General features: G+C 42.6%; 1 protein-coding gene and 1 long non-coding RNA gene across 2 annotated transcripts; one reads left to right on the plus strand and one right to left on the minus strand.

Annotated features, from left to right (window-relative positions):
• Positions 1-2886: 2886 nt before the first annotated feature.
• Positions 2887-18676, minus strand: LOC129702062 (uncharacterized). Its single transcript, XR_008724312.1, has 3 exons — positions 17046-18676; positions 14799-14924; positions 2887-3196 (listed from the first exon to the last, which is right to left on the minus strand). It is a non-coding gene; the product is annotated as an uncharacterized LOC129702062 (long non-coding RNA).
• Positions 16223-108578, plus strand: msna (moesin a). The gene is made up of 13 exons (XM_055643594.1): positions 16223-16528; positions 54773-54856; positions 69277-69372; positions 73274-73548; positions 78146-78229; positions 79724-79870; positions 85329-85425; positions 86668-86831; positions 89170-89300; positions 96102-96262; positions 98842-98934; positions 105042-105266; positions 106735-108578. Exons 1-13 carry the CDS (start codon positions 16517-16519, stop codon positions 106897-106899), a joined length of 1734 nt encoding a protein of 577 aa, XP_055499569.1. The 5' UTR covers positions 16223-16516; the 3' UTR covers positions 106900-108578.
• The last annotated feature ends 1086 nt before the right edge of the window (positions 108579-109664 follow it).

Consider the following 109664-nt stretch of genomic DNA (forward strand, 5'->3'; position numbering starts at 1 on the left):
TTTATTGCGTGGTTATTATTTTTACTCATGTTTTATGTCTTTTAATTTATTGTTGTATTTCATATGTAATTTTTGCGCTTTATGTGAGCTGTTATGTTATGTTCTGTTATGTTGTCTGTTTTTGTGATGTCTTGTTTATTCTTCTGTACAGCACTTTGGTCAACATTGGTTGTCTTAAAGTGCTTAACAAATAAAGTTGGATTGGATTGGATTGGATTGGACTTGGTTTACTTGGTTGAGTGCTAATCCTGATGTTATAGCAGAAGTACTTTGTGGTTTAACAGTAATTCAATCATAACTTTCAATAGAAAGTAGGTTCAGTTCATTTCGCACCCGCTGACTGTGGATACAGCTAATTCAGCATTGGATTAGGCATGGGAATCATTGATGATTTGCCCATGTGACAAATGGTGAGACTATTTGTCACAAGCTCATTCCTGCCTTGCTGAGATTTGCTAAATCAGTGTAAATCAGGAGAATATATACTGTTATCTACAGTTAAGAATTGCCCTGTGCATTGCTTCTTCTTCCTTCGTGTCCATGTTTCAAATGTTGACATCGCTGTCATCGTTTGTCCTGAAAAGGACGCAAGCATCTGGCAACATTGGGAGCCATCACTTGTTGCAATAGATGATGGTGGTAGCAGAATTAGCTCGGGATACTTCCAGTTTCCAGCCCCACGACGTGGGCACTTCTGCTATGGGGCCTCTGCATTGCTGTCTCGCTGAGTTACTCCATCTTTTTATGTCTATCTTTGGGCTAAACAAGCATCTGCAGTTCCTTCTTACATAATCATTTCATGCGATGGCTTCATGAGAAACGATCGATGTTGCAGTTCTGCAAGGTGACAAAATAACTGGGCGAAACGCCACACAGGAAGCTGTCTTGCGGGAAAAGATTCAGAGTTCCTCAAATCAAGACAAATTTAAACTTGTTGACATCAAGTTGACACCTTTTTGAAGGCAATTGGAGTGGGCATTAAATGTCACTTTTTGCTGATGGCAGCAAAATGTCCTCATGCACACATGAATGATAGATTGATTGACACTTTATTGTCACGTGTATTTGGTACAATGAAATTCTGTGTTTGCATACAGTACAAGTATGCAAGACGTGCCATGTAAAGGCACTAACAAAGTTACAAAAGTATTCAATGTAGTCCCTTTTCGATTTCTCCCACCTCCCCCCACCCTAGTCCCTCATTGTTCACATAGAAACATAGAAAATAGTGCAGGAGTAGGCCATTCGGCCCTTCGAGCCTGCACCGCCATTCGATACGATTCACGGCAGCCCCTCTCCCCCCACCAATGCCAAGTCACTTGTTTTTCGCCCCCTCCCCCCCCCCCCCCCCCCAATGCTAGGTGCCCCTTTGTTCGCAGCGTCCCCCTCATGCCGGGTCCCTCCTTATGTCCGGGTTCATGCGGGCAATGGCGCTCTGATGGCCCTGCTCGCTCACCGACATTCCTTTCACACGCCAACGTCTCTGCAAATTACGATCAGTGAGTCAAAATGTGGCCTTCATTGCGAGATGATTTGGGTTTAGGAGCAAGGAGGTCCTACTGCAGTTGTATAGGGTGCTGGTGAGACCTCACCTGGAGTATTGTGTGCAATTTTGGTCTCCCAATTTGAGGAAATGAAATTATTGCTATTGAGGGATTGCAAAGTAGGTTCATCGGGTTAATTCCCGGGATGGCGGAACTGACATATGATGTAAGAATGGGTCGACTGGGCGTGTATTCACAGGAATTTGGAAGAATGAGAGTAGATCTTATAGAAACATATAAAATTCTTAAAAGACTTGACAGGCTAGATGCAGGAAAAATGTTCCCGATGTTGGGGGAGTCCAGAACCAGGGGTTCATTTAGGACTGAGGGGTTTGGCCATTTAGGACTGAGATGAGGAAAAACTTTTTCACCCGGAGAGTTGGGAATCTGTGGAATTCTCTGCCAATTCGCTGGATGTTTTCAAGAGGTAGTTAGATTTAGCTCCGGGCTATAGGAATCAAGGAATATGGGGAATAAGTAGGAACGGGGTACTGATATGGGAAGATCAGCGATGATCATTTTGAATGGCGGTGCTGACTCGAAGGGCTGAATGGCCTACTCCTGCACCTATTTTTCTATGTTTCTAAAAATAACACATTGAAACTCCACAGTAGATATTAAAAATTGAATAAAACCGCTGTCAAACATAATGACAGAATACAATATTATGATACCAATTGCAGAGATGATGAGTTTAACCTGGCATCATGATTAGCACAGGCATGGTGGGCCGAAGGGCTTTTCCCGTGCTGTACTGTTCTACAATGAATGATAGCTGAACCGTGAACTTTTACAACACCGGATGTTGCAATGCAAATTTAGTTTTGTAGAGGAACTTGGTCCTGCTGATCTGTGGGAAATGCAGATAGTTTTAAGTTCCATGTGCAGTTCAATGTGAAAATCACATATTTGAAGACAGCAAGGAAGGGCTCTTCTGATGGCTCAGTTGTTTTTGGAGGTCAGCAGCTGAATCAAATAGGGCAATTTCATTTCCTGTCTCTGCTGCGTTAAGAAGTCACATCCAGTCAGCAATAAAGGAGATATTTTTGGCCTTTGAAAGCTAAGGTCAAAGAAGAGATAATTTGTCAGTGATAACATTTTATTGAGAGACCCTTTGGAAATGATGAATTACAATTCAATCAGACATTCCCCATGATTGTATAACTTGCTGGCACTCACTGTTCAGTGTCATGCAAGTGTGGTGACTTCAGTTGAATATGTCAGGAATAAAGATTAAGTCTATTTATTTGTCTTGTGCACTTAATGTGAACCGGAATAGTGAAAGTTTCTTGCTGCAGCTTTACAAGCATGTTAGGTGCTACGAAAACAATAATAAATATACAACAAATTATAATTTCTGAGCAAACTAGAGCATGATGGTACAAAAATAAAAATACAAAAAGCAATTATAGGTCAATGGTACTTTATTGTCACATGTACTGGGTACAGTGAAATTCTTTTTTGCTTACAGTTCAGTAAAAATCTTACTAAACATAAGCACATGTTTATCTGTGTGGTCACTTTCAGGCAACTACACACCTTATCTCCTACGCCTCTCTGTTCCGCAACACTCCTCAGGGCCTTGATTTTCTGGGCCCAATATTAGTGCGCCTTGGATGTCACCACCTAGCTGTAGCACCTTCTTAATAAGCCTTTAAAAAAAAATAAAAATAGACTTTATTCAAGTAAATAAATATTTACAATACATGAACTGTGCAAAACAATGTGTCCAGCGTTCTCGGAGGTTGTACATACTTTCAATACTGTTTACCCAAATCACACAATTTTACCCCACTCCCATGCCACTCATATGGCCCCCTGGTGTTAACTTTCTTCCCTTATTTTGAGGGCGTCTCCACCACAACTTGCCTCACTTGTCCAGCAGCGGAAGGACCCTATACGGTCGACTTCCCCCACAGAGCCGCTGCAAAACAGTATTTCGCCATTTTCTGCTCCTAAATTAACTGGAAGTTCACCACGTGCCATTTCCAGCTCAGACTGTCACAGCAGAGACGGAAACCGCTGTCAAAACATGGAGGGGACAGGGGGGACAGAATGTCTTGGCGGCCGCGCGCGCATGCGCACACTCACACACACACGCGAGGCATCGGAAGCTTCAGCCGTGCGCCCTGTGAACGGTAATTAGCTCGGGATTCTTCCAGTTTCCAGCCCCGTGACATGGATGCTTCTACTACAGGGCCATTACCATTATAATGAGTCAATTACTGCAGATCTGTACCACAGATTTAAAGCTTGTAACGTGAGGGTGACCGTCCCCCACCTCTGAAAACATGGAGGGGACACGTTCCCCCCAGGCCCCCCCGGGTTTTCCGCCAATGTGTCACAGTAACATTGCATTGGGTCGTGATAATATCACTGGAACCTGAAATGGATATGTTAAAATAGACCACACTAGGTTTCTATTTGCTCAGCATTATTGTGAAAGTGTGAACTAGTACGCTTCTGTTGGATTCAGGCAGACGAAGTGACAAAGCTTTTTTAACTACTCATGCAAATTCCATTTGTTGACTAAGCTCAGATCACCCTCTTATGTTCAATGTCAAAGTTTGATATAAACTTTGGTTTACAAATACCCCAGTTGCTTCCTAATGTCATTAGCTAAATCAGAGAGAGCAGTTCCATTTCCTAGTTGTCAAATGTAAATCCAAATGACTGAATTGTTAAGATTCAGAAATATATATATATTTTAGGAAGTAAAAACAATTATTGTCTGGGATAAATTATTGATTGCAAGAAAATGTATGAATTTTAATTTTAATATTGTGAAGATGCAGGAAGAATACTTAAAAAGAACCATAGACAGGATTAAAATATTGACAGGACATACAAGTTACAACAGCATCATATTCTTAACTCATCTGGATATAATTCAAAAGGGATTGGCTGCAGCTAAAAAAGTACAGATTACAGAGTAGTTAATGCATCAACATAATACATTGTAAGGACTTTTCTTTGCACAAAACGTTTGTTCTATTAAAAGTAAGAAATATCTCTAATTAGACTGCGCCCAAATGTGAAAATTAACCAAACTAAAACCTTCTAATTAAAGGTTTGAACAGAATGGAGACTAAATTTAACAACTCAAATAGACAAACTTCAAATTTCTACATACAAAATTAATCGGAAAACCACTTCAAAATGAATTTAGTCCGAGAAATGTGTTTGAAACAGTGATTTAAAATATTAAAAATATCATACAGCCTGCTGGAGCTTCCAACAGATGCACAAGTTGTGCTTCAAATGCAACGCCACTCTTCTACTCCAAAGAGGAAATGTTTTGCTTGTGATAAGATCCATGTCTGGATTTGCAATTTAAAAGCTGGAAATCATACACTGGCACCTTTTAAATAATGACAATAACAGGAAACGTTCTGTTTAAAAATGGTAGCGCCTTTTGCATGACAGAGGTGTATTTGCAAGGGGTTTGGGGGTGACTGTTGTTCAGGATTCTCTGCCTTCCTGGCTAAAGCAGGATGTGTGGTAGTGCAGGTCTACAAGGCCACCAACAAAATTCTTGAAAAAAACTCAGTTTCTATTTAAATTGACAAAGCAAGTCCAGAGGTTATGCCAAACCGTCCATAAAAGTTGATATATATGCAATCTGATTGCTATAGTTTAGTTCAATTTAATTTACAATCAAGCCATCCTCAGTGTACAAATACAAGATAAAGAGAATAATGTAAAAAACGTTTAGTGCAAGATAAAGCCCAGTAAATATAACCATATAACCATATAACAATTACAGCACGGAAACAGGCCATCTCGGCCCTACTAGTCCGTGCCGAACAATTATTTTCCCCTAGTCCCACCCTGCCTGCACTCATACCATAATCCTCCATTCCCTTCTCATCCATATGCCTATCCAATTTATTTTTAAATTATACCAACGAACCTGCCTCCACCACTTCCACTGGGAGCTCATTCCACACCGCCACCACTCTCTGAGTAAAGAAGTTCCCCCTCACGTTACCCCTAAACTTCTGTCCCTTAATTCTGAAGTCATGTCCTCTTGTTTGAATCTTCCCTATTCTCAAAGGGAAAAGCTTGTCCACATCAACTGTTTATCCCTCTCATCATTTTAAAGACCTCTATCAAGTCCCCCCTTAACCTTCTGCGCTCCAGAGAATAAAGACCTAACTTATTCAACCTTTCTCTGTAACTTAATTGTTGAAACCCAGGCAACATTCTAGTAAATCTCCTCTGTACTCTCTCTATTTTGTTGACATCCTTCCTATAATTGGGAGACCAAAATTGTACACCATACTCTAGATTTTGTCTCACCAATGCCTTGTACAATTTTAACATTACATCCCAGCTTCTATACTCAATGCTCTGATTTATAAAGGCTAGCATACCAAAAGCTTTCTTTACCACCCTATCTATATGAGATTCCACCTTCAAGGAACTATGCACGGTTATTCCCAGATCCCTCTGTTCAACTGCATTCTTCAATTCCCTACCATTTACCATGTACGTCCTATTTTGATTTGTCCTGCCAAGGTGTAGCACCTCACATTTATCAGCATTAAACTCCATCTGCCATCTTTCAGCCCATTCTTCCAAATGGCCTAAATCACTCTGTAGACTTTGGAAATCCTCTTCATTATCCACAACACCCCCTACCTTGGTATCATCTGCATACTTACTAATCCAATTTACCACACCTTCATCCAGATTATTGATGTACATGACAAACTACAAAGGACCTAACACAGATCCCTGAGGCACCCCACTAGTCACCTGCCTCCAACCCAACAAACAGCCATCCACCATTACCCTCTGGCGTCTCCCATTCTGCCACTGTTGAATCCATCTTGCTACTCCTGCATTCATACCCAACAGTTGAACCTTCTTAACCAACCTTCCATGAGGAACCTTGTCAAAGGCCTTACTAAAGTCCATATAGACAACATCCACTGCTTTACCCTCATCAATTTCCCTAGTAACCTCTTCAAAAAATTCAAGAAGATTAGTCAAACATGACCTTCCAGGCACAAATCCATGTTGACTGTTCCTAATCAGGCCCTGTTTATCCAGATGCTTATATATTATCTCTAAGTATCTTTTCCATTAATTTGCCCACCACTGAAGTCAAATTAACAGGTCTATAATTGCTAGGTTTACTCTTAGAACCCTTTTTAAACAATGGAACAACATGCACAGTACGCCAATCCTCGGGGACTATTCCCGTTTCTAATGACGTTTCTAATCAGTAAAGTCCAATCCAAGATAATCCGAGGGTCTCAAATGATGTCGATAGTAGCTCAGGACTGCTCACTAGTTGTTTGGGTTTAAAAGTTTCTAAGTCTCTAAGTTTGGGTTTAAAACAAGTTATTGTAGAAGAAAAGGAAAGACTGGACTCAAGACGTGCCAGTTCAGGACAACCCAGTTGCTACCAAATGTGATGCAAAGAGTTGAAACATGTGCAACAAAGTTGCAAGAAGTCAGGTGATTATTGGCTATTACAGGTCACAAGAAAGATCAGAGGACTACTGGAAATAATGTGGATTATAAAAAGGAGGGAAGCAATTTAATTCTACCCATATTATTCTTGCATGCCTGTTAATGAGCCATTTAAAACAGTTTGATGACATTGCTGCAACACTGCAAGAAAAAACATTTACTACATATGTGTCAATGAATCAGGTGCTGACAAATGTAAACAGGTATTGACACCTGAGAGAGAGATTACAGACTAAAGAGAAGGTTGGGATGAACTCTTAGTAACGTGCTCAGGCCAGCTGCTCGTCCTAAAAATGTAAGCAAGAAGCAAAAATCAGCTGATGATATGAATCTTAAATGAAAATAGAAAATGCTGAAAATACTCAGCAGGTCAGGCAACTTCTGGAGAGAGGGTTAATGCTTCAGGTCGATTACATCCAGTTTTTAAACCACAGAGAACTGGGAAGTGTGGTCAGAACAAAGGGAAGTGTCTTTGTGAACAAAGCAGTAGGTGGCGTCAGCAGAGAGAGACTGAAGAAAGATTGGTCATTGAAGGTATTCTCTCTGTACAGTATTAACTTCGATTCCTGAAATTGTCAGAAATGCTACATTAGGTCATTTTTAAAGAACGGTCATGTTGCCATAATGCCAATGATATTCAACCCTTGGATGACTGTCCCACTGCTGTTAGTAGCATAATATGTGGTGGCTCAGATGCCAATCCAACTGGTAGAAAGCAAATCTGGCAGGGTAAATACAGGCAGATTAATGAGTTGGGGCAACAGAGGTTTATTTAATCATTATAAACCCTGCAAGAATTGCTGCTGTTGACATAAGGCGGTGCGACTCACCTGTTGCAGCGGCCCCTACAGCCTGTCTGTCTTTTAATTTTTTTATTTTTTGTCTAGTTAAATGTAGTTGGTGTTTTTTTAATAGTGTTTTTAAATGTGTATATGTGGGGGGCAGGGGGAAACTTTAAAATCTCTTCCCTGTCCGGGAGACCCAACCTTTTCCCTGTCGGGTCTCCGTTGTCGTTGGGGCCTAGCACCGTGGAGCGGCCTCCAACCTGAACGACCCGGGGGCTCGGGAGATTGCGTAGCTGCGGACTACTCACCATGGTGGGGCTGGCCGGCCTCGGAGCGTGGGGAGCAGTGGTGACTCGCTGCTGCGACTCGACTCCTGGGGCTCGGAGGCTCAAGCAACGCAGCCGCAGGTCCGGTGGACTGGGACATCGGGAGCTCGCGGGTCCGGGGGGGGGAGACCGCTTCCCGGAGCTCCCACAACGCGACTTCTCCAGCCCGTGTCGCGGGGTTGGAACGACCCGGAGCGGGGCCATACATCGCCCGGCGCAGCTTCATGGCCGCGGGACATTCCAGCGCCCGCTGGGGGCTCCAACATTGTGACATTTAGACCGGGAACGGGGCCGTAAATCGCCTGGCAAGGCCTAAAATGGCCGTGGGACTTACCATCGTCCACCACATCGGGAGAGAAATGGAGAACAGGGGAGAGAAAAGACTTTGCCTTCCACCACAGTGGGTTCACTGTGATGGATGTTTGTGTGAATTAAATTGTGTGTATGTCTGTAGGAAATTGTCTTTGTATGGCTGTGGAAATGGAATTTCGTTTGAGCCTCACTGAGGCTCAAATGACAATAAATTGTATTGTATTGTATTGTATAAGAAAAAGTTCATTCAAGTCAAGTCAAATCACATCTTATCTTATCTATATTACTAAATCTCTGTTCTTGACCGCTTTTGGCCGTTTGTGCTGCGATTTCTGAGAGAACGCCGCCACCTACGGCTGTCATTTTTGCTCACCTCGCTCAGAGCCCCACTCCGCCGTATGTGTGCCGAGGATATTTCCCGTCGATGAAAAATGACAGAGATATTAATGTTTTTACAAAATTCACCATTCTCTCTGCTGCCCCTGCTGGAGGGAGGGGGAGGGACTATAAAACCAGGAAGTGGTGTGCCTCAATTAGTCTCTGCAAGATGGAGCTCTGTAAATTAGTCTCTGTCACTCTGAGCTCTGTAAATTAGTCTCTGTCACTCTGAGCTCTGTAAATTAGTCTCTGTCACTCTGAATGACACTGAACAAATGTCTACATCACTGTGAGTACCCTTAATGTGGTTTGAAAATGAATATATGGTTAGTTTGAAGTAAAAAAGCACTGCCTGCAAATGGTTGTTTGGGTTTGGGTTGAAGTAAAAAGGCACTATCTCACTCTCCCCACCTCTCTCTCTTTCTCTCTCTCCCCCTGTGTCTCAAGTCAAGTCAAGTCAAGTTTATTTGTCACATACACATACGAGATGTGCAGTGAAATGAAAGTGGAGTGAAAAGGAAATCTGAAAGTCTCCCCTCTCCCCTCTCTCCCTCTCTCTCTCCCCCCCCCCTCCCCCCCCCCTCCTCCCCCTCCCACTTCCTCCCCCCCTCTCCTTCCCCCCCTCTCCTCCCTCCCCTCCTCTCCCCCCACTCTCCCTCCTCTCCTCCCCCTCTCCTCTCTCTCTCCCCCCCCCCTCTCCTCTCCGCCTCCACCCCTCTCTCTCCCCTCTTTTTCTCTCCTCTCCTCCCCCACGTCCCTCCCCTAAACCCCCTCCCCCCTCCACACCACACACCCCCTTCTACCCCCTCTCCCTCCACCCTCCCTCCCTCTCCCCCTCCCCTCCCCTCTCCTCCCCCTCTCAGCACACCCTCCCCTCCCCCTCCCCCCCCTCTCTCTCTCCTCCCTCCACCCCTTCCCCACCCTCCCTCCCCTAAAACCCCCTCCCCTCCACACCCCCTACCCTCTTCTCTCCCCCCCCTCCCTCCCCCTCCCCCTGCCCCCCCACCTCACCCCCCCTCTCCACCACACCACCCCCTCACTCTCCCCCCTCCCTCTTCACTCTCACCCTCTCTCTCTCCTCCTCCCCCACCTTACCCACCCCTCCCTCTTCTCCTCCTCTCCACCCCCCCATCCCTCTTGCGCTCTCTCTGTGTGTGTCTCTCTCTCTGTCCCTGTCTCTCTGCCCCTTCTCTCTCGGCCATCACTCTCTACCCCCTCCCCCCCCCCTCTAGATGTGACTGCAAGTTGGGGGCTATGCGTCAGTAGATAGGGTGGTTATGGGGTAAAAGGAGCAAATTAATAATATTAATATAAATATCAAGGGGGGTAATTAGCGTGAGTGCGGGGTGGGGGTGGGGATAATTAGTGTGTGAGACGCTGCATGCCGCCTCCCCCCCCCACAACCGCACGTTGGGGGAACATACCCAACGGGTCTGCACTTGGTCTAGTTTATTTATATAGCACATTTAAGAAACAACTCTTGTTGGCCAGAGTGCTTTACATTGGTATAAGAATAGTTATCTTTCAGTTATCTTTTTGTATTGTTCTGTTCACCACCCAGTACAATGGAGCAGAGATGGTTCAGTACATGCGGTGCCTAGCTATCATAATCATAATAATCATATTTTATTAGCCATGTTTTGCAACATACGGGGAATTTGATTTGCCATACGCTCATAGCAATAAAAAGCAACAAGACACACAAAATACATTTTAACATAAACATATAATCATATAACAATTACAGCACAGAAACAGGCCATCTCGGCCTTTCATGTCTGTGCCGAACACTTATTTTCCCCTAGTCCCATCTACCTGCATATCCACCACAGTGACTCCTCCACATTCCTCACTGTGATGTAAGGTGAAAAAAAGTTACATCTCTTTTTATGCCCCCCAAAATACAATTTGTAATAACAACTTACATTCATAGAATGCCTTACCAGTAAAACAAATTAAAGGTACTTCACTGCAGTGCCATTCTGAGCAATATTAGAATAATGATCAACTGTTGATCTAAGAAGGAATTTTCAGATGCCTCTTGAAAAATAATTATAAGAGAAGAAGCAGATGGTGGTATTTAGAGGGAAGCATGTATAGAGTGGATATGGAGAGGATGGTTCCACAAGCAGGAGAGTCCAGAACCAGAGGCCATAGCCTCAGAATAAAAGAATGTACCTTTAGGAAGGACTTTAGGAGGAATTTCTTTAGTCAGATGGCCTAACTCAATGAAACACCAGTGAAACGAGGTGTCCATTTGATAACCCCAATGATATACTTGTATCTACACGATCAGTTTTTTTTAACATGCTTGTGAACATGTAGGTAGCTGATTATTGCACATGGAGTTAGTTATTGTCCTCAGCATAAGTTTGAGTAATCGTTTAGATAGTATGTTGGCTTTGGGCTTGGTTTTCTTGGTTGCGCTAACCCTGGTGTTATAGCACAAGTACTTTGTATTTTAAATATAATTTGGTAGAAATCAAAGACCATGACATTAGTGCCGTGAATAACTTGGCTGGTGGGCTTAAGTCTCTGCAATTGAGTGTAAGGGCCCAAGGAACACAATATTGAGTCATGAGCCTTGTTATAACAAACTATTACTAATGTTATTTTGATGCATTGACTTTGCTGTTGACTGTGGCAGTTCAGCAGACCAGTGCAATCTCAGGACATGAGGAAGACACTCCTGTGTTGCATGGATTTCTCAAGAATGCCCCATATTAGGGTTTAGTCAGACTGAGGTTCTATGAGGTGCTGGTGTGGCCACATTTGGAGTGGATGTGGAGGATGTTTCCACTAGTGGGAGAGTCTAAGACTAGAGATCATAGCCTTAGAATTAAAGGACTCTCTTTTAGGAAGGAGATAAGGAGACATTTCTATAGTCAGAAGGTGGTGAATCTGTGGAATTATTTGGCAAAATGTCTGCGGAGGCCGTCAATGGATATTTTAAATCAGAGATAGATAGATTCTTGATTAGTACGGGTGTCAGGGGTTATGGAGAGAAGGCTGGGGAATTGTGTTGAGAGGAAAAGATAGTTCAGCCATGATTGAATGGCGTAAATTGATGGGCCAAATGGCCCAATTCTGCTCCTAAAACTTATGAATTTATGCATTATAAAATTTGGGCCTTGGGTGAATGATTGAGTAATGCAAATTGGGGATTGCTTGAGAAGAAACATGGATATATCAAAAGACCCAATGTCCCAGTTTGCAGAGAGTATTATAGCTCCAGCCAGGCCTCAGACATCATGGCAGCTGGACATTCAGTTAAGTCCACTGCAGTGATTTAATCTCCAACACCTGAATGAGTATTTGCATATCAGATGAAAAATAATTTTCTTGCACTCGATTCCAAATTAGAAAACAAACCGTTCTCTGTATTCAATTTTCATGGAAATCAGTTTGCAATTCTAAAAGTATGGTCCAGTTTATAGTCTTGGTGCCATGGTGATTATATGCAGTTCCGGTCACAACAACCCAAACAATGTAATTCTCCACTTTCACAACACAAGAAACTTGCTTTGACTCAGTTAACCCACAAGGTAGAATTAAGTCAGTAATCTGACACAGACTCTGGGTCCTCACCTGCATCTGAAACCAGATGAGATTATAGTAAAGGCTTTTATACAACCGTGCCATGAATTGTTAACAATGCCAACAATGGTTGTGACCACCTTGGGTTGGAGTAATGACTATTTAGTTTAGTTTACTTTAGAGATATAGTGCAGAAAAAGGTCCACCAGATCCATGGCGACCAGCGATTTCTGTACACTAACACTATCCTACACACACTAGGGGTAAGTCACAAATATACCAAGCCATTTAGCCTACAAACCTGTACGTCTTTGGGGTGTAGAATAAAACCGGAACTCACGGAGAAAACCCATGCAGGGAGAGAATGTACAAACTCTGTGCAGACAGCACCCGTAGTCAGAATTGAACCCAGGTTTCTGCCATCGTGCTGACACTTATTTTGGCAATACTCGTGAAAAGCCTATTTACTAATTTCCATATCCTAACCCTATTTGTAAAGAATACATAAAGAACTTGCAGTGTTTCGACACAATGTCCTCCGGATGTGCTGAGGTACTTTGCACCCAATTAAATGCTTTTGAATTAAATGACCATTGATACATGGCCAAACCTGGCAGTATCTGCACAAAACAATTGACTAATAATAGAGGTGAAATAGTATTCAGTTTTGTAACCGCTTTACTGGCAAATGGTGTTCTGGCACCTCTGTTAATGTGGATAAAATTCGAGAGAACACTTGAAATCACCCCCCACCCACCCAAATGTGATGCCTCTTGTTTGAATCTTCCCTATTCTCAAAGGGAAAAGCTTGTCCACATCAACTCTGTCTATCCCTCTCATCATTTTAAAGACCTCTATCAGGTCCCCCCTTAACCTTCTGCGCTCCAGAGAATAAAGAAGGGTGGGTGGCTGATCTCGATCTCATTGGGACTTGGGACTTCCGCTCAGTTAATTTGGGTCTCATTGGGACTTATTCTGCTCTGAGTGGGACTTCCACAGCTAATCAGTGGGTTGAATTTGCCCCCCACCCCCGGAACAAGCCCGACTATGGGGCAGTGTCTCAACACCCTCCCACCTCCCAGGCCATGACCTCTGTGGGTCCAGTAAAATGGATAATATGGCAAGGTTCAGTAGCCAAGGGTGCCGGGAAATCAGTGGTGGACCTGAATTTTTGGGCAGGTTCAAATATTAGCCACATTATTGGAGGAAGCACCCTTCGCTTTTCAACAGCACTTTTCACCTGAGAGCCAAACAAGATCTAAGTTTGATATTTCATCTGCAGAGTAGAACATCCAATAATTATAATGCCAAATGCAGAGCCTGAGACTCGATTAGGTTGGACGCTGGTCCAAGTTGCCGAGAGTATTTTACACTCTTGTACTTAAGTATGATTGTGCTTACAGTAAACTTTTACTGAATTGTGTGAAAAAAAAAGAATTTCACTGTATATGTTCACTGTACATGTGACAATAAACTTCCATTGAACCTATTGTGTGTTGCCCCGATCTTTGATGTGGGGCTTAAAACCATTTCTTCTTATAGAATGGAGACTGCAACCTGGGTCAAAATGAAAGTTGAAAACTTTGACCTTACTGAAATACATTTTTCTATCTATGGTATAATTTCCGTTATTTTATTGAAAAGCTACAAACACATTGAATTAAAGGAGATAGAGACAAAAACCTGGATTAACTCAGCGGGACTGGCAGCATCTCCGGAGAGAAGGAATGGGTGATGTTTCAGATCATGACCCTTCTTCAGACCTGGAGTCCTGATTTTAATCTCAAGGAATCATATTTGGGCCAAGTAATTTTGACCTTACAAAAGAACAGCAGAAATAGTGGTTGCATATTATTTGTCTTATTGCACCATTCAACATCATGGCTGGTTTCACCTTGGATTCAATTCCACTTTCCTTCCTGATCCCATTACCATAGTCTAATGCTCCATCTACAGTTTGGAAATACAGCGTGGAAACAGGCCCTCAGCCCATTGAGTCCACGATGATCATCGATCACCGGTTAACACTATTTTATCTTATCGCACTTTCTCTCCCATACCGTATCCATAGAGGCGAAATTACAGAGGAGTGTTGAGGAGTGTTTACCCAACGCCGAAGTTCCAGCTTTCCGGCAAAGAAGGCCTGAAAACATCGGACTGGCTGCGGAGGCCACAAATAGGCCCCGACCCCTGGTGTTTCACAGAGGAAGAGGACTGAACCTTTTGATGCCTTTCCCCACAGTGGAGAATTTTGATTCTGTTGTGGGGGGGACGTTTTTGTTGAATTCTATAATGTGTTGTGTCATTTTTCTGATTTTTAATTTTTCTATGGATGTACGGAAACTTTATTATTTCTTTTATTATTTATTTTATGTAAAACACTTTGGTTTTAACGCGAGTTGATTTAAACTTGCTATATAAATAAAATTTACTTACTACTTTCAAAGACACGTCTTTGGGATGTAGGAAACCCCTGTGGTCACAGGAGGAACATTCAAACTCCACAAGAGATTATTTAACTTTTCTTTTGTTTATAATATTATCTATTGAGTACAAACCTGTTGGTCATAAGTCATAAGAGCAGAATTAGGCCATTTGGCCCATCTGGTCTACTATGTCATTCAATCATGGCTAATCTCCCTTTTCCATTCTGTTGCCTTCCCTCTGTAACATTTGACACCCTTACTAATCAAGAACCTGTCAATCTCTGCTTTAAAAATACCCAATGACTTTGCCTCCACAGCCGCCTGTGGCAATGAATTCCACAGAGTAACCACCCTCTGACTAAAGACATTCCTCCTCATCTCCTTTTATTCTGAGGCAGTGCCCTCTGGTCCCCAACCCTCATTCAAACGCTCTCGCTGTAAATAATAATTTTACTCTTCTGTTCCAGTGCATATGACAATAAAACACTCTTGAAATAATCTTTAAACAGATTATTTTGCAATCCTGTTCAATACTAGTCGGTCCAACTCACCCACAGTGGCCAACATGTCCCAGCTACACTAGTCTCACCGGCCTGCTTTTTGTCCATATCCCTACAAACCCGTCTATCCATGTACCTGTCTAACTGCTTCTTAAATGTTGGGATAGTTCCTGCCTCAACTACCTCTGGCAGCTTATTCCATACACTCACCACCCTTTGTGTGAAAAAGTCACCCCTCAAATTCCTATTAAATCTTTTCCCCTTCATCTTAAACCGATGTCCTCTGGGCTTTGATTCACTTACTCTGGGCAACAGACTCTATGCATCTACCCGATCGATTCCTCACTAAATTTCTAAAGTGAGTATACCCACTAAATATTACAAAGTGTTTGAGCTATGCATTTAGATGATGTCTCAAATGGTCCCCTGCATATTAACAGTTGGCTGATTGAGCCTCAAAAGTGCGAGTGAGACTTGATTTTGGTCAGTTTCTGTCATTTCCGACAGTTTACACATTCTTTTGGACAAATAACGATCCCGGGGAAAGACCTGCTAGACACAGAGTTTCTGCCTCAGACTGGGCCCAAACATTTGGGAACAATAAATGTATCCTTTTAGCTGCATAGATAAAATTATTAGTCGTACCTCGAGGATATTGTACATCTACTTCTTAAAAATACTTTAGCCTTCCCTTAAATGTGTTGATTGGCCTAGATGAATCATACTTTCACACTCTCCTGTTTACTTAAAGAATATTTAGTTTACAGAGAAACCCAAGTTATTCTTTGATTGTTCACCAGTAAGAGAAATGATCGCGGCTACTCGGTATTGCTACCAGCAGCGCCTGTTGCAACAGCGAGGCGGGGTCTGTTTCTCCATTGCTTAAAATGTGAACGTTTTCCTGGGTGTGGTGTCACATTCAGACATTCACGTTCCGTTAGCAGGAAGTTGGACTTGTGCTTCATGCTAAATTTAAGTAGCGACCGTTCTCAGCGTGTGGTTTAACGCCGCTCCAGGTCCCTTTTTCCCAACTGTCTGCTGCGTCCGAGAACGTGTAATTGATCCGGTTTGTGGTGATTTTGCATTCGGCAGAGCGGCGAGCAGCCGATGGGCGGAGCGAACATCTGGCTTTAAGCAACAACCAAAAAAAAGCGGCGATTTGTAGAAAAGAGGAAAAAAAAATAAGTCTCGGTTGGACCTGGCCTGGGAGTACATTAATACAAAATGCCCAAAACGGTAAGAAGGCAACCATTTGTATAGACGTGACATGGGTGTGCGCTGCCTTGCGTATGGTTGAATGTTAGTTTGGCTAAAGTGAGCGCTATCGGAGTGTAATCTTTATGGAGGCTTTGCATTTGTGAGCTTAGATCTTTGCTATTTTATTGCAAGTTTCTTCTCTTGTTCTTCTCCCCCCCCCCCCCCCCCCCTTTCCCGCTCCCCTCCTCCCCCCTTCTTCTCTCCCCCCATTCTCGCTCCACCTCTCTCTGCTCTGCTCTATCCCCTCTCTGCTCTCTCCCTCTCCATTTCTCTCCCTCTCCCTCTCTCCTCTACTCTCCCTCTCTCCTCTACTCTCCCTCTCTCCTCATTCTCCCTCACACCTCCATTCTCCCCACTTTTCTTTCTCTACCCCCTCGCCCCTTCTCGCTCTCTTTCTCCCTCTCTCTTATTCTACCTCTCCTTTGCTCTCCCTCCCTTTTTCTCTCTCCCCTCCCCTCCCTCCTCTGCTCTCCCACCCTTTCTCACTCGCACAGACCTTTTTCCGCCGCCGTTATTAACTGTGAAGGCTGGTGTATTTGGCCGAGAGGCAGCGATACGGGCCGGGCATCGGGCCGCTGTATTTGGCCGTGAGGCAACGATGCGGGCCGGGTTTCGGGCCGTCCTCCCTCTCTCCCTCCCTCCGTCCCTCCCTCCGCTGTGTCCGCGGCGAGACCGCGATGGGCAGCGCTGCCGTGCAGTGGCGGGAAGCGGCCGAGCGTGCTATTCCTTCTCAAGCTCGTTCTACACTCTCCCTCCTTCTACCAATTCGACTGGCACGACTTGTAACAGCCCTCATTCTTTTTTTTGTTTTAAGTTTGCATTGAGTCGAGCTAATTTTACATTTGTGGTGATTAGTGCAAGTTTTTAACTGCAGTTTCCTTTTGCTTTGGGAAGTGTATTACTATTTTAACAAAGCTCTTAATTCTACACTTTGGCCGTTGTCCAACTTATAACGGAACTCGAATGACTCAAAGCTTCCTGCAATGCGTCATGTACGGGATTCTTTCCTAACAGTAGTCTGGTGGGTAATGGAAGAACCTTATTTGGCATTCGGACTACTCTTGAGCTCTGGGGTCACAGACTCGGGACAATGGGTCTGTTTTATCTGAGTCTAACTTTGGTATAATCATTCTCCCCACCCTTGGCCACTCGCGTTTACTCGAGTCCCCGCTTCATTGCAACAGGGCAGTTTCTTGTGATCCACCCATTCTCCCTCACTTCAACTTTTTGGTTAATATTGGCAACGTGTACTACTTATGAACTGTTTCCGACTAAATAAGGTGAAGTTCGACAAGTTAATTTGAAGTGATGTAACTTACTAAGTTAGGTTGTGTCCCTGTTTTAATTATAGATCCGCGCGATCACCATGCTTTCATTGGAGTGCCAATTAAAAGTGCAATATCAAAAGGAAATTTTAAAAAAAAAACTGCTACTTTAACGATTGTAAATTAACAAAGTGGCTTTATGTATTTTTCAGTTGGCATATCTATCTTTTGGCTCCATAACTTTAACTCTGATGATAGAAGGGAAATGTTGCTAACATTTTAACACATGTCGCAACAAAGTTGCAGTTCTCTTAAGAACTGGTTGTTGGCATCAACTATAAATACTCGTCTGCCCGAGAATGTGCTTACCATTTCCATCACTACCTGTCTCCCTGTCAGGAAATGTAGCACTCTCCTCGTCCCCACCCCGCCGACTCATTTGTTTAAAAGTTGATGGGCCTCTTCCGTATCCTTCCCGAAGGTGCTGATTCATGGTCGAAATAGTTCTGCAGAAAGTGGCGGCTCCCTCGCCCAAGCAGCAAGACTTGTGTAAATCTCTCATTTGAGTGTGGATAACTGAAGCTAGTTGGTAGCCAAATGTAGCATCCTAAACGGCTGGGCAACAGGCCAGTTGAGCACTTTTCCATGAATCTTTGTGATTGTCATTGAAGTTTACTGTTTTGATTAATTAGTCCTCCCTCCACCACCTCCAGTTTAAATTCCATTTGGAATTTTTTGGAGGACCAAGAAACCAAGACACTACTCTTCAGATTGATTCTTTAATATTGTTCCAAAGGTTGACATGGCATTGTTTTTGCTACATTAAAAAATATATTAATTAGATGAGTCCAGGACTGAGGAAGGTTTGAATTGCATTGTACATAGTATGACTATGAGGGGCAATCTTTTTGTCTTTTGCAATGGGGAATACAGGTACAGGAAATGGTAGTGGGTGACAGGACATTGACTGCAGACTTGTCATTTGGCTTTTATCTGTCATCTTGAGGTTTTTCCAAACACTTTTAGGATACATTGGTTATTTTAAAACATGCTTTGCAAATGGAGGTCCTATTTCATGATTGGATGATATCCACCACCTTTTGCTTTGCAAAATTGGAATTCTCTCCCACCAACATGTTGGACGGATTCCATGTTCAGCAATGAGTGGCAAATTCTTTCTTTACTTTCAGTGACACACCCAAAGTACAAACTGGAAAGTTGCTGACTACTGTGATAACAGTAATCTTGAAGCTCGGTGGCCCTATTTTCAGTTCTTTCCCAAATACCTCTGTTCCAAGAACTGCCGATAGTTTTCCAGAACCACATACAGGTATCACCATGCCATTCTGTGCCCTGTTTTCAGTCAACACTCTTGAAAATGGCAGCTTGTCAGTCAGTCATTTTACACAAGCTAATGCTACACACTTGTTGCACCAGAGCAGATTTCCATCATTTCTTCTCAGCAGGCTCTTAAACCATGAGGTGAGGAAATACAAATTAGTTCTGGGAGTGGTATAAATCATATGTCTGCTAAAAAAAGACCTTGTGAGTAGGGGGCGGTACTGCTATTTCCTCCCAATTCCTGGTTGCTTAGATAGATGCAAAATGCTGGAGTAATTCAGCGGGACAGGCAGCATCTCTAGATAGAATAAATGTGTGAAGTTTTGGGTCGAGACCCTTCTTCAGATTGAGAGTCCGAGGAGAGGGTGGCACAGAGATAAGGAAGTGTAAGGTGTGAAAACTAGACATCAAAGGGGATGATGGTCAAGGAAAATGTAGAGTAGACCATTGTTAGCTAGGAGAAGGTGAGAATGAAGCAAACAGGGTAAAATTAAACCAGTGGGACAGTCAGATTGGGTGCAGAAGTGGGGGGGGGGGGGGGGGTGGCGAGAGGGAGAGCATGGATTACTTGAAGTTAGAGAAGTCAATATTCATACAGCGCTGGGGTGAAAATCTGTGGTGACAAGCTGCCCATGTGAAATCAGAAGTGCTGTTCCTCCAATTTGTGCTAGGCCTCACTCTACCAATGGAGGAGGCCCAGGACAGAAAGATCAGGGTGGGAATGGGATGGAGAGTTAAGCAACCAGGAGATCAGGTAGGTTTAGGTGGGCTGGGTGGCAGTGTTTGCTCAGGCCAGTTTGGTGCTCCTGTTTTAGCTGATCTCACTCGGCACAAATAGGTTGAGTCTGTGTGCTTCATTTCTGTTACATTTCTATTGATTGGGGTAGTGGAATTAATACTAAGACTTTTAATATCTTGCAGACCTATAGCTAGGTAGACAAAAGTGCTGGAGAAACTCAGCGGGTGCAGTAGCATCCATGGAGCAAAGGAAATGGGCAACGTTTCAGGCCGAACCCCTTCCAAAAGGGTTTCTGCTGCACCCGCTGAGTTTCTCCAGCACTTTTGTCCACCTTCGATATTCCAGCAGTTCCTTCTTAAAGACCTATAGCAAGCCTGACATCCTAGAGTCTCCCATATCATCACTAGCCATTATCACAAAGTAGTTGATATCCTTTGTAAACAGCTGAGTGATGCATAATCTGCATTCTGTTTTTTTTATATATACAGGCGAGGCAAAGTTAGTAGATAGATTCCCAGCAAACTGTAGACACTGGAACGCTATAGTACCAGTTTATCACCAGCTTCTAATTTTGCACCTGAAATGTGGAAAGGTATCATCCGAGTGGGATATTGGCATAAGATTATCGTTTGAGGTAGTTGCATTCTCGAGTGGCCTTAAAACTGCTTGCTCAGGTCCTTGAATGCTTGGAGTATTTATTCTGAAATAAATTATTATTTAACAACTACTGGAATCTCTCAACGGGTCAGGCTGAAGAAACCAATTCAATTTTTAACCAAAATTAACATTTCTAGTTTAAGACTTTGATTAGAAATGGCATTTGTTTTGAATTACTTGTGATAGCTTGCCTGCATCACGTATAGAATTTACATGTGGTACTAGCGTTAGGGCAGCACGGTGGCACAGAGGTAGAGTTGCTGCCTTACAGCGCCAGAGACCCGGGTTCGAACCTGACTACAGGTACATGTCTGTACAGAGTTTATAGGTTCTCCCCGTCACCTTCTCCCCAGGTTTTCTCCCACACTCAGGTTTGTAGATTAATTGGCTTGGTATAATTGTAAAATCTCCCTAGTGTGTGGGATAGTGTAAATGTGCGGGGATCACTGGTTGGTGCAAACTCAGCGGGCTGATGGGGCCTGTTTCTGCAGTGTATCCCTAAACTAAAAATACTGGAAGGTACTATTTTTTTTTTGTCATCGTATTTTGTTTGAAAATTAGTTGGATGCATTGAATAATCAGTCTGAAGAAGGGTTTCGGCCCAAAACGTTGCCTATTTCCTTTGCTCCATAGATGCTGCTGCACCCGCTGAGTTTCTCCAGCATTTTTGTCTACCTTCCTGCACATTTTCCAGCATCTGCAGTTCCTTCTTAAACGCATTGAATAATTAGTTGGATGCTGTCTTTTTTTTGCTCCCATTTTACTTTCTCCACCTTGGTGTTAATCAAGGGTAAATGTCAATTTGTTGATGTAGTCCTCCTGTTATTATCTATGCTAACCCAGCTTGAGTTATCAGATGTTTATTTAGAGTAGGAATTCCTGGCATAGTTCTGGCATTTTACTGATTTTGGCCTCATCTGCTAAACCGGCTGTCAATTAAATGCGTAACGCTAATCCTGAGGTTGTCCAGTTCGGAGGATCTGGTGGAATGTAACTCAACTGTACAATGTATTACTTGAACACAAATGAAAGATCAATGAAGTTTTTGTTGTGTCACTTGATATGGTGAGGCTTGGTTAGAATCCATGTGACTTTATTGCGAGATTGCGGGATTAAAGATTGCTGCAGGTGCTCTGTGCGGTTTACCGATAAAATTAGGGAATAAATTGCTGTTAACTTTAGATAGCATCCACAAACTAAAGTATTTGTCAATAAGGATGTGAAAAAGGGTTCTGTCACCTATTCCCTTTTCTCCAGAGATGCTGCCTGACCCACTGTTACTGTTACTCCAACATTTTGTGTCTTGTCTTTGGTATAAACCAGCATCTGCAGATCACTTCTACACCCCTTCTCTGTTTCACTGTGATAGCTCCTCAAGATATGCCTACTTTGAAGAAGTTCTCATCTTCTCTGAGTTCTGCAACACCCTCCCTCACTGCTCCCCCTCTGTGAATCCTACTGCAGCAATCTGAAGAAGGCTTCTGACCCAAAATGTCAACTATTCCCTTTTCTCTAGAGATACCTGACCTGCTGAGTTTCTCCAGCATTTTGTGTCTATCTGTGGTATCTATCAGCATCTGCAGTTCCTTCCGACACACTGAGGGATCTGTCATCTGATATTGAAGATTTATAACCCTTCAATAAATTTAGGGTTTATAATGGTCTTAGTTTTGACCTAAACCTTTGTGTTAAAGCTCTCTGCCTGATGTTGTGGTTCAATGCTACCCTCGATTTTAATGAATTGTACTCGTACGCTACTGAAGATAGACACACAATGCAGGAGTAACTCAGCGGGCCAGGCAGTATCACTGGAGAGAAGGAATGGGTGACATTTCGGGTCGAGACTTCTTCAGACCAAACTCGAAATATCGCAACCCTAAATGCCACCGATTCCTTCTTTCCAGGGATGTCCTGCTGACTTTCTCCAGCATTTTGTGTCTATGTTCAGTGTAAACCAGCATCTGCAGTTCCTTCCTACCCATAACACTACTCTGTGCAGACCCACTTTAAATTACACTAATTTCAAATAGCCCTTGCTTTCCCTCTCTCTGCATCCCCTCTCCCTTCCCAGTTCTCCCACCAGTCTCACTCTCTCCGACTACATTCTCTCTCTGTCCCGCCCACTCCCCTGACATCAGTCTGAAGAAGGATCTCGACCCAAAACGTCACTCATTCCTTCGCTCCAGATATGCTGCCTGTCCAGCTGAGTTACTCCAGCATTTTGTGTCTACCTTCACTTTAGATTATAATGCAAATCCCAGTCAAGTCGAATGGATAATTTGAATTGGTTTAGACAATAGACAATAGGTGCAGGAGTAGGCCTTTTGGCCCTTTGAGCCAGCACTGACATTCACTGTGATCATGGCTGATCATCCCCAATCAATACTCCGTTCCTGCCTTCTCCCCACATCCCCTGACTCCACTATTTTTAAGACCCCTATCTAGCTCTCTCTTGAAAGCATCCAGAGAACCTGCCTCCACTGCCCTCTGAGGCAGAGAATTCCACAGACTCACAACTCTCTGTGAGAAAAAATGTTTCCTCGTCTCCGTTCTAAATGGCTTACTCCGTATTCTTAAACTGTGGCCCCTGGTTCTGGACTCCCCCAACATCGGGAACATGTTTCCTGCCTCTAGTGTGTCCAAGCCCTTAACAATCTTGTATGTTTCCATGAGATATCCTCTCATCCTTCTAAACTCCCGAGTGTACAAGCCCAGCTGCTCCATTCTCTCATTGTGGCACTGGACAGCACTATTTTGTGGCACTGGACAGCAGCCAAACAATGTTGACTTTTGCTGACTATACTTTTCTATTTTTCAGTTAAGATGCTAGACCACATCACACACCAATTTCCTTCCTACAATGTCTCTTATTGAGTGATTATATTTGAGAAATTACATTTGAATTGTTGGCTTGCATTTGCTTTCCCTACTCTTCTGTGTACTTCATGAAAATTTGTAGCCATGACACTTCAGCTAATGTACAACCAGACATGCAATCATCCATGATGCTCCATTCTCAACACCGACCAATCTTTGGCAATATTTGTGCCGGTGGCCAATTTTATTACATTTGAACCAAACCATTGTTGGAATATTATTCTTCTGGTTGTGCATTTTACTAAAGACCTACAAGCAATGCCAATTAAAATGATTCATTATAGTCGTTCAGTTTATATTATTTAAAAAAAAATTAAAAATGAAAAAATGCTCCTATCATTTATGGACACATTTAAGTTGATCCAACTAATCAAAGGTTGTGATAAAAACATCATTGAGTTAACGTTGACATATGATGGGTTTTAACCTTTGAGATTGTTCTTTATAAAATTCCTTTACTCAATTATTACTAATATTGCTGAGCATGTTTCGTCTATGTTTACTTGTATGCGCTTGGAATCCTCAAGGCTAACTAATTAAGTAACTTAATTTGAAACTTCCAAAAGCCTCCTTAACAATTCAATTTCTTGTCTGGTGTAATTTGTCTGCAGATGTATTTACTTAAGCTGTTATTTAATGGAGTGGCAGGGCAGCTAACTTGAACATATTTTTCATTTCCTTGCCATATGAAAAGCACCCATTCAACTAACCGAGTCTCTGCAAGTTTACAAAGGAATCCCAGCTGCCCCATAAATGTTCCGACAATTTGTTCTCCCTATTTTCCCATCCCACCTACACTCAAATTTACAGTGGTCAATAGATTTGCAAGCCTTGATGTGGGTGGGAATTGACGTGATCGCAAGGAGAAATTCCACAAAGAGAGAACCGGACATCACAATAAAACCCAGTTTGCTGGAGCTGTAAGGTTGAGAGCGAGGCCCCATAACTGTGCCACCCACATCTGAGCATCCTTTGTACCTGGTATCCAAAGCAGACTTGCAAGTAAAACTAAGGTTGGCAAAATTATAGCAGCTTTGTGTTAGGCATCCAAAATTATAATAGAGTTCATCAACTGTAGAATTATTATTTATTTTTTTCAAAGTATGTATGTGGTAGTAGTCTTAATTTTGAGGAATGTGAATATTAAGACATGCATGTCAGGGCCCATTTTTTTTTCATCCTTCTACTCCAATGACAGACTGCTTTTAATTTTTTTTTTCTCTTGCCTTTTAAAATATATAATTTGAGAGAGGTTATGCTTTGCCTAACCATGCACATTAGAGTACAATGTTTACATGTCTACTTTGCTGTTGTAAGAAAGATTTTAATTGTTCCGTTTCAGGACATATGACAATAAAACACTCCTGACTCTCGAATTCAGTCTGCTATTCCTTGCTATCCCATGTGAGACCAGCACGTGCTGGATTAAGTAGTCCTGGGATCTTGAGTCAAAAATTCTTCAGAATGACAGGCTTGATTACAGGGTTCCATTTCATTTGAGTTCTGGGTAGATTTTCATATTGTGGCCAGTTGGATGGCCGCCAAGAATGAAGGAGGGGACCCTCATTTAGAAGAATGAAGGGGGGGGGGGGGGCATTGAATCATACAGAATAGTGAAAGGCTTGGATTGAGAGGATATGAAAGGATGTTTCCAATAGTGGGAGAGTCTAGGACTAGAGGTCATAGCCTCAGAATTAAAGGACGTTATATTAGGAAGGAGGTGAGGAGAAATTTATTTATTCAGAAGTGGTGAATCTGTGGAATTCTTTGCCACAGAAGGCTGTGGCGGCCAAGTCGGTGGATATTATTAGGCAGAGATAAATAGATTCTTGATTAGTACGGGTATCAGAGGTTATGGGGAGAAGTCAGGAGAATGGGATTAGGAGGGAGAGGTGGATCAGCCATGATTGAATAGACTTGATGGGCCGAATGGTCTAATTATACTCGTATTCCTTATGCCCTTAGGACGTGGGGGGGATGGGGGGACTGCGGAAAACAAAGGGGGACTCAGGAGGTGGGGAGCGGGGCTGCTGCCACGTGCGACGGCGACAGTAGATGGGTTTCTTTGGTGGACTCTTTGCAGCTTTGTCGGCGCCAAAATGTGGTGACACTTTTGAACTGCCTAGGTGAAGTCTGCTGTATGATTTTACTGGGTTGTATGCAAAACAAAGCATCTCACTGTACCCAGGTACATGTGATAATAAAGTATCATTAAAGAATATGAAACCATTTTAAATTGGGTATGGTAGCTGAATAACATGGGAGGAAAGGGGGAGAGAAATTTATTAACAAATTCGATACTTTGCTTCTAAAGGAGGAAAATATTTAAATACTGGAATTTTTTTTAATGACAATATCAATGAACTGCAGAAAACAGATTTGATTGCTGGTCGCGTCTTTTTATTTAAAATCTCCGAGCTTGAAATCCTGTGCAAATAAGGTGATTGAAAACCTTTTGTGAGGTTCATGTTGAGACCAATTTAAGGTCTGTTTTAAAGCTTGAGAGATTTTCATGAAAGTCAGTATTTTGACGTTCCTGTCAAGTGACTTCAATTCTGGGTTTCTTTTGAGAGCTAAAGATTTTAAAACGGTATTTCCATTAATTGTGAACGAGAATGAAACTGAACTGATGTAAGGTTTAGGATGCAATGGAGCAGTTTTTAACAACTCTTGTTTTATTACCTTTTATCTTCTCCATCGTTAGAAATCAATATCACAAGGTAAGAGATTTAAAAAATAATAATAATAATAATAATATCTCGTAACATCTGAGAGTCCAATGTCCATGCAGCCTGACTTGGATTTAGGTGCTTTCAGAGTTGGGTTCTCCCCTTCGTTTCTCAGTAGACTTTAGCTTGTACATAATTTTACCAAACATTTGAACTCTTCCTCATTTCAATGATATAAATGGTTGTAGTGCAAGAAGCAACCTTTAAAGATTTAAGGGCCTGTCCCATGAGCATGCGACTACATGCGGCAAGCGCGACTAAACTGGAAGCGTGGGCCGCGCGGAGGTCGAGTGAGTGATGTGAAGTTTGAGCGAAGTCAGCGGGAGGTTCAAGCGTACGGCGTCAAGACGCTGCGTCTGGCGTTGAGACTCTTTGTATGCATGTCGAGGGGGCTGCGGGCCGGCAGGCCGTTGCCGAGCGGAATTTTTGAGCACTGTCAGTTTTTTGGAGTGATGTCGGGACCAGCTCTGCACAACTCCACACGGCTCCGGCGATCGAAGTGGGACAGCCCCCGCGAGGCTGTACGGCTCAAGCGACCACGTTAGGTGGCACTTGCCGCATGCAGACGCATGCTCGTGGGACAGGCCCTTTAGTTGCTGCTTTTCAGAATCGGTGGTTTGCCGAGAAGCTTATTTATTGTGTCTCTTTGTACTTGTTCATTGCAGTCTGATCTACTTGCTGGGATTTCCTAATATGCTGATATGTCCTCATATCTTCCTCCTAAAACTGTGACAGGGTGTTTGTTATCTGCAAGCTGCATATCGGTCTATCCCACCCCCCCTGTCCCCTGACACTTCCTTCTTTGAGCACATATTTATCATACATCCTCATCTAAGAATTAAAGTTTGTTTCTCTCACCCATTCAAATCTGCTTGAATGTTTGAGGCAGCATCATGGATTCTAGATTAGCGAATGACAAATGGGTAGATGGGAATATAGAGTTTAGATGAGAATCGCGATCCTCTTAAATGGCAGGACTTGGGCACGGGGGGAGGGGGTGGGGAGAGGGAGGCGAGTAGCATAATTCTGGCTCGTGTGTTTTATCAAATAAGAACGTTATCAAATTTCTCTTTCTGATTTCAGCTTCAGATCTCACTTATTTCCTTTCATTGTTTTCCTATACTCTCTAATTTCTCCCTCCATGTAAGATCCCAGCATATTTATTCTACCCCCTCCTCCTAACATTGCTATCTGCAAGGCCTTGAGTCTATGGTCTCAACTGCTGTGGCTATCTCTGCTCGCTTCCTAATCCTAGATCCTTCTTTGCACGGCCCTGATACGCGTTCTCGATTCTCTGCTGCATTGCCTAACTCCTGAAGTGTTCAATTATACTGTGAGGATATAAATGGATGCTGCGGCATTAATTTTGTTTCTTGTAATATCGGTAATGAATGAACAGAAATGCCATCCCATTAAGTATTGGGAAGACTAAAGGCAGTACCCTCTCTCTGCCTCCTTTAAGGTATTTCCTAAAATCCTCCTTCATGGGTCAGCTCTCCTTGTATTTAGTGCGACTTTGATGTACTTCAAGGAGTTGGTGATTGGGAAAAAAAACGCTACACATACCCCAGTTTACATTGATGGTGCCTAAGTAGAGATGGTCGAAAACTTTAAATTCCTAGGAGTCGATATCACCAAATACTTCTGGACCACCCATATTGAGACCAACGCCTCTACTGCCTTGGAAGGCCTGGGAAGTTTGGCATGTCCCCTACAACACTTACCAACTTCTACAGATGCGCCATAGAAAGCATTTAATCTGGATGCATCACAGCTTGGCTTGGGAGCAGTTCCACCCAGGACCCCAAGAAATTGTATCAAATTGTGGAGCAGCCCAGACCATCACGCAAACCTATCTTTCTTCTCTTCACGCCATTTATACCTCACGCTGCCTCGGCAAGGCCAGCAGCATAATCAAGGATGAGTCGCACCCTGGCCACTCCCTCTTCTCCCCTCTCCCATCAGGCAAAAGGTATAGAAGTGTGAAAACACACACCACCAGATTCAGGGACAGTTTCTTCCCAGCTGTTATCAGGCAACTGAATCATCCTACCACAACCAGAAAACAATGCTGAACTACTATCTACCTCCTCGGGCTATCCTTGATCGGACTTTACTAGCTTTACCTTGCACTAACCATTATTCCCTTGCATATCTATACACTGTATATGGATCGATTGTAATCATGTATTGTCTTTCTGCTGACTGGTTAGCATGCAACAAAAGCTTTTTACTGTACCTCTGTAGACATGACAATAAACTAAACTAACTTCCTTTTATTGTGATGTACATTAAACTTTGCTGTATTAAAGGTACGTGTATCTTTCCTTAATTATATATTCATGCAGCATTTCAGCACAAAGTGAATGGGTGAGGGGGTCAAGAATTGTGGTGCTGAAAGCTTTTTTTTTAACCATTTCCTTGATTTTAAAAGAGCTCACATTGGAAGCTGTCAATTGTATTTTTTTCCACTTGTGGAAGTAATGACTATTAACAAAAAAATCCATATAACAATTACCATTTATGGAATGTTGTCACTCGACCATTTTTAGATGTGACTTGTTTCTCCTTAATCTTAGCCATCTATATACCTGCGCTCAGACCATAACCCTACATTTTTTTTTTTGTCCATGCTCGGGGATAAAACTTATATCTCCAATTTAAACCTGAAAAGTGGTTTTCTCATCAGTTCTTGCATTAGAGAATGTTTTCACTAAGCATGAAATAAAAAATGCTTGTTTCTGAAATCCATTTCTCCATCTAATAAATGGACTTGTGCACCAATTCACACACTTTGATGTGCATGCAACTATTGTTGACTGAAGGTTACACAAAAAAAGCTGGAGAAACTCAGCCCAACCTCTCTATGGAGCTGAGGAAATAGGCAACGTTTCGGGCCGAAACCCTTCATTAGAGAATGTTTTGGGAAGCCCGAAACGTTGCCTAAAAATTCGCTTTTATGCTCTGCACCCGCTATTTCTCAGCTTTTCTGTGTAACCTTCAAAAAGCAGCAATTCACACTTTATGTGCTTAAAACATTGTTGACTGAAGTTGTTTTTTGGCTAATCATTTCAATAACTACTTTCAATGTTCAATTGCTCCTTTATCCTATGTACCAAGGTACAGTGAAATTATTTTTTGCAGACTGATCAGTAAGATTATTGCCATCCATATCAGTGCACTCCCCAGTTGAGTACATAATGCATAGAAACAGCCCACTGAGTATATGCTAGAGTCACCAGGTTTTGGCGCCGTTTCGTAGTCATAGCTGCAGCTGGCCATCTAGGTTTGTTGGACCCATCACCTCCATCCAGTCAACCCATGAACCATCGTTCCTTGCCCTGCCCAATCTTCTTAAACCTTTGTGCCCTGGCCGTGACTACCACAGCTGACCTTGAGGGAGTGGGGGGTACAACCATAGAAACATAGAAAATAGGTGCAGGAGTAGGCCATTCGGCTTTTCGAGCCAGCGCTGCCATTCAACACCCGAAACATCACACCTTCCTTTGCTCCATAAATGCTGTCTCACCCGCTGAGTTTCTCTAGCAATTTTGTCTACATCCAAAATCAGTAACCTGTTCCAGCTTCTCCCCCCCCCCATATCCCTTGATTATCTTAGAAACATAGAAATTAGGTGCAGGAGTAGGCCATTCGGCTTTTCGAGCCTGCACCGCCATTCAATATGATCATGGCTGATCCCAAACTCAGTACCCGTACCTTTCCCTCCATACCCCCTGATCCCCTCTCCACAAGGGTTTCATCTAACTCCCTCTTAAATATAGCCAATACATCCTCAAAATACCCTCTGTGGCAACCAGAGATTCCCACTCTCTGTGTGAAAAAAGTTCCTCCCCCCCCCCCCCCCATTTCCCCTTGATCCTTAAGAGCCATAAGAGCTAAATCTAACTCTCTCTTGACAACATGTTCCATTACCCCCTCCCCCAGTTCCCTTTCTTCGGCAGCAAATGGCTGCCAGGCTCAATGGCATTCCTCTCCTGGTTCCATGGTGGGCAAGCCAGGCCGTGGCCCGCCGGGACCTTGTTTGCCTGTTTCCACGATGAGTGACTCTGATTCGTAAGCCACCTATTTTTCTCAAAGGCAGGTTTCGATTCGGTGCCGATGAATTACTTTCAATTTTCGTTCAGTTTCAGTGTTGTTGCAAGGGTAGGCTTTCCATTTCCTGCTGTAGCAGGACATTTGGGAATTGAAGCTGAACACAAAAAATCCATTAAAGAAAGTGAGAAACTTGCAGCACTGTCCAAAAATGATTCTTGAAGTGTAGCACTTCAATTAACGATTGACTTTGTACCAATTCACAATCTTGGAACTTGGTCTTTTGTTTGCAATCAAGTTGTAGCTGGGGAATTGCCTTCTACTTCCAATCTCATCTAATGGAATTGATGTCTTGCTCTTTGACTCTGATCTTCGCTTCGATCATGATGTCTGTCCACAGCCACATTCCCTTATTTCCAAAAAAAATACCACCAATTCCGCCCTGCCTTTGCTCCTGCAGTTCTGAAATTAGACTTCCTAATTCTGATAAATTACACAATCGGTTCACTCTGGCTCAGATATTTAATATGGTCATCTGCTCTTCTGGCCAGCTTACCAATTTGTATGTACCATAAACTTTGCAAAGCCCTGTCCATATGCTAACTTGGCTACTCTGAAGAATATTGCTTCTCGACTTCAATATTGGATTCTTGTACAAGTCTCATTCTTCTCTTCAAATCCATGCATGATCCTTTATCTGCAATCTCCTTTGATTTAGTTTTAGAGATATAGCATGGAAGCGGGCCACTTCAGACCACTGAGTCTGCGTTGACCATCGATTTCCCCCCCCCCCCCCCCCCCCCCCCCCCCCCCCCCCCCCCCCCCCCCCCCCGTACCCTACCCGTACACTCTAAGGACAATTTATAGAACCCAATTAAGCTACAGACCTACAGATCTTTGGAATGTGGGAGGAAATGGAGCACCCATAGTCAGGATTGAATCTGGGTCTCTGGTGCCTTAAGGCAGCAAGTCTACCACTGCACCACTGTGTGGCCCAGCAATGGTCCTCCAATCCTGACCTTTTTGGACATCCCTGAACACAACTCTGCTGGTCAACATCTATTGGATGTAACTCTTGGATTTTTTTATTTCTCTCCTGTTTGTCCTTCTTTCAAAGTCTTTATGTAATCTTTTTTATTTTGCACAACTCAATGTAAAATCATGCTTAACTCCTGTGAGGTGTCTTGGGGATATATTAATGCATAAAGGTGATGCTTTTGCATTATGCAAATTTTTTTCTAGAGGGGTAAAATTAAAGGAAATGGTTTTGGTTCTGACTTGTGCAGCTTGCATGTTTTTCTGTTTCTAAAAAAAAAACTTACTCCGATCACTGTTTAATTTTGACTGGCTAATGCAAGCTTTGTCTTCCTTTCAAGATCTGATGGCAAAAGCCTTTTGAAGACCTTAAATAATGGATGGGAAAAGGGGCAAACCCTTCTGCATATATTGCCAGAACCCCCAATTAAAAAAAAAAAATGCATGCCTGTATTTTTTTTGTTGTTGGTTTTTTTAACCTCATCATAATGGCAGCCTGTTGATCAGTAGCAAAATCCCCTTCTTGATATTGAAGCAGAGATAATTTGGTTCTTGTGCACTATACATTAGGCTAACGAGTAACAAATTATCATTGAAGTATCAAACTGCCTGATTACTCATTAATCGATTGTACAGTGTATACTATTTGGTTAAGAAAGAACTGCAGATGCTGAAAAAAATCAAAGGTAGACAAAAAGCTGGAGTAACTCAGCGAGTGAGGCAGCATCTATGGAGCGAAGGAATGAGTGGTGTTTTGGGTCGAGACCCCCCCCCCCCTTCAGTCTGAAGAAGGGTCTCGACCCGAAACATCACCCATTTCTTCGCTCTATAGATGCTGCCTCACCCGCTGAGTTTCTTCAGCTTTTTGTCTATACTATTCGGTTGCTCAGTCTGAGAGTAACAATGCTATATTTTATAAGATAAACTTAATTTGTTCCCATCCTGGTGCCAAAAGGGAGAAAGCAGGTGATTAATGTGCATGTTTCTGCATTAAACAAGCCCAGGCACTAAGTCTGAACATAGTCCCATTCCATACTGGGAAGGTTCAATTTTATACAATGCTCCAGGCATTTTTCTCTTCTGATGGCACCGTATTATATGCCATGTATCAGAAGACGTGCTCCCAGTACCAGCATTTAGATAAGTATAAGCAGGAAAAAGCGTCCCACTTAACTGCTGAAACCATGTATCCAAGTTCCTACATCATCACACTTTCTTACAAGGGACTCGATTGTTAGAACTGCATATGTTGTAATGAATTTGCCATCTGGCTGAAGCAGCTGTTCTGCCATCCAGCAACACATTTTTTGTAACATCCTTGCCTACAGTAACACTGAACGCCCATTTAGATTTTATTTAAACTTTTTGGGTGGATAACTTGGAGTATTTTTTCTCGATTGCCATTTTCGTTTTGTGTTTACTAATTTCAGTACCCATTGTGTGCTTTTATTTTTTTTGCTGAGCAAGGGTTTAAATTAATGCAAGGATCAACAAATGGAGTTTTATTTTGGAGGAGGTGGGGGAATGTACAGCAGTTCTATTCTTTCGGTGTAGAGATTAGCCCTGAAGTAGTATTAACGGAGTGCCAAGTTGATGGTTTGCATAGTAAGAAGCAGTAATACCACCGTACAGTGGCAGTTTGGGATTTTAGCAGAAGAACACTATTGCTTAAAGTAAGCTGCTTCTTGGCACATGTAATGAAACTCCAGTAGCTGAGGATATTTGCCAACTGTTCATGCAGGGCTTTCAATGCTCTGGTTCTGTGTGCGGTCTATAATTTGCTACTTTATATTGTGTTCACTTTAAAGTGGTCTGATACACCATAACAATGGCTGTTGCTTTGTATACAACAAAGCACTTAAAGGATGCATTTTTAATAGGCAACTTCCATGAAAATGCAAACACTCCTGAAGGTTTGTTTATAGATTTGTTGTTCAATTTGGGTTATAAATGACCTTTTTAATGAATGTTTTGCATCAAAATGGTACCTTTATACATTTTAACAATGTGCAATTGGATATTCCTATCCAATTTTTTTTTCAATAAAGTCACAAAAATAAGAACGTTTAGGTCAATAAATGCCATAATATTTGGCCCAATACATATCAGGCAATCTAGGCAACATATTAAACTCTTCTATTTTCAAACATTCAATGGGCGTGATCGGTTCAATGATCTAACGGGTAACCAAACAGTATTTGAAGTACAAACCTGTGTTCTAGATTTTTTTTTTTTTTTTTTTTTTTTTACATTGAATTTTTGAATATTATACCTGCTTCCACTACAACCCCTGGCAGCATGTTCCAGGCACCTACCCCTCTCTTCAACTTGCCCCCAGCATCTGCATATTTACTTTAAACTTTCCTCCTACAACCATCAATTTGATTTTGGCCTGATTTTAAACTGAGGTCAAATGCTGTTTGAGGAGAGTGCGATGCTTCAGGTCAATGATCTTTCCTCGTGGTTTTTTTAATGAATGGTTTTGGTTCATTGACCGGTTGTTATTTTTGCTCTTTCACTCCAGCCCGACCTGATTAATTTTCCAGTATGTGCAGTATTTAGCTTTTGCAAATTATCTTTCTTGCCTTGCAACCAAAGATAAATTTATCAGCCTCAAATATGTGATCATATCCTTTGCGCATTATCACTAAAGACACAACCTCTTCCCTACGCCCGCCTGTTGACTGACGTTTCATTGCTTGTAAATATGTTGAGATTATTCATGATATGGAGTAACTTGGCAACAGTATGTCTGTCTCTTCTTTGTTGTTTTATAGTGTGGGGTAAATGTATGTTTTAGTGTTCTTTGTTCTTTAGCTTGTTTTGTGTTGGGGGAGGGGGGGGGGGGCTTTTTAATCCCATACCTCGACGGAGATGAAATTCTCCCCCCTCCCCCCCCATATCGTATCTCTGTCCGCACTGTGGCCTAGCGTCGAGGAGTTGACTGCTTTGGGAGCTCCAACCATGGGAGCCTGCTGGACTTAACATCGTGGAGCTCGCGGTCCCTGTTTAGAGACCGACTTCGGGAGCTCCAAGCATTGACCGCCAGCTGCGGGGGCTTCGATCATCCCGACTGCGCATGGTTTGACTGCCCCGACCGCGGGAGAATAAAGAGGAAGAAGATTAGACTTTATTGCCTTCCATCACAGAGGAATGTGTGGAATCTGCTGTGGTGGATGTTTATGTTAACTTTTATGTAATTGTGTCTTGTTGCTCTTTTTTTAGTATAGCTGTATGGCAATTCGAGTTTTACTGTACCTTAACTAGTAAACGTGACAATAAACAGGCCTTTGAACATTTGATACTCCACCAACACTATATTTTCCAATGTGCTACTTGGTTCTGTGGCAAACTTTAGCAAGTCATTCAGCAAGGCTCTTTGCCCTACTGTATCCATGGTAACCATAGGTTACCTCATCCCATTTTCCAGGACAATTCTAACTTTGGAGACGCAATGGTTTTTATTAATATTTTTTAAATATATTTTTAAGGTGGAGATGGACAAATTCTTTATTCGAATGGTGTTAAGGGGAGAAGGCAGGAAAATTGGTTTGGGAGGCAGAGATCAGCCATGATTGAATGGCGGAGTGGACTCGATGGGCTGAACGGCCTAATTCTACTCCTAGAACTTGTGAATGAATGGCAGATGCTGAAATCTTAAGCAAAACACCAAGTGTCTGAAGAAAGGTATCGACCTGAAACGTCACCCATTCCTTCTTTCCAGAGATGGTGACTGTCCCGCTGAGTTACTCCAGAATTGTGTGCCTATCTTTGCTGGATGAAGTTGCAGGCAGCATCTATGGAGGGAATGGGGAGATCGTATTTTGGGTTGGAGGCCCTTGATTCAACATTGATTGGCAATTTTGTGTTTGGAGGATCTGTTAGGATAATTTATTTTTTGAGGCTCACTTTCAGGTAAAGGACCCAAATTTATTTTCTCCCTCTGCCCCAAAAAGTAGTTAGCACTATTGATTTTTTTTACATATTTCTGAAGAGTAACTTTGTTGGAACCTCATCTACATGGGTACTAAATTAAAACATAGTACTGGAAATACTCGGGGCAGACTGGCAGAATTTATTGTTATTTTGCATGAATATTAACAGCTTTAAATTCCAATCATTGTATGAGCCAAAGCGTTTATTGTCACTACTGGGGAAAAAAAGGTCACTGAGTCCGTCTACATTTGAGTGCTTTCTGCACAAAAATATGGCGGAGGGAAAATTTTGCATTCTTAGTTTCCTTCACAGAACACGCAAGGATAAAACAATTATATTTTCGCTATATATTGCAAATTGAACTTCACACCTGTGGGGGCAACCGATTTGTAGAATAACCGTAACCGAGTCATTCGTCGAGCAAAATACGAAGCAAATGGATGTGGAGGAAATCACCTGAGACTGAGCATTTGAGGGACCTCGCAGTCTAAGACTGTGGTCAGTGGCCAGTGGCCAACCAAAGCAAGCAAGTAATTATTGAAGCCTCTAGAAAAGCTAATAATACACCCCAAAAGGTTGAACACCAGCAGAGGAGACTGTGCCCAAAGGTTACTGTTGTATTTGATTTGTTTTTATCCTTTTACCAAATGGCCTCCTATCTGCTGTCAGAACGTTCCGAAGATAGACACAAAAACCTGGAGTAACTCAGTGGGACAGACAGCATCTCTGGAGAGAAGGAACGGGTGATATTTCTTGTCGAGATCCTTCTTCAGAAAAGTCGAGGGGAAAAGGGAACCGAGAGCTACAGATGATGTAGAGAGATGAAGAACAATAAATGAAAGATATGCAAAAACAATAAGTATGATAAAGGAAACGCTATCGGTCTCATTCTCCTACTTATTTCTGACACATGCCTTGACTTCGCTGCCACCCACCCATACTAGGAGTACAAGCAAGTTAACCTACTGACAAGTCTATTTGAGTTGAGGGGAAACAAGTGTGCTGGAGAAACCCATGTGACTGCAGGGAAAATGTGCAAACTCAATTCATAGCTCGTGAGGTCACAGTTAAACCTTGATGAGTGATGTGTACATGTGTCACCCTGATGTATGTGCCATCACCAACATCACAGTATGTGATGGCACATCACCCACTGTGCCAATGTGCTCTGCTGCTTATTCATGCCCCAGTGCACCATTGTGTCACCTAATTTCTGTCGCAGGATACTGCCATTGAAATGGTTGACAAGTACAATGAAGACTAGTTTAAGACAGAGCTGCAGATGCTGGAAAAATCAAAGGTAGACGAGTGCTGGAGAAATTCAGCGGGTGAAAGCGTCTCGACCCGAAATGTCACCTATTCCTTTGCTCCATAGATGCTGCCTCACCCGCAGAGTTTCTGCAGCATATTTGCCTACAATGAAAAACAGGCTCATTTCAAAAGGACACAATGTGCTGGACTGACTTGACAGGGCAGGCAGCATCTTTGGAGAACATGGATATGTGACATTTCAGGTCAAGACCCTTCAGTCTCTCTCTGAAGAAGGGTGTTGACCAGAAACGTCATGTATTCATGTTCTTCAGTGATGCTGCCCAAAGATCATAGAGCTCTATGATCTTTGATGCTGCCTGACTCGCTGAGTTACTCCAGTAATTTGTGTATTAACCAGCATCTGCAGTTTTTTGCTTCGCCCTAATATCAAAAGGATTGGCATTGAAGAACCGTCAACCGCCAACATTCCTAGCCCACCGCCAATGTTCATGTTATACGTGCTGAATTAGACCATTTGGCCCATCGAGCCTATTCTGTCCGCCATTCGATCATGGCTGATCTATCCCTCTCAACCTCATTCTCCTGGCTTCTCCCCATAAACCCCTGACACCCTTAATAACCAAGTATTTTAGGTCTGGTAATAGGACAACACTGAGCTAGGTGACTTTAAATGGAATGTATAAAGTAAACTAAGGATTTACAATTGAGTGAACTGCGGTCTGGAATTTTGGACCAATGCCAGCAGTAAGTTTTCTTTACAGGCTGATCAATATAAATAGAATAGGCTCCAGATTGCAGAGGTTGAAACTGAACTCAAATGAACACTGTGCCATGGATGAATGAATGAATAAATAGACTTACTTGAATAAAAACCTTAACTATTTAACTTTGAGCCAGGCCCTTTAAGGTGTTGGTAAAACAAAGCCTTCTTAACAAAACAAAAGGTACTTGTTATGTTTCGAGCAGTGTGGAGTGTTTTTTTTAAAGAAAAGGATGAAACCTACTAAATTCATCAACCAAGATGGTGCTTGATAAGTTCAGGCATTTTTTAAAGCATGCCCGGTCAGCTGTGTACAACTCGTCCCGATGTAACATTATATTTTAATCCTAAGAAATGTAATTGTGTCAATGGTAATGGCAAGGGGATGTTAAAGGCTGGCGATTTTCAGACTCTGAACAACAAAGTTTATTTTTCCCACAGGATTTTCAAAAGGTGATTATAATAGCTATGTTTCTTTTATTGCTGCCTTTAACATTGTTCAATAGAGTATGTTTACACAAATATCAATATAATTGACTTCTTTTGTCAATTTCCAAAGTAACACTTAAATAGCATCCTGTTCTTAAGAGGCAATGGTGTCTGATTATTGCATGTATAGATTTTTTTTTTCTCCTCCAAATCCACTTTTCAGATTCAGATTCAGATTCAATTTTAATTGTCATTGTCAGTGTACAGTACAGAGACAACGAAATGCATTTTCACTACCTTTTCAATTTCCAAAGTAACTTTCACCTCCCATGGTAAAACTGACAGCCTGTGTCTAATATAGTGTGGGGCTGATTCCCAATCGAAACCTTTTTTAAAAAAAAAAAAAAACCCCAAAAAAACCCAAAAAATAAAAATAAAAAACCAACACATTTTCAGCCCAAGTAACACTGTTCGAGAGTCAAGAGTGGTTTATTGTCTTGTGTCCCAGATTGAACAATGAAATTTTTACTTGCAACAGCGCAACTGAATATGTAAACATATACAGACATACACATAAAAAACAAACAATAATAGCCTACGTAGTTCAGAGCTTATTTGAGGTTGTAGTGTTTCGTAGCCTAATGGCTGTAGGGAAGAAGCTGTTCCTGAACCTGGACATTACAGTTTTCAGGCTCCTGTACCTTCTTCCAGATGGCAGGAGTGAAATGAGTGTGTGGCCAGCATGGTGCGGGTCTCTGAAGATGCTGGCGCCCTTTTTGAGGCAGCGACTCTGGCAAATGGCTTCAATGGTGGGGAGGTCACAAACAGTGATGGACTGGGCAGTGTTCACAACTTTTTTCAGTCTTCTTCGCTCCTGGACATTTAGGTTGCTGAATCAGTCAGTGTGCTCCCTACTGTACTCCTGTAGAGAGGCAGGTGGGACTGGCGTAGATGGGGGCATCTTGGTCGGCATGGATGAGTTGGGCCAAAGGGCCTGCTTCCATGCTGGAAGACGTGATCTATACTTTGTAGACCAAGGCATTTCACTTCTTGCCTTGTAAGGAAATGCTTTCCACTTCCAGACGTAACGTGATTTTTAAGCTTTGTGTGATATTTTTCTTCATCTGTACTAGTCGGGGTAATACCAAATGCTGGAGTAATTCAGAGGGACAGGCAGCATCTTTGGTGAGATGGAATGGGTGGCGTTTCGGGTCGAGACCCTTTAGTCTGACGAAGGGTCTGGTCCCAAAACGTAGCCCATTCCTTCTCTCCAGAGATGCTGCATGTCCTGCTGAGTTACTCCAGCATTTTGTGCCTACGTTTGATTTAAACCGGCATCTGCCGTTCTTTCTTACACAAGATGGAAAACCAGTTTTGTTTAAACGTTGCTGCTTCCTCCTTTCACCTATTATTTCCTCCTGGATTGCTTTCCTGTGACTCCATTGTTTGCTCCACGAGCTTTGAATATCTGGACTTGGAGTATTATTGAGAACCTTTCCTGAATCCTAGCCGAGAGAAATCAAAACGCATAGTATCTATACTGAAGGCGTATAGTTTTAACGAAGGAGGTTTGTGTCTGGCAGAATCCTTCACTTGATCTGGATTTGTAGGAATGAATAGTTTTTAAATCGAGCCAGAATAGGCATGGCTTTAATTATATGTAATCCTCACAAAAATTGAAAGCTCTTTCATGTGACTTAATTTGAGATTTGAGTTGGTCTACATGCCTGTGTACTTCTGGAAATAAAAGACCAAGCGTCCCAAGGTTTGGCAGGGTATATATGTCTTGGAACACATTTGCGGCAAAGAAGTTACTATTTTAGTGGCTTTCAGTACTACCATCTTTGGTAATCAAACACAGCAGTGATGATGGAAAGGGGGGCGGGGGGGGGGGGGGGGGGGGAGATCGTGGCAGAGACGAGAGTTGAATGTTATATATAGTGGCTTAGTAATTCTTGGCAGAATCAAGCTACTTGGTCTCCCCGCCTTGTCTACTTGCTACATCAGCTTCGATCGTCAATTGGTGATTTGCAGAAAGCTGGCTCTAACCTGTTGGCAAGACTCTGTGAGGAGCAACCAGATTAGATTAGATTAGACTTTATTAATCCCCTTATTCAGGGGAAATTCAGATGTCCTTGCAGCACACTAATAAAAATACAACATAGCATTCAAGAAGAAATTCAACACCAAAACATCCCCCCACAGTGGTTCCCACTGTGGGGGAAGGCACAAAGTCCAGTCCCTATCCTCTTGTCCAACCAAAGTCGGGCCTATTGAGGCCTCCATCCCATCATAAACTAGATGGGCCTGAACAAAACCCATCGATAAAAGTTGAGTAAATTTTGATGTTAAGTTGCTTTCAGGCTTAGCCAGCTTTCAAGGATCTTGAACGTTCTTTATATTCACCAACCAGCATTAATAGCAAATTTAATCTCAAGCTATTAAAACAAAACAAATGAGTTGTAAAATTCATGTATTTCACTCATTGTGGATCTTTACTGACGCGATCAAACTTAAACTGACACTGGGTTCGGTGACTAAATTCCTTAGCTGACCAAAGCATCTTCAGAAATTATAGACTGCCCGTGGGCTTGCTCTGAGCTTCATGACGCTTGTGTAGAAACTTGTGGCATTTCTCAAACTCTCCATTTGGAAGGGATGTCAAAGCAAGCTGGGCGCTTGATAGCTCTGACCTCAATGTTTTATGAAGAAATGGGGTAAATAAATGGTGGTGTGCACCAGAATAGTCTTGGAAAATGTAATGTGAATAACGATGAAAAAAATGTAATTTGCATAGAGAAGTCAGACTAATGTTGATAATCTACAGATAAAAATGCAATTAGGAAGTTGGCTAAGGTGTGGAGTGTTTTGGCTGCTGCAAATTTTAATTTTGGCTGGAAGAGTTACTAGGTTGAAGGGAGAGAATTCCTTCCATCAACAGCCAACCAAAAGACTTTCTTCTGGAGAAAGTATAGAGCTTCTGAGCCATTTTTAAAAGTAGAACATTCAAAAAATTTACAATCGTAACAAAACGCTGTTGGCAAGCTCGACCTTCGAAATGGGTTGGAGAATATTTTTTTTTAAATGGTGTGGAGGATTAAACTCTGATGTCAAATGGATAACATTGACGTACAGTGGTGTTGGAAGCAATGACAAGTCTAATAAATTATTTAACAAAGATTAGAAAAATACACTCCACTCAACACCAGGATGAATAAAGATCTATGTTGAGGAGAAAAGGATAACGAGGCACTACATTGTTTTTTGTGATAAAATTGACCTTGAAATATTTTGATACATTAACATTAGTAAAAACAATGTAAAGATGTAAAAGGCCCATGAAGGGATTGGCATGATAAAATTGCAGGCAAAGTGGCAGAACTATTTGGTAATTAGACAGATCCCCTCAGTGTTCATTTCCAATGGTCCTGTCTATTTCAACCAGTGACAGCTCTTGCAGTCATCGTTTCCTGGTCTACCTGGTTACAGAAAAACTGGTTAAACCCACGAATTTGCAGCTGGAATATTGTCATATTAATCATCTGCCAGCTGTAGAAATCTAATTTTCCGAAATAGAAAAAAATAATTTAACAGTTGTTCTAATAACTGCATTGTTTTAAAAACCCAACTGGATTGCTGATTGTCAAAGAAATGTGCTAACATTGCCAAGTGCAACCTATATGTGACTCCAAACTTTCCAAGAGAGGCACAAAATGCTGGAGTAACTCAGCGGGACAGGTTGAGTAACACGGCGGGGACAGGCAGCATCTCTAGGGAGAAGGAATGGGTGACGATTTGGGTTGCCGAGTAGTTGACTATTATTTGCTCCCCCAATTTGGAGGTCAGGGGATAGACAATGAGAATCCACATCTCAAGACCACCGGAGGAAACATCTGGGTATTATTTACACCAGTCACAGGAAAAGTATCCTTTTGAATGAATGAGAGAGTTGCCTCTAACACTGAAGTACTTCTAACACTGAAACAAAAATCCAAAACTCTAGCATGTGTGAGTAATGTCTAATGTTAAATGTTCCCTTGTAGGCAGCTGTAGTACGGACATTTTGACAGCCACTGGGGCTGTGGTCTTGCCTGGTGTCAGAGTGGTTTTCTGCGCTGTGACAGCCCAGGTGCTGTGGAAGATTAGGACCACTTGCTGGAAGCTGTGGTCTAGATAGAATGTGCTGGGATCACTAGTAATGATCAAAAAGTTGGAGTAACTCAGCGGGACGGGCAGCGTCTCTGGAGAGAAGGAATGGCTGACTTTTTATTTTACAGTTTAATCAATTAAATCCACAATGATTATAGATTAGAAATTATAACATTTTAAAATGGCAAATTTTTAAATTAAATCATAAATGCACAAAACTAATCCTCTTTTGTGATGTTTACATCAGTGCATTTTGATAGAGAAGTTGAAATGGAGAAAATGCTGCCTCACTGTGAAGTCCGATGATACTTTTGTTCATAACCTTATCATAAAAAACTCTGAGCATCTTTTTGAAAGAAGAAAATCGCTGAAAACTGCTCTCTAAAAGTTTATCCATTCTAACACCATTACATAGAATAGTGATTGCGTTAATTATCACCAGATCTGCAATGTAAGGTGTCAAAGATTGGGCAGTGTTGTACAATAGCAATTAATGCACCTGCATGCTGGGCCCTATTTAAGAATGTACATGCCTCACTTCCACTGGAGCTTCAAAGGCACCAGTATTGCTCATTTAATAAGTTGGGTGGCTGATTTTCAGCAGAACCTGTGCACGGGCATAATTGTCATTAGCTTGGCTAAGTCAGACATATGGCAAGAAAGCAGTCACATGATTTTATGTCCATGCACCAATCTTCATCGTCAGATTTTATTCTCTGACTTTTCCCATCAACCCTTCTTGATTTAAACATTCACTTGGGGGGGGGGGGGGGGGGGGGGGAGTCTCCATTCATTTCAACTGTTTGTCTGTGTACACAATTTTCCCATTTCTGAACATTTCTGAATGGTTGATGGAACAGTGTTTCATCCATTTGGTGTTACAACAGCAAACATTGTTTCTTGTGGTTCCGTTGTTACTATGGCCCTGTACGGGCGGCATCACATTGAGCAGTAACTCGACAGTGTGATCAAACACTGGTGATCTGCTATGTTACTGAATTTACTAGGATTAACCACTTCTGACATCCTGTGTGAGGTTATCAGTTCAACCACCTGTGCTCTTATCAGACATTATCTTTATGGAAATGTGCAACAAATTTGTTTCTGAGTGATGGACTATGTTGATCTTTTGTGCAGATCCTTCATTACAAATGTTCATCATCCACATAGATTTTTTCTACTTTTGCATAAATGTCCATCGGGCCCATTTTTATTCCTGTCGTGTGAAGTTTTTCTTTGCTTGGTGGCTTGGTAATGAATGGTCTGTGTACGTGCCACTTTAGGATGAAGAGAGCAGCAGTTTATGCTGTCCGCTCCCTCTCTCCCTCTCTCCGCTGTTGCTGCTCCATGAACTTCTGCCGAGTCGGCCGTTTGTGCAGCTGGACAAACCGTGGCAGGAGATGGAGGTGTCGAGCGTCAGTGAGGTGAGGGAGGGGATTGGTGACGCCGGGCTGGGCGGGAGAGTGGCCCCGCGGGGGAGCGGCACCGACGCCACAGGCCTGGGCCGGGTTAATACCCAGCACATCCAGGGGTAAACTGTCCTGTTTGCCCCGTGGGGGAGACCAGACTGCGCCCAAGGGCGCCAGGCAGCGAAACATAGAAAACAGCGCTAAATAAAGCTTTAGAGCAGCAGGGAAAGTGCGGGTTAAGAAAGTGCAAGGCCTGCAGCGAGGTAGGCTGGAGGATCTGTACAGATGTCAGGGGATATGGGCAGAAGGCAGGAGAATGGGGTTGAGAGGGAAAGATAGATCGGCCATAATTGAATGGCGGAGTACACTTAATGGGCCGAATGGCCTAATTCTGATCCTATCACTTAGGAAAGTTTGTTTCTTGCATCTTTTTTAATCTGGCTTCATGGACAAATGGTGGCACTTCTCAACTCTTTGGTTATGGGTCTGTGTTTTATTAGCATGAAAGGACACGACTGTGGGGTAAAATTGCTCTTTTTTAATTTCAAATATAGGTTTTCGAGATGCTGGAATTTATTTTGGGGTGGGGGGGGGGTTTCTTGGTTTTTTGAGTCTTGGTGTGAGTTCCAATCTCGTGGATCTGGACATAAACGTGACCAGTGTACTAACTCAGTTTCGTGGAGTACTCTAAACTTCCCTTGAACTCTTAAAACTTTTAGGGTAAAGTACGAATAGATGTGAAACTGCAGGTTAATGTTTTAAGAGTTTTGAATCTTAATTGGTGCTTTTTATTTCTATGGCATTCTGTAGCTTCAGGCTTAAAGTTTGTCATTCTTTGGAGATGTGGTATTACATAGAAACATAGAAAATAGGTGCAGGAGTAGGCCATTCGGCCCCCCTAGCCTGCACTGCCATTCAATATGATCATGGCTGATCATCCAACTCAGTGCCTTCTCTCCATACCCCCTGATCCCTTTAGCCACAAGGGCCACATCTAACTCCCTCTTAAATATAGCCAATGAACTGGCCTCAACTACCTTCTGTGGCAGAGAATTCCACAGATTCACCACCCTCGGTGTAAAAAATGATTTTCTCATCTCGGTCCTAAAAGACTTCCCTCTTATCCTTAAACTGTGACCCCTAGTTATTGAATGAGGGTAATCTGTCCACTGCCCTATTACTGAAAATGAACACCACAAAAGGCCAGCCCTTTATTGAAACTAAGTGAAACCATAATTAACTTGACCGGAAGCTGCCTGGGTGCGGTGAAAGAAACACAAGTGAGCTTGCCAGCAAGTTCTCTGAAAGTCATTTGAATAACTGATGCCATTGATAGCTGGATCACACTTCACTTACAAAAATACTACACGATTTAGTCATGGATGATTCAAACCTCGATGGTCCATTTAGTTTCAGTAGATTATTAATGAATTACCATTTAAAATTGAGGCATCGTTTTTCAGTGATTGATCACAAGTAGTCTTTTTTCCTGATTTCTTCACATCCTTTCCTCGGGGCTGCCCTCATTGATTTAGGAGCGTTTACTGCTGAAATATTTTACTCCCAGGTACTACACAGCAACTTGGGTAACTTAATATCAGAATACCATGGGAGGGATTGACAAGCACTTTATTTATCTATTTTATTATTTTTTTCAAACGGAATAAAAGAATAAAAAGCAAGTGTGAAACAGCATACAAAAAACAAAACAAGAATATTTATAAAGTGTCATAAACAATATCTATAAATATAGGTGATTAAATATGAAATCTCCACTGTAGGTGGATACAGCAGAGTTGTCCCACGGTTGATGTGTTAAAAATGCGCATAGTATTTGAAGCAGGCCTGCAATGGAACACTTTTTGTCACTTCAAATCTGCAACAGAAAAAAACCCTGAGTGCTGCATTTACTTCCTGTTTGAATATAAAGCCGAACAAGTGATTTCCTCAACCTAAATTAAACTTGTCAATAGAAAGGAAACTGTCAAGCTGAGAATGCAAAAGGAAATGGCCACATTTTGGGGTGGAGGAAAAGTCCCCTTTGTGACCTTGCAGGTGTCTGTGTTGTTTAAGTTAATAATCGTTTTTGTTCTCTATTCTATCGACTCCAAACTATTGTATTGCAATTCCAGAGACCAACCATCCATGAACGCTCAAATTGATCTATTGATTATGGTGGGTTCACTTCGCTGTCTGATTTGACAGCATTACTACATTCATAATGGAAGGGTTTTTTTTTACGGACCCTACCAAGCAATGTTTATTTTTCCCTCGTACTTGGAATCTGACCTCCATACTTTAGTGAAATATCAAAGACTAGAGTATAGCTTGAATGAGAGTTCACTATATGAGTGAGAGCGAAACAAAGTTTAAAGGAGATGTGCGGGGCAAGTTTTTTGGTTTTTTCCCCCACTGGGTGGTGAGTGTCTGCAACGTACTGCCCCCATGCCGATGGTTGTTGAAGCAGATATTTGGAGGTGGTGATCATAATATGATAGGTTTTAATGGGCAATTTGAGAGGGAGGAGGTAAAATCATAAGTGTCAGTATTACAGTTGAACAAAGGGGACTATGGAGGCATGAGGGAGGAGCTGGCCAAAGTTGACTGGAAAGGGACCCTAGCAGGGATGACGGTGGAACAACAATGGCAGGAATTTCTGGGAATAATCTAGAAGATGCAGGATCATTTTCATTCCAAAGAGGAAGAAAGATTCTAAGGGGAGTAAGAGGTGACCGTGGCTGACGAGGGAAGTCAAGGACAGTATAGAACTAAGAGAGAAGACGTATAACATAGCAAAGATGAGTGGGAAGCCAGAGGATTGGGAACATTTTAAAGAACAACAGAAGGTAACTAAAAAGGCAATATGGGGAGAAAAGATGAAAATACGAAGGTAAGCTAGCCAAGAATATAAAGGAGGATAGTAAAAGCTTCTTTAGGTATGTGAAGAGCAAAAGATTAGTTAAGACAAATGTGGGTATGAAGAATATTAATGCATCGATCATGCCAATTGATTCAATACCTATCGAGAGAACTCTGTTATGATGCTCACTATGTTGAGAACATTGTATAATTTGAAAACCTGATCTTTGCCAACAAGTATTTTTAAACTGGACGTTCATAATCTGTAAATGACTGATTTTCTGAATTTGCCCAAATTTGTATTGCAAAGTTTGTGAAGCACTTTGAAGTGATTTGATTTGGTGTGGTGTAAAGTATCCATTCTTAATTTTTTTTTTCCAGTTCATGTTGTGTTTTCTTTGCCCAGTAGGGTTGAGAGGTAAAGATTGATCCGCCATGATTGAATGCGGAGTAGACTCAATGGCCAAATGTCCTAATTCTGCTCCTATAAACTTATGAACATTACTTCCACCAGGTGTTCACTGTAGAAACAATGTCCTGGAGGACAGTCATGAAATGTGTGGGAACTCTGGGGGACCTTCTTTGTCAGCAGTTTGACCAGGAGGGCTAAATTGTAAAATTCCAGTTGGAGGTCAGGGCTTCAGTGCAGTGTGCCCATTGCTTCAGAGAAGAGATGCCCTAATATTTGGGACTAGGAAAATCATTTTAGGTCGGAGTAGAAAACTGGGCAAAAATTTATGAAGATGGTGCTTCTTTGTATTGTAGCGTCCTATGAAGATGTGTAGTGACATTAACTAGCGCACAGCAAGCAATTGGTGTAAAGGATTACCTGCCCTGGCAGGGTCTGCAAGAAAATATAAATTGGGCCGTAATCAGAGGTTATCGCCTGCTTTGTTCGTTGGAATGGTTCCTCTGAAAATAAGGGAAGGGATCCCACGGCAGTGGGCCACATGAGTGGCAAGGGTGGGGACAGATTCGTGAAACTTGAGCAATATATATATATATAGACTGTATTGAACAATTTGTATAGCCTCCGAAAATGTCGGATGAATTTTTCGCACGGTTCATGTATTGTATATATTTATTACCTGAATAAAGTCTATTTTGAAATTAAAAAAAAAATCTCCATTCTTAGTTTTTTTTTTTTCCAGTCATATTATATTTTCTTTGCACACTAGGGTTGAGAGGTAAAGATAGATCTGCCATTATTGAATGCAGAGTAGACCCATATCAGTCAGGTAGTGTGGGGCTAATTGTGTGCCCATTTTTCTTTTAAAAAAAAAAAAAAAATATATATATTTCCAATGTTACACTTCACACCCTGAACAACTAATGCTGATGTTATCAGCACGTTTCCCCCTTTCTTGACATTCGTCGCCTTTTGAAGCCACGACCATTTTATCTCACCATCTCTCTCATGACTTTACTGCCCAACACAGCCATCTGAGACTCCACAATAAAGGGAGGTTGCAGGGGAGGGCATAAATAATGGCATTGGCTCCTGCATTTATCAGAATATCAACATCTTTTGTACAATCCAGCAGTGTACAAAAACTGCAAAGCTTTGTTCTTTATGTGGTCACTGTTGCCAAATGTGTTCACCAGGCATACATACAGCCTTTACTTTTGTCTCCAATCCCATCAGTAACTATTTGCAGTGTTAACCAGTGCTTTTTAGATTTTTCTTCCCACACTTTATTTAGTATTTGAACCATTTCCAAGGAAGCTGAAATTCCTTGTTAATTGAACTGATCAGATTTCACATTCTTGTGGAGATTTGCGTAAAAAGATAAGCCCCTTCAGTTCCACGCACTGCGATAGCAAAGCTGCAAAAGGCCTAGTCTCAGGCTTTGTGGTAGGAATATGACGGCTTTAATTGACCACTTAAAATGGCAATTCATTTATGAAAAAACTGTCAGCACTAGATTGAACTGTGAGGTAAATTTATATGTGTAGGAAGGAACTGCAGATGCTGGTTTTAACAGAAGATAGACACAAAATGCTGGAGTAATAACTCAGTGGGACAAGCAATATCTGCAGTAGGTGCAGGAGTAGGCTATTCGGCCCTTCGAGCCAGCACCGCCATTCAATGTGATCATGGCTAATCATCTACAATCAGTATCCCGTTCCTGCCCTCTACCCATATCCCTTGATTCCGCTAGGCCTAAGAGCTCGATCTAACTCTCCAGTGAATCGGCCTCGACTGCCTTCTGAGGCAGAGAATACCACAAATTCACAACTCTGGGTGAAAACGTTTTTCCTCATCTCAGTTCTAAATGGCCTACCTCTCATTCTTAAGCTGTGTCCCCTGATTCTGGACTCCCCAAACATCGGGAGCATGTTTCCTGCATCTAGCGTGTCAAATCCCTTAATAATTTTATATGTTTCTATAAGATACCCTCTCATCCTTCTAAATTCCAGTGTATACAAGCCCAGTCGTTCCATTCTTTTGATGAAGCCGAGTTTTAGTTAAAAATATAAGAAGATATTAAATTGGTTTCTGGGCTAGCTTACAGCTTATATTTAGTGTCAAGTTAGGCTTGCCTTAGGTTGTGGGTGTGGGAGGTAATAAATCCTATAACATTGTCTCCCAAGTGACAGGCAGAAAGAGAAGCAGCTAAAGATATCTTTGAAGTAGAGATCAAATGACCAATGTTTATGGGGGGAGGAGGTGGCCCAGAGGAAGAGAGACATAGGTGGTCACATCTTTGTAAACAGATGGTCTATGTTTATGAGGGACCAAGTGACAAAGAAGATATACAATGTTTTTAGTATATCTTGTACCATGTAAAAAAAAAGGTTTGATGTGATGCAATCTGTGGAAACCTTTTACTGTACTTCTGACCATGACTAATGTCTGTGGAATGTGATAAGGGGACAAAAAACCTATTTAAAGCAATGTAATTCTGTTGTTCGGGGAAGAGGACTGGGGACAGTTGAGTGTCTACATTGGTCACTTAGCTGGAATCCTCGCTCCCTTCCATCGGCCGATGTTAAGTAAAGTTTTGAACTGATCTACCAAACAGTTTGTGTGGTGTCTGTTTATTAAGAAGCGAACCTGGTTTAGTAGTTAAGATAAGTAACTTTTTCACTTTCATCATATGACTGTCCCGCCATCCCGGGAATTAACCTTGTGAACCTACGCTGCACTCCCTTAATAGCAAGAATGTCCTTCCTCAAATTAGGAGACCAAAACTCCTGTAGACTCAATGAGTATAGTTTGTATTTTTTTTGTATTTTTTCAGTGGGAGACCCTGGGGGTGGGGGGGAGAGAGAGAGAGAGAGCGGGGAGGAGAGAGGGTCTCGCCTGAGCTAGGCCTTCTCTGGCCCGGCGCTTGATTGCGCTGTGCTGCGGGCAGCCTTCAGCCACGACCTGGAGTTGCTGGCCCAGACTCTGGGCTTGTGGCTGGACAAGGGATGGGGAGGAGGTTGCTGCTGCCACCAACACCAGGAGCTCCAGTGGGCGCCTGGCCTGAGCATGACCGGCAGGAGCCCATCCGCAGACTCTCTCTGACCAGGGCGACTCCAGCAGCAGCGGCTCCAGGTCACTCGTCTTCGAGCAGGGCCAGCGGGTGCCCATCTTCAGCAGGATCGCGGTGTCGGACTGAGGGGAGGGAGGTGGAGGTGGAGGGCTGCCTGCCAACCCAGCGAGACGGGCAGAACCGAGCTGGAGCCAGCGGCTGCAAGTCTGGGGACGCCCCACCAGCCCAGGGCCACCCCGGACACCTCCGGACAGGGACTGGACATGGGGGACTGGGATGGCTCACCAGCAACCGAACAGCACCCGCAGCAATGGAGAACCGGCCCTGGCCCTGACTACTGACGAAATGCAAGCCTGCACTCAATCCAGCACCACTGTTGCCGAGACCTGTTGTATATCTAATGATCTATAACCTGGGCATGCGCAGTCGGAATACCGAACTTGCTTATACTCCAGGTGTGGTCTCACCAAGGCCCTGTACAACTGCAGAAGGGCCTCTTTGCTCCTATACTCATCCTTTCGTTATGAAGATCAACATGCCATTAGCTTTCTTCGCTGCCTGCTGCACCTGCATGCTTACTTTCAGTGACTGATGTACAAGGACACCCAGGTCTTGTAGCATTCCACTTTTTCCTAATCTGACACTATTCAGATAATAATCTGCTTTCTTGTTCTTGCCACCAAAGTGGATAACCTCACATTTATCCACATTAAACTGCATCTGCCCACCCACCCAACTGATCAATTCACCCTGCATCCTCATAGCATCCTCTTCACAGTTCTTACTGCCACCCAGCTTTCTGTCATTGGCAAATTTGCTAATGGTACTTTTAATTCCTTCATCTAAATCATTAATATATATTGTGAATAGCTGTGGTCCCAGCACCGAGCTTTGCAGCACCCTACTAGTCACTACCTGCCATTCTGAAAGGAACCTGTTAATTCCTACTCTTTGTTTTCTATCCATGTCAATACCCTACCCCCAATATCCTGTGTTCTAATTTTGCCCACTAATCCCCAGTGTGGGACCTTATCAAAGGTTTTCTGAAAGTCCAGATACACTGCATCCACTGGCTCTCCCTGATCCATTTTACATGTTATATCCTCAAAAACATCTAGAAGATTAGTCAAGCAAGATTTCCCCATTGTAAATCTATGCTGACTTGGAGCAATCCTGTTACTGCTGTCCAAATACGCTGCTATTACATATTTAATAATTGACTCCAGCATCTTCCCCACCACCGATGTCGGCCTAACTGGTCTATAATTCCCTGCTTTCTCTCTCCCTCCTTTCTTAAAGAGTGGGATAACATTAGCGACCCTCCAATCCACAGGAGCTGATCCAGAATCTATAGAACATTGGAAAAGGATCACCAATGTGTTCACGATTTCTAGAGCCACCTCATTGAGTATCCTGGGGTGCAGAGCTTCAGGCCCTGGGGATTTATCATCCTTCAGTCCCATCGGTCTACCCAACACCATTTCCACACTAATGTGAATTTAATTCAGTTCCTCCGTCACCCTAGATCCTTTGTCCCCCTAGTACACCTGGGAGATTATTTGTGTCTTCCTTACTAAAGACAGAACCAAAGTACCTGTTCAATTTGTCTGCAATTTCCTTGTTCCCTGTAATAAATTCACCTGTTTCTGTCTTCAAGAAATGTTTCTGACTCATATTTGTCTAGACTAATCTTTTCGTTTTTGCATACCTTTTACTATCCTCCTATATATTCTTGGCTAACTTACCGTACTTCATCTTTTCTCCCCATATTGCCGTTTTAGTTACCTGTTTTTCTTTAAAAGTTTCCCAAATCCTCTGGCTTCCCACTCATCTTTGCTATGTTATACATCTTCTCTTTTGGTTTTATATACTGTCCTTGACTTCCCTTGTCAGCCTGGTTGCCTCTTACTCCCCATAAAATCTTCCTCTTTGGAATGAAATGATCCTGTATCTTCTGGATTATTCCTAAAGAAATTTCTGCCATTGCTGTTCCACCGTCATCCCTGCTAGGGTCCCTATCCCATTCACTTTGGCCAACTCCTCCCTCATGCCTCCATAGTCCCCTTTGTTCAACTGCAATACTGACACTTCTGATTTTACCTTCTCCCTCTCAAATTCCAGATTAAAACTAATGGCTCCTTTACCTTTAGTTCCCTTATCAAATCCGGTTCATTACACAATTGTAAATCCAGACTTGCCTTCTCCCTGGTTGGCTCCAATACAAGCTGCTCTAAGAATCCATCTTGGAGGCACTCTCCAAACTCCCTTTTTTGGGGTCCACTCCCAACCTGATTTCCCCAGTCTACCTGCATATTGAATTCTCCCATAACCACCTAAGCTTTACCTTTGTTACATGCCAATTTAAACTCCTGATGCAACTTGCACCCTATATCCAGGTTACTGTTTAGGGGCCTATAGATAACTCCCATTAGGGTCTTTTAGCCCCTACAGTTTCTCAGTTCTATCCACAATGATTCTACATCTTCTGATTCTGTCACCTATCGCAAAGGACTGAATTACATTCCTCACCAACAGAGCCACCCACCCCAAGTTTGTTGCAAAGGAGAATGATTTAAGTGACATCACCTGGGAAGGGGGCAGGTGAAGGAGCTGATAAATGATGACTGTCAGGGTGATTATAATTTATTTGTTAAAGGGCAACAATTTGAGTTTGAACAGTAATTTCTGCACCATATAGAATAGATTGTTGTGGAAAGGTTTCACTAATGTCTTGTAAAATAACTTGGATGTGGGATCTACATTGTGAATTGCAAGCACTTTTAACCATTTTAAATTGCACTGTAGTTCATATCCTACAGGTTAATTGGTTAGGACCTAATTTATCCCTGTCCTTTTTTAAAAAAAAAAACCCAAAAAAAAAAACAAGGTGCTGGAGTAACGGCACGTCATTTCGCATCTCTGGAGAATGTAAATAGGTGACATTTTGGGTTGGATCCCTTCTTCTGGCTGAAGAGTCTCAACCCAAAACTTCGCCTATCCATGTCCTCCAGAACTGCTGAGTTACTCTACCACTTTGTGCCATTTGTCTACCTTTCCCCTGTGCTTGACAGGCTGGCTATTACTACTGATTTTCTATCAAGTTAAATTGTTTAACAGATTACTAATATCTGTGGAGAGCCTCTATATTTCTAAAGACATTTTTGTGCCAAAAACTGACAAAATGCAGACAGGAAGACCTGACGATGCTGATTTACAGATTTAAAAATAAAAGTGCAAAGTATGGCAGGCGTGCAGGTTCAATGTATAAAAATCCTAGCCATGAGTGACCATTTTTCATGCAGGAGTCTAAGACAACACCAGTAATTGTATTTCTACACCTGGATCATGAATGTTGACCTCCCCAAGATCGAAGGGATCTATAGGAAATGCTGCCTCAAGGTAGCTAAAATTAATGAAGACCCACACCAGCCTGGCCACTCTCACAACCAAGAGCAGAAACCTGGGAGCCATGATTTCTAGGTTTAAGAACAGCTAGTTCCCATCGGCTATCAGGCTTGTGTACCAAACTGCATCACCCTACCTCCAAAACTACCTAGTATGGACTTTATTTTGGTTGCAATATATGCTTTGTCTCGCACTATTACGGGCTGGTTCCCTAGTATTCCTGACCATTTATTATATTATTGATTTTTGTATATTTATTTGCTGTGTTATTTAATGTGCTTGTAATGCTGCAGCAAGATTTCTCCGATTTTTCTCTCATTTCAAGTAACTCCTGCATTCTTTCCCCACCCTAGTCTGCCTACTGTTGCATCCTTGTATCCCTGTTGATATCACATCTTACCCAGACATCAATGCACCATTATGGACTCTACCCTTCCTGAGATCATCTGTTGCCAGCCCTGTTTAGTTCTGGCATTCTATACATTTCAGTCTGAAGAAGGGTTCCAACCCAAAACGTCACCTATTCCTTTTCTGCAGAGATGCTGCCTGACCTGCTGAGTTACTCCAGCATTTTGTATCTATCTTGGGTCTAAACAAGCATCTCCTGTTCCTTCCTACGTAAGAAAGAATTTCATTGTTTGGTTCCTGGTGGACATGTCAATGAAATACTCTTGAATATGCAGAGGGTGCCTGCTCAAGTATTTACAGCAATTTAAACTGATTTACAGCATCAGAAATATCTTGTTGTATAAATTGACGTTGGCTAGCAAAACAGAGACAAAAGAACTGGAGTAAAGGGCATATCGTACTTTGTGATTTTTTTTCGGTGACTGCCGGCGTCATTGACTGATGCGGAAAAGCCGTCTAGTTGTACGATAAGCTACGACACAGTTGACGACAAGCTGCAACAATTTACGTCAACTGACGTCATCATTTTTCGGGACCTGGGACGACCACAACAGCGACAACATATGACACCTACGACATCATGCGACCGCACAGACATCAAACAATGACAACCGAGGTCAACATACGTCCACCCGCGACACGATTCGGCAAGATACGACACCGTCTGCGACGTCTGAAGCCAAGTAACATCACTGTGATCCGTATCTTGACACGGGAACTGTCGCCGGTTGACGTATGATGACGCAGGTTGCTGCAAAGGGAATTCGCCGAGGTCATGACCTAGCGACATCGTACGTCATCTGACATCACCTAGCGTCATCCTGGCAACAGCCTACGACAGCACCTACAACAGGAGGCGACAGGCAACATTAAGCCCACTGTCGCTGCAAGGTTTTGAACATTTCAAAATCCCGCAGCGACCAGAAAACAGTGACAACACTTGCGGAGACAGCTCACAACAACACAGGCGTCAGCCCGGATGATGCCGTGACCATGAGGCGACAGCCTATGTTTCGGCTGTTGCCAAAAAAAGTCGCCAAGTGGGACAGGGGCTTAACTCAGAGGGTCCAGCAGCTTCTCTGAAGAGCATGGACAGGTGACGTTTTGGGTCTGGGCCCATCATCAGACTTCAGAGCGTCACCTATCCATGTTCTCCAGAGATGCTGCCTGAACCGCTGAATTGCTCCACTGTATATTTTTTCCAACTAGCACATGCAGTTCCTTTCTATGTTGGCGAGTAAGACAACTTTAATTTGGTGATTCCATCTATTGAAACCTGATCCTATGCAGGAGGTTTTATAGAATACATTAAATGTTAGCTTACTTGGGCCTTGGCAGTATGACATTTATTGATGATTTCTGTTTGATAACCCTGTTTCTCTTTTTGGGAATTAAACAAATCTCTCTTATTTCAACAGATTAATGTCCGGGTTACCACTATGGATGCAGAGCTGGAGTTTGCAATTCAGCCCAACACCACTGGCAAGCAGCTGTTTGACCAGGTATGTTGAACTTTGCACCTTGTTCTGCTTGGATAACCTGTCCAGTATCCGAGAACATTGCCTGAGGACATTGGTGCATTTTACTATTTGTATTCATTCTACCGAGGCAGAATCAAAATGGTTTGAAGTTCCGAACTATATCATCCCAGTTTCCCCTGAATTCAAACCCACCGTTGCTGTTTCCACCTTGTACTTCCTCCATGCTTTGAACCACTAAACTTGCAATACATGGCGTGTCTCATAATTGAATGTGGCTGACCTTCCAAACTTTGACAGTTGTCAATCACTTTTTGGTGTACAAATTAATTTTTCAATTCAAAATCAATATATTTGATAAGCTGTTGTGCAAAAATGTATCTGATTTTTCTTTGACAGCAAAGTTACTTGATGCACAAGATTGCATTATGACTGTGGGAGTAGAGGTGAGATTTTGTATAAGAAAAGTAAAAAATGTTTGACATGTGTTCTGACAACAGAACAATGAGATTCTTGCAGCAGCATAACTGGCCTGACACGACACAGAAATATTTAATGAAATTCTGTAAATTAATAATCCCAGCAGCATAACTGGCCTGTATTTAAAGTTAGTCACGATAGCCTAAAGACCTAGACATAGCCATCATTAAATGTTAAAAAAAATCTGTAAATTAATTTATTCCGTCATGTACAGTACAGCGCATTGAATCAGTATTCAAAGGGTGTCGCGGTCAACACCATCCGTCTTTTAGCCTAAGTGTCTTGACCTAGGACACAGTTTTTGGCCATCATGTTAGTTACAACTTTTGCTGAGCCCTTCTGAGTCGGTGATAGGGATTTGGGGATTTTAAAGTGGAGAACAATACATTTAAAAGTTCTTAATTTCTAATGCTGGAAATGACAAGGTATACAATTTGGCTCCAAAGCAATTGTCTAAATAATATTGGGTAAGCTGAATGTGTTGATTTCCTTGGTATAGTTTATTAACATTGCTTCTGGACGACTGCTTTCAAATAGCTGCATTTATGGCACCGTTACTGCTTTTGTGGCACTTTATGTTTCAAAATTGGTTAAGTTAACTTTAAAAAGGATTTAAAAAATAATCTTAATTCTGAAGCTGTGCAAAAAAAAAAAATTATCATGGTTCAGGTACGACGCTTAATTGTTCGATTATGCCATTATGCTCCTGCTTTTTCTAAATTGGGGTGGGATAAGGTAAATACTAAGTGTGCCAGTGGCCTGTACATTTGACAATTAATCTGATGCAGCTTTAACTCATGTGGTGGTTTAAGGTTGCAATGGGGTTTCTCTCTTGCCTCTCAGTCAAGGGCAGGATGTAAGGATTTCCGGTGTATTAGGACTGAGTGGGGCAACGTTCATGCTAATTGTTGTTATCTTGTGTTAATAAGTTTAACATCCTGTTCTATTACAGAAACACTCACGTTGTTCACCACTTCTTTGTTCGTGGAAGATGGGGGATCTGTTACAGAAATTGGCCAGGACACCAAGTTCCTTGCATTGCACTTGAGAGAGTTGGAGTACTATTATCAACATTTAAAGCAGGTTGCATGCTGATCTGAAGAAGGGTCTCGGCCCACCAAAACATCAATCATTCCCTCTCTCCAGAGATGCTGCCCATCTTTGTACCAATTCAACTTTTTTTTCCCCTCGCTATGTCTCCCTTTCTAGGATCCAAATCAAATCCTGCTTTTTTTAAAAAAAAAACTTTTGTCTCCAATAATATCTTTTACATTTGTCTGTGGCTTGGTGGCCTCAATAACTTTTGGCATTTTGGAACAGTTGGGTGGAAGACGTAATTCTCAAATGCAGTCATACACACGATCTTTTGTCCCAATTTCTTCAGCCAATCTGTTCTCCCTGAATATGTACAAGATGTTCATTTAATTGAAAGTCACAAGTATCTGCTCATTGGATTTTGATGGTGTCCTATCGAAATATTTGTCAATTCCAACACGGTGAAAATCACTCTGAACAATTTGGTTAACTTTTCTCCCTTGGCTCATTTCCAAATGCATTAAGAAATTAAAATTTCCGTTCACCATAGTTTTAATTTGGTTATTTAAAATCCTCTTTGGAGCTGGCACAATGCCTGCCTGTCCTAAGAGTGAAGATCAAGTCTGGATTATCTAAAACAATGCTAGATTCTGCTGTTGCCAAGGACGTGCATAGGCAATCTACAGCTGGCACCCTTGGGTCTGGCCAAGACATTTTCTACCAGTGCAAGGGACTGTCCATGGCTATTTCTGAGATCCATTGTTATATGCCGAAGAACATGCTGAAGCCTTAGTTTTGCGACCACAAAAGCTTATTGGGAAAGTGCACTGTTCAGGACCCTCTTGTTGGAATTTGAGGTTCTGGAGAGGATGTTTTCCATTTTAATCTTTTATTTTACTTGTATTGAGAATGTTCAGTGTCAGTGAGATCCTCAATATGCATGGATTAAAAACCCCTTGAATGTAACGAGCAATATGTAATTTATTTAATCATGTACAAAGTTGACGCGGATACCAATCTGAACCAAGGCAGCTCAGATGGTTCAGTGGTTCTTTATGTCAGTGGGTGGAGGGATATGGATCAGGTGCAGGCACATGAGATTAAAATTTATCATATTATGGTCACTACCTCCTAATGGTTCCTTTACCTTGAGTTCCCTTTATCAAATCCTGTCATTACACGACACTAAATCCAGAATTGCCTTCTCCATGGTTGGCTCCAATACAAACTGCTCTAATAATCCATCTCGGAGGCGCTCTCCAAACTGCCTTTTTTGGGGTCCAATCCCAACCTGATTTCCCCAGTCTACCTGCACATTGAAATCTCCCATAACCACCGTAGCTTTACCTTTGTTACATGCCCATTGTAACTCCTGATGCAACTTGCACCTTATATCCACGCTACTGTTCGGGGGCCTGTAGAAAACTCCCATTACGGTCTTTTTGCCCTTACAGTTCCTCAGTTCTATCTACAATGACTCTACATCTTCTGATTCTATGTCACCCCTCGCAAAGGACTGAATTTCATTCCTTACCAACAGAGTTACCCCACCCCCTCTACCCACCCGTCTATCTTTTCAATAGGACAGATTTCTCCATTTGGAAGGAATGGGTGACGTTTCGGGTCAAGACCCTTCTTCAGACCAGATTTGTATCTTGTGTCCAATATGCATTGTGACAGCAGTATAGGTGGTCAAGTTTGTTGTAAAGGAAAATGATTTCAGTGGGATCACCTGGGAATGGGGCAGGTGAAGGAGCTGATAAATGATGACTGTCGGGGTGATTATAATGTATTTGTTAAACACCAACAATTTGAGTTTGAACATTATTTTCTGCACCAAATCGAATAGGTTGTTGTGGAAAGATTTCACTAATGTCTTATAAAGCTGAGGTTGTGGAGAGGATGTTTTCCTTTTTAATCTTTCATTGAACATTCTCAATACAAGTAAAATGTTGGTGAGATCCTCAGTATGCATGGATTAAAACCCCTTGAATGTAATGAGCAATATGTAATCAAACATATTTAATCATGTACAAAGTTGACGTGGATACTAATCTGAACCAAGGCAGCTCAGATGGTTCAGTGGTTCTTTATGTCAGTGGGTGGAGGGATATGGATCAGGTGCAGGCACATGAGATTAGTTTATCTTGGCAGCATGTTCAGCACAGACATTGTGGGCCGAAGGGCCTGTTCTATGCTGGAGGGTTCTGTTCTGAACTGTTCTGCGACACTTTGCCTATTGCAGTGTATCTTTACGAACTTTTCTCGACAGTTGAAATGTGGGAAATTCCCTTTTAAAATTGCTACAGAAAATTTTAAATATTTGGGAATTGACATTACTAGAAAATATAAATCTTTATTTAATGCAAACTATATGCCCCTACTTAATAAATTAAACGCCCTGATTAAATTTTGGAAAACTCTTCCATTGTCTTTAATAGGCCGAATAAATGCTATAAAAATGATCTTTCTACCACAAATTTTATATCTATTCCAATCAATACCAATATACTTACCAAAAATGTTTTTTAAAAAACTGGATTCCGATATCACAAACTTTATATGGGACTATAAATCCCATAGAATTCAAAGAAGACATTTGTGCAAACCTAAAGAATTTGGTGGATTAACACTCCCTAATTGTTTGTATTATTATTGGGCAGCAAATGCCAAAAATGTGATTCACCTGTTGGACAACTCTGCCCAGCAGGTGGATTGGATAGTAATGGAGAGAGAGAATTGCTCCCCTTTTAATATAGGAGTGATCCTTCTCTCACCAATAAAATTGAATAATACAAAATACAGTAAAAATCCAATTATTCATAGTACAATTAGAATTTGGAAACAAATAAAATTAACCTTATCGCTTCTTTCTCAAATAGTTAATAATCCGTCGTTTAAACCATCTATTATAGATAAATCATTTACATACTGGGAAAGAATAGGAATTAAAACGTGGACACTGGGGAAGGCATTTGACAAAGTCCTTCAAGGTAGGCTGGTTCAGAAGGTTAAGGACATGAGAACATGAGCACATAGTGACAGGAGGTAGGTGGTAGTGGTAGAAGATTGCTCTTCTAATTGGAAGTCTGGTATTAGTGATGTACTGTTGAGATTGTGCCGGAGCTTTTGCTGTTGATGATATTAATGACTCCGATCTGAATGTAGGAGGTCTAATTTGGTGAATTTGTAGATGACCCAAAGGTTGATAGTGTGGGTAGTGAGGAAGATGGTCTTAGAGCTACAGCAGATAGAAATCTGAAGTCAGGCGGAGCACTGACAAATGGGAGTTTCTAACTGACACAAGGCGATATATTTTGTAAAGTCAAATAGAGCATGTACAATAAATGGTGGGGCACTAAGGAATGTTGAAGAACAGCGAGACCATGGGGTTGACGTGTGTGGCTCCCTAAAACTGCAACACAATAGGTAAATAGGGTATTGAAGAAAGCATATGGCATTATAGGCTTCATAACTTGTGCATAGAATGTAAAGGTTGGGATGTTTACATTCCCATGTTACAACTTTATAAAGCACTGGTTAGATCCATTTTGAGTAGTGTCGGCAGTTTTGATTGCTACCAATAGAAAGATTGACTAACCTGGAAAGAGTGCAGAGGAGATCCGCAGGGCTGTAGCCTGGTTTGGAGGACTTCAGTTAAGCAGGAACGGGGTACTGATTGTGGATGATCAGCCATGATCATATTGAATGGCGGTGCTGGCTCGAAGAGCCCAATGGCCTACTTCTGCACCTATTGTCTATGTTTCTATGTTATAGAGAGGGATTGGATAGGCTTGCTTTGTTTTCCTTGGACGAAAGGAGGCTGAGAGTTCTTGTTAGAAATATATACATTTATACACAAGACCGATCGGGTTAATAGAAACTATTTCTCGTGGTAGGAGTATCAAACATTTCTTCCATCGAACGTGTCCAAAACAGGCAGCTCGATTTGTTACTAACACCTATGAGAGAGAAGCGAGTGTCACCAAACTTCTGAATTCTCTGGGGTGGAACCCTCTCCAAGACAGACGTGAAGCTCACCGTTTGACCTGTTTTTACAAAAAATGTTAAGTGGTCAGATCGACATAGAATACAAGACCTACACCAACCCCAAACCAATTAGGAGCAGACGAGGGCATTCGATCCAATTTGTGATCCCAGCTACAAAGACAGATGTGTACAGCAATTCGTTCTTCCCCCGCACAATTAAAGCATGGAATAATCTCCACCCATCTATAGTTACCCAACCAGATGCAACTAAATTTAAAGTAGCTCTTTCTTCCCAATAACCCTTTCAGGCTTAAGTCCTCCCTTCACCACCTCCAGTTTAAATTCCATTTGGAATATTTTGGAGGACCAAGAAACCAAGAACCAAGAAAACACAAGAGGGAATGGGTTGATGGTGAGAGTAAGAAGTTGTTTTATAAGGGAGTTAAAGGGAAAATTGTATTATACAGAGTGATTGGCATCTGGAATTAATAGGAAAGACTGGTGGGGTTGTAAAATAAAATTCTAATTTGAGACCTTTTAGAAGGGCACATGAATGAGTAAGACATTGAAGAATACTGAAGATAGACATGGTGCTGGAGTATCTCAACAGATCAGGCAGCATCTTTGGAGAAAAAGGATTTGTGACGTTTTGGGTCAGGATCCTTCCGACCCAAAACGCCACCATCCTTTTTATCTGGAGATGCTGCCTGATCTGTTAAGATACACGTTGTGTATTTTTTCAGTATAAACCAGCATCTCCAGTTCCTTTCTACACATTGAAGGTTACTGACCAAGGACAGGCAAATGGTGGTAGTGTAGATGAGCAAAATAAGGTCAGCATGGACATGGTGGGCTGAAGGGCCCATTTCTGAGCTGTTCCACCCTTAACTTGAGTTTCATGCAGTTGGGCGTGCCTGACACCAAATGACTGAAATGGGCTCTGTCTGTATTCGGACCGGCTCCATCATGGAAAGGGAGAACCAAGAAGATTGTGAATTTATGGAATTCCCTGCCACAGAGAGCAGTGGAGGCCAAATCGCTGGATGGATTTAAGAGAGGTTAGATAGAGCTCTAGGGGCTAGTGGAGTCGAGGGATATGGGGAGAAGGCAGGCACGGGTTATTGATAGGGGACAATCAGCCATGATCACAATGAATGGCAGTGCTGGCTCGAAAGGCCGAATGGCCTCCTCCTGCACCTATTTTCTATGTTTCAATGTTTCTATTTAAGCCTGTGCTCAAAAAACATTTTGAGTGGTGGCGGGATGCAATATCCCCTCTGCCTTGAGAATCCCTGGCCCATTTCACACAGAGAGTGGTGAATCTCTGGAACTCTCTGTCACAGAAGGTAATTGAGGCCAGTTCATTGGCTATATTTAAGAGGGAGTCAGATGTGGCCCTCTATGTTTCTATGATTGTTGAAGGTGGAGGATGAGCATTTGGGATGGTATTGTCAGCTTATATTCCCTATGTTAGGATCACATGGAGCCATGTGTCAACAGCAGAAAGAGCACTCTTGCCTGTGTAATCAGTGAAAGAGCCTGTGATCCCCACAGTGGCCTCATCAGTCAGCTCACAACCCACACAAACCAGAGTAGAAGCAAGTTGTCCTCTATACTGAAGGACTGGCTTCACCCCTCTGGTTTAGAGGTGGATAGATTTACTTCAGACTATCCTGCTCCATTTACAATTTAGTCTTTAATCGAAAATGCAGCTACAACTGTGCACATGAGGAACTTGGTTGTGATGGTATTGTGACTGGGAGTTATTTGTATACTTCCCTATTGAGACCAACTTTGTGTTTCTTGCATGTTAAAATCTACTGAAAAGATGGGATGAGACATTGAGAGCCTGCCCCTAATAAATATTCAGTTTAGTTTATTATTGTTGTGCGTACTGAGGTACAGTGTAAAGCTTTTGTTTTCCGTGCTATCCAGTCAAAGAAAAGACTAGTAGTCTGAAGAAGGGGTTCGGCTTGAAACGTTGCCTATTTCCTTCGCTCCATAGATGCTGCTGCACCCGCTGAGATTCTCCAGCACTTTTGTCAACCAAAGAAAAGACTATATTTGAATACAGTCAAGCCGTCCACAGTACACAGATAAAGGGCACAACATTTAGTGCAAAGATATACCATTAATATTACAATACATCTATTCAATAACATTACCATTTAAACATAATCAACAGGGTTCTTGAGGCACACTGAAGCTAGAATGTGTTTATCTTTCACCCTTACATTGGCATTGAATGTTCAGGAGGATGTGGTGTTGGGGGTGGAGGTGGTGTGTCAAATATCAATTTAACAATGAGTTGGTGATTTTACACCTTTTTTTTACATTGGGTGTAATTAGATTTGTAGCAATAGTTATTCAATGTTCTATAAATGTAGACCATGGGTCAAGTCAAAAGGGAATGGTGGGGATGGCTTGGTGTTGAATGGTTTAAAAGCATTGCACAATACATTGCATTTTATGAAACCATTGGTGCTGGCATCTATTGAATAAAATGAAAACTCGCTATATTGGTTGGGAAACGTGCAAATTTATATGCAGCTTTTTGACAGCAAGACTCAAATCTCCCACTGTTTGCTGCTTGTATTAGCATTTTACACAAGTCTGGGCATGCTATTCCTTGTTCAGCTGGCAAGTGTCCTTCAATCACCTTGATAAGGACAGCATTGTTACCTGGGCTTTGATCTGAGCTTCCAAGTTTCTGGATCAATGCAAGTGTGATGTTGCAAATTGAAAGTTATTAAACAGATGCATATAGTCAAGAATTGTGCATCTACCTTGTGCAAGCTAGCTGGCGTCCAAAAAGTGATCTTTTTGCAAAGCAGCCAAGCATTTCCTGCCTTTGTGCTTTTGGAGTGCCTTGCAAGCTCACAATCTGTCTGGCCATATAAGGCCTTGTACTTGTTGACTACCTCGGCCAAGAATATTAATGTGGTGCCAAAGTGACCACAGACATTCCAGTCTCTTCTGTTATGTCTGAATGGAAGTCCTGTGCAGATTGTTGGACTTTAGATTGCAACAAAACAGTGTGAATGAATGAATGACTTTTTTAAAAGATGACCACTTTGAGAACAATCTAAACCATATTACACTTAACCCCTTCTGAAATGTGTAGGAAGGAATTGGGGATGCTGATTTAAACCAAAGATGGACACAAAATGTTGGAGTAACTCAGCAGGACAAGCAGTATCTCTGGAGAGAAGGAATGGGTCTGAAGAAGGGACTCTATTGAAACGTCACCATTCCATGTCTCCATAGATACTGCATGTCCCGCTGAGTTACTCCAGCATTTTGTGTCTCCCTTCTGAAACCTATTGTGAAAAGTGCTGATCAAAATCTATAATTGGTTAATTTTTAACTTTTTTAAAAAACAGTTTGGTTATTCTGATGTGTTTTCCACAGTTAACAGTGCCTCTCCCATACCTCTTGTGTGAACTTGGGCAGTGAATGTGTTCAGTGGGTGCGGGGGGGAAGGATCATGAACTCGTGATGTCGGCTGATATTTAAAAAAAAAGATACACTCTTCAAAAGAATTATGCTGCAAATGCAGTGCAGATCAGTTGACATCTGTGGGGAGCAAGAGCGTGGGTGAGGAACTTCTCAATCGGAATCACTTTTGAACAATAATGTTTCCACAGACACGTCTATAATGTGCTGTGTTTTTAGCGTTTTTCTGCTTTGTAGATTTCTGGTATCTACAGCAAATTGTTTGCTGTTGCAGTCACTTTATTTTTAGTGGGATTTTGAATGATTGGCTATTTAAAAAAAATAAATAAAAAAAAACATTTTAAAATTATTATAATGGCATGGTAAAAAGATCTGTATGAGAAAGATTTTCCAAAGTACCAGTTCAGTGAGGCCACCATTCTGCCCACCTTATAAAAAGAAAAGGATATAATTGCATTGAGCACAGTCCATAAGTGAATAGTTCCTGGGTTCTGTCACAAGCAGTGGAAGAAATGAAATCTCCATACTTAAGAGTTTGGAAGAGTGAGGGGCGGGTTTATTGATACAAGGTTCCCAGCAGATGTGAGTGGGTAGTTATTGAGATGTTTTCACCAGTAGGGAAAATCTCAAACACAGAGTGTTTTTTAAGGCTCGTTTAATAGGGTTTTTGTTTAAAGCAAGAAGATCTTCTTCTTTCGTGTCCATGTTTCAAATGTTGACATCGCTGTCATCGTCCGTCCTGAAAAGGACGCAAGCTTCCGGCGACAATCAGTGGGAGCCATCACTTGTTGCAGTAGATGATGGTGGTAGCAGAATTAGCTCGGGATACTTCCAGTTTCCTGCCTCGCGACATGGATGCTTCTGCTATGGGGGATGCATAGATATGATGTGTTTTGTTTTTGAAAGATTGAGGTATTGAGCCTGTGAGGCTTGGGGCAGATCAGATTCAGATTCAAACTTTATTGTCATTGTGCAGTGTACAGTACAGAGACAACGAAAAGCAGTTAGCATCTCCCTAGAAGAGAGACTAAGAATATGAGCAATAAATAAATATATTTACGTGCATACAGTCATAGTAGTGCAATTTTTTTTTTTCCTGGTGGAAGGAGTGTCCGGGGGGGGGGTGGTTGGCAATCACCGAGGTACAGTGTTGAGTAATGTAACAGCCGCAGGGAAGAAGCTGTTCCTGGACCTGCTGGTCCGGCAACGGAGAGACCTGTAGCGCCTCCCGGATGGGAGGAGGGTAAACAGTCTGTGGTTGGGGTGAGAGCAGTCCTTGACGATGCTGAGCGCCCTTCGCAGACAACGCTTGCTTTGGACAGACTCAATGGAGGGGAGTGAGGAACCTGTGATGCGTGGGCAATATTCACCACCCTCTGCAGTGCTTTCCGGTCGGAGACAGAGCAGTTGTTATACCATACTGTGATACAGTTGGTAAGGTTCTCGATGGTGCAGTGGTAGAAGTTCACCAGAATCTGAGGAGACAGATGGACCTTCTTTAGTCTCCCCAGGAAGAAGAGACGCTGGCGAGCCTTCTTATCAGCCATGATATTGATTGCAGGCTAGGCTGGAGTGGCTTATCCCTGCTCCAGGTTTCAGGTGTGTGGAGCAGGGCAGACTGGGCAATGGCTGTCATTTGAACAATTAATATCATGGCTTACAACAAATGTAAATATTCCTTGGAGCACAGAAATCCAACGGGAAAAGTGGTCAGTCCGTGGCAAAGTTATGATCGTATAGGAGGATTAAAAATAAAATGCTCCCTTTGACGACAATAAACCTGAGGTTTGAAGATAATTAGCGATTTCATCAAAGGCCAAAGAAAGAATGGGATCTGGAGAAACCTCTTTTAGTAATGTTTCTATAGAAGATTGAAAAGGTAAAATATGTAGGAAGGAACTGCAGATGCTGGTTTTCACTGAAGATAGACACAAAATGCTGGAGTAACTCAGCGGGACATGGCACCCATTCCTTCTCTCCACAGATGCTGCCTGTCCTGTTGAGTTACTCCAACATTTTGTGTTTATATTCAGTGAAAAGGTAAAGACAAGCAATTGCTCAAGAGTTTCTTGCAGACTGTGACAGGAGAGATTTATTGGGGAATAAAAATTAATTTATAATTCCATTTAATTAATTTTATTTATTTATTTAATTAATTCTATAAGATTAATTTAATCTTATAGAAACTTACAAAATTCTTAAGGGGTTGGACAGGCTAGATGCATGAAGATTGTTCCCGATGTTGGGGAAGTCCAGGACAAGGGGTCACAGCTTAAGGATAAGGGGGAAATCCTTTAAAACCGAGATGAGAAAAACTTTTTTCACACAGAGAGTGGTGAATCTCTGGAATTCTCTGCCACAGAGGGTAGTTGAGTCCAGTTCATTGGCTAAATTTAAGAGGGAGTTAGATGTGGCCCTTGTGGCTAAGGGGATCAGAGGGTATGGAGAGAAGGCAGGTACGGGATACTGAGTTGGATGATCAGCCATGATCATATTGAATGGCGGTGCAGGCTCGAAGGGCCGAATGGCCTACTCCTGCACCTAATTTCTATGTTTCTATTAGTGGTCACTTTCGAAAATCGCATGATTTTGACTTCCGCAGATTGAAAGGCAGTGAATGTAATCCCCCAAACAGAAAAGTGATTGCCATAGATCTGTTAGCTTGAGGTTGAAATTATTACCATTTTGGGTGCTAAGCTTAAGAAAAAACTGCAGATGCTGGAAAAATCGAAGGTAGACAAAAAAGCTGGAGAAACTCAGTGGTTGAGGCAGCATCGATGGAGCGAAGGAATAGGTGACGTTTCGGATCCGACCCTTCCTCAGACTGAAGAAGGGTCACGACCCGAAACGTTGCCTATTCCTTCACTCCATAGATGCTGCGTCACCCGCTGAGTTCCTCTGGCTTTTTTTTGTCTACCAGCCACTTAGAATTGGTAGTTTTTAAGGGTGTAACCACGTGAATTGAAAGGGGACAATTATTGGTTGTGGTGTATCTGGACTTTCTGAAGTCTGCTGAATGAAATTGGAGCACATGGAATTAGGCACAATATTAGTACGAGTTTAGAAGATTGGTTCATAGACCAAACAGAAGGAGTAAACGGGTGATTATTTTGGTGAGAGGCTGTGATTACTGAGTACATTGGGGATACTTGCAAGGATCCCTGATGTTCATCTAAATTACCAAATCTCTGTAGGGTGGATTATAAGTGGTCTGAATTAACGGATGAGAATGTGATAAATGAAATATTAAGGAGGGGGAGGGGGGGGGAGGAATATGTCAAAAATCAAGAGTGTTTTATTGTCATATGTCCCAGATAGAACAATGAAATTCTTAATTACAGCAATATGATGTGCATCAATTAAAGGTGTAGTGGTTAAATGTTGGGATTGAAGATATTGGCGTTCAGAGGGAGTTGGGTGCCTTTAAACATCAATTAGTTGACATTCACACAATTCTGTGATACATTCACACAAACGGTATGTTGGATCAATGAATTGGTTTAAAGTGAGGGGGGACAGATTTAATTGGAACCTGAGGGGTAACTTTTTATACATAAGGGTTGGTGGGAGTATGGAACGAGCTGCTGGAGGAGATAGTTGAGGCAGGTGCAATCGCACCATTTAAGAAACATTAAGACAGGTACATGGGATAGGTTTAGAGGGTCATGGGTCAAACGCAGGCAGGTGGGCTTAGTGAAAATGGGGCATGTTGATCGGCATAGGCAAGTTGGCCCAAATGCCTGTTTCCACACTGTGTGACTCTATGGTCATTATTACAAGAGAATCAGAGTACCAAAGTAAAGATGTCTCGGCAGCAGGGATATAATGTGACCATCTCTGGCATCCCACCTGAAAGGAAGATGTACTCGTGATAGGAACTCCCAAGATTTCCAGATTATCCTTGCATAGGAGATGTTAACTATTAAGAACATTGAGGCTTTGGGCTTAATAGAGGAATGTAGTGTTGTGAAAGTATGGTGAGGTTATTGAATGGTGGAAGAGCCCTTCGGGGCTAAATGGCCTACTGCGGCTTCTATGTATGTACCTTTTAATTGTGTTTGGGCTACAACGGTAAAAGGAGCAATGTCAAAACAGACACTGTAAGAATAATATTGCAAGGGACTGGCTTTACATGGGCAGTATATCGGTACTCCTAAACTTGTGCAAAAGGTGACTTGTGTAAACTCTCATTTGTGCAAAAAATTCTTTAAGCCCACTGACGCCCCCTGGTCTCTGCCTCAGTGTTCCCCCATGGTCCCCGAGTCGAATAGTAAATTTATGCGTGTGCAGTCGCACTTCTGTTTTCGACTTGTGTAGCATCGGACTTGCGCAAGGGTTTGCGGGACATCTGTGTAAGAGTTACTATCTCTCAGTATAGAATGCAAAGAGTCAGAGATTAGAGTGCATTATGCATGTAACAGTACATGTGATACAGCACAGAAACGGGTCCTTCAGCCCAACTCGTGCATGTCGTCTAAAATGTCCCATCTAAACTGGTCCATTTTGGCCCTTATCTTCAAAACCTTTCCTATCCATTTAACTGTCCAAGTGTTTTTTTTAATTGTTATTATTACTACCTCGACCACCTCTTCTGGTAGCTCATTCCATATATCCACTATCCTCTATGTGGGGAAAAACTTGCCTCTCATGTTCCTATTAAAACTTTCCCCTCTCACTTTTTTAACTTGTGTCCTCTGGACCCCTTATGTTCCCCTACCCTAGCTAAAAGGCTCTGTGACCTGATCAATTCCCCTCATGAATTTATACACCTCTACAAGAGCATCATTTTGATTCTTGTGCTCCAAGCAATAAAGTCTTCGCCCATTCTCTCCCTATAGCTTAGGCCCTCGGGTCCATTATCTGGGTACAACTACACTCTGAAATCCGTGCTCCACTGCTGCTAGCCTTTGTTCGTTGAGGCTAACTATGTTCTAGTTTTTTTTTAAATATTTTACTACATTTGTGTTGCAATTAGGAGAGCAATGCCAATCATTTGGGGGCTTTCTCCTAAAAACATCTTGGAAGTTTCAGATGATATATTGGGTTTAATCCCCTTTGCTTTTGCAGAAGAACACTTCATTGCAGGTCTGTAGTTTCTCAGATGCCTCAATCCTTTGTGGGTCTGACAGTTCTGGGCAGGCAGTCTTCAACTCTGGGTAGTTTGGAATGTTACTAATATATGTGCATGAATTCTGCCTACTCCTGTCAGCGACTTGGTGATACTAAAATTTGAGCAGTCACCGACACATTTAGTAAATGCCCAACTAGACACAGATGCCAGAAATAGTTGTGTCCACAAAAAGAAAGCATTCAATGTTTTCTGTAAATCATTTTCTTTCAAGACAGCTATGTGAAAGATTAACTCTCCCTTTCCAAGGATGCTGCTGGAGTATTTAAAGGATCAATTAACTGCATTCTTCTTTGGTTATGTGAATAGGTTCGTGTTGCTTATCACAATCTCTACAACCCTTTTATGCCTGCAGGTTGTGAAGACTATTGGACTGCGTGAGGTCTGGTTCTTTGGGCTTCAGTACCAAGACACAAAAGGTTTCTCCACCTGGTTGAAACTCAACAAAAAGGTATGTAGCTATGAAATATTCCAGGTAACACGCATATTAATGTGTTGCCAGTGTTTGATATATATTTGAGCAAAAAAGTTTTCATTGTCTCTAATGTTTATCAAGTTTGGCATTCTAACATGGATCAAAGTGGAGCATCACATGGCATGTGTATTTTAAAGCATGTGGGGTCGGGCATGATCTTCATCTGGACCCCAGGGGAAAGATTTTAAAAGGAAATGAGAGGCATTTTTCCCCCCCACACAAGGTGATGCGTACACAGAAAGAGCTGTCGGAGGGAGTGGTAGGTACAGGTATAACTATAGTATTTAAATGGCACTTGGACCGATACATGGATCAGAAAGTTGTTGGAGGGATATGGGCCAAGCATGGGCAAGTGGAACCAGCTCGGCTAACTTGATCATTATGAACGAGTTGGGCTGCAGAGCCTGTTTCCATGTTTGTATTTGGACTCTTGCATTCTAAATATATCCAGAAAGTCACTGGTAAATTTTCTAAAATGCATATAAAAATTGTGTATTTAAAACAAAATCAGCCAACCCTTTTCAGCAGTAACCCATGAGATGCCTAAAGGTTCTATAGATTGGACGGACCATTTGATCTAATTTTGCAATGATTTGAATTGGAAGTTATTCTGTGGTATAATTGAACCTACATAGAATAAAAATACCAGGTTTACTGGTGCTTTCATTTAGACGGGCTGTTTAACACTTTCCTACAGGTGCTTATCCTTGCAGTGCTGATGGAACTGAGCTGATCGCACTTGTTGTTTGGGAAGGGGCAGTGAGGAGAGAAACGACCGTGCTTAGTAATGGAGAATTTCCAAGCTTGACATCTCCCAGTCATTTTTTATTTTTGCTTGACCTGGTTGTCTTGCTGTTTCAGCATTGTGCCTCCTGAGCCATCGATTGGCAATTCCTCTGGGTTTCTTACTTGCTGGTCTGCTGAGCAGGATGCTTGTTCAGTGCATGTCTGGCTGGTTAAATAATTGACTTGCTTATCTTTAGAAAATCTACCATTGGCATGTAATATAAAAATGGATGTACAGACTGAACAAAGACTTGCATATAAATATTTTCTCATGAATCACATGAATAAACCAAAGATTTAAAGCTTCAAAGATTCGTTCTTCTTCCGAATTGAGATGTAGGCATCGCTGAACTCTGATTCACCAATAAAGTATTCTGAAGACTCGTGCTCATAAAGTATTCATGCTTAGCACTGAAGGGGTAAATATGATGGTTGGCAGAGTAGTCATACAGTGTGAAAACAGGCCCACTTGCCTGTATTTGCCCCATTAGAGGCTAGCGGAATCAAGGGATATGGGGAGAAGGCAGGCGCGCGTTACTGATTGTGGATGATCAGGCGGTGCTGGCTCGAATGGCCAAATGGCTGCCTCCTGCACTTATTTTCTATGTTTCTGTATCTCTCTAAACCTGTCCCATGCACATACCTGTCTAAATGTTTCCTCAACTTTGTGACGGTACCTGCCTCAACGACCTCCATAGCTCTTTCCATGCAACCACCATCTATTGTATGAAAAAGTTACCCCTCGAGTTCCTATTAAATCTTCCTTCCCCCCCCCATCCCCCCTCACCCTTAAACCTATGTCCTCTGGTTCTTGAATCACCTACTCCAGGCAATAGACTATGTGCATCAACCTGATCTATTCCTCCTCTATAAGATCACCCCTCATCCTCCTGAGCTTAAAGGAAAATAGTCCTAGCCTGCTCAACCACTCCCTATAGCATAGGCCCTTGATTTCTGGCAACATCTTTGTAAATGTTGGCAGAATGGCCAACTATTGAACCTCGTATTTATTAAAGAGTTACATTTTAAACTTGTCTGACTTCTGCAAGTTATCTGAACTGACAGGTAATTCCTTTGAACCATGAGCCAATGTTTTGAAGCATTTCCTTTGTAACTTTTTTTCCCTTAGTAAACAAGTCAATCTATTACTGTTTGCTAAGACCTAATAAATGGAAATCCAGCCATGCTCTGTAATGGCAACAGCTGGTAATGGCATGTTGCCCTGCAATAACTGGCAGACGGTCAGAAAGGTATCTCATTTTAATCACGCCCAGCAAATTAGTAATTACTTTATTGAACAAATAGAGTAAGAACTCAATAGAACATTCTTCTATTAAAATATTTTCACGAATCTCGTGGTATTTTAAGTTCGGTGGTGAAATGGGCAAAATATTATTATTTGAGAAATATGTTCTAACAAAGTGGTGTCTTTCAGGTGTTTGCCCCAGTTCCAGCATGTCTCAGTTGGGTGGATGCTAAGATTCCATGTTGTCATTTTTTTTTACAAAGCAGGAAATGTGCCCTTTACCTTGGCCAAGATACAGTTATCGGATTGCTATTTTGGGTGTATTACTCACATTAAACGATTGCTATATTTGCAGAAAGAATTCATTCACTTTAAGAGTTTCATTTTTTGCACTACTTGTAATCGGGTATAAAGCAATTGTGTCATATTGTGTCACTTCCAAAACAATTATGGATAAGAAAGAATCATCTATTGAAATGAGTCAGGTTTAAAATGGAGGGGAAAAGATGTGTGATATGCTGATGGGCAGTATGAGCAGCTGTACTGAGTCAAATTAAATGCAAATGATGGATGATCCAAAAGTGTACAGATATTAACTGGTATAAGCAGTAGTTTCACCTCCAATCTTACACCTAATTTTCTGGTTTTGAAAGAATAGTTCCAGATTTATTTGTGAATAGACTGCTGGAGTTGGGAAGGTTCTTGGTGTGTGGGAGGTTGGGTGAATTTGATGTTTTTAAATCAATGGAGGGTTTAGCTTGGATGATTAAACTGTTTCCAAAACCCAAGTATGCACATTTTAATTGACTGGCATAAGACCCAGAGGCAGCATAAGGATAGTGCTTTGTGTACTAATAGGTTTGGGTATCAAGGGCATTTCATGACCAGGTAATGGAAATTGGCAGTGGCCTTCAAAAGGAGTGGGGACGGGACTGGGGGGGGGGGGGGGGGGGGGGGGGTTAATAGGGGTCTTTCAGTTGGCAAAGATGGGAGAGTGATTTTCAAGTCAGCAATGGCATGATGTGTAATTCAACAGCAAAGCACTAGAACCTATTTTTTCTTTTTCTGATTGAGCATATCCTGGTTACTTTCAAGGGCATGAACGGCACTTCCATACAATTCAAAGTACATCCAAGGTGATAGTGCTCAGATTTGTACTGTATTTGCCAATAGGCCATTATGGTAGAGCTGACCTCTCACTGACTTGTGGTGCTCCTGCCACACTATTTATTGCAGTTCTATTGTGTACACTTCCTGTAATTATTTTGCCAAGAAAATTAACTTATCCCAGATTAGTTTTTTATTGGACAATTGAGCTAGGATCTCTAGTCCTCATGTGATCTTGCACAAGTTATGATTAGTGTCCAAACAGGGACTGATAAAATACTTAGTGAAATTATTCACTGGAATTTAGAAGGATGAGAGGATATCTTTTAGAAACATATAAAATTCTTAGAGGATTGGACAGGATAGATGACGGAAAAATGTTACCGATGTTGGGGGAGTCCAGAACCAGGGGAAACAGTTTAAGAATAAGGGGTAGGCTATTTAGGACTGAGATGAGGAAAAACGTTTACACCCAGAGAGTTGTGAATCTGTGGAATTCTCTGCCACAGAAGGCAGTGGAGGCCAATTCACTGGATGTTTTCAAGAGAGAGTTAGATTTGGCTCTTGGGGCTAAAGGAATCAAGGGATATGGGGTATAAGCCAGAACAGGGTACTAATTTTAGATGATCAGCCATTATCATATGGAATGGTGGAATTGGCTCAAAGGCCTACTCCTGCACCTGTTTTTTCTATGTGTCTATGTGACTTCTCTTTAAAATTACTTTTTGCTTCTTCCAGGTAACTCAGCAGGATGTCCGTAAGGAAAGCCCACTTCTTTTTAAGTTCAGAGCAAAGTTTTTTCCAGAAGATGTCTCTGAAGAGCTGATTCAGGAGATCACCCAGCGCCTGTTCTTCCTCCAAGTGAAAGAGGGTATTCTGAATGATGACATCTACTGTCCCCCAGAGACAGCTGTGCTGTTGGCCTCTTATGCTGTACAGGTCAAATATGGGGATTTCAATAAAGAGTCCCACAAGACTGGCTACCTGTCAAATGACCACCTACTACCACAGCGGTGGGTACCTGTGTTTCTAAAATAACCATGCTTTGAATTTGCTTCACATCAATGTGTGCTGCCTCATTTACTTCTGTCAAAGAAGCAAGATTGTAAAATCTATATTTCTAACGTGTGATCTAAATTTTCTTATTTTGCATCACATCTCAGCACAATTTTTTTATTTTTTTTTCGGGTACCAAAATAGTTCTGGCGATGTCTGGAGAGGCAAAGGTAAAAATACAGCTTTTGGAACTTTAAGTTTTGAGAATTTGCTTTGTTACCAATTTCACAATCAATCTGGTCAGTATTCAGATGAAATGAGATTGTTACTTTAAAGTGTTCAATGGTCTAAGTCGCTCTTTAGACTTTAGAGATACAGCGTGGAAACAGGCCCTTTGGCACACCGAGTCCATGCCGACCAGCGATCGCCCCGTAACTAGCACTATCCTACACACTGGGAACAATTTACCATTTTTACCAGTCAATTCACCTACAAATCTGTATGTCTTTGGAATGTCGGGGGAGAACGTACAAACTCCGTACAGAGAGAGCCCATAGTCAGGATCGAACCCGGATCTCTGGCGTTGTAAGGCAGCACTTTTGTGCCACTGTGCTGCCAATCTATTGATAACAGTGAACCGTGAAACCTCAACCTAAGCAAACTAAAGGTCAAGTTATGTTTTTGTTTGTAATTTGCTGGCTGTGAAATTAATGGTCATCCATCAAGGCAAACAATGAAAGATTGTGTACCAGCGTCAGTAACGGTTCTTGATCTGTAGTTACCAATCCATCCCTGACTAGGTATTAGTTGGGCACACGAGTTGGTCTTGGTGGATTTGCTTTCTTTAGAGGAACAACCTGCTGAAGACAGCAAGAAATGAAGAATAGCTCCGTTAGTGCAAATGATATCCAGTTGCACCAAAGAGTTGAGGAAACCAGTTTTGCACAAATGACCATTTGAATTTCAAATTTAAGATTTGACACATTATGCATTTTAATTGTTTAAAAATCTGAATCCGTTTAATGTAATATTGATGTCTTATTTCTTGTGCTAGTCCTTTGTTTGTTCATGATCTATGTTTATTTTTTTAAACGTCCTATCGTAACCATCCATATCCCTATTTCATGTTGGTTAATGGTCTTCTTTTAGCTGGCTTTTGTGTGCTTGTTATGATGCCTTTCTCTTGTTCATGCAGGCAAATCTCCGTTTTTCTCTTGGACATTTTTTTTGAAATGTTTCCTCTTTGTTAGTCTTGTTACAGCTGGCCTGTTGCCTTTGTTTTTGATTGCAGTTAATTATTGAAAAAAATTATATCTCTGTAAACCCAGATTTCTGCTCTGATTTATAATAAAGTTGAATGTTTAATTCTTTTTCAGTGCCAAGAGAAAGAGGTGACTTCCCCCCCCCCCCCCCCCGAAACTTTTACCCTCTATTGCCGTAGAGTAGGTCACTTCCCAAGGACACGGGTCCCGGTTCTCCATAGCTCTATATTCTCTACCAACAAGTGGTTCTTAATTCCAAATCTTGGTGCGTAATGCGTAGGAAGGAACTGCAGATGCTGGTTCATACCGAAGATAGAAACAAAATGCTGGAGTAACTCGCCAGCTCGGGGAGTATCTTTGGAGAAAAGGAATAGGTGCCATTTCTGAAGAAGAGTTTTGACCTGAAACTTCACCTATTCCTTTTCTCCGCAGATGCTGTCTGACTCACTGAGTTGCTCCAGCATTGTGTGTCTATCTGTAGTGCTCTATGCTGTACTATTCTGCATAATCAAAAGGGGAGGTCTGGCATTTACCACTTAACGACTTTTAATGTTATTAGCCCATAGTTGCCTAGAACTGGAAACAAATTCCTTGGAGCCTATTCTCCAAAACAAAAGATGCTGCTCTGAGAATGAAGCTTTTCTTTTTCATTATCCCAGCTGGGACAATGAAGAGCACCGTGAAATAGAAACTTGAAGTAAATTCCAGAGTTGGTACCTTGGTAGATAGCACTGCAAATGAACTTAGATTTGGATGTACATGAAGGGAGGAGTAGAGAATAATACAGGTGAGGACTGGAAGGCCAGATGTGGAGCCAATTAAGGTAGAGATTTGTGAGGTTAATACCTAGGGTTTTGTAAATGGTAATACGTATTTTAAAATGGTAATCCTGGTGAATGGGTTTGGTGTCATTTGAAATTTAAGCAACAGATTTGGGTGATCTCAAACTGGGGCAGCCTGAGGGAGAACAGCTGAGATTTTTTTTTATCAGATTAGTCAAGTTTATAGGTAACAAGGTAAGGATGAGAATTTTGATAGAAGACTAGCAGGGTGAGGGAAGACACTAAAGAAATGGAAATAGCTGGTATACTGTGATATATGGCACTAAGTGGCCCTAGGTGGCACAGTAGTAGAGTTGCTGCCTTGCGGAGTCAGAGACACGGGTTCAGTTCCGACTACAGGTGCTGTTTGTACGGAGTTTAAGTATGTAGGAAGGAACTGCAGATGGTGGATGGACACAAATTACTGGAGTAACTCGGCAGGACAGGCAGCATCTCTGGCGGAAGGAATGGGTGATGTTTCAAGTCGAGACCCTTCTTCAGACTAAAGTCAGGGGAAAGGGAAACGAGGTGTAGACGGAAATGTAGAGAGATATAGAACAAATAAAAGAAAGATGTGCAAAAAAGTAACGATGATAACGGAAACAGACCGCTGTTTGCTAGGTGAGAACGAGAAGCTGGTGCGACTTGATTGGGGGAGGGATGGAGAGAGAGGGAATGCAGGGGTTACTTGAAGTTAGAGGAATCAATATTCATACCACTGGGTTGTAAGTTGCCCAAGCTTGGCAGGAACAGCATCTCGTATTTTGCTTGGGCAGCTTACAGCCCAAAAGATGGTAGATTGTCCCTGGTGTGTAGGATAGTGTTAGTGTGCGGTGATCACTGGTGAGCACAGATTTGGTGGTCTGAAGGGCCAGTTTCTGTGCTGTCTCTCTAAACTAAACTAGAAACATAGAAATTAGGTGCAGGAGTAGGCCATTTGGCCCTTCGAGCCTGCACCGCCATTCAATATGATCATGGCTGATCATCCAACTCAGTATCCCGTACCTGCCTTCTCTCCATACCCCCTGATCCCCTTAGCCACAAGGGCCACATCTAACTCCCTCTTAAATATAGCCAATGAACTGGCCTCAACTACCCTCTGTGGCAGAGAGTTCCAGAGATTCACCACTCACTAAGTTCAATGAAGTGGATTGCAAGTACAGTAGTCTGTTTTGATTTCTCAATTTTGGAGGAGATTTAGAGATGGCTGTGGAATGAATTAAATTTCATTTATGGAGGACATGTTTGTCCATCCAAAAGGGAATGCCAGATTTGGAGAAGGCGAAATCAAGGAAAGATAAAGAAAAGGCAGAGCCAAAAGTCTTCCATTTGGCCAAACAGTTAAATTGAGGTCAACTTAATACTTTGGGATTTAGGAGTTGAGATTACACATTCGAGGTCACTAATCAGTCGTTATGATATATTAATTTTAAACTGGATACAGGAAGTTAATAGGTCACCCTGGACACTTTTGTCTTTGCTTTTCCAATGCAATCATTCAAGGTTTTAGCTTGTGTCTTCGTAATTGTCCAGATATCTTTTGTTCGGCTAATTTGTTATGATTCATTGAATAAGAATAATGGGTGGGCTGTACCACACCTTAAGTAGTGCCTTTCTTTGTTCCCTCCATTTGTCTATCTTTGTGTTTGTAAGTACCCCCTTTTCATTGTCCACCCAGATTTCTTTTTAATGGTTCCTCATCCTCAAAAGGAAGGCAAATCCTCCCACTTCTTTTAGGAAGGAGATGAGGAGAAATTTATTTAGTCAGAGGGTGAATCTGTGGAATGTTTTTGCCACAGGACGGTGCAGAGGCCAAGTCGGTGGATATTTTTAAGGCAGAGATAGATTGATTAGTACAGGTGTCAGAGGCTATGGGGAGAAGGCAGGAGAATGGGGTTAGGAGGGAGAGATAGATCCGCTATGATTGAATGGCGGAGTGGACTTGATGGCCTAATTCTACTCCTATTTCTTATGACATTATGACTTGGGGCATTCTCTTGTTTATCCTGCCACGTGGGGACATTCAGCTGCAGCTTGGCTGTGATGATTACTCCCTTTTGTCTGTCTCTGACTCACCCACGGGTTTGTCAAAGGTCTCCCTTCAGGGGAAACTCCACGATCCTGCTGCATGAAGTCTTTCTTCATGCACTTAAAACTTTTCAAAAGCTTGTATCATAATCTAAGCACCACCTATGTTTATTCTTCAAATTTGGCATCTGTAGCAGAATTGGCTCATTAATTGTCATTGTGGATTTGGCATGTGGTAAATTGGTGGTTCAATTGTCAGTCAACAGCTGCTGCATTGTTGCTCCATTCAATGGGAAGAATAGGAACACTGCGAGCTGGCACCCGCCCCACCCCATACGAATTACTGGAGCTCCTGCTAATTAAGATGTATCCCAAATGCGATCTGTTTGTGCACATGAAATCCAATGCAGACTCACTCCTGAAACTCTTGTCCAATTTGTGTGTGGGGTTCTTTAATTTTTTGCGTGTGATAACTGTGTGAACCATTTGCCTCTCCTTTTCAGTGTCCTCGAACAACACAAGTTGAACAAAGAACAGTGGGAGGATCGAATCCAAATCTGGCATGAGGAGCACCGAGGAATGATCAGGTCTTTATTTAACCTTTTTTTTATTTAAATCCAAAATTATATAACTTGCATATTTACCAGAAGCGTTGAAATCGCTATCATTCAGTCATTAGTCTTTCCCTCCTGATTTCCATCATTAGCATAGAAATGGGGTTTCCCACTTTACCTGAAGTGCCTTGTTTAAATCTAAAATAGTAACCCTGTATATTGATGCCAATGTTAATAACGGCACGGAACGTCCACGCTGTAATTTTAGGATTTTAAATTTCGGGATGAGATAAGAGTGCACGTTTTGTGATGTACTAATATATGACGGGTTGTACAGGGTCTTGTACTAGTCCCACCTGCCCGCAATTGACCCATATCGCTCAAACATTTTCCTATTCAAGTACCTGTCTAAATGTTGCTATAGCAACTGCCTCCTCTAGCAGCTCATTCCATGTATGGACCACCCTTTGTGTGAAAAGGTGGCCTCTCAGGTGCCTATTAAATCTTTTACCTCCCATCTTAAACCTCAGTCCCCTGGTCCTTAATTTCCCCTATTCTGAATTTACCCCATCTATTCTCCTCGTGATTTTGTACAACTCTATAAGATCATGCTTTGGCCTCCCGCGTACAAGGAATAAAGTCCTAGCCTACCCAATCTCTCCCTACAGCTCAGTACCTCATGTCCTGGCAACATCCTTGTAAATCTTCTCTGTACTTTCCACTGCAAACCTGTGCCCAATGCAATGCTCTTTGTGTTTTACTGCCCGCTCACTCCCCACAGCTGCCTTTCAGCTGCTCTGCATGCTAACCATAATATAGAGGTCCATAATTGCGAGGGTTTGCTGTATGAACAGAAATCTTATGATAGGAATTAAATCCATAAATCCTAAAATAAAACTGAAGTTATTTATACTTGAAGTAAAATGGTTCAACTCTACGCTACTTAATGCATTCATATTGATGTTTGTGGTTGCAATATTGTTTTTTTTCCATGTTTTGAATCTATTAAAAACAAGGCTATATGTAGGGATGTTATTATTTTTTTTTGCCCTAGCCAATTTCATTGCTCAATGCTGAACTAAAGCTCTTGCACAATTTTTTTTTGTTCCAGATTTAATGTTGCACACTAGTCCTTTGGAAAAGTTAAACCAAGTGCCAAGCACTTTGCCATGAATAGATTGTGTACCAGGCTCAATGAAGCAAACCTATTGTGAAAATTATCCTGGTAACTTTTTCTTTTCAGTCCGCAGTATAATTTTCCATTCTCAGATTTGCTTTTCAACAAGTTTTTATAAAGGACTGTAGCAATGTTATAGCAGAAAATATTTAAAGTTCTACCTCTTACCATGGGTCCACCACTTGAAGCACTAGCTCTGTTCTTTATTCCACAGATGTGGAGTTTTCTCAGCACTTCTAGCTATGTTTTTTTTCATATTTTCAGCACCTGAAGTTATTTGATCTTCCGCCTCTGCTGTGAATTTGTCGATCTATTAAACATTATTATTGACTCTGGATTTTCTTCAACAGAGAGGATGCCATGATGGAATATCTGAAAATTGCTCAAGATCTTGAAATGTATGGAGTTAACTACTTCAATATCAAAAACAAAAAAGGCTCTGAGCTCTGGCTTGGCGTTGATGCTCTTGGATTGAACATCTATGAACATGAAGATCGGTAAGAGATTGCACCTGTACTGTATGAGAGAAATACTTTTAACAACCTTGTTTTTCCCTGCTGACCTTAACATAATTTGCCTTTTGTAGCAAAGAAAGGAGGGAGAGAGAAAACTGGGAATTATAGACTAGTTCGCCTGACATCGGTAGTGGGCAATAATGGCAGTGCATTTGGAAAGCAGTGACAGGAACGGTCAAAGTCAGCATGGATTTATGAAGTGGAAATCATGCTTGACTAATCTGATAATTTTTGAGAATGTAACAAGTAGAATGGATAAGGGAGAGCCAGTGGATGTGTATCTAGGCTTTCAAAAAGCCTGACACGGTCCCACACAAGAGATTAGTGTGCAAAATTAGAGCATATAGTATTGGGGGTAGGGTACTGACATGGATAGAGAGCTGGTCGGCAAAGAGTAGGAATTAACGGGTCCCTTTTCAGAATGGCAGGCAGTGACTAGTGGGGTGCCGCAAGGCTCAGTGCTTGGACCCCAGTTATTTACAATATATATTAACGATTTAGACAAAGGAACATCTCTAGGTCTGCGGATGACACAGAGCTGGGTGGCGGGATGAACTGGGAGGAGGATGCTATGAGGCTGCAGGGTGACTTGGGATAGGTTGGGTGAGTGGGCAGAAGCATGGCAGATGCAGTATAATGTGGATGAATGTGAGGTTATCCATTTTGGTGGCAAGAACAAGAAAGCAGATTATTTATGTGTCTCTCTTCGGTTTAACCCAGCATCTGCAGTTCTTCCTTACACATTATCTGAATTATGTCAGATTAGGAAAAGGGTAGGTGCAATAGCGAAAGGATTAGAGTATAGGAGCAAGGAAATCCTACTGCAGTTGTACAGGGCCCTGGTGAGACCACACCTGGAGTATTGTGTGCAGTTTTGGTCTCCTAATTTGAGGAAGAACTTTCTTGCTATTGAAGGAGTGCAGCGTATGTTCACCAGGTTAATTCCCGGGATGATGGGACTGACGTATGGTGAAAGAATGGATCGACTGGGCTTATATTCACTGAAATTTAGGATGAGAGGGGACTTATAGAGACATATAAAATTCTTAAGGGATTGGACAGGCTAAACCAGGGGTCACAGTGTAAGAATAAGGAGTAGGCTATTTAGGACTGAGATGAGGAAAAACATTTTCACCTAGAGAGCTGTGAATCTGTAGAAATCTCTGCCACAGAAGGCAGTGGAGGCCAATTCACTGGATGTTTTCATGAGAGTTGGATATAGTTCTTGGGGCTAACGGAATCAAGGGCTATGTGGAGAAAGCAGGAACAGGGTACTGATCTTGGATGATCAGTCATGATCATTATGAATGGCGGTGCTGTCTCGAAGGGCTGAATGGCCTACTTCTGCACCTATTTTCTATGTTTCTATTGACACACAGTGCAGGAGTATATGCAGTCATTCAGCTGGTGAAAAATGGCCAGCAATATTTGCATGGGAATGTGGAGCTATTACTGTGGTTGGTTTGATTGGAATAAAATCCCCAAGACAGCTAAATCAGTCTGGCCTGTAATGAGATGGGTGATTGGGTGAATCAAACTGGCAGGGGTGCTGAGGAAGAGGATTTCTTGGAATGTATACGGGATAGTTATCTAAACCAACATGTAGAGGAACCAACGAGAGAGCTGGCTATTTTAGACTGGGTATTGAGTAATGAGGAAGGGTTAGTTAGTAGTCTTGTTGTGCGTGGCCCCTTGGGCAAGAGTGACCATAATATGGTTGAGTTCTTCATTAGGATGGAGAGTGACATTGTTAATTCAGAAACAATGGTTTTGAACTTAAAGAAAGGTAACTTTGAGGGTATGAGACGTGAATTGGCCAAGATTGACTGGCAAGTAATTCTAAAAGGGTTGACGGTGGATATACAATGGAAGGCATTTAAAGACTGCATGGATGAACTACAAAAATTGTTCATCCCAGTTTGGCAAAAGAATAAATCAGGGAAGGTAGTGCATCCATGGATAACAAGGGAAATCAGGGATAGTATCAAAGCAAAGGATGATGCGTACAAACTAGCCAGAAAAAGCAGCATACCGGAGGACTGGGAGAAATTCAGAGACCAGCAGAGGAGGACGAAGGGCTTAATTAGAAAAGGAAAAATGGATTATGAAAGAAAACTGGCAGTGAACATAAAATCTGACTGCAAAAGTTTTTATAGATATGTGAAAAGAAAGAGATTAGTTAAAACAAATGTAGGTCCCTTGCAGTCAGAAACAGGTGAGTTGATCATGGGGAACCAGGATATGGCGGACCAATTGAATAACTACTTTGGTTCCGTCTTCACTAAGGAAGACATAAATGATCTGCCGGAAATAGCAGGGGCCCGCGGGTCAAAGGAGGTGGAGGAATTGAGTGAAATCCAGGTTAGTCGGGAAGTGGTGTTGGGTAAATTGAATGGATTAAAGGCCGATAAATCCCCAGGGCCAGATAGGCTGCATCCCAGAGTACTTAAGGAAGTAGCTCCAGAAATAGTGGATGCATTAGTAATAATCTTTCAAAAAACTCCTTAGATTCTGGAGTAGTTCCAGAGGATTGGCGGGTAGCAAACGAAACCCACTTTTTAAGAAGGGAGGGAGAGAGAAAACGGGGAATTACAGACCAGTTAGCCTAACATCGGTAGTGGGGAAACTGCTAGAGTCAGTTATTAAAGATGGGATAGCAGCACATTTAGAAAGTGGTGAAATCATTGGACAAAGTCAGCATGGATTTACGAAAGGTAAATCATGTCTGACGAATCTTATAGAATTTTTCGAGGATGTAACTAGTAGCGTGGATAGGGGAGAACCAGTGGATGTGGTGTATCTGGACTTCCAGAAGGCTTTCGACAAGGTCCCACATAAAAGATTAGTATACAAACTTAAAGCACATGGCATTGGGGGTTCAGTATTGATGTGGATAGAGAACTGGCTGGCAAACAGGAAGCAAAGAGTAGGAGTAAACGGGTCCTTTTCACAATGGCAGGCAGTGACTAGTGGGGTACCGCAAGGCTCAGTACTGGGACCCCAGCTATTTACAATATATATTAATGATCTGGATGAGGGAATTGAAGGCAATATCTCCAAGTTTGCGGATGACACTAAGCTGGGGGGCAGTGTTAGGTGTGAGGAGGATGCTAGGAGACTGCAAGGTGACTTGGATAGGCTGGGTGAGTGGGCAAATGTTTGGCAGATGCAGTTTAATGTGGATAAATGTGAGGTTATCCATTTTGGTGGCAAAAACGGGAAAGCAGATTATTATCTAAACGGTGGCCGATTGGGAAAGGGGGAGATGCAGCGAGACCTGGGTGTCATGGTACACCAGTCATTGAAGGTAGGCATGCAGGTGCAGCAGGCAGTAAAGAAAGCGAATGGCATGTTGGCTTTCATAGCAAGATGATTTGAGTATAGGAGCAGGGAGGTTCTACTGCAGTTGTATAGGGTCTTGGTGAGACCACACCTGGAGTATTGCGTGCAGTTTTGGTCTCCAAATCTGAGGAAGGACATTATTGCCATAGAGGGAGTGCAGAGAAGGTTCACCAGACTGATTCCTGGGATGTCAGGACTGTCTTATGAAGAAAGACTGGATAGACTTGGTTTATACTCTCTAGAGTTTAGGAGATTGAGAGGGGATCTTATAGAAACTTACAAAATTCTTAAGGGGTTGGACAGGCTAGATGCAGGAAGATTGTTTCCGATGTTGGGGAAGTCCAGGACAAGGGGTCACAGCTTAAGGATAAGGGGGAAATCCTTTAAAACTGAGATGAGGAGAACTTTTTTCACACAGAGTGGTGAATCTCTGGAACTCTCTGCCACAGAGGGTAGTTGAGGCCAGTTCATTGGCTATATTTAAGAGGGAGTTAGATGTGGCCCTTGTGGCCAAGGGGATCAGAGGGTATGGAGAAAAGGCAGGTACGGGATACTGAGTTGGATGATCAGCCATGATCATATTAAATGGTGGTGCAGGCTCGAAGGGCCGAATGGCCTACTCCTGCACCTAATTTCTATGTTTCTATGTTTCTATGAGAGCAACCCGAACTGGGCATGTCATGGCAAAGGGCAAGCAGGCAAGCAGTGGAGTTCTTGGTTTTCATAATGGTTGGACAAAGGCCACATTTTACATGAAAATGTACCTTTTGATTTTAATCAATATTTCACTATTGATTATTGGGGAGTCACCCGTCTGGTAGACGTTTGTTCATATTTACAAATGTTGAAGGTTTAGTGTTTTGTAATCGAGGAGATTGCATTTGCCTGGGTCCTGGCATGCTGCAGTGGTTAGTCATCAACTTCCATAAGACAAGAGGGGCCTAGAGATGTATGCTGGGTTTTTGAAACCAGGAATTAAGATCAAAACAAAAAGTCCACTCTTGCCCTTGCTTGGCCTCTCCTTCACTTCATAGTACCATACTTTAGAGATACAGATACAGCGTGGAAACAGGCCCTTCGGCCCACTGAGCCCGTGCCGACCAGAGATCACCCCGTGCACTAGCACTGTCCTACATACTAAGGATAATTTACAATTTTACAGAGGCCAATTAACCGACAAACCTGTATTTTGGAGTGTGGGAGGAAACGGAGCAGCCGTTGAAAACCCACGCAGGTCACGGGGAGAATGTACAAACTCCATACTGACAGCACCCGTAGTCAGTATCGAACCTGGGTCTCTGGCACTGCAAGGCAGCAACTCTTCCCTTTGCGTTACTGAACCGCCCTGAGTTCCGATTTAAACAATCTACCATGCTCAGTCTGCCTCTTTGCTTTAGACTGTCAATGGTTCTATTCCATAGAAACATAGAAAATAGGTGCAGGAAGAGGCCATTCGGCCCTTCGAGCCAGCACCGCCATTCATTGTGATCATGGCTGATCGTCCCCTATCAATAACCCGTGCCTGCCTTCTCCCCATATCCCTTGACTCCACTAGCCCCTAGAGCTCTATCTAACTATCTAAATCCATCCAGTGATTTGGCCTCCACTGCCCTCTGTGGCAGGGAATTCCATAAATTCACAACTCTGGGTGAAAAAGTTTTTTCTCACGTCAGTCTTAAATGACCTCCCCTTTATTCTAAGACTTTGGCCCCTGGTTCTGGACTCGCCCAACATACGGAAAAAATTTCCTGCATCTAGCTTGTCCAGTCCTTTTATAATTTTATATGGTTCTATAAGATTCCCCCTCATCCTTCTAAACTCCAGTGAATACAAGCCTAGTCTTTTCAATCTTTCCTCATATGACAGACCCGCCATCCCATTCCATAAGAGGAAACCAATGATCTGGTTATTTGGGGAAAAGCTTCAATTTTCCTTTTAGGATTAGAAACTAAATCTTCTAATATTCCTTGTGTGGACTTGCTTCATAATATGGTTTCCTAACTGGTAGAGGAAAAAGTTGGTTAAAATCAATGTTGGCTGCAGAATGTGGAATTGAAGTAGCTATCTATTTGGCTCCAATCTCTCTCCTTGTTTCAAGGTTGACACCCAAGATTGGATTCCCCTGGAGCGAAATCCGAAACATTTCATTTAACGACAAAAAGTTTATCATCAAACCAATTGATAAAAAAGCACCAGTAAGTACTAATGATATATGCAGATTGTTTTACAGTTGGTACGAATATGTTGCATATTAGCATATGATGAGCGTTTGACAGCACTGGGGGGGACCTCATTGAAACTAACAGAATAATGAAAAGCATAGATGGAGTGGATGGTTGGGGGAACATCTATAGTCAGAGTGTAGTTAATCTGTGGAGCTCATTGCCGCAGAGGGCTGTGGAGGCCAAGTCAGTGGATATTTTTTAAGGCAGAGCTAGACAGATTCTTGATTTGAGCAGGTGTCAAAGGTTATGGGGAGATGGCAAGAAAATGGGATTAGGAAGCAGAGCTCAGCCATGATTGAATGGCGGAGTAGACTCGATGAGCCGAATGGCCTAATTCTACTCCTATAACTTGTGAACGTGAATGGGGAGGTCCTATACCACAATTAAGCTTTGCCTGAATACCAATCCTACCATTTCTTTGCAGCATTTAGTCTGTATCCACCACACTCTTCCAGTGGTCCTGATATAGCCTGAACAGAGCTTTCTATGGATTACTGTGTCTGCTGAGGAGCTCAACTTTTTTTTTGATTTGGTAATGCAATCCCCGTACTTGTTTTTCTTAAGAATGGAAAGGAGCTTCTGTTCCAAATTGGTCAGCATGGTGGTGATATGTCTTTATATTTTACTGTTGACGTGATTACATGTCACACAGAATTGAAACCTGATTGTGACCAGGATTCTAAACTCAAACATGCGAACTGCACTTAAATCCATTTTCTGGATTAAAAAATAAATAAAAAAATCCTGATATTTGAGACTACCCACTGCATGTGGACATTTTGTGCATAATGTGAAGATGGACATGGATTTGACACAATTGTTTTCCCAGTCCTCCCATGAATGTAGTGGCAATCAATTTTATTGCTTTTCACAGTCCTTCCTACCCATGGAAGCACTGGTATTGCATCCACCCAGGGTTCACCTGTGCAAGTTTCTCCAGTCTGTGCTGAATGCGGGGCATTGCCTGCAATAAGTTATGTAACAGAGTCTTGTGCTTGCTCATTATAACGTTCATAGCTAAAAGGCGCAGGGAGATAGATGCTTGAAAAGCAAGAGATATAATCATGTGGGAAGGGGAAATGTTGATGGTTTCTGTTCATAATGATGCGGTCACCCTTTGCATGATGCTGCCTGCAGAATGCATCTGTTTTCCTTATTGGAATCGTTTAAAATATTGAAATGTGCCAAGCCCGCTTCTCTTTATTTTCATAGGATTTTGTATTCTACGCACCTCGTCTCCGCATAAACAAACGCATCCTAGCGCTGTGTATGGGGAACCATGAACTGTACATGCGTCGGCGTAAGCCTGATACAATTGAAGTCCAGCAGATGAAGGCCCAGGCTAGAGAGGAGAAGCACCAGAAACAGCTAGAAAGGTAAGGAATATTTTATGTGTAGGAAAGGACTGCAGATGCTGGTCTCAACCAAAGATTAGACACAACATGCTGGAGTAACTCAGCGGGACAGGCAGCATCTCTGGAGAGAAGGAATGGGTGACTTTTCGGGTCGAGATGTTTCTTCAGCCTAAGGAATATTTTGTTTTAGTTTAGAGTCCGCACCGACCAGCAATCCACACATTAACACTACCCTACGCGCACACACAAGGGACAATTTTACATTGCTACCAAGCCAATTAACCTACAAACCTGTACGTCGTTTGAGTGTGGGAGGAAGCCGAAGATCTCGGAGAAATCCCACGCAGGTCACGGGGAGAACATGACTATGTTGCCTTGGGATCGTCTCTGCTGAGGCCTTTCTAGGTGAATTTATAACAGCATCCTTTTTTACACATTACAGCATGAACTCTGTTAATTTTTTGTGTGTGTGGTTGGAAGAATGCTGATGGGCACTTGTTGGGGTCGGGGAAGTATGTCCAGTCATGATGATACTATTCAGACTTAGGAGCATGGAGAAGGATCTCGACCCAAAGTCAGCCATTCCTTTTCTCTCGAGATGCTGCCTGTCCTGAGTTAACTCCAGCATTTTGTGTTAATCTACGATTTAAACCACCATCTGCAGTTCCTTCCTACGCTTGATGTATTAGAAGGATGATTTTATAGAAACATATAAAATTATTAAGGGATTGGACAAGCTAAATGCAGGAAACGTATTCCTGATGTTGGAGGAGTCCAGAACCAAGGGCCACAGTTTGAATAAGAGGTTGGCCATGTAGAACTGAGATGAGGAAAATCGTTTTCACCCAGAGAGTTGCGTATTTGTGGAATTCTCTGCCTCAGCAGGCAGTGGAGGCCGATTCACTGGATGCATTAAAAAGAGAGTTAAGGCCCTGTCCCACTTACGTGTCCTTGGCACACAAATTACGCAACCTCACCATCGTTTTGAGGCGCACGGGCATCGTGTGGCCGCACGGGGCCGGTCCCATTGAGAAGCGCGGAGGGGTATGGAGAGAAGGAATGGATGACGTTTCGGGCCAAGACGCTTCTTTCAGACTGAAGAAGGGTCTCGAACCGAAACATCATCCATTCCTTCTCTCCAGAGATGCTGCCGGTCCTGCTGAGTTACTCCTGCATTTCATGTCTATCTTCGGCTGTGCGGATGCATGATGATGCACGTGACTCTCGCGGGACCGTCGCTCCTCAACGCGATGACGTGGTCGCGTAGTTAACGTGCCAAGGACACGCAAGTGGGACGGGGGCTTTAGATAGAGCTCTTAGGGCTAGCGGAATCGAGGGCTATGTGGAGAAGGCTGAAATGGGGTCCTGATTGTGGATGATCAGCCATTGAATGATGGTGCTGGCTCGAGGGGCCGAAGGGTCTAATCCTGCAGCTATTTTCTATGTTTCTATGATAATATTTTCTGTGTGTGCAATTGGTGAAATTCACCCATCCTAACCAATTCCAGTGTAAATACCCACAAGTGTGTTGGTGCGGAAACGTGCAGGTGTGCATGCAAAAGAGAGCATTTATGGTTGGGTTTGATGAAATACTATTCATAAGTTGCAGGAGCATAACTAGGCCATTCGGCCCTTCAAGTCAATTCTGCCATTCAATCATGGTTGATCCATCTTTCCCCCAACCCCATTCTCCTGCCTTCTCCCCATAACCTGTGACACCTGCACTAGAAACATAGAAATAGGTGCAGGAGTAGGCAATTTGGCCCTTCGAGCCATTCAATATGATCATGGCTGATCATCCAAAATCAGTATCCCATTTTTGCTTTTTCCCCCACATCCCTTGATTCCGTTAGCCTGCACGTTTCTATACCAAATTGTTAATATATATTGTAAATAACTGGGAAAGGAATAATGTGCTGTTTCTCGGAATGATGTGTATTGGTACATTATGGCCATTATTCTTCCCTAAGTTGCTGTTCAGGAATCGCCAGATTCCGCATTTGTCTTTACATAACATATATTCCAATGTAATTTTATTTGTGGGGACATGTTATAGACAATAGGTGCAGGAGTAGGCCATTCGGCCCTTCGAGCCAGCACCGTCATTCACTGTGATCATGGCTGATCATCCACATTCAGTACCCCGTTCCTGCCTTCTCCCCATATCCCCTTGACTCCGTTATCTTTAAGTGCTCTATTTAACTCTCTCTTGAAAGCATCCAGAGAATTGTCCTCCACTGCCTTCTGAGGCAGAGAATGCCACAGACTCGCAACTCTCTGGGTTGTGCACTTCAGCTGAAAGTATAACTGCAAATATTGAGGTGAATTCTAATGGTGACTTTTGTTTAATGGTCTCCAGGGCACAGTTGGAAAATGAGAGAAAGAAGAGAGAACAAGCAGAAAAAGAGCGTGAAAATATTGAGCTGGAGAAGGAGGAATTGCTGGGAAGACTGAAACAAATTGAAGAGCAGACTCAAAAAGCTCAAAGAGGTAACGCTGGGAGGCAAAACACCACCAGTGGCAAACTTGTTCATAAGACATAGGAGCAGAATTAGGCCATCCCACCCATTGAATCTGTACCTCCTTTCAGTCACGGCTGATCTATTTTTCCCTCTCAGCCCCATTCTTCTGCATTCTCCCTGTAACCATTGACACCCTTACTAATCATTAACCTCAGTCTCTGCTTTAAAAATACCCAAAAGCATGGTCTCCAAAGACGCATGTGGCAGTGAATTCCACAAATTCACCATCCTCTCACTAAAGAAATTCCTCCCCAACTCCTTTCTAAAGATATGTTTTAGATGTGGAAGAAGTGGACAGGTGGAAGACCATGGAACAAAATGTTAGCTGAGGTTTAGTTTGGTGGGAAGATTTTGTCGATGCAGGTTCAATGTAGAGTGATGGGGACACAAGTGAATGTCCTGTCCTTGAGAATTTCTAAGATGAATGGGTATCATTCTACTATGTTAACAGCCTATGAAAAGACTGGTACATCAAACTTTCGATGCATCACAACCACTCCTTTTTTTAAAAACAATTTTTAAAAATTGTTTAGACTTTAGTGATACAGCGTGAAAATAGGCCCATTGGCCCACCAAGTCCACGCCAGCGACCACTCCATACACTAGCACTATCCTACACACTAGGGACAATTTACAATTTAAAGAAGCTAATTAACCTACAAACCTGCAGGTCTTTGGAGTGTGTGAAGAATCCGGAACATTCTGAGGAAACCCGCGCAGTCAAAGGGAGATCGTACAAACTCCACGCAGACAGCGCCAGTAATTGGGATTGAACCTGCGTACCTGGCGATGGAAGCCCACATTCTACTGCTGCGCCACCATGCTGCCCATTGAGCCCACCAGTTCATGTTTGGGAAAAGTGAGCCTGCAGATGAATTTCCCAAGGTTGTCACTAGAGAGTAGCTAGAGCACTTCGAGGACAGAGCTGAAATTGGTTAAAGCGACCCCTTGAATTTGCTTTCAATAGACAATAGGTACAGGAGTAGGCCATTTGGCCCTACGAGCCAGCACCGCCATTCAATGTGATCATGGCTGATCATCCCCAATCAGTACCCCGTTCCTGCCTTCTCCCCATTTCCCCGGACTCCGATATTTTTAAAAGCCCTATCTAGCTCTCTCTTGAAAGCATCCAGAGAACCGGCCTCCACCATGACGTTAGCTTTGATTCGACCTACCACCTACTGCGTTTATTCTCTACAGGGTCAGGTGGACAGGAGCAGGGCAGTGGCCATACCAGTCAGAATACTTCCTATCATGTCAAAGGAAGGTCAACAGTAATACATCTGTCACTGCACTGACAATACATAACTCATTTGATAACAGGATGGTACTGCCTTCCTTCCCTGCCATCACAAACCAGGGTCATGCTGTGTTGTTTAGCAAATTGGGCTAGGAAGGTTAGACCCCACTGCAGCTACAGCTTGCAGTCCATTTTAAATTCCACAAATCAGAACCCCAGAATGATGAGCAACATGATTAGGGGGGGCACAGTGGCGCAGTGGTAGAGTTGGGGCCTTGCAGCACCAGAGACCCAGGTTCGATTCTGACTGCAGGTGCTGTCTGTACGGAGTTTGTATGTTTCCCCCTGTGACTGCGTGGATTTTCTCATGTTTCCTCCCACACTCCAAAGACATACAGGTTTGTAGATTAATTGGCTATGGTAAAATTGTAAATTGTCCCTCGTGAGTAGGATACCGCTGGTGTATGGCGTGATCGCTGGTTGGCGTCAACTCGGTGGGCCAAAGGGCCTGTTTCTGCGCTGTATCTCTAAGGTCTAAAGTAAAGTGTTGGTAGGCATCAATGCTATAGTTTGTTTTTGCAGTTAGACACGAAAGTGGTAACAGTGCCAATGTTACCCCTTTTGCCAAAGATGCATGGATTTTTGCTATTCATTTTCTTTTTAAAGGATAGCAGATTTTCTGTTTATTTTAAATTTAGCCTAACTCCCATGGCAGGGCTGAACCGCCCTGAGACTTGAGCGCTGGCAGCATAGTGTTATTTTTCCGAGAGCAAAACAGGGAACAGGATGATCATGGATTTAAAATAAACCAAAGTGTTGGAGGAACTTGGCAGATCAGGCAGCATCTATGGAAGGAATGGGCAGACGATGATTTTGCTGAGACCCCACAGATTGGAGAAAAGGTTTAAATCCATTCCGTTTGTAACGGCCTTGTAAAATTCCATTCCCTCCCTAGATGCTGCCGAACCAGCTAAGTTCCTCCAGCATTGTTTGTGCTCAAGATTCCAACGCCTGCAGCTTCTTAAAGGGCCTGCCCCACTAGCATGCGACTCCATGCGGCAAGCGCTACCTAACTGGGTCGCTTGAGCCGTACGGCCTCGCGGGGCTGGTCCCACTTCGATCGCCGGAGCCGTATGGAGTTGTGTTCAAAAATTCCGCGCGTCAACGGCCTGCCGGCCCACAGCTGCCCCGACGCCGTACGTCACACGCGAACTTCCCGCGGACTTCGCTCGCACTTCATGTCACTCACTCGACCTCCGCGCAGCCCCCGCTTCTGGTTTGGTCGCGCTTGCCGCATGGAGTCGCATGCTCGTGGGACAGGCCCTTAAGTCTCTATGAATTTAAAATGACGGGGTTGCTGATTGTGGAATGATGTAAATGGACCAGATATAATCAGTGCTGCAGGAAAGATGGGATTGGAATAGAGTCCAACAGTGACCTCGGTCTATCAGAGACTTTACCGACCCAGACATTTCCCACTCTCACTGCAGTGTTACAGATGTCTTTCCTCTCCTTCCTAGTTCTGACCAAGGGTCTTTGGCCTGAAATGTTAACTCTGCTTCTCTTCCCACAGACATGGCCTGATCTACTGAGCACTTTCAGCATTTCCTCATGTTAGATTTCCAACATAAAAGCAACACTAGCAAATTTGCAGATGACACAAAGCTGGGTGGCAGTGTGAGCTGTGAAGAGGATGCTAGGAAGTTGCAGGGTGACTTGGACAGGTTGAGTGAGTGGGTAGATGCACGGCAGATGCAGTATAATGTAGATAAATGTGAGGTTATCCACTTTGGCGGCAAGAACAAGGAGGCAGATTATTATCTCAACAGTGTCAAATTAGGAAAAAAGGAAGTGCAATGAGACCTGGCTGTCCTTGTACACCAGTCACTGAAAATAAACATGCAGGTACAGAAGACGGTGAAGAAAGCTATTGTTCGCCTTCATAAAGAGAGGATTTGAGTATAGGAGTAAACAGGTCCTTCTGCAATTGTACAGGGCCATGGTGAGACCACACCTGGAGTATTGTGTGCAGTTTTGGCCTCCTAATTTGAGGAAGGACATCCTTCCTATTGAGGCTGTGCAGCGTAGGTTCACGAGGTTATTCCCCGGGATGGCAGGACTGTTATACGAGGAAAGATTGGAAAGACTGGGCTTGTATTCACTGGAATTTTGAAGGATGAGAGGGTATCTTATAGAAACGTATAACATTATAAAAGGACTGGACAAGTCTGAAGAAGGGCTTCGGCCCAAAACGTTGCCTATTTCCTTTGCTCCATTGATGCTGCTGCACCCGCTGAGTTTCTCCAGCATTTTTGTGTACCTCTGGACATGCTAGAAGCAGGAAAATTGTTCCCAATGTTGGGAGAGTCCAGAACCAGGGGCCACAGTCTAAGAATAAAGGGGAGGCCATTTAAAACAGAGATGAGAAAAAACTGTTTCACCCAGAGAGTTGTGAATTTGTGGCATTCTCTGCCACAGAAGGCAGTAGAGGCCTATTCACTGGATGAATTTAAAAGAGAGTTAGATAGAGTTCTAGGGGCTAGCGGAATAAAGAGATATGGGGAGAAGGCGGGCACGGGTTACTGATTGTGGGTGATCAGCCATGATCACAATAAATGGCGGTGCTGGCTCGAAGGGCCAACTGCCCTCCTGCACCTATTTTCTGTGTTCCTACAGTACATTCAGAAAGTATTCAGATCCCTTCAATTTTTCCATATTTTGTTACAGCTTTATTCTAAAATGGATTAAATTCATTTTTTATCATTAATCTACAAACAATATAATAACAAAGCGAAAACAGGTGTTTCGAAATTTTTGCAAAGTGATTAAAAAGAAATAACTGAAATATCACATTTACATAAGTATTAAGACCGTTTACTCAGTACTTTATTGAGGCACCTTTGGCAGCGATTGCAGCCTCAAGTTTTCTTGGGTTTGATGCTACAAGCTTGGCACACCTGTATGGTGTAAGGACATTCACAGACTTGTCATGAACCCACTCCTGCATTGTCTTGACTGTGTGCGTAGGGTCATTGTCCTGTTGGAACGTGAACCTCCGCCCCAGTCTGAGCTCCAGAATGCTCTGGAGCAGGTTTTCATCGAGGATCTCTCTGTACTTTGTTCCGTTCATCTTTCTCTCGATCCTGACTCGTCTCCCAGTTTCTGCCACTGACAAACATCCCCACAGCATGATGCTGCCACCACCATGCTTCACCGTAGGTATGGTATTGGCCAGGTGTTGAGCAGTGCCTGGTTTCCTCCAGCCCTGACGCTTGGCATTCAGGCCAAAGAGTTAAATCTTCGTTTCATCAGACCAGAGAAAAGAACTCTTTTGGCAAATTCCAAGCGGGCTGTCATGTGCCTTTTACTGAGGAGTGGCTTTCGTCTGGCCACTCTACCATAAAGGCCTGATTGGTGGAGTGCCGCAGATATAGTCGTCCTTCCGGAAGGTTCTCCCATCTCTACAGAATTCTGGAGCTCTGTTAGAATGACCATCGGGTTCTTGGTCACCTCCCTGACCAAGTCCCTTCCGCCCCGATTGCTCAGTTTGGCCGGGCGGCCAGCTCTATGAAGAGTCCTGGTGGTTCCGAAGTTCTTCCATTTAAGAAATACGGAGGCCACTGTGCTCTTTGGGACCTGCAATGTTGCAGAAATTGTTTTATGCCCTTCCCCAGATCTGTATCTCAACACAATCCTGTCTCGGAGCTCTACGGACAATTCCTTAGTCTTCATGGCTTTGTTTTTGCTCCTGACATGTACTGTCAACTGCTGGACCTTATATAGACAGGTGTGTGCCTTTCCAAATGATGCCCAATCAATTTAATTTTCCACTTGTGGACTCAAATCAAGTTGTAGAAACATCTCGAGGATAATCAATAGAAACAGGTTGAACCTAAGCTCAATTCTGGGTGACATAGCAAAAGGTCTGAATACTAGTGTAGATGTGATATTTCAGTTATTTGTTTTTAATTACTTTGCAAAAAATTCTTTGCTTCTTCATTCTGGGGTATTGTGTGTAGATTGATGATTAAAAAATGAATTTAATCCATTTTAAAATAAGGCTATCGCGTAACAAAATGTGGAAAAAGTGAAGGGGTCTGAATACTTTCTGAATGCACTGTATGTTTCTATCTGCATTTTCTGTTGATGTTTTACTTGAGTTCAGCACTTCAGCAGTTGTACCTTGTTTTCTTTTTGTCAGTGGGTTCTCATTGAACTGGAAAGGCTAAAGTAGGTCTTTTGGATTGTGTGGGAGAAGCTTGGGTCATTTTTTAAACTAGCCCGAAACATGGCAGTTTTTTTCATGGGGTCTGCAATTTATATTGTAGCTGACGTAATTGACATAATAGTAGAGGTTGAGAAGCATAAAAACCATCGAATATGGAAGATGCTGGAGTAATTCAGTGCGTCTCAGGAGAATAAACAATAGGTGCAGGAGGAGGCCATTTGGCCCTTCGAGCCAGCACCGCCATTTAATGTGATCATGGCTGATCATCCCCCAATCAGTACCCCGATCCTGCTTCTCCCCATATCCCCTGACTCCGCTATTTTTAAGAGCCTTATCTAGCTCTCTCTTGAAAGCATCCAGAGAACCCGCCTCCACTGCCCTCTGAGGCAGAGAATTCCACAGACTCACCACTCTCTGTGAGAAAAAGTGTTTCCTCGTCTCCGTTCTAAATGGCTTACTCCTTATTCGTAAACTGTGGCCCCTGGTTCTGGACTCCCCCAACATCGGGAATATGTTACCTGCTTCTAGCATGTCCAAACCCTTAACAATCTTATATGTTTCAATGAGATCCCCTCTCATCCATCTAAACTCCAGAGTGTACAAGCCCAGCTGCTCCATTCTTTCAGCATATGACAGTCCCGCCATCCCGGGAATTAACCTTGTAAACCTACGCTGCACTCCCTCAATAGCAAGAATGTCCTTCCTCAAATTAGGGGACAAAAACTGCACACAATACTCTAGGTGTGGTCTCACTAGGGCTCTGTACAACTGCAGAAGGACCTCTTTGCTCCTATATTTGATCCCTGTGTTATAAAGGCCAACATGCCATTCACTTTCTTCACTGCCTGCTGTACCTGCATGCTTACTTTCAGTCTGAAGAAGGGTTTTGGCCCGAAACGTTGCCTATTCCCTTCGCTCCATAGATGCTGCTGCACCCGCTGAGTTTCTCCAGCAATTTTGTGTACCTTTGCTTACTTTCATAGACTGATGTACAAGGATCCCCAGATCCCATTGTACTTCCTCTTTTCCCAACTTGACGCCATTTAGATAGTAATAGGTGACGTTTCGGGTCAAAACCCTCCACCAGTCTGATCTTCTGTGTAAACCAGCACCTGTAGTTTCTTCCAACACATTTAATATATAGAACTGTAACTAGAAATGTCAATGTGCTGTTCATTTTTTCTCCTTGCTGATGTGACTGGGAAAATGTAGCAGAGTAACAAACGTTTTTGTGTTCTGTGCATGCAATGCATGAGTTATGATGCAGTGTTTCTGACAAGAAAATCCCTTGTCACCTTCAGAACTGGAAGAACAAACTCGCAAAGCATTAGAGCTGGACCAGGAGAGGAAATCTGCCCAGGAGGAGGCTGAGCGACTGGATCATGAGCGCAGGTCTGCCGAGGAGACCAAATTGGCCTTGATCGAACAATCCCAAAACCAGTTGAAAAATCAAGAGCATCTGGTAAATAGCATCACATGACTTTTGTCCTCTGTAATAGTTCTGGATATCGTGCACAGGGTATTCAACCCAATAGGTGAATGGTTTGTCCTGTTTCAAATTCTGGCCTGCCCACAAGGGAGGCTCACATTGGGGAGCAGGGTAACACCTGTTTATTGGGTGAGTTGCCTGGCAACCAACTTGCCGTGATACATTACTCAGCACATTAGGGGTAGCGCAGAGGGAGAGTTACTGCCTTACAGCGCCAATGACCTGGGTTCGATCCTGACCGTGGCATGCTATATGTGCGGAGTTTGTACGTTCTCCCTGTGAACTGTGTGGGTTTTCTCTGGGATCTACGGTTTCCTCCCACACTCCATAGACGTACCGGTTTGTAGGCTAATTAGCGTGGTAGAATTATAATTCGTCCCTAGTGTGCGTGGGATACCGTTTGTGTGCGGGGATTGCTGGTTGGCACGGACTCGGTGGGCTGAAGGTCCTGTTTCCGTGCTGTATCTCTAAACTAAACTAGGCTAAACCAAAGAGGCTTAGAGCATCCTCTGAACATAATGTGTGTGTTTTATACTGCCCCTTCTATAATATAGAGTCATACAGAACAAAAACGGGCCTTTTAGCCCACTAGTCCAAGCCAACCAAGATGCTCTATCTAAGCTAGTCCCATGTGGCTGCATTTGGCTCATATCCCTCTCAACCTTTCATATCATTATACTTGTCCAAATGTCTTTTTTATGTTGTTATTGTTCCTGTCGCAACAACCTTCTCTGGCATTTTGTTCCATATACCCATCACTATCTGACTGAAATAAATTGTCTCTGGTTTATTTTAAATCTTGCCCCTCTCGCCTTAAAGCTATGTCCTCTGGTTCTTGATTCCCCTACCTTTGGTAAAAGACTCTGCATTCACCCAATCAATTCCCTCGTGATTTTATACACCTCTATAAGATCTCCCTTCGGTCTCCTGTGCCCCAAGGAATAAATTTCTCCCTTGAGTTCAGGGCCTCGAGTCCTGATAATATCCTTGTAAATCTTCTCTGTGCTCTTTCCAGCTTGAGGACATCCTGCCAATAGCAGGGTGACCAAAACTGAGCACTGGACTCCAAATGCAGCCTTGCCAACATCTTGTATAATGCCTGATATAATGTCCCAACTTCTAGACTCTACCCTGACTGACAAAGGCCAATGTGCCGATGGCCACCTTTACCAGCCTATTTACCTCTGGAGCCATTTTCAGGGAACTGTGTACCCAATTCTCCTAAAACCCTCTGCTCTACAACATGCCCCAGGGCCCCACTCATTCATCGTGAAGGTACTGTGCGGGTTTAACCTCCTGAAGTGTAACACCTTGTACCTATCTACATTAAGCTCCCATTGGCCATTCTTCAGCCCACTTGCTCAGCTGATCAATATCCACATCTACGGCCTTGCCCTTGTTAACCTTCTTGATAACTTCATTAAAAAAACTCAATCAAATTCACGAGACATGATATCCTAAGTACAAAACCATGCTGACTATCACTAATCAACCTCTACCCAAATATGTTGTCCTTCAAAATCCACTCCAGTAACTTTTCCACAGATGTTGGGCTCACTGGTCTACAGTTCCCAGGCTTTGCCTTGCAGCCCTTACATAGAGGCACAACATTAGCCACCCTCCAGTCATCCGGCACCTGACCAATGTGATGATTTGTATCATTTTGTGGGGCATTAGTTTTATGCTCACTTCTTGAGGGCTTTGAACACTCTTGTGGGCAGGCAGGCATATCTGGACTTAGAAAACTGATCTCTATTGCTCTAAATATCAACGTTTACACTCACTTGTTTGTGACTTATTATTTCTTTGGTTATATTGCAGTTGATCCAAAATGGTTCACAGGGATTTGTTTACAAATGCATTTCATTGGTTTAAACCAATTTTTTTTAATGAAAAATAATGTGTGGCACATTAGCGCAGCTGCTGCCTCACAGTGCCAGAGATCTGGGTTACACCCCGACCTCGGGTTAAATACAGTCCGTGTGGAGTTTGCGTGTTCTCACTGTGACCGCATGGGTTTCCTCCCACATCCCAAAGACGTGCAGATTGTAGGTCAATTGGCCTCTGTAATTTGCCCCTAGCATGTAGGGAGTGGATGTGACAACAGCATAACATTGAACTAGTTTGCACTGAAGATAGACACAAAGTGCTGGAGTAACTCAGTGGGCCAGGCAGCATCTCTGCAGAAAAGGTGACGTGTCTGGTCAAAACCCTTCGTCAGACTGAGTGTACATGGGTGATCCATGGTCAGTGTGGACTGAAGTGCCTGTTTCATTGCTGTATGATTAAATCAATCAAAATATGAAGACTGAAATCCAGGGGAGAGCCATTGCTTCTTAAAGCCAGTGGAATTTTCATTGATTTGCTGACATAAGTCAAAACTGAAACTGTTTGAAATATTGCTATGTAGTTTCCCGATTATCTGTTAGTCATCATTGTGCCTTTTCCTTTCAAGAATCATGAGACAATGTTAATTCCTGGGAATGTTTTTTTTACTCTTTGGAAAGAAATGGGTAATTGGTGGGAAAGTAACACTGAACATTCACTTGTAGGCTGCCGAGCTCACGGAACTCACTTCCAAAATAAATGTATTGGAGGAAACAAAGAAAAAGAAGGAGGATGAGGCTTCTGAATGGCAGCAGAAGGTAAGGCTTTGGCATCTCCAAGTCAATTAATAAAGCTTTCCTCTCCTGAACGATATCTTGAGATTCAGTTCTGTGAGATGTTTATGTCACAGGGGCAGAATTAGACCCTTCTGCCCATTGAGTCTATTCCACCATTCAATATTGGCCGATCTAGCTTTCTCACTCAAACACATTCTCCTGCCTTCTCCGTGCAAGGTTTTACATCCTTGCTAATCAAGAACCTATGATTCTCTGCTTTTAAAATACCCAAATACTTGGCCTCCACAGCCGCCTGTGGCCATGAATTCCACAAATTCACCACCCTCTGGCTAACGTAATTCCCCCATATCTCCTTTCTAAATATGTGTCCTTTTTATTCTGAGGCTGTGCCCTCCATTCCTAGACCCTCCCACTGGTGGAAACATCTCCACATCCACTCTATCCAGTCCATTTGCTATTTGGTAAGTTTCAACGAGATCCTCCTAAACTCCTGCAAGTATTCCGTCAAACACATAATATGTTATCCCAATCATCCCCAGGATCATTCTTGCAAGCCTCCTCTAAACCCTCTCCAAAGCCAGCGCATCTCTCCTCAGAGAGACACAAAAAGCTGGAGTAACTCAGCGGGTCAGATAGCATCTCTGCAGAAAAGAAACGGATGAAGTTTTCGGTCGAGACCCTCCTTTCTACACATCCCTCTTCAGATATGTGTCCAAAACTGCTCAGGGTCCAAGCAGTGCCTTTATAAAGCCTTGGCATTACTTCTGAAGAAGTGTCTCGACCCGAAACGTCACCCATTCCTTCTCTCCAGAGATGCTGCCTGCCCCACTGAGTTACTCCAGCATTTTGTATCAACCCTTGGCATTATTTTGCTGCTTTTGTTTTCTTGTCCTCTTATTACTGATTTGCCTTCCTTAGTACTGATTCCACCTGCTAATTAACATTTTGGGAATCATGCACCAGCATTCCCAAATCCCTTTGAACCTCCGATTTCTGAATCCTCTCCCCATACAGGAGCTCTTGCTCAGATATATTTCTTGATGACAGCAGATGACGGATACCAGAAGACTATGGACTACGTCACTGAGTAATTTTCTCCTTTCACAGTGTGTACACGTTATCTAGTTTCCAACAGGATGTTTTCCCCCACAATCGTGTGGAATGTTGATCAAATAGTTGGCACGGGTAACTTCATTATTAGTCATCTCAATACTCATGACTAGAAATGCATTGTAAGTTGTGAACAAAACCCGATTTAAAACGCGAATGTTCAAAGCAAATACTTAAGGATAAGCCTAGTTGGCTCTTCGTTGTTGTTGCTGTATCTGATGGAACATTACCTTTGTTTTTGTATGTTTAGCTGTACGTTTTAACACAAGATCTGTGGTTGTCACAAGTAACAAAGTTGCCGTGAGCGATTGAGATTTTGCCTTTTCAAAGAGTAGAAGGAGCAAAGGTTCCCTGCTTTTCTCCTGACACTATACTTGAGGATGGACGGGTGGCACAGCTTGTAGACCCGCTGCTTCACAGCGCCAGAGACCCCCGTACAATCCTAACTTCTGATGCTGTCTGTGTGGAGTTTGCACGTTCTCCACATGACCTTGTTAGGTGTTCAGATGTTCCCATCCCAAAGACGTGCGGGTTTGCTGGTTAATTAGCCTCTAAATTGACCCCATTGAGTAGGGGAAGATCATCATAAGTGATAGGAGTAGAATTGGGCCATTCGGCCCATCAAGTCTACTCCTCCATTCAACCAAGGCTGATCTATCTCTCCCTCCTAACCCCATTCTCCTGCCTTCTCCCTATAACCTCTGACACTCGTACTAATCAATGATTAGAAAGTGGGTTCACATAGAACTCGTTTGAATGGGTGATTGATGGTCGGTGTGGACTCAGTGGGCCAAAGGATCTGTTTCCATGCTTTATCTCTAAACTAAAAACCATTTTCTGGAAGTTTTTTGAAAGAGTCTTGTGCTTGCCCCTTGGCCAGCGCAGCTTGCCAGGACTTGGTCTGCTATGCAATTCAGCTTTAAGGCTTCATTCAGAACTATAACCTAGAAGAGGACACTACTTGGTCATATGAGGGTATAGCGTAGAATCTGTCCACACAGACCATGGCGTTATTCCCATTTACCATCACTTGTTCCATAGCCTTTATTGTTGTTCAAGTGTTAGTCCGAATTCTAAAATGTTGAGGGTATTTGCCCTTTCCTCTCACTCCAGTTACTTCCATGTTCCAACCACCGGCTGGGTGGAGAAACTTATACCTCAGAACCCCTCTCGTTCCCTTGCTTCAAACGTGTGCCCTCTTGTTTATGTTACCACTGTTGTGGGGAAATGTTGTATGACCAATGCTATCTCTGCTCTCAATGTTCTATACCTTGATTTGGGTATTCTCTCACTGCCTCTAATCCAAGGAAAACAAACCCACCTCATCGTCCTCCATTCATATGTGAAACGTTTCAGCCCAGGCCACACCCTCTATCTTCTCGAGTCCATATAATGGCGTGATTCCAGCTGTGCTCAGTTCTCCAGCAGTACCCACCTAATGTTGTATGAAGTTGTAGCATCTCTGCTCTTGCATTCATTCCCCTGGCTAAGGAAGGCCACTATCCTGTGTGCTTTCTTGACCACCTTACCTGCCTGTGCTACCACTTTCAGAGATGATATTTGTCCCACCATTCCTTGGTATTTGCCAGGATCCGATCGTTAATAGGCAGAATGGTGGCGCAGCGGAATAGTCGCTGCCTTACAGTGCCAGAGATCCGGGTTCGATCCTGACCTTGGGTGCTGTGTGTGTGTGTGAAATTTGTGCGTTCTCTCCATGACCGCGTGGGTTTTCTCCAGGTGCTCCGATTTCCTCCCACATTCTAGAGACAGGCAGGTTTGTAGGTTAATTGGCTTCTGTAAAATTATAAGCTCTTGCTATTGTGTACGATAGTGCGAGTGTACAGGGCGGTTGCTGGTTGGGGTGGACTTAGTGGGCCAAGGTGCCCGTTTCCTTACTGTATCTCAAGTTGAAACTGTGTGATTCTCAGTCCCTACTGATCTCTGGATAGCCTTCATCCCAGGAGTAGAAGAATCCCAGAAACATGGTCTATTTTAACTATTGCAGTACCAGGTGTGCCCTGGTGATGCACAAAGGTTCTTCTGATAGCCATACAGTGTGGAAACGGGCCCTTTGGCCCAACTTGCCTATAGCGACCAACATGTCTCATCTACACTAGTCCTGCCTGCGTTTGGCCCATATTCCTCTAAACCTGTCCTATCCATTGACTTGGCCAAATGTTTCTTAAAGGTTGTGATACTACTGGCCTCGACTACCTCCTCCAGCAGATTGTTCCAACTGTGTATGTGTGTGATGTTGTCTGGGTTTTCGAATGAGATATTAAATAAGGCTGTCTACTGTCCCTGTGAATATATGATTCCATGATTTGAGAATGCAGGGAATGTTGTCCCTTTGTCCTCGCCTGTCATTACTCCACGCAACTCCACCAGTCGTCACATTGCTGTTTGTGGGTCCTTGCAAATGATCACATTTCCTTCACAACAGCAATTACCACTTTATTAGCTATAAAGTTCGAAGGTATTAAAATTACAACAAAGCCCAGAGATTATATAAATGCACCCAGTTAGATGTCATTGGGCCCAGTTGGTCGATACAATTTGACCTTTTGAGCAATATTAGTACCACATTAATGATGTTCAATATCTTGCACTGCAGTATATCATAGCTGGTAGTTGGACAAGTACATGGATAGTCAAACAGTTTATCTTCATGTACTTGAGTCGTTTAGGTTGTTAACTTGAAATGTGTGCGTGGAAAACATGCCTCTTCCTAAGCGGTTGCAGTTCTGCTGCATCATAATGCATGTTAGAGTTAACAAGCCTGGCCACTCTGGATGGCAAGTGGTCTGCTCATTTTTCTGTCACTAGCCATACCTTTCCTCCATTTACTGCCAAAACACTTAACCTATATTGGTAAATGCTGCCACAATCATTGCTTTTTTTTTGACACTTCTGTGCAAAGATTATAGAGCAGAGCAAGATGCGCCACTCTGCGAAAAAAGAGTAGTATGACATGGGTATAACATGACGCCATTTTATTCAGCGGCAATTTACAATAATATAAATAGAATTTACAATAATATTAACTAAATATGTGAAGTGATCGATTGTATAAAACGCTGTTCGCTACAACACTGATTACACCAAAGATGATAGAGGGGATCAATCTTTGGAACAGATTATATCAAAGATACTAGAGGAGCATTGCCCGCTGCCTGGGGAGCACTGACCGCGGGCAGACACTTGAGGCTCTCCCGCCGGCCGCCTTCATCTGGTATCGGGGGGACCGAGAATCAGTCCTGGATCAACTCAGGAGTGGAGGAAACGTCTTCTTCCCCCAAAGATACTAGAGGAGCCTCTAGTATCTTTGCTTTTCCCTGCGACCTGATGTAAGAGCAGATTGTATAACTGTGGAGTCCGTCCCCGCTACCAAAGATGTCCCGTTTGGCATAAACAAATGGCGGCCGTGACGTTCCGTTACATACTACACGTCAATCCATTGGATTTCGGAGGAGTGGTCTATCTTGCTCTGCTCTATAATCTTTGCTTGTTATTGGCCCGGCTTACTGGTGACTGACTGAGCCTATTACTTTCTATTTTAAACTGAAAACCATCAGCAACTTGCTATTGTGGTATTATTTTCATTGGCCTGTTGGCAAATTTGCTCATCAGGGGAAACAGTTGCACGTTTATGATCAAATAATCAAGCCCAGATTGATTCTGCTATATCTGGGCTGGAGGCCGAGTAAATAAAATCTCACTGGGTTACACTTTCTGTTACCACACAGAGCCAGAAATAGTTTTGTTGCAACTTCTATATTGCTAATTTGCAAGTTATAATTTCTCTGGGTTAGGAAAATGGTATGTGGCTGAAGGATCTGCAGATGCCGGTTTAAACCGAAGATAGACACAAAATGCTGGAGTAACTCAGCGGGACAGGTAGCATCTCTGGATAGAAGGAATGGTTCGAGACCCTTTTTCCGACTCAGTCAGGGGAGAGGGAGATACAGAGGTAAGGAAGTGTAAGGTGTGAAAATGAGGCAAAGGGGATGGAGATCAAGGAAAATGTAGAATAGATCATTGTTAGCAGGGAGAAGAATACAACAAAGCAAACAGAGATAAAATGTAAATGAGGAAAGTCAGACTGGTTGGAGAACTGGGAAGGGGGAAGGATGGAGAGAGAGAGAAAGAAAGCAAGGGTTACTTGAAGTTAGAGAAGTCAATATTCACACCACTGGGGTTTAAGCTGCCCAAGCGAAATATGAGGCACTGCTCCTCCAATTTGCGTTTGGCCTCACTCTAATAATGGAGGAGGCCCAGGACAGAAAAGGTCAGTGTGAATGGGAGGGGGAGTTTAACTGTGTTTAGCAACCGTAGGTCAAGTAGGTTTAGGCAGACTGCGGTTCAGCCAAATGGTCTGTGGATCTTGCTGTTGAATTTGAGGTGGATGAAGTTCATCGTTTCTGTGGTATTAGCTGCAATGACTTGGGGTGGCACAGCAGTAGAGTTGCTGCCCTACAGCTCCAGGGACCCGGGTACGATGCTGACTTTGGATGCTGTTGGTTTGGAGTTAATACATGCTCCCTGTGGCTGCGTGGGTTTTCTCTGGGGCTCCGGTTTCTTCCCACACTCCAAAAACGTACAGAGGAGTAGGTGAATTGGCTTTGGTAAAATTGTAAATTGCCCCTAGTGTGTAGGATAGCACTAGAGTACGGTGTGATTGCTGATCGGGGCCAAACGGCCTGTTTCCACGCTGTGTCACTAGTCTTAAGTTGTGTGACTCTCAATACCTACCGATCTTTAGATACCCTTCATACCAGGAATATAAGAATCCAGAAGCATGGTCCATTTTAACTATTGCAGTACCAGGTTACAGAGGTGCACAAAGTCCTTGATTTCAAATGAGATATTAAATTAATGCTGTCCACCATCCTGTGAACATGTGACTCCATGTTTTGTGAAGTTGCAGGAAATGCTGTCCCGATTGTCCTCACTTAACATCATTCCATGCAATATGACCGAAGTCTAAACTAAAAAAATCTAACCTTGTTGTCTGGCAGGCTGCACTGGCACAGCGAGATCTGGAAAAGACCAAAGAGGAGCTGAAAGTGGCCACGGCTTCCCCTCCCATCCCACAAGCTGAAGACGAGCGTGCAGATGAACACGACGAGAACGACGCAGAGGCTAGTGCGGAGCTGAGCTCGGAGGGGACTGTGCAAGATCGCAGTGAGGAGGAGCGGCTAACTGAGGCAGAGAAAAACCAGCGCGTGCAGAAACAACTGCAGGTAGGCCAGAACATTGTCCTTATTTACCCATTTTATGACTGAATCCTTCCATTTGTCTCTGTACTGAAAATATCCCGTTCAAACCAAAATTCGAAATGGAGGGATAGGGTAGAATAATGAAGGGTATGATTAATGAAGAGGAGATTGATGCATTTTGGAGGGAAGAAACGTTTCAGAATCGAGCAGCAGGACATGATATTTGTTGAAGTCAGTGATTTGAGTTGCTCAGTTAAATATCTTTCAGTACAGCTCTGGTATCAATAACCACAAGCTCCCTAACGTAACCTAACACACCCCTCAACATCAGTGGCACCACGGTGGAGAGAGTGGAGAGCATAAAGTTCCTCAGAGTGCAAATTACAGACAGTCTCACCTGGTCCAGGAACAACACTGGGATTGTCAAACGGGCCCCATCAGCAACTGCACTTCCTGAGGAAACTCAAACAGGCCTCCTTCCCACCAACATCCTCGGCCTTTTTACAGGGGCACGGTGGAGTCTGTACTCACGTACTGCATAAACACGTGGTACTCCAACTGTAACTGCTCAGACAGGAAGGCTCTGCAGAGGGTAGTGAGGGGAGCAGAGAGGATCATTGGCGTCTCCCTACCCTCGGTACAAGAACTGTTCCAGAGCCGCTGTCTGAAAAAAGCTCTGAGAATAGCTAAGGACAGACTGCACCCCCTCCGCACACACCTGGATCTCCTGCCATCAGGCAAGAGATACCGTAGCATCAAAGCCCGGACTACCAGACTGCTAAACAGCTTCCTGCCACAGGCTGTGAGGCTGCTAAACAGTCACTCCACCTGATTCTGCGGCTTTGCACTGACATGTTAATAACTCTGGCACTGGCCACTCAAATCAGCTGCCCTGGACATTTTAATGACTGTTTTTACTGTATTTTAATGTTGCTGTTTTACCTGCTTTTAACTATTTATACTGTTTCATCAGGGACTGGATTGTTTTTGCTGTTATTATGTGTGACATGTTTTAAGTTTTATGTGCGATGCTCCGGTATTCCCTGGGAAACGTCTTCTCATTTTGCACTGTACAATTGTTGCTTTGCAAGATGACAATAAAGGTTGATTGATTGATTATTAAGTTGGCACTTGGAGATGTTTGGAAGTACATTTAGAAGTCATCAGATATAACGCCACAGGAGATCCTTCTAACCTGTGGCTATCAAACTGCAACTACTTCCCCCTTCAGTCGTGGAGTAGACTTACTGACTCCCCCCCCCCCCCTCCCCCCCCCCATTCTTCCCCCCCCCCCCCCCCCCCCCCCCCCCCCCCCCCCCCCCCCCCCCCAGATCTTTGCACATCCCCAATCCTTTCCACTCATCACTTTAATTTCTTGTGTTTTTATGACTGTTGACAGATCAATTTCCCTCCTGGGATAAATAAAGTTCTATTGTATCGTATACATATATGATGTTGGCTGATGAAAGTGTTTTTTTCTTTCTTCTCCAAGGCATTAACTTCGGAGCTGGCCCAGGCACGGGACGAGACCAAGAAAACACGGAATGACATGTTACACGCAGAGAACATGAAGGCAGGACGAGACAAGTACAAGACTCTGAGGCAGATTCGGCAGGGCAACACCAAGCAGCGAATAGACGAGTTTGAATCCATGTAAATCCTCATTTCCTGTGACCTGCAAAGTCACTGTAAGGGAATGAATCTGGTTTCATTAGGAGTTACCGAGCAGCCCTTGCTTTTCTATTTAATATCTGGCTTGTGCAAATCGGCATTAGAGATGTATTAAATTGTTCCTGTGTAGCACAAAAGTCTTTGGCTATGAAGTTTGGAAAATTGTTTGTTCTATTTGTGATTACACCCGTCAGATTTCTATAAAAGCCATGCTCTATTCATCTGTTTTTTTTTAAACCATCTTTTTTTCAGCTTTAGCTAAAATTAATATTGTGGCCCACTTTTAAAATGTCCATGTCCTAAGATGTATATTTAATTAAACTTTTTTTTAATAAATCAAATTGGGTATGAAGCTAGGGAGAAAAAATCCATTGTAACAAATCAATGTTAAATTTGAAATTAATACTTTTTAATTTACAATTGTAATCTCATTGGTGCCTTGTTTTCATTTTTGTTTTTTGTTGTAGTCTGAATATTAGTCTGAATATTGTTTTTTTTGTAGTCTGAATAACCCTTCACCAAATTACCCTCTGCTGCATAACTAATTCAGAAATGGTTGTAAATTCATGGAAGATCACTTAATGAATTTGTGACTGATTATTTAGGATATTTATTTTTTGCGTTATTTCCCCTGGAGGTATTACATGCACATATTTTGACTCTAGGTCGTGTGGCTTTTAAAGGAATCTGTTTTGAATTCAGCTGTGTAAACTTGTTCTGACTTGAGTATGTTGCACTAAAATTTTAAACGTGTAAAAAAAAAAAAAACATTTGCTAAATTTGTAGAGGTCCTTGTTTGTAACCCTGTGGTACCTGGAAGGTGCTACCACTCGAGTGCAATGCCACTTTGTTAATAGGAAGTCAATTTGGAAGAATCTAGGCAATTTTGTAAATTGCAGCTCCACTAACCTCTGGATTTGAAGGTGCATGTCAGGGTTTGGCATGCAGTCTGCTACTGCAATGAAAATTGTGCAAGTTGTATATTAAAGTGTTATAAATGCAGATACTTATGAGCTTTCTATTTCTAATTGAACATCTGTTGCCAAGAGCTACTGTTTGGTGCTGATTCTCATTCTTTTTATTATATGTAGAAGTGCCAAAAGTCCTTTCAGTGTTACAGTGCATATGCTTGCGGCCAGGGTCATTCCTTGTGAAATTATTTGCTCTATTTTCATAAATAGCATTATGTACTTGATGGTAGTTACTTTGAAATAACTATGCAAAGTAGGAAGAGCAGAATTATTGTGTTATAACTGGTTTATTGATTTGCAAACTATCATGTAACCTTTTGTATTTTGCAGGATAATGATAAGAAATATGCAGTATTATATCAAGGAGCCAACTGTTCATTTAGAACCCATTGGTTGATTTTTTTTTTTACGATGATTTATATTGCAATGACTTTGTAAAGTAGGCAATGCCATTTGGTAATTATTAACGGGGCTCTTCAGCTCATTGACAAAAGCTGCTTAATCTTCTTCAGTGGTTGGAATTTTCTGTACATTGAAAATTGGCCAGTGTAAATTTTTTTTTTCTACAGTGAAATCTGCTTCCTATTTAACAATTATCAAAGGGTTCTCGGTAACAAACTATTTGCTGATTTTTGGGAGGTTGTACTCAATTTGTCCTTTCTGCTCTAATAAATTTTCACATTTTCTGCACTGATTTTGATCATTTTTCCCTTTTTGTTGATCCTTTAGTTTGGATAGAGTTTGTACTTTACTGAAATGAAGCTTGTTATGTGTGGGGGAATTTTCCGCTAATATTGACACCATGCGTTGACTCACTTCTCTGCCAAAGAGAGGATAAGTATCTGAAAGAAAGTTGCTAAAATACTGCTATTGTTATATTGCCAAATTAATCTCTGAGGATTGGGTAGGAAGGAACTGCAGATGTTGGTTTAACATAATAAAACTAACATAGAAACATAGAAAATAAGTGCAGGAGAAGACCATTCTGCCCATCGAGCCAGCACCGCCATTCATCGTGATCATGGCTGATCGTCCCCCATCAATAACCCGTGCCTGCCTTCTCCCCATATCCCTTGACTCCACTCGCCCCTAGAGCTCGATCTAACTCTCTCTTATATCCATCCAGTGACTTGGCCTCCACTGCCCTCTGTGGCAGGGAAGTCCATAAATTCACAACTCTCTGGGTGAAAAAGTTTTTTCTCACCTCAGTCTTAAATGACCTCCCCTTTATTCTAAGACTGTGGCCCCCTGGTTCTGGACTCGCCCAACATTGGGAACATTTTTCCTGAATCTAGCTTGTCCAGTCCTTTTATAATTTTATGTTTCTATAAGATTCCCCCTCATCCTTCTAAACTCCAGTGAATACAAGCATAGTCTTTTCAATCTTTCCTCATATGACAGTCCCGCCATCCCAGGGATCAATCTTGTGAGCCTACGCTGCACTGCCTCAATCACAAGGATGTCCTTCCTCAAATTAGGAGACCAAAACTGTACACAATACTCCAGATGTGGTCTCACCAGAGTGTTCAAGAAGGAACTGTAGATGCTGGAAGATCGAAGGTACACAAAAATGCCGGAGAAACTCAGCGGGTGCAGCAGCATCTATGGAGCGAAGGAAATAGGCGACGTTTCGGGCCGAAACCCTTCTTCAGTCTGATCGTCCCACGGGTGCAGCAGGAAATAGGCGACCCCCATCAAGGAAATAGGCGACGTTTCGGGCCGAAACCCTTCTTCAGTCTGAAGAAGGGTTTCGGCCCGAAACGTCGCCTATTTCCTTCGC

The sequence above is a fragment of the Leucoraja erinacea genome, chromosome 12, assembly GCF_028641065.1.
Source record: "Leucoraja erinacea ecotype New England chromosome 12, Leri_hhj_1, whole genome shotgun sequence".
In the NCBI taxonomy this organism is placed as follows: domain Eukaryota; kingdom Metazoa; phylum Chordata; class Chondrichthyes; order Rajiformes; family Rajidae; genus Leucoraja; species Leucoraja erinaceus.

Bases quoted from the DNA above. Each gene is read 5' to 3' on its own strand.
- msna (XM_055643594.1), top strand. The intron at 73,549-78,145 runs GTGGGTACCTGT...TCTCCTTTTCAG, and splicing joins GACCACCTACTACCACAGCG to TGTCCTCGAACAACACAAGT. The intron at 98,935-105,041 runs GTAAGGCTTTGG...GTTGTCTGGCAG, and splicing joins CTTCTGAATGGCAGCAGAAG to GCTGCACTGGCACAGCGAGA.